Genomic DNA, 144179 nt, shown 5'->3' on the forward strand with positions numbered 1-144179 from the left:
CTATTGTAATTATTTTTTTTACTGTACTTTTAACTTATTTATTATTGAGGTATAGTTGACATCTCTGGCCATTTTAAAATTGGGTTGTCTTTTTACCTTAGATTGTGGGAGTTCTTTATACAGAGACGATCCCTGACTTATAACAGTTTGAGCTACAGTGTTTTGACTTTATGATGGTGCAAAAGCCACACGCATTCAGTAGAAACCATACTTCAAACTTTGAATTCTGATCTCTTTCTGAGCTAGTGATACGCACGACATTCCTCTCTTGTGACGAGGGCAGTGGAAGTGAGCCTCAGCTCCCAGCCAGCCACAGGGTCAGCAGGGTAAACAACTGATCCACTTACCCATTCTGTTTATTGCTTGCAGTACACTATTCAATAAATTACGCAAGGTAGTCAACACTTTATTATAAAATAGGCTTTGTGTTAGATGATTTTGCCCAACTATCGGCTAATCTAAGCGTTCTGAGCACAGGTAAGGTAGGTGAGGCTAAGCTATGGGGTTGGTGGCAAATCTAAGAACTCTGCCTAGTCCTCGATCCTGTATATTTCCTCTGATGTGTTATTTTCTTAAAAAGTATAGTTTTATGTTCTATATTAGAGCTATGATTCATTTTGAGTTAATTTTTATAAAAGATCTGAGTTTTTTTTTCATGATGGATCCAGCACTTTTTTTGAAAAAGCTGCCCTTCCTTTATTGAGTAACTACATTGAAATGAAGGTCTTCACTCACCCTACCACACCAGCCTAAAATACTTTGAATGCAATTTTTTCCTAGTCATAAAGTGATTGGGGAAAAAAAAAAAGAAAGAAAACACGTTCAGGATTTCATGAGATATTTTGAGATTCAGAAATTTCCTATTTGAGAATCATAATCTCATTTGTTCTTTTTCTCTAATAAGTAGCCTTCCATTGTGGCTGCAGAGAGCTAGAAACACGGCGGAATGGGAGTGCCTCGTGCTTCTGTCTCAAGCAAAGTTTAGATAAAGAAGTAGGAGGAAGAAAAAAGAAAGACAAGAGAGGGCCTGCCCTTTAGCTTGAAATCTATTACTTTTTACCTGGGTGACCTTGGACCGCCTTCCTGCCTGTCAATGGGAACCACAGACTTTCTTGGCAGACTCCTTGTTGCGAGCAACCTCTCCCACATAAAGCTTCCTGCAGAGGTCTGGCTGCAGCACACTTCTGGCCCCCAGGGGAGAGAAAGAAGAGCAAGGCTTTTGCTCCCCGGAATTCATTTCTCTTCCTGAGGCCGGAGGAGGTGGGACTTCCAGGCGTGCACAGGGAGCTGAGCAGCCGGCGAGTGGAGAGCTTGGATTAGCCATGTTGGATGGAGAGATGAGGATGCCATAAAGTGCTCTCCACCCCGCTCCCCACACAGCGCTCCCACCCTCCCTGAGGCTAGAAAAGATCAATGACGTGAATGGATTAGGAAAAGCCTGCCTGGCCTCTTCCTGCTGCCACCCCACCTGGGGCTGGAGATTAGTGGGTGGCAGCTTTGTTGGAGGGGGGGGGCACAGACATGTCAATGTCAGCTTTGGTTAAAGGAGCCCTTCCAAGAAGAGAGGACAGAGAGGACCAGCCTTCTTCATTCCTCAGCAAAGCAGCCCTGTGCTTTCTTGTGAGTCTGCACCTTTTCAAAACACAGGGCTCGCTGTTCCGTCTAGTGATTTTCACTCTTCATGCAGGTGTTGGGGATCATTACAGACAGGGCTGCTGCTGGCACCAAATCCAATGCTACATGTGGCAGAGGAAAAGACATGAATCACGCATTGGAGATTAAAAAATGTTGTTAACCTACTTTCCCAGACAGAGGGGAGTGCAGGCAAAGGATGCTGCCTGGGCACCGGTAGCTAGGTCTCTCTAACAGCACAGGCCCCGCTCAGAGGGAGATGCCGTTCTCGGGGTTCGTTTGTTCACTCATTTATTCCCTTAAGCCTTCATCTGGACCTTGAGAACTTGTTTGAAGGTTCTAGCAGGGGACTGCAGCTGCTCATATACCCTTGACCGAAGAACGGTCCTCCTCTATCGGGGAAGGTCGTCCTCTTCCACCCAGCCTGCAGCTTCGGGAGGGACGCACATGGAGCGGTGAGGGAGGAAGGGGACACCTGCCTAGCCAGCCAGATCAGCCGGATCAACCCTGGCGATCAGTGGGGTGACAGATGTCGCAGCCAGATCGCCCTCACATCCTTAAGCCTTCATTTGGGAATTTGCTCGTTCACTGAATCAGCCGGCCAGCCTAGCCAGCACCCCCGTTAGCATTTCTGTAGCTTCTCCTATGTGCCCGGCCCCAGGCACACAGGAGATGCCAGCGTGGTGCCGCGTGCTGCCGAGGGGCCTGGACTGGGCCCGGGCTGCAGCAGTGAGTGAGTGCGGCCCCGATGTGCTTGCAGACATCGCGGAGACTCTGCCACACACGTGTCTTTGCAGGCATGAGCCCGGCCTCTGTGACCCTGGCCAGTGCCCTTCAGGTCAGGGGCGAAGCTCTGTCGGAAGAGGAAATCTGGTCCCTCTTGTCCTTAGGGGCTGAGCGGCTCCTGGAGGACCTCCGTGAAGGTAAGAGACAGTGTTTGGCGCCGCTGAATCCCAGGGAGCTGAGTGCAAAGCTTCCCGACCACATTTCTGGCTGCTGCTTCTCGGACGTGTCATCAGCCCGAAGTATTAGATCAGGTGGGCAAATGACGCCTACCTTTGGCGCTTCACCAGAAGGGCAGGCTTGGCTCTTGGACCTGGCACTCAGCAGAGTTGAAAGGCCTTGTTTCTAGGGAGACGGTGGCTGCAGCTCTCTGGGCCTCTCCCCATACCTGGAGTCGGAGCATAAGGAGACAGGAGGCAGGGGGCAGCTACCTGGACAGCTGACACCTCCAGACTGTCCCCTGCCAGGTGGTGCGTCTCCTTGTGCCCCATCAGGGGATAGAACCCCCACACTAGGTGGTCTAAAGAGGGGGAGGAAGTTTAATACAAAGAATTATTAAATTCTGACTTAAGATCAATTGTAAGATACAAGAAAATTTTACATGGTCCCCAGGGCTGAGGGCAGTACCAGTGAGGCGCAAACTTTGAAAGGAAGCCTCTTTCCCGGCTTGGGTTCGGAGCTGCTGGAGTTGCTGTGCTTGGAGCCCCGATGACAGCGAACTCCGCTGCTCTGCCCGGCAAGAAGTGGCCAGCAGTCACTGGACAAACGAGGCACAGGAATCGCCAGCAGGAGCGAGGGTGACCCCTTGGGTGGAGGCAGGCAGCCGGGAGACACAGCTTCGTGAGCCAGTGCGGGGGCAGGAGGTCTGGAGCCCGTGGGATCTGTGTAGACGGAGGGATCACTTGGCCAGGCCGGGCCGGAAGGTTGCCGCCGGACCGCGGGTCCTGTGCGTGGTGTCTCGAGGCACAGCGACACGGGGCGTCCTCGCGCGCGCTCCGCAACCCTGGAACATCAGGAGGGGTCCCCGCCTCCTGCAGTGTCTCTCCAGCGCCCTCTACTGAGAAAGCTGCAGGTTGCACTCCCTGTAAAGGACAGATGCTCAAGGGAGCCGGTGTAGAGAGATGAATTTGGAGCTGCGAGACATTTCGTTGGTAACTGGACCAAACAGTGAGAACCCACACTCAGATTCAGCTCTGAAGTCACAAAGGCCTGGGAGATCACATGAGTAGCGGGTCCCAGTGTGTCGAGATAAAGGAAGCTGTGCACCTGTCCCTCCAGTTTCCTCTTCCCTGTGATTCTTCACTCCCTGTTCCCTGCCCTGGGGGAGACTGATGAGCAGCGAGCTTCAGTGCACCCGGCAGACCGCTGCCTTGGTCCCAGGCTTGGCTCCAAAGAACTCAGGGCTTATTTCCACGTGGACCTGACCTCTTCTTACCTCTTACCTTGAGACTCTTGCGGCGCTGAGGGATGCAGGTGCTAGTTTTCCTGGCCACCACTGCGGCCACCCTTGGGGACAGGTGCTCCTGAGCTCGCGTGTATCAGGGTTGAATTTACTCCACGTTATGTTTCCCGGGGTCTTGCCCTTAATCCACCCCAGGGGCACCTTCTGGTCACAGTCTCACAACTGGCCCTCCGGACAGTGGTCCCATCTCTATACTCCTCCCATCATGGCCTTGGTTTCAGATTCCTCGGACTATGTGGTCTGTCCCTGGTCGGCCCTGCTGTCTGTAGCCGGAAGTCTTTCTTTCCAGGACCATATTTCTCACATCGAGGCTGCTCCTTTCAAGGCCCCTGAACTGCTCCAGGGACAGAGGGATGACGAGCAGCCTGAAGCATCTCAGGTAAGGGGTGCGGCATCTCTGCAGGACCTCTGGGTCTGTCCTGGGAAAGGCCTCATCCTAGGACCTCGGACCTGTCCCCAAGGAACACTGAGGCAGAGTGGGTTTAAAGAATTCTATTCCCAGGCTTTTCTCATTCTGTCTCCCTCTCTCTCTCTCTCTTTTGCCAGCAATCTATTAGCTCTTAGATGAAGACAGGTCAACTCCTCTGGGCTCCAATTTCTACATCTGTAAAATGGAGTTCATTTGACCTAATCCATCAGCTTATTATAAATATTCAAAAAGAAACATTGGAAAAGTTGTGGCTAAACGGTCTGGGACATTGGTATCCTTGGCAGCGTGTAGCAAAACCCTAAAAAAATCCTCAACTAGGAATTTTTCCTGAGGCGTGAATAGGGATTAGGTTAGCTGCTTGCAATGTTGATTGTTGTATTGTTGATATTAGTGATAAATTGGAAACAAACTAAATGTCCAGTAAATAAGACAGCATTAAAGTGAGGCTGTGGGAGCTTATGGAACGGCTTGAAAAGAACTTAAATATATGCATGTACGATGCGACCTTATTTGAATAAATACACACACGCATGCACACGCGGACACAGAGACAGAGACAGAGATGGGAGAGTTCGTTCTGAAATACATATACCAAGGTGTCTGCAGTGATTCCCTCTGGATGGCAACCTCAGGGGTGATTTCAGCTTTTCCATGGACGTGTTTTGCTTCTGAATAGCGCAAAGTCTAGTAAACATTATTTGCAACTTTAAAAAGAAGAAATTTGAAGGAGAGAGCGGTGTAAGGCAGGCATGCAGCACAGCGGGCCCTTCATCAGTGAGTTCTGCTTCTCCTTCCCGTGCTTTCCTGAGAAGAGGACAACCTGGAAGTCCCGCCTGTCTCAGGAGGCATCCTGGAACTGGGGCTGCTTTTCCTCTGGGCTTGGAGAACAGGGCCTCGGTGGCCTCCGGGGTTGGTTTGTCCGGGCCCACATGTCTCCAAGTCAGATCCCAACAGTGAAAGCAGCAAATTTCCCATGGCAGTGGCCCTGACTCTGTCCCCACACAGCCGGTTACCCAGCAGTCCAGATCCTGACACCCTTTCCTACACTTACAGTATCCCAGGGATGAATCCCTGGACTCCCGTGTTAGACACAGACGTGGGTGCCTCTCGGTCTCTCTATTTGGGTCTCCTTCTCCGATGGTGCGTCCTCCACTCTGGACGCAGCTGCGATATCACAGCTGGAGCCGTGGGACCTGGCTTTCTGAGCAACCACGAGAAGGGCACGTGCTGATGCACCCCGAAAGTGCAGGGGACTTAGTGTCCTGGGGGGGTGAACCTCAGCCAATGGCAGACTGCTGCTTAGTAGGCCAGGAGACAGGGTCCCTGGCCACGGTCTCCCTTACCACATCCCTGCACTCAGTTCTATTAATTGCTCTTCTCTCCCAGCCTCCAGAGGCTTCTCTCTGCATCCAGCTTGGCTCAGGTGCTGTGGGAGGTGAGGTGAGCAATCAGGAAAGTGGTCTCAGCAGAGGCTGTGCTCACAATCGTCCCCCAGCTCTGGGATCCATCCTGAGCTTTGGAGGATATACCCTGACTCCTCTCCCCAGGCCAACATCTAGCTTTCCCCAGCACACAAACTCATGTACCCTACTGCTTGGAGGGTGAATTCCCGTGCAGGTGCAAGGTGTGGGCAGCACTTGAACTGCCATCGCAACCGCGCCATAGTGTGTCATGAACAGAGGGCTTTGGCTACGCGGACCAGAGAGCCTAAAATACAGAGGCTGGAACCCAAGGAAGTCTTGGGATTGGCCAGCAGCTCAGTAAATGTCATCAAGGATCCGGGCTGTGTCTTTCCATCCCACCCTTCTTAGCTGCTGGCTTTTTGCTCTAGTGTCTTGCCTCATGGTCTCAAGATGACAGCAGGGGTTCCACGTATCCCATCAGTGGGCAAGCAAAATGAGGAAAGAGGGGTGCCAGCTACCTGCATTCTTATTGTCAGTAAAGCAAAAGCTTTCTCAAACACCCCTTAATGGACTTCTCCTGCGTCTTTTGCCCAAGCGGGGTGTCATGGTCACTGAGGCTTTAAGCTGCCAGAGTAGGTGGGAGACGGGAAGGTTTATGGGAGTCACGGACGGCTGTCGGGCCAGCCAGCCAACAGGGTCTGCCATGGACGGAACTGGAATGGAGCTTTGTTTGCAGGACTTCGGAATCACCGAGGTGATGGCACTCTAACCTGGTGTTTTTTGTCTTGTGCAGACGCACGTGTATTCTTTGGGCATGACCCTCTACTGGTCAGCAGGCTTTCAAGTCCCACAAAATCAGGTCTGTAAACAAGAGACGCCAAGTCTCGCCAGGTCATGTCTTTGGATTTCATTAGCGGTCTTCTCCAGGACGGGGATCACATGTCTTGTGCCGTGTGCCACTGCTCTGTCCTCCTAGGTTCTAGGAAGGCACTGCCGACCCATCACAGAGATGGTCCTGCTGAGTTCAGAGAGCACTGAGAATGCTGCTCGGCGTGGCAATGCAGCCAGGCACGATCTAGGATTGGCAAGACTTACTGCTCAGAGGAAGTAGCAAACTAGAGGGTTTTATAGATAGCGAAGATACAGATGTAGAAAACAGCCCTTCCTTTTTTTTTCCTTTTGAAGATTTTATTTATTTGACAGAGAGAGACACAGCGAGAGAGGAAACACAGCAGGGGGAGTGGGAGAGGGAGAAGCAGGCTCCCCGCAGAGCAGGGACTCCGACACAGGGCTCAATCCCAGAACGCTGGGATCATGACCTGAGCCAAAGGCAGACGCCTAATGACTGAGCCACCCAGATGCCCCTAGAAAACAGCCCTTCCTGAGGTGAAATGCTGCCCTGAGAAACGGTTTTGTGCTCAGTGAATTTGGGAGAATGCTCACTACAATATCTTCCTCTCAAAGATTTGGCAGAGTAATTTATTAAAGACTCTGAGAAAGCCTAAAGCAAAGGGAATTTTAAACTTTATCACAGCATTGTATGAAAATTTTGACTACAAAAATTGTGTGTGTGTGTGCAAATTGTCATCTGACACTCTAAGAATTCCTTGGAAACCAGTGTAACAAAATCTGGAGAACCCTGTCCGTCCGTCCTCCCTCCCTCCCTCCCTCCCTCCCTCCCTCCCTCCCTCCCTCCCTCCCTCTCACCCTTGCCATCTCTAATTCAATATCCCAATGTTTCCTGGTGCTTTTTGTTCTCACCCCTCTTCATGTGAAATCTTTCTCAGCTTCCCACTACCCACGGGGTTAGGTTCCACTTCTCAGCAGGGCATACCTGGAGCCCCAAACTGGGTTTATACCTGGGCTCTGGTTCCTCTCTGGAGCTCCGCCATCATCTGGGCGGGCTTCCTGGGCGTGGGGCCTGCATAATTGTAGAGTGCCCTGCACTTACAGCGGCCCACGCTTGACTTAATGCTCTGATGTCACCCGCTTGAAATTCTTGAAAGTTTTGAACAAGGGGCCCTGCATTGTCGTGTTTCCCTGGGCTCTGCCCTGCCCATAGTCCCCCTTCTTCTCAGACACACCGCCCCAGCATATACTGTTCCCTCTATCATGGTTCACTCCCCCACTTTTCTCCTGGCTAACCCCAGTGTGCTTTCTGAGATTTAGTTCAAGTTCTTTCCTCCAGGTCCCCACTCCCTCCCCAGGCTGGGTTAGATCTTTTCTTCTGTGTTATTACCACGTCTCGGGCTTCCCAAGGCCACAGTCCTTGTCCCTTGAGTTGACCATCTTTCTCATCAGACTGTGAAGTCCTTGAAAGCAGGGAGCGTCTGCCCCCTTGTACCGCCGGTAGCTGCGGGGTCCCGGGCACATCAGAGGCGCTCGGATTGGCTGCATGAGCCCAGGACACGGTATCCCTCTCACACACGGAGATGGGGATTCACAACTGGTACTCCCTGGCCAGAAATGGTGGTGAAGCCCTTATCTCAAAAATGACTTGCAGTACGCGGGAGGGTGAGAAAAAGCCTGATGTTGGGTCTGAATTTCAGGACTTCCCCATATAAACGGTGGCCATTCAAATGCATGAGGGAATTTCTTAATAAAATGTGTTTTTCTTTTGCTTGATGGGTACGTGTGACATCAAGTTCAGCCAATGATTATTGGCCTTGTGCTGACCACGGGAGATTCCAAAGTAAAGAAAGGCACAGTCCTTCCTTTCCCAGAGCTCACATTCTAGGGGAAAGGCCCCGGTGAGACCCACCTAAATAATCCAAGAAGTAATTTGGCAGAAAGGAATTGAGGAAGTAATTTGAGAAGTAATTGATTACCTTGGAGAGGTAATCAAGAAATAATTTGACAGGTTGCCCAGGTGGGTGTGAGTTGAAGGCTGATCCCTGGTTTGAGCTGAGTGCTTGGCATAGGTGGAAACCCATTCTGTCAAGCACCTATTTTTCATAAGTATTCCAAGCACATGTCTGTGCTCTCTGTGCACCGAAGAACATTCAAGACTAGAAAGCAGCCAACTTCACACAATTGGCGCAGAGATCATTGCTCTGCATTTTGTGGCCCTGGTGTTAGATCTTGCGTCCGTCCCTACACTCTCCAGAAGGGGCGGGTCTCTGTCTAGGGGTGATGAGATCATCCGTGTCCGTGAGTCCCCGCCGCACACCCGACAAGGCACTAGGGTCAGCTGCAGCAGCCGTCCGGACTTCTCATGCAGCCCCTCTTCTCTCCAGCCTCTGCGGCTCCATGAGCCCTTGCACTCCATTCTGCTGACGATGTGTGAAGACCAGCCTCGCAGGCGGCTGCCCCTGCATTCGGTTCTGGAAGCATGTCGGGTTCATCGGGAAGAAGTGGCTGTCTACCCAGCCTCTGCCAATCTCCACGTCCGCCGGCTGGCCGGCTTGGTCCTGGGCACCATCTCCGAGGTCAGTGTAGATATGCGCTTCCCGGCCCAGGCGACACTAGCTTCAGGTAGCTGTTGACATTTAAATTAGCGAAATTATGGTTTATTGAAATGAAATGAAATAAAATATTCCATTCCTCCATCACACCTACCACATTTCAAGAGCTCGGGAGCCACCTGTAGCTGCTGCTGAGCCGGGAGGCCAGGGCAGATACAGAACAATCTCATCACTGCAGTTCCACTGGGCAGCGCTGCCGGAGGCCTTTGGGCGAGCTCCGATTTCCCATGTGGCTGAGACTCCTGGGATCTTCCAAAGAGCCTCTTTCTATAAAAAAGCAATTGTGTTTATAACCCATGAGTCCGTTCACCTATCAAAATTCAACTAGGTCTCATGCAAGGAGCCTTCCCTGACTGTGCCCGCAGTCCCCGGCTCCTCCCTCCCTCTGCTGTCCTGTGTCTGCAGAGAGTCCCCTTGTCGCACATGTCACACGGTGTTGCTTGCCGTCCTTGTGCTCCCCGTCACCTAGCAAGAGGCTGACACCTAGTAGGCATTTGGTTTAGGTTGGGTTCCCTTGAAGCAAAGCCAGAAATGGCGATGCTTATGCGTGTTATTTTTTAAAAGATTTATTTATTTAGGGGCGCCTGGGTGGCACAGAGGTTAAACGTCTGCCTTCGGCTCAGGGCGTGATACTGGCGTTATGGGATCGAGCCCCACATCAGGCTCCTCCGCTATGAGCCTGCTTCTTCCTCTCCCACTCCCCCTGCTTGTGTTCCCTCTCTCGCTGGCTGTCTCTCTCTCTGTCAAATAAATAAATAAAATCTTTAAAAAAAAAGATTTATTTATTTTAGAGAAAGAGAGAGAGAGAGCAGGGGTGGAAGGGGCAGAGGGAGAGGAAGAGAGAATCTCAAGCAGACTCCACACCAAGCACAGGGCCTGATGTGGGGCTTGATCTCACGACCCTGAGATCATGACCTGAGCAGAAACCAAGATCCTTAACGGATTGGACCACTCAGGCGCCCCTATGCATATTATTGATTGGGAAGTGCCCCTAGGAGAGGGGGGATGATGGAAGGAGTTTAAGCCCAGCCAGGAGGTGGTCTCAGGTGGAGACAGCCTCAGCCTGACCCCACGGAGGGTGGGATGGGGGTTCTGGGGCAGGAACTGTGTCAGCGTTGGCCCCTTCGAGGCTGGGGTAGTACCGGGACTGGGGAGAGGCCAGTGACGTGCCTGGGATACAAATGCAAGGAGGTCTGCATTTCAGAGGAACCAGAGGGCGGCAGGGCTGGAGAATGGTCAGATGGCTGTGCACTTGTCCAGGGGGCAGGCTGGAGAGCTGAGCCCAAGACTAATGCAGGAGCCATGTGGATGGAGAGGAGGGGACAGCTGGGGCGGATGCGGCCCCTAGTCATTTAGAAAATGCCTCTCCCATCTTGTCCTCCTTCTTGGACCCCTCTGTCTTGGCATCTGAGCATGCTGCTCCTATTCTTTGAGCCAAAGGAGCTACAGTGAAGCACAAGTCACACGGTGAGGTCGGGGAGATGGACACACAAGAAAACGTGATATAATGTTGTACCGTAGAGGGAGATGTGAGTAAGGTGCCTTGGGGACAGAAGTGGAGAGGTTTGGAAGTAGACAGAACACAACTCTGGGTCTTAGAGGCACAGAGGAGCTTAGCAGGGAGACCCTAGGCAGTAGGGGGAGCGTGTGAGCAAAGGCACAGTTGTGCAGGAGTCCACTGGTAGTGGGGGAGGGGAGCGAAATACCTCTAGGGCGCCTGTGGGTGGTGGGGTCTGGAGCCCGTTCTGGTCACCAGAGTGCATTGTTAGGCTCTCACTGTGTACGGCAGACACTTCCGAACTGACTTCATCGGACAGCCAGTCTGTATGTGTCTAAGCAAATGTCCCCTCTTGACTTTGGGATGCGGATGTGTGACGCACTTGACCTTCAGGTGGAGAGGAGAGTTGTGGAAGAGAGCTCCTCCGTGCAGCAGGACAGAAGCTGCCTCCTCAGGCACAGGCTGCCTCCGGCGAGCTGCCAGAGCCCAGCAGCACGGGCCCTGCAGCCCCTGCACCCCTGCAGAGGTGGGTATGGCAACCCGAGCGTGCCTGTTCTCTCCTTTCCTGCCCCAGTGGGCCAGATGTCCGCCCGTGCAAGCTCCCCTCTTCCAGGGAGCCCCCAAAGAGAGAGGGCTGTGTCCTTGGGAAAGTTTCATTTGGAAATATTATGTATACCAAACATAAACTCTTTTTTTAAAAATTAAGTTTGAACTGTCCGAGTTGATAAAACAAATTTCAATACACAACATAAGAGCAAAATTTTCTATGAATTAATGTCTAGGTGGAGCAAAAGGAAAAGCAATCTTTAAAAGACTGCTTTTGTTGTTGCTCTAGCTGTGTTAAAGATACGGTTTTTAGAATAATCTTCAAATCTTCTACTGTTCTCTACTCTTCAACTGAATCTGAGGGGTAACTGGGTGAGGGGCACCTGATGGAATGAGCACTGGCTATTATATGCAACTGATGAATTGCTAAATTCTATCTCTGAAACTAATAATATAGTATATGTTAACTAAATTGAATTTAAATGAAAAATTTTAAAAAATTGATGTTATTTTTGCTGTCTCTATAAAACAAGGCACTCTTTGCCACTAGATTTTGTCTCTCCCCCTCAAAAAAATAAGCTCCCCTGACTCTCTGTAACTGGCATTTCCATTTCTCACATGAGCAAATAGACTCAGAGAGGGTAAGTAATTTTGCCAAAGTCACACAGCCAGTAAGTCACGATGCTGATACCCACACTCCAGGCTGCTTGATTCAAGAGAGTCATGCTCTTTGCATCTTCTCGTGCCCTCCACCATGCTGTTTTCTTAGTTTCAGAGAGAAGCACAGAGACCCAGAGCTCCCTGGAGCCCAATCTGAGCACCTCAGCACACAGTCACCACAGCCTCTCGGTTAGCAGGTAAGCAGCAAGGTGTGCAGGTGTCAGCCGTTTGTGGGGACTGCTGTTTCTTCTTGACTGATTACTGATGCGAAACCTTTTGCTTCTCCAGAAAAAGCTGATCCTATTCCAATGGCAGGTGAAAAACAAAACAAAACAGACCCCTCATTTAAGCAGATGTGCAGCCGTGGTGATGAGGGGCCAGGTGGCAGCTGGGCTCTCAGGGTATCCCGTCTCCTCTGGGCATCGAGTTCAGGCCCAGTTCTGTTACAACAGCATGCCTCCGTGTTGTGATCACCTGTTGCCCCACGAGGCGGCATAACAAATGACCGCAAAACACAGTGTTTAAAAATAATGGTTTACGGTGGCTCAGTCAGTTAGGCATCTGCCTTTGGCTCAGGTCATGATCTTGGGGTCCTAGGATCGAGCCCCACGTTGGGCTCCCTGCTCAGCGGGAAGTCTGCTTCTGTCTCCCCCTCTTCCTCTCCCCCCCACCCCACTCGTGCTCTCAATCTCTCAAATAAATAAATACAGTCTTTTAAGAAAATAATGGTTTGTTCAGCTCTCGATTATGTGAGTTGGGACATTCAGGCTGTGCTCAGCTGGGAGGTTCTTCTGGACTCTGCTGGATGCCCTTGGGCTCTGTGATCAGCCACAGCCCAGCCAGGCAGCTTCACTTCTGGGGGTGGCCGGCTGTTGTCTGGGGCAGCCCCAGTTCTTCACCAGCAGGCTAGCCTGAGATTGTCCTTGTGACAATGGCAGAGTTGAGAGAGAGAGAGAGGGAGGGAGGGGGGAAGGGACAAAGGGAGAGAGATGCAAAGGGCATGGGTCGGGGAGAAGAAGGGGCTGGTTTTGGAATCAATCTAACATAATGCTTGAATCTGCTCAAAACCCACAGGGGACCATATCTTCCCACATCTGGAACATAAGGAATTTTGAAACTTGGGTGTTTATTTCTTTACATATTGATTTGTTGTCCTTCCACGGTTCAACCAAGGGCTGTGGCAATATTGACGTCACATACACAGGTGGGGCCTTGACTGGATGCTGTAGGGTTTACCTCACAGTGATTTTTTTTCCTGCTATTTAAAACCCTATTTTCTATTTTCCCAATGAAAACAGCTTTTTTTTTTGATTCCATAAACAATGCATTTTTTTTATTTTACCAAAACATTTTGAACGATATATAAAATTCTAAGCAGGAGAGTCAGAACCCCCTGTGAGCCCATCACTGGCTTCAAGCTGTTCAGGAGCTGGGTCATAGGACCTGCCTGTCCTGGGCACAGCGAGCTGAAGAAGGGCTGTGGGGTGGGGAAGAAGCGGACGGGGGCCTTGCACCTCCTATCCAGCCCCGCTCCTGTGACTGTAGCCTCAGCGGCCTCACCGGAAAAATGGGTATGGTAACTCCCCCCCGTAGACGTGGGGCGAAGGGAAAGCAGCGGACACACCCCGCACAGCTGAGCACCTGCGCGCCGTGGGCTTTCACTGCTGGGGGCTGTTTCCATCCTGCATCATCTCTCCCCTTCTTGACCCACCGGCCAGCGCTCTTCCAGCAGAAGCTCCCCAAGGGCTTCGCGACGGACAGCAGCTCTGCTCCAGTGCTGCTCTCTCTGTGGCAGCAGAAAGCTCACAGCCGGCAGCTCCTTCTCAGAGGGCTTTTCCGCAAAGAAAAGGGAAGGTGAGCAAAAGAGGACCGAAGGACATTCTCCAAAGAGGTTTGAGTGGCGAGTTGTGTGTGGCTGACACCGTCGTGGAAAATGGGCAGGGTCCTCTGTGGGCTGGGGTTGGGGCAGGCTCCCTGGGCTGAGATTTCCAGCATTAGACTGAAACTTGACATTTGACGATTATCATACGATTTCTCTCATCTATGGAACATAAGAACTAGGAAGATCGGTAGGGGAAGAAAGGGATAAAGAAAGGGGGGGTAATCAGAAGGGAATGAAGCATGAGAGACTATGGACTCTGAGAAACAAACTGAGGGCTTCAGAGGGGAGGGGATGGGGGAATGGGATAAACTGGTGATGGGTAGTAAGGAGGGCACGTATTGCATGGTGCACTGGGTGCTGTATGCAACTAATGAATCATCGAACTTTACATCGGAAACCAGGGATGTACTGTATGGTGACTAACATAATATAATAAAAAAAAACATTAAAAAAAAACCCTTGACATTTGCAAGCCGGGGCAATAGGTGTTTATTGGGCGGGCTTGCGGAGGTGGACACTGTGTAGGGTAGAAGGTGGATGGGGTCAGGTCCCACCGTTCAGGAAGCTGATTGCCATCAATGTGGGGTGGGAGCAAAACAAGGTTTGTGATAAAAGGGCCCAGTATACTTGGAAAGAGCCTTCTGAGCAGGCAAAGTGCAGGGGCAAAGGTCTGGGAGGGGCAGAGGAAGAGAGGTTCTCCAATCTGCTTGGTACAAAGGGTAATAGATTTGGGCAAGTTGGGGAGCAGAGGCTGCAGAGTGGCCAGGCCAGCCCGCCCTGGCCTTGACGTCCAGGCCGACAGGAGGGACAATGTCTGGCAGCCCCTGCAGTGTGCTCGTGCCTCCGGGGACCCTGTCTGCTTGCAGGCAGGCTGGGCTCTACTGAGGGTCCAGCTTGCTAAGCCTGTGCTGGAGGATGAGATCAGGGCTGGTCTCGGGGTGCAACCTCTGCCAGAAACAGCCCTGGCATCAGCCAGCACAGCCACTTCCGGTATTTGGAAGAAAAGCACCCCTTCCTTGAACAACACTGCCATTGGCTGAAAATTGTTTTAGTAACCACACAAGCCCTCAGTGGGCGCGAAGGGATAAGGGTCTGTTGGAGCAGGGACAGGCCCCCTGCTTGGCTCTTCGCTGAGGAGGCTGCCTTCACTGGGCATTCTCTCTGTCCATCTGCATCCCTTTGGGAACATCAGACCCAGATGCCCCCAGAAAGCCTTCGTCTGTCTGCCTATCTGTTGCAGAGAGATTTGCTCAGAGCTCCTTAACCAATTTGACATGAGTTGAGCCTAGCGTAGCCTCGGGACGTCCTCTCCCTTATGGCTCTGGACTCCCACACTCCCCGCCGGCCCCTGCTGCCCTCAGAGACCACTCTCACGTCCTCATGTAGACAGGGTCGGGGGGCCTTCTTCCCCTCCTTTGGTTTTTCTCCATGATCACTCACCAAGGACGCTTCTACTGGAGATTCTCACAGGACACACGTCATGCGCTGGTTGGCCCTTTGGGCTTTTGCAACAGGAGTCTGATTGGTTCCCTTGGGGGGCACATTAGTAGGCCCACCCAATCCTATCACTCTCAGGTGTTGGATTTGGGCAAGTTTCTTAACCTCTTGGAGCCTCAATTTCCTGCCCGATGGGTTGAGAATATGCACCCCACAGGATGGTGGCTGGGTCTGACTAAAGATAGGTATGAAAGTATTTCCCCGTCACGAGTGTGGTACAAACAATGTAAAATTAGAAATAGCTGTCCATGCATGTTATTGATTCAACATACAGAGAAAGATGTTTCATTCAATTGAAATCTAAAGGTATTTTTGCTTTAGAAAATCTCCAGCATATAATATATATTTGAATTATAAAACATGTTTTATAATTTTGATACATATAAAAGATTATGTAATGATGCATGAATTATGAAACGTACAATGAAGTGAACACCCAACTTAAGAGCGAGGACATTGCTAAGAGCACAGTACCCACTGCCAAGACATTGGCTTTGAGATGCCCAGCCTCGCTGGGGCCTCAGCCCAGTTGAGCCCCATTTCCCCAAAGCCTGTTTCCTGCTGGCTCTGGGGAAAGGAGTGCTGGTTAGGGGGTGAGGGGAGGTGAGTGCATGGGGGAAGCCCAGTCCCAGAGCTGGGGGGCCAGACCCCCTGGAATGTGACTTCTCTTCTGGACCATGAGTGACTTTGAATGTTTTTCCCAGTTCTCTAGACCAGAGTTCGTCTCGCTGGCTGGAGAGGCCCCGGTGACTTTGCATCTGCCCGGCTCAATTGTGGTAACTTAACTGCTGGGTTAACTGGGCAGGGGCAGGGGGTGCTGAGGGAACCACCCTACTGGGCAGGCCTGGAGGCTGATTGACCTCTGACTGGGGTCTCAGGCTGGGAGGGCCCTGGGGGGTGCTCACTCGCTCCTCCAGATTCCTGCCAGAGCCCTCCGCCGAGTCACACTCCTGCTTCCTGTCCTTCAACACTTCCTCTTCTCCTTGAACAGGAGCCCTCTGCTACTTCTGGTTCAGCTCCCTTGTCTTTCCAGACTCAGCTCAACTTGGTCCCCTTAACGAGTCAGGAAATATTGTTTAAGCATCTAGCAGGTGCCAGGCACTACTCCAGACCCCAGATCGTTCATGTGAACAAAATAGAGTCCTTTCCACGTGGAGCTTACATTCTAGCATATTTGCATTTGTCTAGTTTCTGAGGTGGAAAAGTCAGTCTTCCTTCCCCTAGCCCTGCTGTCCCAGTCCCAGGAAGACTGTGGATCCCAGAGAGGTTCAACATCTGTATGGAGAGACATTTGGTACCTGGACTGGAGATGGGTGAGAGGCTTGTCCCTGCTAAGACCCACTGAAAGAGCTTTGGTGATACCAGCCCAGAGTGGGGACAAGCCACCGCCATGCCCTGCTCCAAGATGTCTTGGGGGAGGTAGTGTGCGCTTCTCGGACCCTTCCTGAGCCAGCCCCCTGCAGAGGAAGGGAATGATAGGCTCCCCTGGGTGGAGAGTAGAAAGGGTGAGTGGGAGGGACAGGTTGAGGGGGCTGGAGCACCATGAGTGGGCATTAGCAGCCAGAACCCGTCCTGGCAGGTGGGGACACGGAAGCTCATGAGCAGCTCCATTGTCCCTTGAGACCTCACGTAGAAAACACATGTTCAAGGACACAGTTATTAAGAATTTCAAGAGGGCACTTGCAGAGCATTACACCCAAGCAGAGGGCCCTTCAGAGCACATGCGGTGCCCCCCCCCCACCTCTCTCCCAGCCCCTGTACCAGGGTGTCTCAGAGTATACTGTGTGATCAGCCCTGCCCAGAATCATAGGGGAAACCTCTCCCACAGGGTCCTCAGGTCTCTACTGGCCCCTGGAGTGTGGGGCTGCCCCTGGGTGCCATGAGAGATAAGGTGTGGCCATCAAGTCACACATGCCAGTGTCCATCCATGACTGTCCTCTAATGAGGACTTTCTGGGGGGAGATCTGGGGGACACAGGGGATACTCAGCCTATGTCCTTAGGGAGGCCAGGGCTCTGAGCACAAGGTAGGGAGTGGGCAGCTCTACCCTCCAGGACACAGGCAAGGGTTTTGAGTCAGACCTGAAAGACTGATAGGAACTTGCTGTATGGGAAAGGAAAGGAAGAGTATTCTGGGCAGAGGGCATTGTGTGCAAGGACACAGGCCGACAAGCCCACACGGTGGCAGAATGATGGGGCATTCTGGGTGGCTGAGCAGTGGCGACTGTGGTCAGGGTGGGGTGTGGTGGCAGATGAATCTGGAATTAATCTGAGCAGGGTGAAGCGAGAAAGCAGACTGCTGCTCATCTTCGGATGTGGCCCTGCTGACCCATGTCTGGATTCAGAGCACTCCCCGTAGCCTCTGCCTTTTCACTGGATCCATACCCACCACCCCTAGTCTCTCTGCTGGGCTGTCCCCAGAGGGACAGATTCAGGGTCCCCAGAGGGACAGATTTGACACCCCTGGGACATCTGATCCAGCGATGAGGGCCCTGAGCAGCCTAAGCCCTCCCAGGAAGTGGAGCCCATGGGACAGCTGGGATTTCAACAAAGGGGAGGCATCTAGACCCGCTCCCAGCCTTCACGGTCCCTGTGGAGCCTGGCAGGGAGCGTGCATTTGAGCCCCGCTCTGCCTCTTACCAACTCTGGCACAGTCCCTTGCTATCCTTACTGTCCCTTACTGCTAAACAAGTTCCTTACTATCTCTGAAACCCATCTCTCCTCTGCCGTATGGGAACCCTAACGTACTTATTTCTTAGGGTTGTTTGTCATTACGTGAGACGACGTGTATAAAATACTCAGCACGGTAGCCAGCCCACAGCAAAGACTCCATGTCTTGTGGTTATTGTTACAACTGATACTATCTGTTGTTTTCAGACCAAAAAAGGGAAATCCTACTTGGCTCTCAGGGACCTCTGTGTGGTGCTGTTGAGCGGGCAGCGTCTGGAGGTGAAATGTGACATGATGTCTACAGCGGGAGCCGTCTTCGGTGCTGTCGTGTCCTTTGTCAACCTTGCGGAGCTCGCCTACTTTGGCTTGGCTTACGTGAAAGGTAAGTGGCTCCTGGGCAGCCCATGTAACCCAGATCTCCGGGTACCTGGGCACCGTTCCTTCAAAAAAAAAAAAATGGCTTGAGGCTGGGAAGCGTCACCTTGCATGTCTAGACATCGGTTAGCACGGGGACTGCTTCCAGGGCTCATTGCAAAGCGTCAAGGAAGCTCAGAAGACTATAACGAAAGAGGGTGTGAAAGATAGTGTGGGTTCTGTAACGTGCTGGGTCGGGCTGACCAATCTTAAAGCACTGAGGTCAGATAAGTGACGGTTGAAAGCATTTCCGTGTGGGTGGGAATACGAAATGGTACAGCCACTGTGGAAAACAGAATGGTGGTTCCTCAAAAAGCGAGAAATAGATTTATCACGTGATCTGGCAATTCCACTTTTGTACACGTGCCCCAGATAATCGAAAGCAGGGTCCTCAAGAGAGATTTTTACACCCATGTTTGTAGGAACCTTGTTCCCAGTAGCTAAAATGGGGAGGCAACCCACATGTCCATTGACAGAGGAATGTGTAAGCAAAATGTGGTGTCTACATACAATGGAATGTTAGCCCACCTTAAAAAGGAAGGAAATTCTGACATATGCTACAACATGGAGGCACCTGGAGGATGTCATGCCAAGTGAAGTAAAACAGTTGCAAAAAGACAAATATTGTGTGACTCCACCTGTGTGAGTACCTAGAATAGTCCAAGTCGTAGAGACAAAAAGCAGAATGGTGGTTGCCAGGGGCTGAGCGGAGGCGGACTGGGCGATATGGTTTGATGGGCTTAGAGCTGCAGTTCCACGCCCCGAAGATGCTGGAGCTGGACGGTGGTGACGGCTGCACAACCGTGTGAATATACTTAATAGTACTGAGCGTACATTTAACTGTGGTTAAGATGGTAAATTTGTTATTATGTGTATTTGACCACAATAAAAAATTTAAAAAAAATTTCCATCTAGTCATACAGGACTGATGGGAAATGGGCACCCCACCCAGGAGCGTAAGTTAAGAATCCATTATGAAGACCCTGAAGGAAAGCCTTCTTCCCTTCCTCCCATCTCTGCCCTTCCATTAAGGGGCTCCTATTTCCATCTACGCAAATATACCTTTGCGGTTGGTGAAGCTCTTTAACCACTGCGTGGGAAAATGGGAAAGAGGCGGGCTTGGGATCATTTGCGCTGTCAGGTTCAAGTCCGGCTGTGCCATCCGTCTTGCTTAGGAGTCGACATCTCAGCGTTCTTCTATTCTCCCAGCCCCGATGGGAGGAGCTCGGGAGCTTGTGCGGCGTTATTCAGTGTGCCATGGGGGGGGGTGTCCTCTCCCCACAGCTCTCCGCAGACCTCAGGAAGAGCCCTCTCCTAAATAAAACTGAACAACTGCTATATGCTTTGATGTGATGTCCTGACCTTTGCTTGATCTTTTGTAAAGTGTGAATAGAAGAATCTTTAGGAAACATTGTATTTTTATTGATATGTAACATGCAACGGACAGGCACCCAGTGCGCTTGCTCTGAGTCCAGCCTTGCACTTATCCCGGATTGCTTCCTCCCAGTCAGGTGCCTCCCAGACCCCTCCCTGTGGACATTCTAGAGCTGCTTCCCTGGGGCGTCCTGGGTAAATCATTCAAAAGTCACCAGTCTGGGGTTTGGAAATAAACCCACTTGGGAGGGTTTTCTAGCCAAACTATAATGGAGACCTGCGTATGGCTTGGAGAGAAGTGGCCCTAAGGGAAGGGTGAGTTGGTGTGGGGAATCAGACTCAGCACCAAGGGCTGAGAGCAGAGGGGACGAAGGTCTGGGCGCAGCATGGTGAATGCTATTTGAACTTCTCTGGACACCTCCCTTCCTTTCCCCAGCATGCACAGCTTTTGAGAGAAAAGGTTGGTTATCCACTTAACAGATCTGCTTTCCAAAGCTTGGCACAACTTCTGTGCCCAGGCGACCTGCTATCGTGTGGCCTCTGGGCTGAGAGGGGGAAGCATGGAGGAGGGTGTGGGGCAGGGCGGGGCAGGGCTGGGGCAGACCCGCAGGGGTCCCAGAAGGAGTGGGGAGGGCTGTCAGGCTTCACCTTGAGGAGAACAGAGGGACAGAAGCAGTGCCTGAGGGGCTGGGGCTGATTCAGCCTCCCTCGCAGAGCTGCTGGAGGACAGACTCCGTAGGAGCAGAAGTCCTGAGCTTGGATGGGAGTTTCTAGGCCGGCCACATTCAGGTCAGAAGGCAAAGGTGACTTCGCTCATGCCCTGTCTCGGTTTACTGGGGCTGCTCAAGTAAAATACTGCAGACTAGGAGGGTTAAACCATAGATCTTTATATCTCACAGTTCTGGAGCCTGGGAAGTCCAAGATCAGGGTTGGAGCAATGGTCAGGTTTGGGGTTTGGCTCCTGGCTCCCAGATGGCTACCTTCTCATGGGGTCCTTACATGGCAGAGAGAGTGAGCCCTGGTCTCTTCCTCTTACTACACGAATCCCATCATGGGGGTCCCACGATAAACCTAGCTACCTTCCAGAGGCTCCACCTTACCACCGTTACATTAGGGGTAAGAACTTTCGGGAGATAAAAGCATTCAGTCCGTATCGTGCCAATGGCTGGGGAAGCTTGGGGTTAGTCCAGTTGAGACAGAGGGCCTGGCCCACGGCAGGACTGGAATGAATACTCATTCCTCTGTTTTTCACCCATCTGCATAGGGCAGTAGCTGAAAGGCTGCTATGAAGTGATACCTTCTCTGAAATAAATGATCACGTTTCTCCTCTTGGTGCCGAGTTCCTCTTCCTTGACTCTCTCCTCCTTGTCTCTGACTCCTGGCCTCTCGCAGACCCAGCAAAGGTCCTGTGGTGACAGGTGTCCGGAGGACTTGCTTCCTGCTCTCTCCCGCCCTTAGAGGTCTCCTGTCTGACCCTTCTGGGCAGAGCTCAGGGCTGTGGGTCTGAATGGGTGGTGCTCGCCTGACTGTTTTTCCCTCTCTACTTTCATTTCAGGGAAAGAGTTCTTTTTCTTGGACCACGAAACCAGGTTATGCAAGATAGCCCCTGAAGGCTGGAGTGAGCAGCCCCAGAAGAAGACCTCCTCGGACACCTTCACACTCTTCCTGAGGATAAAGTTCTTTGCCAGCTGCTGTGCACAACTGCAGTGAGTGCTCCAAAAATCTTCATTCGTTCCTGCAGGGACCTGTGGATGTGCTGGCTGACGTCAGAGTTAGAGATAATGGGTAGCAAGTGCTTGGCGAATTGTAAATTACGTGTAAAGAACAACAGTCCTTGTGGTTGATCACGTTGATTAGATTCCAATATTAAACAAAAAAGGGGGGAAGTCAGTGTTTGGGCCCCGGTCAAAACGAAGTTGCCCTTTTGTTTCAGACATGGTCCACCCAAAGTCAAACTTCTCCCTTGTCCCCAGCATGACCCTCCCTCAGCAGCCCAGCGTTCAGGGTTGGAGGAAAGATTAATGTATGACTGTGGAGTTGGGTCATTGCCTCTTTATTCCTTTGCTTACTAAAAACATCATCCGAATATCAGTTTTCTCACTTGAACCGCAGCAACAAGCATCTCTATGGGCGTTGTGTCAAGTGCCAGGCACAGAGTAGTCCTCAACTCGGGGCAGGAGGCACGATGTGGACAAAGGAGACCACACTGGTCTTACTGACTTTGCGTTCTGGGTTCTGTTGGCTTGTATCCTATCTTTTGTCTTTCCCTGCTTCCCAGACTGTGAAAACCCTCTGGTTTTAGTGTTCTCCTTCCCCCCCAGCATTCCAGTGGCCTTTATTCCTGCATCTCTCTCCCAGGCACAGCCAGACAAGGCATCAATTTTATCTGCAGCTTCGGAAAGACATCCTGGAGGAGAAGCTCTACTGCAATGATGAGACACTGCTGCAACTGGCGGTCCTTGCCTTGCAGGCTGAGTTTGGCAATTACCCCGAGGAGGTAGGGGTGGAAACCTGGGTCCCATGGTGGGGTCATTGGAGAAGCAGTTATGGGAAAGGGGGGAACTATTAGAAATATGGAGACTGAGACTTTGAGAAGTGTTTTCAGCGTCTATCACTAAGATTGAGGTAAATGGTATCCATTCATCTATCCATCCACCCATCCATCAATGTACCTACCTATATGTCCCTCCACCCACCCATGTATCCACCCATCCATCCACCCATTCATCCACCCATCCACCTGTATGTCCAACCACCCAGCCACCTATCCATCTAACCATCCATCCATCCATCCATCCATCCATCCATCTATCCATCCATCCATCCATCCATCTATCCATCCATCCATCCATCCATCCGTCCACCCGTCCACCCATCCACACATCCAAAAAGCTTTCATTGAGTGCTCTTCACTAGGCTCTGGGGGATACAAAGATGAGCAAGTCAAGTGTATACATTGTAATGTAGTTCTAATCTAAGGGTTCTCCTGAAAACAATAATTTAGTAATTTATTGAGTTCCCATCATTATCATCATCATTACCACCAGTAATAGACAACCTTTATTAAGAGATCACACTGTACTTACTGTTGACCTAGACATTTTCCATAGTTGTTAACTCACTCAGTCCTCACAGCAGCATTGCTATTACTCTCATGTTGGGGAAGAACAATCTGAGACTCATGTGGCTGGAGAATGGTAAAGTCTAAATTTGAGCCTAGGTGTGTCTGACTCCAAGGCCAGTGCCGATTCTGCTGGACACACTGCCTCTCAAAGTCTCTAATCTTTTTGACCAAGCCCTTGTCCCTGCAGCAGAACCACATGTAAGTTTCTTTGATTGAATTTGCCTGCGATAGTCCTGTGTTACTGTCCTCGGGGACTTTGTAGAGGTTACTGGTTATTTAATTTGCAGATACATCAAAGTTGGGAAGGATGATATTAATACATTCACTTACTTATTTAAGATTCAAAATGGGGACAGCAGGCAGGAAAGAGAGAGCAGCCAGGTGAGCTATGACAGAGAGCCGGGCAACTTTGCTCTGGGTTCCCAAATCCCCCACCCATGTTCCAGATGAGGGGAAAGGGGCTTTGCAACAGACCTCAACTGAAACTGAGTCATGTGACCCAGCGGTGTGACATGCCATCCCAATGCGGAGTCCGCATCAGTGAAGGTGGAGAGGGAAGAGCGAGGAAGGTGGGCTCCCCACCAGCCCACTGGGCTTGATCTTGGTGGGTATTGCCATTGTCATGTGAGAAAAGCTGGGTGCTTCTAGGAAGTGTTTAACTTGGAGAAGATACACTCAAGAGAGGACCTGAGGACTGTGTGAAGGAGGAATCCGTTGCTCAAAAGGAAGAAAAGTACGAGGTCCAATCCCTATACCCCTGGGCCTTTGCATGCTTTTCCAGCAGCCTCTGCACCGTCATCCCCACCTTACCCACCCTCCACAACTTCCTGGCCTCTCTATAAGTAGAAGAACCCCCCCTCCACCCTTGGGTGCTTTTTGACATCTCCTTCCCACCTCTTGGCCAGGATAAGTGATGATTCAGTGCTGTCCTGTTAGCAAGTGACAGAAAATCAAGCTCAGATTGGCTTGAATAAAACGTGTAATGTATTATCTTGCAAGACCAGGTCCTCCCTACCCTTTTGACAGGCTTCTCTAGTCCTTTTACGGCGTACCTGGTAGCTCCTTCTTCTCTCCTTTTAGCCTCCAGGGCTGGGGGCCTAACCATGCCTAGGGCTTGCTGGGCGTAGGGACTCAAAGGACATCAGCAGGCCTCGGGCTTCCTGCGTCTCTGGGCTGTGCTTTCCTCCACAGGTCTGTGTTCAGCGGCTTCTAGAGTCTACCCTCCAAGTTGCAACCTTGCACCAAAGGGAGGGGCTTCCTTTCTCTCCCTCTTTCTCTGTCTCCCCGTCTCTCAGTAATACCGTGGAAATCCTGCAGTTCTCTCTCATTGGTTCTGATAAGGTCATGTGTCCACTCAAGCCAGTCACTGTGGCAGGAGATGTCATGCTCTGATTTGTTAGACTTGAGTTACATGGCAACCCTGAGAACCAGGGTAGAGTTCACACTATGCAAAGGCATGGACTGAGAGGGAGGAGAGATGGCTTCCATTTCCGGAAAGAGAGGGAGTGGCTGCACGTGGCTAAAAATATGTCTACCACCAGTGAGCACTTAGTGGTCAGCCATGCTACCTCTTTGGTGACCAAAGGAGCTGTGTTTGGCTGAAGTTCTGAGTCTGCTGGGGTCATTTGGTCTGACCTCACGTTATGGGCTGAAGTATGTTCTGTTCCTTCAAAATTTGTATGTTGAAGCTCTAACCCCTAGTATTCAGAATATGACTGTATTTGGAGATGGGGTCTTTAAAGAGGTGGTTATGTCAAAATGACGCTTTCTGGTTGGGTCTTACTCCAATCTGACTGGAGTCCTTATAAGAAGAGATTAGGACACACAGAGAGACACCACGATGCAGGAGCACAGGGGAGAGACCATATGGAAACACAGGGAGAAGACGGCCATCTCTGAGCCAAGGTGAGAGGCTTCAGAAGAAACCAACCCTGCCGACACCTTGATCTTGGATTTCTAGCTTCCAGAACTGTGAGAGAATAAATTGCCATCATTTAAGGCACCCAGCCTGTGGTATTTGTTATGACAGCCCTGCCAACGAACACACCTGGAGTCTGAGAAGGAGAAGCTCCAGCCACCACCCAGTGTGGACGCCGCGCAGAGAACTGTGGTCTTTGTCCTCACACAGCACGGCGTGGGGAGCGCAAGGGTGTGTGACCTTCGTCCCAGCTTGCCTGCTTCGCCTCAGTAACTGGGTGTAAGAGCAAGGACAAACTCAAACGCTAAAATGGTTCTCGAGAACAGTGGCTTTCAAGTGTTCTGTGCCATGACCCCTGACAAAACAACAACAAATAGACATGATAACCCAACCCACACGCACATGTACGTGGAACAGAATCGAAGCGAAAGTTTAGGAAATAAGATGCACCCTTTCTTTATGTGCTGTGCCCTGGGATTGCCTCGTCTGTTCAAGTTCGTTTTTAAAATGCTGGGTATGAGCTATCAATCATTAGCTCACTAATGTGTTACAAGCTGCCGTTTGAAAAACCGTATTTAGACTATACCAGAACCATTTTGCTCTCCTCCCGGTACAGAAGCTACTGCCACGTCCAGAGTCTTCCAAGGTCCTCTTCACGCCCTCAGCCTGCTGCGTTTTTCTTCCCAGCGTTACCGCCGCCTGGCACGGTGCTCGTACTTACGATCAGCCACCCTCCACCTCCAGCTCCTTCCCCAGCCCCTGTGGAACCTCGACCTCTCTCACTGCGGCGCCCCAGAGCAGTCCCAAGACGCTCTCTGCTGTCCCCGTGTGCCCCCAAAGGCACACCTTTTCCTTTTCCCTTGCATGTGTAAAGGCGACAGATGACACACACCCACTCTTTTGGGCCCCCACTCCCTCAGTCCTCATGTATGGAGGGCCTGCTCCGTCCTCGGTATCCTCCAAGCCCTCCGTCAACCCTGCAAAGCCCGTGTCATTTCCACCCGTGACTGAGAAAGATGGCACTCTGTGAGGCTGGGGAAGCTAGTGAGAGCCCAGCCGGGACTCACTTCCAGGGCCTTGCTTCGCTGTGTGCCTGGCGTTGGGGTGGGCCCATCAGAGGGTGTCGGGGAGACTCAGACAGGAGGGCCTGTCCCTGTGTCTGTGTCACTGAGGGGGCCTGAGGGGAGGGCTCCTGCTCTGTCACTGCGGCTTTAGCTGAAACGGCCGGGAGGCTTGGGGGGGCTGGGGGACGAACGTCCTGTACCCTCCGAAGGGACTTCTGTTTTGTTTGATAAATGGTTCTGGTGCTGGGGACAAAATTAATTTGGAAACCACTGCAGTGAAAGACTGGGAGCCACTGAAGAATTCTAAGCAGGGAAGTGACATGATTACATTTGCATTTTAAAAAGGGAGACAAAGACATTTTGGTATAAAAATAAATCTCCTTAATCACTTCATTGCGGCAGAACAGCTTTCCTCGGGTGCGTTCCCTTGTAGCCTTTGATGACCTGCGGGGACTTCATACCGGTGCAGACCGTGCCACGTCCGAGTTGCATTGTGCTTTCCCCCTTGATGGCAGATGTCTTCCCGTGACCTTCTTAATGACCATTCAGGATGGTTATGTGGCACGCCACATCGGGGGGGACCTTTGCTCCCCTCCCCATCCCCTCACGGTTGGGCGGCACCTGGAAGGGCCATGGAAGGGGTAATACTGCTATTATTGTTCCCGTTGCTTCCCGTCTTCCTTTTGTATGAATGACATAGAAATCAATGTTCGGGGCTTTTTTATGTTAGGGCTTTTTTAGGTCCATATTGACTTCTTCTCTTGGTCATAGTCCTAGCTGGGTCAAAGGTCCTTAGTACTTTCAGGTTCACAGTGAAATTGAGCGGAAGATATGGAGATATCTCATGTACTCCTTTGCCCCCACACATGCATGGACTGGCCCATCATCAATGCCCCCCCATCAAAACCGTTCATGGATTCCAGCTGATGGACCTACATCGACACATCACTGTCCCCCAGAATTCATCATTTACATTCACGTTCCCTTTTGGTGTTGTACATTCTATGGGTCTGAACAAATTTCTAATGACATATATTCATTAGTAGAGTTTCATACAGTTGTTTCACTGCCCTAAAAATCTTCTATGCTCCATATATGTGTTCCTTCTTCTCCACCCCACTCCCCAACCATCCCCTGGCAATTACTGATCTTTTTACCTCTCCATAGTTTTGCCTTTTCTAGAATGCCATGTGGTTGGAATCATATAGTCCGTGGTCTTTTCAGATTGACTTCTTTCACTTGATAGGTGTTCAAGTTTCCCTCATGTCTTTTGTCTTTTCATGACTTGGTGGTTTGTTTCCTTTTAGTGCCGAATAATGTTCTGTTGTCTGGATGTCCCGCACTTGATTTATCCATTCACCTCCTGAAGGACATCTTTTGTTTCCAAGTTTTGGCAATTATGAATGAAGTTGCTATAAACACCCACGTGCAGGCTTCTGTGTGGACATAAGTTTTCAACTCCTTTGGGAAAATAGCAAGAAGCATGATTCCCGAATCATATGGTAGGACTATGTTTGGAAGATGCATTGTCTTCCAAAGCGGCCGGGCCGTTTTGCGTTCCCACTGGCTTCAGAGGAGAGTTCCTGTGCCTCCACCTCTCACCAGCACTTGCTGCTGTCAGTGCTCCGGATCTGGGCCATGTTAATAGCATCCCGAAGGCTTGCTTTAGGGAGCAGGTTGCTCGTCAGTTTCTTTCTGTTTGTGTCTCTGAGCTGAGCCCAGAACTGGTGTAGGCTAGCTCTCAGCTGAGGATTCCGAGTCCACAGCACAGGACGGAGATGGTGCATCTCTGAGACTTCAACACATAAATGCTAAATGAATAAAAGAAACAAAGTTTTAGGGCCAGGGTTTTGCTGTGCCTTTTGGGAAGTGGCTTGGCATCATGGAGAGTGTGAGGACTTTGGGTGACGGAATCTTGTTTCTGTCACTAAGTGGCGTGATCTTGGCCCTGTTGAATGCCTTCCTCCCTTGTTCGTTTTGTTCATCTTGCCAGTGGCACTAATAATATCACCCTTGTAGGATTACTGTGGGATCGAAGGAGCTGATGTGTTCTGAGGACCACCTGGTGTACAGAAGGGTCTTAAAGACAGGTGGCTCCTTTCTTCTCTCCCTTCTATTCATGTCATTTGAATTAGGCCAACTTCTAATTCAGCAGAAAATGCTACCCTAGGTGGCACTTCAAGGGAGGGTCCTTGGCCTGGGGCCCTACCTGGGGTTTGGATTGCAGACAGGCTTCTGTTGTGCTCAGAGTTCCATAGAAGGCATCTTGGTTATGCCCCTTTTCTTCTGCATCTTTCCAGCAGATAGAGAGTAAAGCCTATTTTCGGGTTGAAGACTACATCCCAGCAAGTCTGATTGAGAGGATGACTGCTGTCCGGGTCCAAGTTGAAGTCTCAGAGATGCACCGTCTCAGTCCTGTGCTCTGGGGAGAGGATGCCGAGCTGGAGTTCTTGAGGGTGAGGCCTCTGTACCTCTGGAGGGGGTTCTGGTGTTCAAGGGCATACAGCCAGCCCTTTCCTCTGGAGCTTTCTCTGGGGGGCCGGATGTGCTCAGACCCACATGGAGGTATGAACAAGGGACTTGAGACATTGGGAGGGAGGAAACTCTAACATTCTGCAGGGCAAGGAGAAGCTTCAGGAGGCAGGTGCTTTGGGAATGATTCCCCCCAAATGGGTAGGATTTAGTGGGCTGGGTGGATAGGGCAGGGCCTTTCTTTAACCATAAAGCTCACAGTCACTTTTCTATGAGTGAGGAGACCACATCTCTCACAGAGACACATGGGACAACTAAAGTGCAAAACTGGGGTATGGAACAAAAGCAAAGCCACTGGAAGACCTCAAGTTTCCAGCCTTCCAGGCAACCGTCCTCAGCACAGCACAGATGGTGTGGTGCATGCATATGGGTAGAGCTCTGGTGCACACTCTCTTCAGCCCTCAAGCAAAAGCAGTGGCATTTGAGTCCCCCATATCTGTGGGCACACACGGGACCTACGATGAAGAGCCTTTGTACACTCCACGACTTACTTGTTGTGGGTCAGGCGCTGCGTGGAATGGAGACAGAAAAGACGTGCTCCTTGCCCCCAGGGAATCCCAAGTCTCACAGGGAGGACAGACAGGTACCTAGAGACGGGCACAGGGTGCTGTGTGATGAGAACAATAACGAGGAGTCAGGGAGTGGCTGCTCTTGCCTGTGCAGATGGAGCTGGGGGGGGGCATGTGGGAGGAACCCCCTCACCCTACCCCAGCTCGGCTTCCCCAGGTCCTCAGGATACCTGGCTGGCCTTTAGAGCTGAAGAGGAGTTTCAAAAGAAGCTCCGGATTTGTACATTTCTCTGTACAAGTCTCCCCAGATGGATAGGAAGCGTGTCCATGTTGCTTGCCTTTAGTAAAGATAGGCATTTGAAAGCAGAGCTGCCCAGGCAAGATCTGGCCTTTTCTTTTTGGTCACTGAGCAGCCTGTCTGCAAGACCTTGCACATGTAGACCCATAAGCACTTCATGTGAGAATCCCCGGTGGGAAGGAGCTCACTGCTTTCTACCATCCAGGCTTTGGGCATGTTCCTTGTCAAGACAAAGCGGCCTTCCTTTGATGAGGGACAAGCGGGCACGTCAAAGCCATCAGCAGGCATCTGAGGGAGGGTGGCGGCTGAACCACAGAACCAGTAGGCAGGCCAAGGGCTCGGGTCTGCGGAGGCCTCTGTAGGACCAAGAATGCCCACCTGCTCGCCCCTCCCCAGGCTCCAGCTTTGTTCGTCCTGCTCTCTGTGTCCCTCCTTGAATGATGAAAATTGATTGTGAAGGAATCCTCTGTCTCCTAGGCAGAAATACAGGAAGGCTTTGTTTCAGTCATTGATGGAAAACAGCGAAGAGATTTGACCTCATTTGCATGCCATCTTATCAGTTTCAAGGAACGCTGGGGTTTAGGTCCGCGTGCTGGCTGGTTGGGCATGCGAGGGCTGTGTACCGCCCCTGCTGCGTGAGACCCCTGAGGGCTTTGTGACCCCATAGCACATCAGGACCCTCCTCGTTTGGGTGAGTGTTAGCTAAGCAAAATCTTCCCCCCGTAATTATAAAAGTAACAATTCGCTCATAATTCTGCCCCCTGGAGACAGCACAATTATATTTTGTTGTACTCATTCCTCTTTCTGTTCTGTGCATTCACATGTGTATACACATACACATTTAAAATTGGGTTTATATTATATATGCAGATTTGTGTATTTTTATAACCCCATCTCACCAACATTTTGAAACTTTATTTTAAATCAACACATGGTGCACCCTAAATTTTTTCTCAATACTCTGTTGTTTGGCACATACTTTGTTTTAAATATGGGACTATTTTAAACAATCCTGAGATTAACGCTTTTGCTACATTAAGCCTTTAGCTGCATTTGTGCTTAATTCCTTAGGGATAGAATCTCATGAGTGGAATTATAGGGTCTCAGGTTGTGAACATTTGAAACATTGTTGCTATATATTGCTAAGACATTCTTCATTGCAGTCCTTTCTATACATTTCTTGTCCTCCCTACTAGGTTGTAAATGTCAGGGCCCTGAATCCTCAGAGCTCAATCACTCCCTAAACAGACACTGGATTATTTAATTACAGCTCCTCGGGGCTCCTCTCTTCCATTATCAGATGGGGCCTCTTGGCCTCCGGTTCACCGATGACTGATTCTGCTAGTTCCTCATCTCACACTGGAAGAAGCTTTGGCAGAAATCCAGTGTGGGTAACGCTGATAACATACTCTGTCTGGAAGATTCACAACCAAATTAGCATATTAATCCCAGAACAACCTGTTCAAGGTTAACTCAATGTTTTCCAAACTTCTTCAACCAGGGAATCATTTTTTTCACGTAAACAAAGAGTTTCTATATACTATAAACACATTCCTTTTTTTTTTTTTTTTAGCTGTTGAAATCATACTGGTTATATCCTGTGTCTTACCCCATTTAGCACATAACATATGCATGCCCCAGATAGTTACAAATGCTTTGTAAATATCTTTTCTAAAGGCTACCTAATGATCCTTTTGAAGGCGGTACTTTAGGAAATATTTATCTCTGGGAGCTGGTTCCCCAACCCAAGCCTGCTACTCTGCACCGAATGTCACTATGAGAAGGGTTTGTCTGGATTATTTCAGTACACTTTCTTAGGACAGATTCCCAGGAATGGAATTATAGGGTCAAAGGGTATGAGTTGGTACGACTCTCTTGACAAAACAGTCCATTTGTTCCAACAGTTTTCAATACAGCAAGGATGCTGCAAAGGCTGGGAGCCAGGAGAGTCTGGGTCCAGTCTAAACCTGGCTGCCTCTGTAGGGAGGAGAAAATAGTGAGATGCCCGTAAGCACATGGAGATAAAGTGGCCCTCTAAGAGGACAATTAGCAACCGCAATACAGAATGACCAGGAGAGGTGCTCCAGAAGATTCCCTAGTAGAGCATGGAGAAAGAGATATTATTATTTATTTTTTTACAGATTGAAATGCCCCTGAGGATCTTATGTATATTCACCCATGTTCCCAACCATTATGGGAACTCTGCATTTTAGTTGCTGAGACTGAGGTCTCAGAAACAGACTTACACTTCTGTTTCTGGCTCCTAAGTGTACCTCTGCTTTCTCATTGAGCACTACATCACAAACTAATGATGGCTAACTGAACATAATAAAAAAAAAATAAAAAAAAAAGAATAAAGATAGCTACACCTCTCTGTTGTGATGGCTGTGAAGATTAAACAGCATAATGCATGAGAAATGTTTACAATGGTGCTTTGCCATTTTATTTTTTTATTTTTTATTTTTTTTAAGAGAGAGGCGGGGGAGGGGCAGAAACTCTTCAGCAGGCTCCGTGCCCAGAGCAGAGCCCTATGGGGCCTTGATCTCAGGACCCTGAGATCATGACCTGAGCAGAAATCAAGAGTCAGGCACTTAACCCACTGAGCCCCCCAGGCGTTCTGGCGCTTTGTCATTTATAAATTCTGTCACTCCAAATACTTAAGGATCATGTGCTCCTCTATATACTTAAAAAATAAAATAAAAACTAAAATTAAATACTAAACGATTAAAGCATGCAGGCAAGTCTAGTAAAAGGCAAAGTCTTTAGTCTAGTGAAGACTATTTGAAGGCTTTAAATTATTTTTTGGAAATATCACATCCAATTATTTAAAGGAATTTACCTTTTTGTTTTGGGACGGCCCTAATCAGTACCTTAAGCACACGCCTAGTCCGGCTGTTGAATATCTCAGCACCGAAAGCTCAATAAATAGTGTTTCGGAGGCTACCGCGGATGACAGGGATGGTGAGGAACCGTGTCTCCGGAGTTAGAACACGAGCAGGCTCCAGGCCCAGAGACTTAATCAGCATCACGGGAAGAGCTGTAGGCTCTGCCGGCAGCATAATCTGTCTGCAGACATCATTCACGGAAGGAAAAGAGCACAGCAAGGATCCTGCGGAAGGAGCTCTCAACAGTCATAATTTGTCCCTATTGTTATTACCCTGTGTGGGGGTGGGAGACATTGGCCGGGACAGAGTCCTCTCTGCTGATGGGTAGAGATGGGATACCAGATCTCACCGACGGAGCCCTGCCGAGGGCGTTTCCAGTTTCTGGAGCAAGAAGTCGCTGCTGCGAGCCCAGGTGCCTCAGCCTTCTGATGAGGCCTGGAACGTCGCAGGTGACGATGCAGACGGTAGACCCAGCATAGAGTCGTGATTACCATTCAGACGTAAAAGCATTTGCATCAGGCTGATACTCCAATCTCTTAAGAATTCGATGGGCCTGATGCAGTCGCCATCCCTGATCGACCCTCAGGGCTCTGACCAAATTCAGTCTCATGACCTGGTAAACTGAGGAACGACCTTGGGCTGTGACCCCACCTGGGACATGGTGAGAGATGCCACTGATAGGCCATTTGCTCTGCAAGATGTCCATGGCTTGTCTTGCTTTCACAGTGGCGCTCACCACCTGGAAGGTTGCTTTCTACGCCTGGGCCTTGGTTTTTCCATTTGTAAAATGAAGGGGTTGTAGCAGAGGATATTTCAATATTTCAACAACTTGATAGACACCACTGGGAAAAGGAATCCCTTACCCTGAGGTGACGCAGAAGAGTCTGAATGCTAAACACTTGTTCAGAATAGTCTTACTCTGTTGTATCATTTTCATAGTAACTGCTTTCCAGGTGTTGTTTAAGGAACTCCATGATAAAGGAGTCCTAGAGTTAATAAAATAGGAAATGCTATCATATTAGAGATGAGGAGAAATTCTATAGCAAGGAGATGCGGTTAGCTCAGTGTTTTCCTAAACTTATTCGGCAGTCCTACTCTTTCTGTTTTCGGCACATCTGTTAAAATGCTTCTCGTGAACTGGCTTGAAGCCCATTATTTGAGATTAGTGGGACCATCTCTTCTAAATTGGCCTTTTTCTTGCTCCAGGTCACTCAGCAGCTCCCGGAATACGGTGTGCTGGTTCATCGAGTTCTCCCAGAGAAGACCAGGGGCGAAGGGGAGATGGCCTTGGGGATCTGTGCCAAGGGTGTCATAGTACACGAAGTGAAAAACAACAGCAGGATTGCGACTTTGCGGTTTCAGTGGAGAGAAATCAGGAAGATTTCGACTTGTGTGAGTGTACCTCAGTGGATAACTGCTTCATTGTCCTTTGTCCTGTTGCCCCTTGAAAGGAGCAGTGGGGTCGCGTGATCTCCCCCTGACCAGGTAAACCCACAACCAGTTACTCCGATGCACTGTGGCATGTTTGGAAGAAGCCTACCTGGGGATCGGAGAGTCAGTCCCCAGGAGGCCGTCTCCTCCCCGTCTCTTGCCCGGTCTTCTCTGCACCCCCACGAATAGCCATCAGCCAAAAAGGCTACACCTTCCCTCTGGGTAGAGTTCTCTTAATTTGGGGAATCCACCGATGCTGAGAGCAAGGTTGGTGTTGGGAGATGGGAGAGGAGAGCTTACTGTAGGTGGAGTGAAATCTGCCAGGTTTTGAAACATTTCTCTTGTGCTTTAAATTTTCCCCGTGCACACAGTGTCCTGAGGCGTCCGGCCTGTCTCCCATGAACTAGAGGTGTGCTGTAGGACACTGGGGACTGCGGATCGTTGATGCCCATGGAACATTTAAAAGCCGTTTTTTATTTTTATTTTTTTTATTTTTTTTTTTTTAAAGATTTTATTTATTTATTCGACAGAGATAGAGACAACCAGCGAGAGAGGGAACACAGGCAGGGGGAGTGGGAGAGAAAGAAGCAGGCTCATAGCAGAGGAGCCTGATGTGGGGCTCGATCCCAGAACGCCGGGATCACGCCCTGAGCTGAAGGCAGACGCTCAACCGCTGTGCCACCCAGGCGCCCCATTAAAAGCCATTTTTTAGAAACAAAAAATCCCTATTAAACATATCACATTTGAAATATTTCAGTGTTATTTGCATGAGTATTTATATACTTCCTGAATTTAGTTACAATAAATTTGCCACCAAAATCATTATGGATGACCCCCAGATTGCTCTGGTGCCTAACCTGCCTGCTTGCCTGGTCGGTCACCCCAGCCAGCGCGCCATTTCCTTTGGTGGTGATTTCCTTATCAATTGTGAAGGTCTTTGCCTTTTGGCCCATGGAAAAAAAAATCAGCTCTTTCTTTCTATTTAATAATCTTTTAGGGTTTTAAGAATTTTTCTCCTGGCTAGATTGCTGTTTTTATGCTCATTATCTGATGTTAGAGTTTCCTCAGTAGAGCATAATTGGTTTAATTCATTTTCTTAATGTTTCCTTTGTGTTTTCCATCTTGGCCGTTGAGGTTGACATACTGTTGAAGCATGATTCTTGATAGTTTTTCTTTTTTTTTTTTTTAAGATTTTATTTATTTATTTGAGAGAGAGAGTGAGAGCACAAGCAGGGGGAGGGGCAAAGGGAGAGGGAGAAGCAGACTCCCCGCTGGACGCAGGGCCCCACGTGGGACTCCATGCCAGGACCCCGAGATCATGATCTGAGCCAAAGACAGATACTTAACCAACTGAGCCACCCAGGTGCCCTCTTGATAGTGTTTCATGATAAATTAGTTTGTCTTTGGGAAAAAAGCTTATATCTAAAAGTAAATAACTGAACAGAATTTAACTGAGTTCTTTAAAGTGGCTTATAATACACCATTGGGAAACTTTACCCCAAGTATTTTTGACTATATCTAAAAGTAAACAAAATTTATATTTGTAAGTTTTTTAAAATAATTTTAATGACTCAACTTACTTTAATTCAATTGAAAGATGATTTGAGGAGTTTTAATTATGGAATTAATTCAATACTATTGTGTTGCTTCCTATTTTCTTTACGTCATGGTTAACCGTTTAAATTTTTCGATGTGATCTGTTTAGGACATTTGTAAAAATGCAGATAACCTAAAATGTAATTTTGAAAAATAGAATTTTCGAAGTTATAAAGTTTAACAGGCCCCTTAAGTTAATGCTTTATATTTAAGTTGGTTTAATATTTATAAACATTTATTTTCCCATGACCAGGGACAATCTCTTGACTAAAGCCGGAAAGTCATCAGGTTCACAACACAAACTTAGTAGCTTAAAAAAAAATAAACAGCCTTGCTGCTAATTAGGATTTCCATGCCTTGATGACCCTCCTCTTCCTCGGCACAAATACCTTTTTTATGGAAAGGTCATCCTGTGAAATGACGTCACCAATTGATTGCGACAAATGAGGCATCTTGAGAAAAAGTGACTATCACTCTTCATGCTTCTGCGAGCACAATAAGCGAACTCTGTGAACAATACAAGAATGAGCTCAGGAAGTAGGTTTGAAATTTGCCTAATTAATAGCAGACGCCAAGACGCTTCAGGCAATTGCAGACCATTGCTCTTGCCCGCCTGCAGGGAAATAGTGAGAGAGTTAGAGGAAAATGCCATTTTGGACTGTGATCGTAGACATGGTGGCAGCCTGTCTGGGACAGAGACAACAACGTTAGTTCAGAAGATTATCCATTCGAGAAAGGGTTCGCTGTGGAATGATGACCCTACCGGTGTTGGTAACCATTCTGGGTTATTCGCGGTGGTTCGAAAGCCTGAAGAGGAACGCAGAGAGCAGGGGAGGCTACGGGCTTTGTAGGGCTCCCTTTAAGAAAAAGAATACAAAGTTCTGAATGCAAACTATGAAATGAAAGTGAATATTCCTTTAGAGTGAGAAAAGAAATCGCCACAACTTGTGAATTTAAAAATGGGAACAACTATGCCAAACCGTCAAGCCTAAAACGATTACTGGTATTAATTCACTCCCCGATCAACTGTAGGTCCTTTCTTCTTTCAAATGGTAGTGGCGTGCACTCTGATGGTGTTTCCATATCCTGACACTTTCGCAATAGCTTCTCTAGAGGCACCAGAAGTCTAATGTAGACTTTCCTCCAGCATCGCTGACTGAAAGTTATTTTTCTTTTTGAGAAGATGCAGAAAGCCTGACACTTTGCACAGAGACACACTCGCTGTTTGCAGTGCCGCCTCAGGCTTCTGGGCTACAAGGGCAGGCAATCGAATACGCTCTACTTCGTGTGATTCTCCCTCAAAAAAAGGAAAAACATCACGTGATCTGTTGAGAACGCAGTACCTACAGTTCTAAAGTATGTCCCCGAGAGGACAGAACTGCCGCTTGATCAGGGTGTTTTTGAGAATTAAGTCCCAGTTTTCATTCCTGACAACTGAAAGAGATTTCTGTCACACCGGCCTCTAGCTCTGAACATTTCCGAGCTTGCTTTCCACACTTCACGAGAACACGCGAGGACCTGGCCAGAGCCCTTGCCGGCCCCTCAGCTTCGTTAGCTCCGTGGCAGGTCTGCCTCCGTCTGGAAGAGCATCACCGTTCTGCAAAGAGATAGCAGACCAGACACACACACACTAGTGGGCGAACGAGCAGCAGTAACGATAAAACTACAGGGGATGAAATGTTCGAAATGGCAAAACACGGCTTTGAAACGAAGGTGATGTTATGGAAGCACCGAATGTGTTTGTACTGCAACAACAGAGGCGCCAATCAGTTTTTTTGTGTTTGTACTGAAAACTCGGAGCTTCAAGTTTGACATCCTCTTGTTCACAGAGCAGCTCGTCTCTGTGAAAGTTTGCTTGCACACACGCATTTTCATTAGATGATGTTATCAAAATGGAGAAGAAATCCAAACTATGACAGTTGAGACTGTTTTTCAGCTTTATGCCTAGAAATTCCACCTACTGTGGTACTTAAAGCTTTAGTGTCTAAAAGGAGAGTTTTGCCAAGAGTTTATGAGTTGAAAGAAAGATTGGGGTGTGTGTGTGTGTGTGTGTGTGTGTGTGTGAATGATTCTCTTTTCTCAGATTTGTTAAAGAACAGTTCTTAGATTTTTTTTAAAAAAACGACACGCTCGTCTAAAATTTTTTAATAGCTGAGTGCGCTTACTAGAAAATCGTCAAGACCATATGAGAGTGTATCAACGTGTACTGACAAAAAGGATGAATTCCAAGCAAATATTCAAGTGTGGAAAAGCAAATATTCAACCGCTGGAGTTCAGGTGTCATTATAATTTGAATACTAAGAAAAAATCATTAAGGCTAGCAGGGCAACGTCTATGAGTGCTTGAGAAAAGACATTATTTTAAAAAATACTGGGGAGAGGCTAGTTCAGTGGGGCTCCAATTCACTTGCATCAGTAGCCGGGGTTTCAACATTACATTTGTCAATAAAGTGAAAGAATATTTAGAAAATGCTCAAGTTTTTTAAAATTAGGTTATGGGTAAAAACAGTTTCTCAGAGGAAAAGTAATGAATAATTATCTGCCTTTTGTTAATATTTGACCCTGTGTTTGGAGCTTCCGGGAAATGGCGACTCTTATGAATTAAAAGGGATTAGCATTAATAAGGATCAGGGGTTCCAGGGAATCCTTTCAAGCATAAGCCCTGTATTTATAGAAATTATCTTTCTAAGAGCAAGCTCAAAGCTCTTATAGAAATATCTAGAATATCTAGACTAGAGATTTTATTTACAAGTTATATATAAATTCATATTTAATATCATCTCTATTACTTTGCATTTTATTGTTTTTATTAACATTATGTATTGAAAATAGTCACGGATTTTTTTCCCCAAAGCTCCATATAGACAATCCCATATAGATAATCCTCTCCAGTTCATCCCACCGAGCTGTACAATATTATCACTTTGTATGTGGGCCCTGAAGGTATAAACGTGGGGAAGCATTTCCTGGTGATGTGACCTGAATTCTGTTACATTCTGAGGACTCTTGGTGTGTTTCCTCATCTGTAGGATAAGGACAATTGTATGACCTCTGTCATTCCGTAGCTTTGAGGATGAAATGAATTAATATCCAGAAAGCACTTAGAACAGAGCCTTTCCCATAACAGCAAGAATATGAGAACGCATACAGCGATCTTTTCTATAAACCTGCTAGCTGAAATTTTGTCTGCAACTTCTGGGAGTTTGTGCAATGAGAACTATAGGTGTATTTTATGGACTTTCGAAATGCACACTGAGGGTTATGTTCACTCTTTGCTGAGGGCCAACTTGTACCTGAGTCATTTCATATGCTTTTCACCTAGTGCATTTCTTGGCAGTTAGCAATTGCCCGATGAACACTTTTTTTTTATAATAATTTTTTTTAAATATATTTATTTGACAGAGATAGAGACAGCCAGCGAGAGAGGGAACACAAGCAGGGGGAGTGGGAGAGGAAGAAGCAGGCTCATAGCGGAGGAGCCTGATGTGGGGCTCGATCCCATAACGCCGGGATCACGCCCTGAGCCAAAGGCAGACGCTTAACCGCTGTGCCACCCAGATGCCCTATAATAATTTTTTATTATGTTATGTTAGTCACCATGCAGTACATCCCTTGTTTTTGGTGTAATGTTCCATGATTCATTACTTGTGTATAACACCCAGTGCACCATGCAATATGTGCCCTCCTTAATACCCATCATCAGCCTATCCCATTCCCCCACCTCCCTCCCCTCTGACACCCTCAGTTTGTTTCCCAGAGTCCATAGTCTCTCATGGTTCATTCCCTCTTCTGTTTACCCCCCCTTTCTTCTTCCCTTTCTTCTCCTACTGATCTTCCTATTTCTTATGTTCCATAAATGAGTGAAACCATATAATTGTCTTTCTCTGCTTGACTTATTTTGCTTAGCATTATCTCCTCCAGTCCCGTCCATGTTGCAGCAAATGTTGAGAAATCGTTCTTTTTGATGGCTGAGTAATATTCCATTGTATATATGGACCACATCTTCTTAATCCAGTCATCTGTTGAAGGGCATCTCGGCTCCTTCCATGATTTAGCTATTGTGGACATTGCTGCTATGAACATTGGGGTGCATATGGCCCTTCTCTTCACTACGTCTGTATCTTTGGGGTAAATACCCAGTAGTGCAATTGCTGGGTAATAGGGTAGCTCAATTTTTAACTTTTTAAGGGACCTCCACACTGTTTTCCAAAGTGGCTGTACCAACTTCCATTCCCACCAACAGTGTAAGAGGGATCCCCTTTCTCCACATCCTCTCCAACATTTGTTGTTTCCTGCCTTGTCCATTTTTGCCATTCTAACTGGCGTAAGGTGGTATCTCCGATGAACACACTTTTGCTTTATGAATGAAGACAAAAAAATAAAAAGAGGAGTTTTCTGTAATCTAAGAAACAATACTGGGCCATGGTCAGACATCTGTCATACACTTCTGGATGCCTAGTACATTGATCGCGAACTGAGGGCTCCAGCATTTGATAACTCTGGATAGTTATGCTTCAATGGCTGGTAAACATAACCAACACATGAAAACCTGTGTTTGCTTCCTTCAGCGAAAGAAATTCACCATCACAAGCAGCATCACTGGGAAAAAGCACACGTTTGTCACTGATTCAGCCAAGACCTGTAAATATTTACTGGGACTCTGCTCTGCTCAGCATGGGTTTAATGCTCAGTCCAGCTCCCTGCCCGTTGCAGCTGGTGAGTAGACACTACATTCTCAACCTCCAGTTTGGAAAGTTTGTTATTTCATAGAAATATATGTATAAATATCTACAGTTGACCCAGAAACCTCCAGAAAGTTTTAGATCTCTCTAATGACTCAAGAGATACTATTAAGGTGAAATATGTTTTTTTTTCTTCCACTGGTAAATGCTAAAATAAATAACACGGGGGGGGGGTAGGCTGAATGGATACAATCCTTTCGAAGTGCAATTGGGAGTATATATCAAAAGCCTTTAGAAAGCTCATGTCTGTGAGCCCTGCAATTTCACTTGCAGACAGATATTTACCCAAAGGTGATAAATATAAAAGTACACAGACGTTTACGCTCATGGGTGTTCACCAGAACGTTCACTAGACGTTATTTATAACAGTGCCCATTTGGAAGCAACCCAAGTCTCCAAAAACTAGTGAAATAAATCAGAGCACAGCTCTATAATTTAGACATTAAAAGTCAGTTTTTGGAGAATGACGACACGTGAAAATGTGCACGATTTGGCGCTAAGTGAGGAAACGCGAAATACGAAGTCATATCTCGCGCCAATAGAACTTTCTGCAATGATGGAAATTTGCACACTGTTTGTTCTGGGGTCACTACCAGTGTGTACCTACTGACACTGGAAAGGTGGCCCACAGAACTGAGGAACTACATTTTTTTGGTTTGTTTTCTTTCATTTTAACTGACATGTTTAAACGTGAATGGCCACCTGTGCCTACTGCCCTGGAAAGCACCGGCCTAACCACCAGGATAGTAACTTGGTTGGTTTTAACACGTTCTGGAACAAGAAAGAAAGAGTATGGAAACGAACTGCACCGGAGTACTTCATGGGTTATTACTACCTTTGTGGGTCCGGCACACGGGCATGATTGTTTTCTTTTTTGTGTGTTTTTCAGGGTTTTCCAAACTTTCAACAATGTGCATGTAGAATGGTTTTAATTAGGAGAAAGCCTATTAGGTGAAATGAGGCCACACATCACAGAAGACTAGTTAATACTTACTGAGTATTTAGGAAGGGCTAAGGAACTATTTATTATTGTTATGAGTACTTTCCCAGGTGGTACGCTAAACCCTTCCATGAATTATCTCGTTTATGCTCATAATACACTGTTTCCTGAAACTGCAATTATCAGGCAGCCTTACGAGGTAGGCACCAGCATTAGTGATGGAAGTGGTCCGAAGCTCGGAGAAGTGAAGTCATGGGCCAGCCGGGTGGTGCCGGGGCTGAGGTTTGAACCTGTGGCTCCCTGAGGCCTGGTGCCTATGCTCTTCACTTGGTCAGTAACGCCTCTCGCATCCTGCCAGGACGGGGACTTTAGGACTAGAGAGGTTTGGCGTTGAGCTTCGGATGGAGCACATTTGCTGTTGATCTCTAAGCACTATTTCTTCTTTAGCTGGAAAAAAGAACCATTTAATATAGCAGTTTCAGCCTTCATATTCATACAGTGGTCTCTGTGTGCGCGAATCACCCAGGAGCTTGCCAGGAATGCGGAATCTCAGGCCCTATACAGACCTACTGAATATGTCTGCATTTGAAAAGGAGCCCAGGGGATTTGGATGCTCAGAAAAGTTTGAGAAGCCCTGACTTGGAATATGGCCCCTGGAGCCCAGTGGACTCAGGGCAGTGACACTTACTAGCTGTGTGCCTTGGGGCCACTCGCTTGCCTTCTCTGAGCTTCAGTGTCCTCGGGTGAGGCCCCCGGTGTCTGGGAGGCTTTAGAGGGACAGTATGTGTGACGTTTCTCGCTCCGGGTCCCGTGTTCATTGCTCTCACGAGTACTAACAGTAGCTTCTGCTTATGGGGGTTTGGTTCTGTGCTGGCTGGTTCCCAGGGGGACAGTGAATACTGGGTTCTGGGGGCCTGGGACACGGGATCAATCAGGAAACAACCTCGCTGAGCATTGGGATGCAGAACCAAACACAGACAATAAAGGGGACATGGGATTAGCAGCAAACCCAAATCAACCATAAATACTTCATTGAAGGTGCGGAGCGGCAGTTTTAGCGTGTTTGCAGGGAGCTGGAGAGAATGAATGTAAAGTAACTTTATTTTACCTGCTGTTGCTGAGATGCCATGTGAAACGTCATCAATATTGTTCTATTGCCTGATGCCAGTGAATGTAAAATATTTATAAAGGTCCACAGGCTCACTTGTGAAACTAGTCCTTCTACGCTTGCTTTACTCATAATGCACTGTTCTCTCAAACTCCAAATTCTACCATCGTAAGAGTTTTCAGTATTTAACATTTGCATTAAAAGAATTATTTCAGACGATTTTTTCTTTTTTTGGGCCAGGTCCATGTGATGCTATTTTCTTCTATTTTTTCTAGCTTTATTGAATTATTAGTGACATAAATATGTAAGTTTAAGATGTACAATGGGATGGTTTGATATGCCTATCTGTTGCAAAATGATTACCACAATAAGATGGCTATCACCTCCATTCCCTCCCATAATTACAATTTTTTTTTTTTGCGGTGATAACATTTAAGAGCTACTCCCTTAACAACTTCCAAGGATATAATACAATATCGTTAATTCTACTCTCCATGCCGTACATCAGATCTCCAGAACTTACTCATCGTACAGCTTGGAGTTTGTACTCCTTGACCAACGTCTCCCCATTTCACCCCCCGGCTTGTGGCAACTACCAGTCTCCTCTGCTTTTATGCGTTCAGCTTTTTAGATTCTGCATATAGTGAGAATGGACAATATTTGTTTGTCTGACTTATTTCACTTAGAAGAATACCCTCAGAGTCCTTCCGTGTTGTCTCCAATGGCAGGATTTCCTCTTTTATGGCGGAAAAATATCATATATATGCTGTATACATATACGCATTTCTTCTGCTGCTCATGTGTTGATGGACGCTTCGGTGGTTTCCATATCTTGGCTGTTATAAATAATGCTTCAGTTGAACATGGGGGTGCAGAGATCTCTTCGAGGTAGTGTTTTGATTTCTTTCAGGTATATACCCAGAAGTGGAATTGCTGGATCATATGGGAGTTCTATTTTTGATTTTTTGAGACACCTCCATACTGTTTTCCGTAGTGGTTGTGCCAGTTTACCTTCCCACTAACAGTGCACGAGGGGTCCCGTTTCTCCACATCCTCGTTAACAGTTGTTGTCTCTTATCTTCTTGACAGTAGCCATTTGGACAGGTGAGACATCTCACTGTAGTTTTGATTTGCATTCCTCTGATGATTGGTGATACTGAGCACCTTTTCATTGGCCTGTGGGCCATTTGTATGTCTTCTTTGGAAAAATTAGATAATTTTTCTTTGCCTTTAAAAAAGTGTCTTTGTAGTAGAAACTCTTTCTGCAGACGCCATGCTCAGTGATTGCATCCAGCTAAGAACTGGCCATGTCCATCTATGGCCCCGTGTGGTCCTCTAGACCCAGCAAGTCTGCAGTTGATCTCATCCTTCCATAAACTCTCACCACCACAATCTTTGTCTTGTTCAACTGAGACCACCCCCCCACTGTGCAAGAAACTGGGTGGGTGGGTGGGGGTCTGAACCTGCATCCTCTTGTCACATCCCACCTCTCACCGAGTGCTCTCGAAGGGACTTGCCACTGGCAGTCTTGTCCCTCTAATTGTCTTGCTCTCAGCCTTTTCAAAGCGCCGATATGATTATGTTCTTCCACACTGAAAATGTGCAGGGGATTTCTGCTGTCTGCAGGGACAATCCCATTGTCCTGTGAGAGGCAAGTCAGACTCTCCCCAACCTGGCCTGAACCCTGACATAGGTCTTGCCCTGAGTCCTCCACTTTGTTCTCCAGCTACACTGCGTGCTGTCTTGCAGGCCGCTGAACACACAAAGAGGTCTCAGATCCATAATTAAGCCTGAGATGACTGTCCCTCTGGGCCCTGGTGATCAGAAGGCTGGGCATGTCTCGGATGAATCCCCTCTGCTACTGTTTTTGTCTCCGTATCCTGGGCTCCTCCATTTCTAGTGTGGACTGTGGAGGTGGCCGACTCAAGTGTAGGTCCTGCTCTACCACTTACAAGCCCTGGGACCTTGAGCAAATTATTAGCTCTCTTAGCCTCCAGTTCCTCCTCTATAAAATGGGTATAACAATATCTACCCCAACAGGGTTAGTGTAAAGCTTGAAGGAGACCATAGAGATAACGTGCTTACGGCTGTGCCTAGCACATGTAAGCATTCGGCAGACATGAGTCGTTGGTGTTGACGTTACTGTAGTTGCTCTGTGTCTGAATGTGCCCGAGCTCTGGGGTAAGATACCATACGACTCGTGCAAAAGCGGCAGGTCCTATTCAAGTTGCTTACAGTCCTTTGTTCTCTCTTGCCCACTGTGTGAGTGAGAGTCCCAAATGCCCCACAGACACAGAAAGTTCTCAAGAAGTATTTTTGAAAGGCTACCTTTTTCAGTGGGCACAGCCCTGGCCAGGGACCAGACACCATTGTAGAGAAGGGGGGATTCTGCTTGAGAAAGTACATGCTCACAGACCCCCTGAACGTGGAAGTCCTTCACCGTGCTTTGCACATGCGTACACACACACACACACACACACACACACACACACACACACACAGACAAACCCAGAGCCACAGAGGCGCCATGTGCCTGAGCGTTTTTTCCTTCTGTTTCAGCAGGGAGCAGATGGCCAGAATTTAGTCATCATTTTCCTTTTTCACAATACAAACTGGGCTTTATAAAGCCTGGCTAATTTAAGGACTCCATCAATCAAATCTCGATTTCTTATGAATGACATGAATAGTTGTGAGAGTACATTACATGCGTGCTCTCAAGTTAAGGACTTCATTAGAGCCATTTGTTACCTCTTCCTGCATGAAGGAGGAAGGGAAGTTCAAGGCTGGGAGACTCAATACATCTGCTATGTATTCATATTTCAGAATACTGGATCTTAATATTACCAGGGAAGCTAAACTGTGTAGATGTTAATTTCTATTCCACAGGCCAGAGCCTAATCTGGGAGTCCAGGTAATTTGAAGACCCATTTGTTACAACGTTTGTGGGGACGGTTTTGTAAAGGCAGCAAGCAGAATGGGTGGCGGCAGTAAATTTTATACCAGGCTCTTTCTGCCAGTTTTATTGTGACATTGCCGTGAATGTTCACACCCATCAGAACCTTGGCTGGGGGCCCATCAGCGACAGGGGGAGGGAGAGCATCTCCTTTCCCTTCCTGTGTTTCTGAGGTTGCTTTCATTAGCAAATGCTAATTAGGAAGGCTTGGCATCCTCCTGACTAACCACAAGAACCCCGAGTCAGCCTGAGGACAGACTGCACAGAAAGAAAAGCAGCACTAGAACCCGGGATGCGTTGTTGCCCCAAGAGTGATACGTCCAGCGTCGTGCTTGTGTGTATTTGTGTTGCTCATGTTTTTCTTCCAAATTTCAGACCGTGATAAACGTGTGCAAATGCCCAATGTGAGTCTTGCACACCTGGTCCAGTCCAAGCCTCTCACTTGGGTTCAGAGATTGTCGAGCTCAGAAAACGCGCTGTTCCCACCCGCGCCCAGGCTGGAGGCTGCTGCAGGGGTCCTGCTGCCCACGTCGCTGGATAACTACCCTCTGGAAACCAGCAAGGAGACTGAGGCACAGGGAAACCGAGGCAGGTGGGTTTGACACATCTGTTCTCTGAGCCCAAACCGTCTTGTACTTGGCACTCCAGAGCATTCTGTACCTGAAGGAATTGTTAAGGGATGTTAGATGTCTAAGGGAAATATCCATTCATTCAACTACAAACTAATTCCGTAGACATTTCCTGAAGGCAGGCCCTGGGCAAAGTCTCTGCTGAAGTCTGCAGGGCAGACATCCCATCCCCCATGGGGTTGCTCTATGTTTTGGTAGAGAAAGTACTAGGTGGTGAGACAAAACCTAAGAGAACAAAATAAATGAGTCGTAAAAGCTTCTTTGGTCTTATCATGAGCCAGGGACTGTTCCAAGCCCTTGCACACGTCACCTGATTTTACCCTCACCACCCTGTGGAGTAGTTTCTATCATTATCCCGGTTGTTCCTGGGGAAGAAATGGAGAGTTTGGGATTCAAGCACATGCCGCCGGCCCTGGAGTGGAGACTCCTAACCTCTCCGCTGTGCTGCTTTCTCGGCTGATGGATGGCTTGTCATTTAATTCATAAGTGAAAATAATGAGCTTCTAAACACGACTTTACATTATAACACACGGATCCATAAACTTAAAAATAGCCTAGAAGTTGGATTATACTTACATTGCAAGTTCTAGAAATAGCAGAGATTCACAGGCAGCACGTGACCAATGAAGGTTGCTGGAGGAGCTGCTCTTTGGAATGAGTTGTACGTTTGCTTCAGCAAGAGATGGATGATTCGTCTGAACTCTGGTGTCTGTCTGTCTCTAGCTGTCCACCTGCAATTCTTTTATGTGTAAAAGTATTATATATCTCAAAGTAATTCTTAGGAGATTATTGCCTCCAATTCTGTTGATGCAAATATGCATCACCATGGGGCGTGAACGGAATCAATCATGATGGAGGCAGACCGTTGGTGTCCGGGCTGTTGTGTAACAAAGGACTCTAGAGCACCGTGGCTTAATTAGAACATCAACTCTTTTGTTATTCTCTTCCACAGTTTTGTGGGATAGAAGTTCAGGCAGGCCTTAGCTGGGTGACTCTTCCTCTTCAGGTGGCACGGCCTGGGGTCATTGCTGGCGCTTAGCAGGACTGGTCTGGAGGCTCCGAGATGGCTGTACTTACATGTGTGGCCCCTTGGTAGGGATGGCTGGGACACTGAGCTCGCCGGGCACCTGTCGCTCCCCATGCGGCCTCAGGACCTCCCCACATGGTGCCTCCAGCCAGGTACTCAGGCTCCTGCTGGCAGCTCACGGCTCCACAGGCCCAAGGCGACGCTGCCAGTCTTCTTAGAGGCTGGGCCTGGCGCTGACACAGTGGCACTTCTGCCAGCCTCTTTTGGTCAAAGTACTCCCAGGTCAGCACAGATTCAAGGGTTGCAGAAAGAGACCACCTCTTGATGTGGGAGCGTCCAAGAGTGCTTGGCCATTTTTCATCTGTCACTCGATTGATAGGACTCGGCAACACATTCTAGATGAGAAGCCTGAAGAAGCCGTGACGGACTCAAGGCCACTTTGAGAAGGTGTGGACTGCAAAGGCTCCTTCCCGAGGACGGCGGGCTTCCAGGGGTCTGCCAGTGGGCGCGCACAGTAGGGCCTTCACAGCACTGTGCGGCAGCCAGCCTTCTCCATAGAAAGCTGAGTCAGAGGCCTCAGTAAATCCTGCCACTGCTCTCGTTTCAGTTTACAAATGCCACATTTTCAGGACCCTTCATAACTCACTGCGGGGGTTACTGGTAAAATGGAAAGGGAAATTGGGTCCTCGGCCAGCTGGACGGTCCCCAGAAGCACAGCTTGAGACAATGACTGGGGGCAGCTGGTTTTGTGGAAGAGTGAGTGCAGAGAGTGAGACAGGGAGGGAAAATCCAAAAAAGGAGGGCAGGGACGCCTGGGTGGCTCAGTCGGTTAGGTGTCTGACTCTTGGTTTTGGCTCAGATTATGATCTCAGGGTCGTGGGATTGAGCCCCACGATGGGCTCTGTGCTCAGCCTGGAGTCTGCTTGTCCCTCTCCCTCTCCCTCTGACACTGAGGACAGTGTCATCAAAGCAGCTGGTGTGGGCAACCAGGCCTGCATTCCAATGAGAAGTATGCAGAATACCTCCCCGAACTGTCTGTCTGAGGGACAGGCTTACATACTGGCTCCTACCCCCTCTGCTGAAATGTGATCTGTGGGAGGCATTAACTCTCTCGCACATTTAGGCAAGGTGGGGATAGTGGGGGGGAGGGTGCCAGAACTCTTTTCATCTTGCACAACTGAAACTATATGCATTAAACAACAATCCTCATCCTCCCCTCTGAGTCCCTGGAACCACCATTCTACCTTCTGCCCCTGTGACTTTGACTCTTCTCACTGCCTCATGTGAGTGGAATCACAGTTTGTCCTTCTATGGCTGACTGGCAGTAAGTGCCAGTCCTGGGCCTTCTTAAGCAGTGAGGGCACCTGTGGCCAGATCAGGTAGGCCACAGAAACCTGGGGCATAACAGTCCTTCCCTTTCTCCAAAGGCCCTCCCGAATGCCACCTTGTCCTCATAGCCTCTCTCGGCTGCTCCAGGACTGTGTTGCCTTCCTCTAAAGCCTGTGCCTCCTGCTGGGCATGTTGGTCAGCTCTACCTGGCAGGGAATGCACCTGCCCCACATCATGCAGTGGGCTGGGACCCCCGGAAGGCAGAGCCCCTGTCAGATCCACCTTGCCACGCCAGGGCCTGACGCCTGGTAGGTGCTCCGTCAGCTAGGGTCGAACTTGCTGAAATGCATAGTATCAACAGGAGCCCAGGCTGAGGCCTCATTTCTAATCTCTGAAGAATGGCTCTGTGCTTGCCCCTCGCCCCTGCACCCGCCTTCTCTCCCCCTTCACTACTGTTCTTCCCTTTCGAGCCCTGGCCCCTCTGAACAGTGCCAGGCTGCATGCCAAGAGCACCTGGCACCACAGATCGGAGGGGACAGGGAGAGGCTCAGTGGGAAGCTGCCCGCGCTGCAGCCCTGCCCGCGTCCTGCGGCCTGAAGCAGTGGGGCTGGCGTGAGCTCCCAGAGCTCGGGGCCGGTCGGGGTGATGAAAGGCCAAATCTGTCAGGTGGTCGACTTTCCTGGCCTTCCCTTCTTCCGAGGAGGCCCAGCGCTGGCTTTTTCTAGGGCTCTGAGCCCCAGTGGCTGTGCCCTCTCTACTCTGCTCATCCCTCCGTGCAGCTTTTCTCGTGCACAGCTGACCCTGGGGGCGGGGCATGTCACCCCTGAATTCATTATTCTCCTAGGGCATAGTGTCCTCTTTGTTTACTAGAATACTGACTCATCCAAGGCCAGCTGCGTGCCTGCATGAAAGGGTCTTGTTCTAAGCTTGGTGTGATGAGGGGGAGGCCAACCCCAGTGCCTGCAGGGATCAAGCAGGTAAGTTACTGTGTGGAGGCCGCAGGGCCACTCATCGTGGGGGCGCTGGAGCGCGCCCAGCCCGACTCAAGACAGAAGCAAATGACCTTGGGACCCACTAAGCTCCATACTTACTACCTTGTTTTGGAGCCAATGGTGTATGATCATTTCACAAGCATGGGGAACAAGAATATTATTCCTATTTTCTGGTTAAGGAAAAGGAGGTTTTGAAGGGCACATACCCAACTCAAAGTTGGGACAGCAGGAGGCTTACAGGAGGCTGAGGGGACCCTAGGGTCCCCTCTGAGACAGAAAGGCCCCAAAGCTACTCTTCCCAGTACACTTCTGACAACCAGGTCAGCCTGTGATGGGGTCTGTCAATGGGTCACCTGGCTGCCTTCCTCAGGCCGCCACCCAGACGCAGAAATGCCAGGAAGGTGCCTCTTAGAGTTGCCGTTTCTCATCTTGTGGCCTTTCCCTGCAGCCCTTGCGCGGGTCGGGAGCAGCTGGAGACCATCTGTTTGATCCAGAAGCCAAGGACGTGTGACCCTGCCTCCGGGCCGTCTGTCGAGAATGTGCACAGGGGTATGCGCCGGGGTGTGGGCCAAGTTTGGGAGAAAGGAAACCTTGCACGTGACCTTGCTTGGAAGCTGTTGCTGGTACTTCCTTTTTCCTTCCCAGTAACAGTCACAATCTTTTTGTTTTTTAAATTAATTTCAAAACTACTTATGGTCAGGAAGAGCCCTTGCAGTCCCCCTTCGGCCTGGGCTGGGCAGGTGGATCTGAAATGTGTTAGTGCCAGTGAAGGTCCTCAGCACTCTGGTCCAGCCTGAGGGGCACCTGCTGTGGAGTCAGAAATGCGCTGTCCACTTCAGTTCCAATCTTCATGGACCCAGATTATCACCTCTCACTCTTCACCAGAAAACATAGACAGGGGAGACAGTGTTCTCCTCTGTCGTACATCCTCTGGGGAAGACCCCAGGGAAAGGAAAGAAAGATTCCAGAACTAGAGAAAATATTTAGACTTGACTAAACTTAAGCCTGGGGATTGACTCTGGAACACCACTGGGCAGCTCTTTACCATGAACTGTCGCCAGGCTCTGCTGTGGTCCCCGGGATTGGAGGTCGGGGGAGAGATGTGGAGAGCATGGGGTGGTGGGTCACACTGGGGGATTTGCCCATGTGCTCTGTGGTCAGCATTGGCGCGCTCCACCCCAGGACTCCGGCTTGTCCAGAATGACCTCAGGGCCCTGCTTTGGGTCCCCTCCAAGACCCAAGCTCAGGGGGAAACCGTGCAGGGTGCCCTTGCTGATCTGTGGGGCCATGTTGCCTCTGATTATTAGAGACCCAGGAAGCGAAGGCTTCGCTATCCCATCTCTGTGCTCTAACCTTAGTTTTACTTTTCACTGCCCACAATACATCGCTGCTCAAATTCTGTCTTGTCCCAAGACCAATGCAGGAAAAAATAGCTATAGTAAGTTGTATAGAAAACGAGCCCCATGTCCCCTGCCCCCACTCTTGCCTCTGCTCTTGATGAGACAACACTGACCCAGAGAGGGGATTGGAAGTGTGTATTCAGTGATCCATTCCCGGTATTGTGTGGGCCTGAGCACGCGTGTGTGTAAAATACTGTCGACCCCTTTTGTATGTGGTTTCCGATGGTTTGGGGAAAAAGCACTATGTGACTTTGTTTCCACCTCTAGGGCCACAAAATAACAGGAGAAAGGGCTTTATAGCTGAACCGGAACAAGAAATCGTGCACGTGACACTGACCCGGGATCCACGTCGTGGTTTTGGTAAGAGGGGCTTCTGGTAGGTGAGACCTAGTCTCTCCCTCTGGGCAGAAGGAAGGCGTGTGCCATTTCCCCTTTTGACTTTTCTACTCCCCTCTCTTGACTCACTCCCAGTGTGCCTTTTTCAGTGATCACTTCTTTTTCTTCACTTTAAGTGTCCCTAACAAATAATGGGACTTTGGGGGCAAAGTTTTCCTTTTAAGCCTGATAAGATTTGGGGGTTCGTATCTTGAGAATTTAAGTACAAGATAGAAAGAGACTTTTTAGGGGTGCCTGAGTGGCTCACTTAGTTAAGTGAGCTATTTTATTTTATTTATTTATTTTTATAATAATTTCTTATTATATTATGTTAGTCACCATACAGTACATCCCTAGTTTTTGATGTAAAGTTCGATGATTCATTAGTTGCGTGTAACACCCAGTGCACCATGCAATACGTGCCCTCCTTACTACCCATCACCGGTCTATCCCATTCCCCCCCCCCCCCCCTGCAGCCCTCAGTTTGTTTCTCAGAGTCCATAGTCTCTCATGGTTGACTCTTGATTTCAGCTCTGGTCATGTGCTCGGGGTGATGAGATTGAGTTCTGCGTTGGGCCCCGTGCTGGGCACAGAGCCTGCTTAGGTTTCTTTTTTTTCTCTCTCCCTCTGCCCCTCTGCTGCTCTTTCTTTTTCTCTCTAAAAAAAAAAGAAAGAGACTTTTTATCCTAATACCATGTGACAACCTTTCTGCAGTATACTTAGATCCTTAGTGATGGTAAGGAATAGTTAATCTTTTTCACATCTTTATTGTTTATTACATTTAAAGGCCCTGAGAAACCGCACAAGAAACAAAACACTGAGACAAGACACTCTATTAAGAATCGTCTCTTTCTGGATAAGATCATTCCATTTGAGACAATGTGGGTTGACCTAGAGGGTATTATGCTAAGTGAAGTAAGTCAGACAGAGAAACACAAATACCATATGATTTCACTTATATGTGGAATCTAAAAAAACAATGAATAAACAAAAAGGAGAATCCGACCCATAAAGAGAGAGAACAAACTGATGATTCTGAGGGGAGGGATGTGGGGGGTGGGCAAAATGGGTGAAGAGGAGTGGGAGATACAGTTTCCAGTTATGGTATAGGTAAGTCATGGGAATGAGAGGCACAGCGTAAGGAAGACAGTTAACGATATTGTAACAGGGGTGTACGGGGACAGACGGGAGCTACACTGGGGTGAGCACAGCACAATGTATGAACTTGTTGAATCACTGTACTGTCTACCCGAAACTAATGTAACATTGTGTTTCAATTATACTCAAATAAAAACACAATCTCTTTCCTATTTCTGATTATCTACCAGGGCAAAATCTGATGGGTTGTGTTCCTAGCTTTTGCTGTGCTTACTGATGGGGGGGGGCAATCAACTTTTCTCCACGTGTCTCACAGAGTGGAAAGAGCTGTTTGAGACTCAGAGGACTTAGCTAGAAATATCAGCAGTGCCACTTGGTAGCTGTGCGACCTCACGCAAATGACCGAACCTCTTTGGGCTGCAAAATCATTAAGTATCATCTTATTAAATATCATTGGATTACAGGCTTTGTCATGAACGAGGGTGAAGGCGTTGGCAAAGCTGACCCTGGCATTTTTATATCTTCTATTATACCTGGGGGACCAGCTGAGAAAGCTAAAAAGATCAAGCCAGGTACGTCTTTTTAAATTGCCAGAGACGTTGCCTTAAGGAACTGCTCTTTCTTTCCTTGATGGTATTAAGATGTGTTATTTTTCTAGGAGGGCAGATCCTAGCCTTGAATCACATCAGTCTGGAGGGCTTCACGTTCGACATGGCTGTTAGAATGATTCAGAATTCTCCCGACAGCATAGAATTAATCATTGCTCAGTCAAAAGGTACGTGTTCACCTGCATTCAGAAGTATGGTAACCAAGAACTGCTGAAAATAGAGGAGGTTCCCCCGCTTCTGAATGCAGATATTTACGTTGACGTAGGCTTGACGTTGCTTTTCTCGTGGTGGTGGCTTGCAGAGGAGCACTGTTGTGACACAAATCAATAAACTTGGCAGGCTTACAGGCAGACTGGGCTTTACTGTTGCTTGCTCTGCCCGATGGGAGTGCCCCGCTCCAATTCTTCATCAGATATGGCCCGTCCGGCCGTGCATGGTTTTCTGCCCACTTTTCTTGCATGATGGGGAGGACATTCGTTTTGTCACCCAAGACCTTATGGAAAGTGGCTGCTCCAGAGTTTCTACATAGCTGGGGCTTGGATGTGGCAATGGGCTGGGGAGGAGACTGGAGAGCTGTGTTTGAAGGTGAGTTCGCACAGCGGACATGCTGGTCTTACCTGGTTAAGACTTGGCCTGTTAGAGATCATCCAAAACAGTAAAGTTCTTTTAAAAGACACTTTTATTTATCCTTTACGTAAGTATGAGAGAGCAACTGTTGCCGCTATCAAAGAATAATATTATTATGTTTATTTGGAGTGGGTTTGGGAAGTGGGTAGAAGTAATGGGGGTGCGGGGCCCCTGGATGGTGCAGTCGGTTGAACATCTGACTCTTCGTTTCCACTCAGGGTGTGATCTCAGGGTCGTGAGATCGAGCCCTGAGTTGGGCTCTGCGCTCAGGGCAGAGTCTGCTTGGGATTTTCTCTCTCCATCTCCCTCTGTACCCCCCACCCCCACTGGCTCTCTCTCTCAAATAAATAAATCAATCTTAAAAAAAAAAAAAGAGGAAGTAATGGGGGATGTTAACATTCCCTTCCCTCCTGGTTACCTGGAATCACCACTGAGTTTTGGTTGAATGATCCTGTAATTTAACCACAGATTGCCTGTGCACCCAGGCTTCTGGATTTCTCTCTCACACTCCGGGGTGTCTGGACAATTTCTTTGCCTTGCCCTCTGAGAACCACGTGCATTCTCTCACACTTGCACACATTTACGCTGTGGCCTGATGGTTTTCCCAGGTCCACAGCTGCTCCAAGAACAGGGGATGGGAGGGGGCAAAGCCGGAGCCTCAGTGTGTGCCTTCCATGCTGTGGTGGGAGTGGACCCAGGGGCTTTGCCCAGCTCTTAAGAAACACCAGCCCCAGTTCACAGTCTCTGTTGGATTTCTCAAGTGTTCTTCCCGTAATATTTTATCTTTCTTTGCATTTCCCTCCACATTTTGCACAGGACTAGGACAGAGAGGAGGAATCGAGCCATCCTTTTTGGTCAGGAACCAATGCAGCTGAGTTGGGAATGATTCAGTGTTGTTCAAGGCTGGCCGTTGGGATGGGAGGTGTAAAAAATGGGCACCCAAAGTCTGTGATGCTCAAACCAGTTTCACCCTAGAACTTTGGACAGCAGTTTTCCCATAGTGCCTGTGAATTACATGTCTTTCCACCCTAGGGCCCCAGTTCCCTGTTGGTAACTCTGCCTACCATAATTGGGGTTCCTTACACAGCTGCGGAGGCTTGACTGCTGTGAATTTCTATCTGGTTAGCTTGCTGATGGGGCAGGCGCTCTAGACTGAAGGTCAGGGACAAGACAGATAACATTCCCATCAAGGGCAGCCATCACTCTCTACAACAGACTGAGTTTTCATTCCTTGCAGAAGGTCTCCTAGCTTGTATTTCCGTGAGGCAGGCTCACATGGTACAGCTTTACTTTTTAATTCAATCACAAGTTCCATCCTATCTCTCATGGAAGGGTGTGGAAGAAAATGAGCAGATGCTTCCAACATTGCCAGAAGGACAATGACAGTAGAATCTGCAAATGAGGTTGCTAGGAATAAGGCTTTATGGAACGGTGGCCCCACCATTCCCTCCTGAATACCTTTAGGTTTGAATAACTTCCAGTCTAATTCATTAAGTTACAGTTCATTGAGTGTGTGAGTTTGGGTACTTCCTTAAGTGCTAATGAGTCTGTATCTAAAGGAAACCTACTTGTATGTTTCTATATCCACATCTAAAGAAAAATTAGACTATTCTGCCTTCCTCCCACATATTGCTGAACAGCTAACATTAACATATTAATAGTAAATATCTTTATTGAGGCTCTACCATGTATAAACTAATTTCTCTTCATCTCTCTCTCTACATATGTAAAATCTCTCTCTCTATATAATTTCTAAGCCCTACCAACCCTAAAATGTAGTTGATATTATCTCTACTTTAATTAGAAGGAAATTGAAGTCCAGAAATGTTAAGTGCCTTGCCCACGGTTTTTACCTATTGATTCCCGACCTCACATTCTTTTCCCTGTTTCTGTGCCAGGTCAAGGGTCAGACAGGGGGTAAACAGGAATCAGTGGCCCAGCCTTCGCCCACATGGAGGCCACCATTTTGTTATGACCAAGTCCTCCCCCAAAGACCTAACATGTTGGTCTTTGGATCATGTGTTGATTATAGGCGTGCTCAGTGGGATTTCTGGAAGAGGTTGAGTTTAAGGGTACCGCCACATGCTGGCTGTGGGATCCTGGGCAAGCTACTTAATTCTTTTGACTCCACTTTCTCATATTTCAAGTGGGATAACTCCCTCCTGGTGGATGTGTTGAAAAGATGGAAAGATATATACATATAAAATATGTGTGTTTGTGTGTGAGTGTGTGTGTTTATGTTTGCGTATTGCCCATCACATGGCGAGAAATTAGGAAGACGGAGCTGGCATTATTAACTCTCCAGTTGCTACTATATTTTCATAGTTGAGTCACAACCCTCTAGTTAGGTTTTTAAATCACACCCAGAATCTTCCCTTTCTCTATTCTAAATGCATCATCCTTCCCGAGGTGCTAAACTCACATCGTTCCCAGCAGCTATAAAAGGTCTCTCTGTCATTGGAGGAAAATCCTGTTCCCCATGTAGCATGATTCCACTGAAATGCCAGCCTTTCCAAGCTGTTGACTTCTTGGCTTGTTTTTATAGGTATCTGTGGAAATACCCCAAGTGAGGAAAAGAATAGCATGGCCAATTCTGGGGTCTTCTCTACAGACAGCCCGAGCAACGGGCACCAGGGAAGTTTTTCATCACAGACGCAAGACCAGGAGAAAAATACTGAAGCACTCGAAGCAGCTCAGACTCAGAGCTTACAGCCCAGCGGGAGACCTCAGCTTTCCCCTCTGCCGTTAAAGGTAATCATCCCCTTGGTTCACTCTCGAGAATTTGGAGGAAAGAGAACAGGCTGGGGAGCCCAACAGTCCCGGCTCCAAAGTCCTTCTTTGCTCTCTTTTTGCCATGTCAGCTAGATAGAATTTACTTAATCCATCTGATCCTCAGCTTCCCCATCTGCAAAATGGAAATAAGTACCTGCCCTGCATGGTTGTTGAGAAGAACGTAAAGGTGAAAAGACAAAGCTCCCGGTGCAGCGCCTGGGCCACGGGGCTCAGTGTTTGCTCCTCCAGTGTCCTCAGTCCCTGATTAGACTTGGTACCGGTAATAACATTGGCTGCCACCGAGGGCAATGTACGGACAGACGTCCCATATATCCTTGGCCTCTAGTTGGTCCTCGAACTGCAACTCTGTGGCTTTGCTCTTGACAACGCCAGGGAAGAAGAAGACAAGGCCAGCTTTGGGATACAGAAGGCTATGTACTTCAGCCCCAGGGCCATCGCCTCAAGCTGTGTCTCCTTGGACACTGGCTGGAAAGGTCTCCTTTTGCCCTCTAGAACTTTCTCCCTTCTGCTCTGGGCCCCATGAAGCTGATGTTTACAGACCCTGTTAGACTTCTGTCTTCTGGTTGGCTCTGCCCAGGAGAGGCCCCGTGTCTAGGAAAATCTCTCCACTTTCTTTACTCTCACTCTAGGACCCCACCCACAACACTTCTGACACTGTTGTGGTTTTTCGTCCCAGAAGCAATTCTGACAGCAACTGAATAGTTTTGTGGGACTAGACTCAGTCCCACAAGACTGCCTCCATCTGAGATGCCAATCACATGTAGTAGGTCCCCAAGTTACCTACACTTGTCTGAAGTTGGCTACGAATTGGAGGCTCCCCTGTCCCCTCCTTGGATCTGATAATTTCCTAGAGCAGCTAATAGAGCCCAGGAAAACAGTTTTCTTATTGCTGCCGATTTATTACAAAGGAGTTTTAAGGGGTACAAGTGAGCAGCCAGTGCAGAGATGCCTAGGGCAAGGCCTGGAAGGGTCCCGAGTACAGGACCTTCTGTCCCTGTGGAGTCGACGTGCCATCCTCCCAGCACATATATGTGTTCACCAACCCAGAAGCTCTCTGGGCCCCAAGCTTTTGGTATCGTTATGGAGACTTATCACATAGGCATGAAGGATCATCAACTCAATCTCCAGTTCCTCTCTCCTCCCCAGCGGATGGGGAGTGGGGTGAGGTGGCAAGTTCCAAGCTTTGAATCATGGCTTGGTCTTTCTGGTTACTAGCCCCCACCCTAAATCTATCCAGAAACCCACCAAGAGCTGCCTCTTTTGAACAAAAGGCTATCACCCAAGAAATTCCAAGAGATTTGAGAGCTCTGTGCCAGGAACTAGAGCCAAAGACCAGTTATTAGAACAAGACATGCTCCTAGTTTCTTAAGAATTAGGAAATTACAAGGGTAGAGGGAAGCGAGGAGAGGCCAATATATATATTTGCTATTATTTCATACCATGGTGGCAGCCAGCATCTGGGGGTGAGCAAGGACAGTATTGTCACTCTCTGTCTGTGCTCAGGTGGGCTGTCCCTCTCCTGAAAGCACAGCTCCTATCACGTGCTCCTCGCCATAGAACTACTCTCTAGTTTCCTTCGACCATGCCCTCCTCTCACTCCTCAGGCTCAGAAAGGGAATAGCACCTACCATTTCTAGCCCCAGGGTGTCTGGCCCTCCTTATTGGTTTCTTTAAATGCCAGCATCTCTGAAAGCAGGCCTCGTATAAGCTCTCCTCCGTGGCCCAGGTTGAGCCTATACACCTTTGCTTTCTTGCTGGGACTCTGGTTGGAACAGGCAAGTTATCCCAGCTCTCTCCATCTCGTTTCTATCCTTGATGAGTAGAGGTAATGTCGGTCCGCAGAGCCGTGGAGACAGAAGGGCCTCGCAGTAGGGCTCCAGGAATGTTAGCTCCTTCCTACTTGGCCATGGTGCTCAGCTGGACGGTGCACCCCACGAAGCGCAGGATGAGGGGTCAACAAGAGAATACTCCTAAGAGTGGACCTTTATGGAGTGAGTAGGCATGTGTCAGGCAGCACCCCGAGCACCTACATGTGTTCTATCACATAAGCGTCATTGCAGGCCCGTGAGATACTTTTCATCACCAACCCTTTCTGTAGGTGGGGTACCTGAGGCACAGAGGGGAAAGGAATGTGCCCAAGGTCTCTCAGGGAGTCCGAGGCAGAGCTGGGATTTGAATCCAAGAAGTGGTGCTCCAGAGCAGAAGCCATCACCCTGGGGCTGTGCTTCAGAAGGCCGCCCCTTCACAGGAAGCAGGGTCAAGAGAGATTCAAGTTGGGGTCTCCGAGGCCGTAAACCTGTGGGCTGGTTTTGGTGAGCAGTTGAAGGGAGTGGTGGTGTTCCATGACCACAGCTGACCACAGGCAGTAGAAGCTGTACAAGCCAGGTTCTTCTGGGTCACGGGGCCAGCTTTGTGGGCAGGTAGCTTTCTGTGGCATAGCTGAGTTCACACTCGCGCTTTGGACTTCAACCTCAGGGGTTGCTTTACTCTTTGAATTTTAAAGTTTGGGCAAAACACCTTGCCAGACTACACAGTCTGGAGTGTCTCTGAAAGAACTGGAGTTTCGTCTGTTCTATACCAGTTGGTTTGGAACCTCTTCTGTTGGATTGATAATTTTCTAGCTTACTTCAGCCTGTTTATTTTCCTATTGCATTAACGGTATTTTCCAATATGGCGAACCAGGAAGCAGCTAAGCAGAGGAGGCAGATAGGACAAAAGGCTGGGAGTACCCGTGGCTCCATCTTCTGGGCACAGTTCGTTAAAAGCTTCCCCCCTACTAAACAGTAGTTCAATAGGGGCAGGTCTGTCTTACCAGCGCTGTCCCCTCAACTTGCACAATGCCTGACATGTAACAGGTACTCAATCAATGTTGTTGCATGATTGGGTGAATGAATAAGCAAACCACCCATGGTTATTGTCATAGTACTGAGCTAAATTCCTGCCACATGGTAGATAATTGTCTTCTGTCCTTCCCCCAGGCATTCAGCCACTGTTAAGTAGAGCCCCAATGCAGCTACTCTTGCTGGGGATGATTGAAGTTCCTCCCGGGGTTGTTTTCTTCTCAAGAAGCTGCTGTGTATGTGGAATCCAACATCACTTAGCTGGTGTCATGTGTGAAGCTACCAGGAAGTGCCTGGATGGCTTTAGTTCTCCAAATGATATTTGCATCCTGAGTGGAAACAGGAGGAAACCTACATTTATTGAGCCCTGCTATGTGCTGGGTATGATTCGCAGTTACATTGAGAAGGGAATCTCTCATTCCAGTTCCATGGATTGGGAAACCAAGGCTGGAGAGACCAAGGACTGGTCCAAGGTCACATAGGGAGGAGCTGATAAAGCTGGGAATGATCCCTGTTGAGCCCTGAAATTCATGTTCCTTTTCTAGTGCAATACTGGCAAGAGCTAAGAGGTGTTATCACTTCTGTAGGGCAAGTGTCTTCATGCCTTCTTTATTTTCATTTGTGTTTTGGGGACAGGGTGCCGGTTCTTCTTGTTCTCCACCACCTTCAGAAATCAATGCCAGTGAAATCTACTTTGTGGACCTGGTCAAAGAAGATGGGACACTTGGATTCAGTGTGACCGTAAGAATTATTAGGCAAGCTTGGGAAGTACACAGTTGAAAAGATGTTCATCTGGAGCCTTGGTGGGCATTTCCATTCATAGGGCAACCTTTGATAATGTGCTCCTTGTGGACAAGCAGCACATGGGAAGTGATGAGCCAAGAAAGTCAGTGGGGACTCTGTGGGGGGTGGGTGAGAGGACTCAAAGACAAGCCAGGAGATGCAGGGCAGACTTGGGATGATCGGGCACTCCAAGCAGTGTGGGTGGCACTGGGTGATGGGTCCTGACTCTGTGGTTATGCCACACATCAAAGAAAGGGAAGCAGAGTGGGACTGCAAGGACATAAACCAAAGAGGAGTGAGGTGACCCACGGTCATCCAGAGGACAGTCACAGTGGAGCCTCGTGTTCCCACTTCCAAGGTCAGAATAGAGTCACCTTGGCCAGACCAGAGTTCAGGATGGCCACTTTGCATTGGTTTCTGAGCTCTAGCTATAGACCCTGGAGGAGGGAGGGAAAAAACTGTACAAGAATGATACAGTCCCACTGATGTAAAAGCCCATACATGTGTGCAGATACAAGCACGAAGAAACCAGAAGAAAAGATAAAATTAGATCTTTATCTAGTAACCCGAGGGATGCTCACAATCTGGTATCACGTTAGGAAAAACAAAGTCGGTTACAGAGCATGGCGTAGTTAATTCTGGGTCTGTACCTACACACCAAGACTCAAGCAATGGGACATGCGCGGCCGGCCTCCGGGCCCGTGGCTGCGTCCCCCAGTGCTGCTTGCTGCTTATGATGGCGAATCTTTCATTGTGTTTTCCAGGGTGGCATTAACACAAGCGTGCTCGATGGCGGTATCTACGTGAAAGCCATTGTTCCTGGAGGGCCAGCTGCCAAGGAAGGGCAGATCCTGAGGGGTGAGGGACGGAGTCATGTTGGGAACTGCGTTCGGTGGTGTGAGGAGCCCTGGCCTGGGAGCTACAGCCTCCAGGCCTGGCCCCACTCCCACCCTAGACTTTGTGCAAACGATTGCCTCTCCAGGTCCTGGGTTCCTCCCGGGGAAAGGGGCTGAGTCAACCTGGCCCACCTCGATGATAAGTTAACAAGGGGAGGAAGTGTTTGTAGTGGTGCGTTGGGAAGCATAAGGTGATTTTAAAATAGGAGATTTTAAATAAGCTCATTGCTGTTTGGCCTTCATGGGAGAAAGTGGTGCTTCCTCTAGAGGAAAGAGTGCGCATTGGTGACCCCCACTTTAGTAACCAGCGAGGACAGTGGCAAGCCTCCTCTCTGCCCTTCCTCTGCTCATGTCCACTGCTCTGAAGCAAGAGAGGGGGGATTTTTTTGCTCTCCAAAATGGCAAGTTGAGCTAGAAAGGGCACCCAGGATCTTAGCTACCTCTATTTTCCGAGAATTCCCCTGTCCCTGGCATCAACCAGGTCTTTCTGACGTGTTTTGAAATAATAATAATAAAAAAAAATCCTGGAGATATAAATATTACCTCTAAGTGACTTGAAAGTACTTTCAAAAATGGTTTCACAGGAAAACAGGAGAAAGAATATGGTTATACAGAGTTGGCTCGACCCCTCTGTGAGCCAATAATAGAAAGCTGTCTGTATCATTGATCTATAAAGGTATCAGAGAGGTGGCTGGCAGCAGGCCCTTTTGGGGCTTCTTACAGCTCGGCTTCCTGACCCTCCTTGAGGCTGCGTGAAGGGTGCTGGGCAGGGGCCTCCAGCAACAGTCATTCTTGCAGCCTTGGGAGCTCAGAGACATGACCTCTGTCCCCCTCGCAGGTGACCGGCTCCTGCAGGTGGATGGAGTAAGTCTGTGTGGCCTCACCCACAAGCAGGCTGTGCAGTGCCTCAAAGGTTCTGGGCAGGTGAGTGCCCCATTAGCAGGGAGCTGTCCTTCCACCTGCTAGAGCTTTGGATAACATCAGAAGCTGTGGTTGCCTCTCGGTGGGAGGCGGACAGGCAGGAAACAAAACAAGACTTTCTTCTTTGTCTTATTTTCTCTTTCACATTTTCACTTTTGTATGGTGATGTGAAAGCCAGGAGGAAGCAGACAGATTTCCCAAGCAGAATACCTCACCCCCTGCAAAGACCTGTGAAAAGCTGGCCTCTCACTTGTCTTGATTCTGGAATCAGACAGCTAAACAGGGCTGATGTGGAGAGACTTCTCCCGCCTGGTTTTGGCTCTGGCTGCCCCCCTCACACTCTCTGCTCCATTCCAAACTGGCCAATGCTTCCATCTGCCTCAGGCCCTGTCACCAGCTGACCTTTGGACTTGCTGACACCCTCTCCCCAGTGCATGCTATTCCCATCACCCTGAGCAAATTCAGGCCACGTGTCCTGGGATTCTTATTACAGGGAAGTAGAAATTCCAGACACCCAGACCCGAAGGCATTGACCCATTATGGGCTCCTTATTCTATGCGGTGCCCAGGCAGCATCTGGATGTTACCATGCTGTGTTCAGTCCTCTGCCTGAGGAGGGGAGCCTTTTCGTGCCTCAGGGTCTTAAGCCTCTGAGCTGGCATTGCCTTCTAGGTAAGTGGGGAGTTGGCAGAGACAGAAAGGACTCCTATGGGCCCTTCTGGCAAACTGAGGGAACAGAAGGGCCCCTGTTTGCTTCCTTTACCGAAACAGTCTAATGGTTTGCAGTGAAATTTACTTATGCTGGCTACCTTGGTTGACCTATCTTGAGAACAGAGTCATAATTTATTAGTACTCTCGGTTCTTTAGACATTTGCTAATGCACGTGGTTAGAGAAGCTTACTTCTTGCTTGTTGCCAGCAGTTTGCTGGCAGTGATGACAGGTAGGAATTGTCACTCTGGGATCACGGGCTTGGTGCTGAATGACAATGGCAGCAGAAGGATGTTAGCAGGCCTGAGTCCCCTCAATGGAACGTTGACATCTCTAGAAAGCTTCCAGGTGATATCTAGCCACCGGTACCTGAACTATGCTTTGTGTAACAAGATATAGAGTGTGGGGAAGAAGAATGGAAAATAAAACCAAAAGAAAGGGGGAGGCCAGATTGGTATAGGTCTGGGATACCTGCTAGGGGTTTGGACTCAAGGTGATGGGAAACATTAGAGACTTTTGATCAAAATTGTTGCACGTGCAGTTTGTGTCTTAGATCAACCCACGGGTAGCCATGGGGGGCATGACCTGAGGAGGAGAAGATAGGGTCCAGGGAGCCAAGTTAGCTGGAGCTTGCCACAGTCCAGCTGGACACCGACAGCAGGAGATGGAGTGCAGGAGGGGGAGCCCTGGGGGAGATGTTTCTGATGGTGAACAGGTAAGTCTTAGAAACCAGATGGGCATTTGGAGGGCAGAAGGGGGTAAGCTGGATCCCTGCAGGTGTGGCCCCTAGGAGGTTAGTTGAGGGTTGATTCCATGTTCGGAGAGAGCAGATACAAGGGGAGGGATGTTTTCGGCAGAACGAGGAGGAGGCGGTGAAGGTAAGAGAGAGGAAGAAGATGAATTTGGCCTTGAATGCACTGAAATGAAGGTACATGTGTTACCTCCAGAAACATCTGTCTGACAGGCAGTTGAAAATATGGCTCTGGGTCCCAACAAGTGGGCTGGATTGGAGATTTTAATTTGAGATTCAGAGAAGCAGCTATTGGAAGTATCAGAAAATTAAGAAGCATTTGCAGGGTGAAGGAAGGGCTGCCTGGTTGCCATATGAAGTGCAAATGGAGTTTGTCCAATCATCTTCTAGGTTGCAAGACTGGTCTTAGAGAGAAGAGGCCCCAGGACCACGCGGCAGTGTCCTTCTGCTAAGGACAGGACAGGAGATGAATGCACGGCTGTTTCCTTGGCAACAGCCTTGCCCGGCAGGCCCTCAGGCTGTGTCTCAGCGACAGATGGTGAGAGGAGAGAGAATTGAGTGTTACTATTGTCATGTCATCCTGTGCTGCTTTTGAATTCTCAACTCAAAAGGGAAGGTAGGAAGGCTTCCTCTGGGTTCTCAAAAGATAGCGAGCATGATGCAGCTGGTGTTCGGATGCGATGGAAGCCGATTGAATAGAATATGTTTCCGGAAAAAAAAAATGCATTGTTTCAAAATGATTGCCAGGTGTAATTCTCCCCCGTGCCTTCTCAGGCTTCTCAATCAGGTGCCTGAATGCTTGTGTATAAATCTTTAGGAATGAGATCAGAATAAAAGGGTCAGACATTTTCTGACCGAATCTCCACCTTCCAGCCAAAATATTCATAATAAAAGATGTGGGGTGTGATGAGGCAGGCTGGGAGGGAAAGGTGCTCTGAAATCTAGCGTTGTTATCAGCATCACGTAAAACGGTAAACATCCGTCAGTTTGCGGGGCCCTCATGGCACAGCTTCCTCTGCTCCTCTGCTCACTCCAGTGAGGCCCTTCGACAGCCTCGCTATCCAATGAGGTGAGGGCTCTGATGGCAGTGATGGTGAAATTGGTCGTATGATACACTGGCAACCAAAACTTTGGATGCTTTCATTCTTGTCTCAAATTAAGGTTTACGAGTCAGTGCTCTCTCCTATTGATTCATTGCTAACTGAGTGGAGGGCAGACTAGGAGAGACCCAAAGGCCTCTTTGGCTGTGAGACTAGTGAGGTTCCGGGAGCTGTGTCCCTCTTTCCTGCCCAGAGGCAGCTGTTCTGTCTTATGGTCCATGCACGCGGCTAAACAAAACAGCAGCTAACACATTTCCATAGAATTTACCAGAATTTTCTCCAGAGTCTAATGATGTAAAATTTTGTTTCAAATATACTAAAAATGATTGAGGTTCTAAAGGAGTAGTAGGAATACTTATGCTATAAGTTTTATTAAATGATATAGGCACAGTGTGTATGTCTATAAACTATAGCTTTACATATAAACCATGCTGATTATCTATAATTGCTTTGTCTAATACGGTAGCTACTTGCTACATGCAGCTATTGAGTACTTGAAATATAGCCAATCTAAATTGATATAATACATATTTGATTTTTGAAGACTTAGTTAATAAGAAGGATACAAACTAGCTCATTAACACTTTTTTATATTGACTGCATGTTGAAATGGTCATATTGTAGATATATTGGGTTACATACACTATACAATTAAGTTTGTTTTACTCGTTTCCTCTTACTTTTGAAAATGTAGCTATTTGAGAACTGAAATTACACATGTTTTTTGTATTTGCAGTTCACCTTTTATTTCTGTTGGACAGCACTGATATGTAGATATAATGGACTCTGTCATAAAAATTAGCAAGAAGAAATCTTTTTGTGTAAAACAGAAATAATTCATCTACTTAACAGTTTACATTTTAAGGCCAGTCAATTTCATTCAGAATCTACTAAGGGATTTATCTTGTCCACATCCCACAATACAGGGCCTAAGTTTGAAGTCACTCTGAAGAAAAACGCCAGTGGTTTGGGATTCAGCTTCATACAGATGGAGAGAGAGAGCTGCAGCCATCTCAAGAATGATCTTGTGAGAATTAAGCGACTCTTCCCGGGGCAGCCAGCTGAGGAGAACGGGGCCATTGCAGCTGGTGACATTATCCTGGCCGTGAATGGAAGGCCCACAGAAGGCCTCGTCTTCCAGGTAGGAGACCATGCAGCCCTGTGTGCACACAGACATCAACCATGCTTCTTTCAGGCCTACCCACCGTAAGGAATACTCTGGGCTCTTGAGAGGCACACCTGGAACCTGGCTTATACAAAGAGAGCAATTGGCGGAATGTTCTCACATTTAATTTTCTGTCTCAGTTCTTGAATATCTGACCTTGAGTAAGCCTTGCTTCTAATTAGGTTTATAATGAAACTGAAGATAAAACTCTGTGCTGGCTAAAGCTCTCCTAACATTCTAGGAGGTGGGTGTGTGGGCTGAAGAGACTACAGTGGGTCCCTTTCTGCCCGTCTTCCCATTTCTCTATTAAATTTACAGATGTTGACATGCAGTGTTGCATTAGTTGTCCTGAATATATTAAAAATGTGATTTAAAGAAGAGAGTAAAAAGTGGACACTTCTCCCAGTGCCTGGGTGGCTCGGTCGTTTAAGCAACTGACTCTTGATCTCAGCTCAGGTCTTGATCTCAGGGTTGTGAGTTCAAGTCCTGCACTGGGCTCCACACCCATGTGGAGCCCACTTAAAAAAAAAATGTGGACACTTCTCAATGCTTATAGCATAATATCTCAATGGAATATTGTACATATCGGTCAGGGTCCTGGCTGGAAATAGAGTCATTTGAGGAGAGTTTAATAAAGGTGTGAGCTGGTTGGTGGGAAGCTCAAGGGAACGTGTAGAGCCCTGGGGCTGAGAACAGTGGGTGCAATTATCCACCCACCCCTCCCAAGTCCAAAGGCATATGGGAAGGAGAAATTATACAACCTGGGAAACTGAGAGCGCTGGTGAAGTGGACCTGATGACGTGAACCGTGACATTAGCTGGGGGACCCAACCACTCTGTGACAACCCCATGGGGAGGAAGGCGGGAAAACAAATACCCCCTCCCCCTCCCAGCTCTGATCCCTACCCATATTCCCATTGGCTGAGCCCAACAGGAAGCACCTCCCTCTCTCCTGTCTCTGATTCCACCCATGCTCCCATTGGCTGAGCCCAACAGGAAGCCTCTCTGCAGTCTGCGTAGGCTGACTTCCGGAACACAGAGCAAGGTGGAGAGTGGTTCTGGACTGAGTGGTGAGGGGTGGCGAATCCCCAGGGCAGCGTATGCTTGGGTGGCAATACCTTCATGTATCTAGTTTGTGAGCCAGGAACTGTTTTCTGAGAACCAGTGCTGGCTCAGCAGCTCTGTGAGGAGCTAACGACGCAGAGGCAGTTCATATGTTCTCAGAGCTCGTAGTGGGGTGGGACAAACAACAAAACAGAACCGACTGTGGAAAACAAGTGTCATGAGAGACAGAAGTGCTTGCCCCAGGAAACTGGGGAAGGAAGCACGTTCTGTGGAAGTCCGTTGCCGCTAAGGGCCGGTATTAAGTGGCGTCCAGATCAGCGGTTCTCGAGTTGGAATGATACTGCCTTTCAGGGGACATTTGGCAAAGTTCAGATACATTTGTGGTTGTCACAAGTGGCAGGTGCCACTGGGATCAAGTGGGCAAAGACCAGAGATGCTGCTCAACGTTCTACAATGAACAGGACAGTCCCCACACCAGGGAGTTACCCAGCCTGAAATGTCAGTACTAACGAGAGGCTGAGAAATCCCGGCCTAGAGAGGAAATAGGAACTATCAAGGCACCTTGAAGTCCTGGGCTCTGAGAGAGCGGGCTGGGGGAAGAGGCTGAGCATAACCAGAGCTTAGGATGGTGGGAGCAGCGGGAGCAGGTGGGAGAGAGGGGGTGGGCTGAGAGACAGCGGCAGGTATGAAGAGGTCCTGCGTGCAGCACTACAGAGCTTGCTGAGTGTGAGATGAGCCACAGAGGAAGTTCAGTGGGAGAAGGACCTGGTTATATCCGCATTGTGGAAAGGGCACTCTTGAACACTGTGGAGGAGGGGAGGTGGGTGACACCGGAAGAGGCAGGGAGCAGAGAGGAGGGCACTGCAATTTCACAGGTGAGAGGTTCCAAGTGCCCGAGCTGAGCAGTGGAGGAAAGCTCAGGGCCAAGGGTCAAGCTTTAGAGGTTGGGGTGGTAGAACGTACATGACCGATGTTCCCTGAGATGGGGGGCTGCTGGGAGGAGAGGAAGGTTGAGATGCTGAATAACTATTTGAGTGAAGAGCAGGCATCAGTATTGGCAGGTGCTGCCATGAAAAGGCCCTGGGCAGACCCTGGCCACTTCTAGCCCAGCATGGGTGCATTGCCTTCATGGGAACCTCAGGCTGGTGGTTTTGGCGTCTCTCACTTTAGGAAGTCAGGCCCATAGCAGTGTTCTCCAGAGTTCTCTGGGAGCTGAGAAACAGATCAAGGGGACAGTGCCAGAGAGATAGTGGGGAGCACATGGGAGGAAATCCCACAGCCATGCCACGTCCACATCGAACCACAGATTCTGGTTTCTCACAGGAGGTGCTCCATTTACTGCGAGGGGCCTCACAGGAAGTCACGCTCCTACTTTGCCGACCCCCTCCAGGCGCACTGCCTGAAGTAGACCAAGGATGGCAGGTAAGCTGCGGTGCCTTCTGGTGCCTTCAAGCACCCCCCCCCCTTTTCTTGTCTGGTGGGTCCTGAGAAACTCAGCTTTGTTTTAGGTAGGGTTCAATGCCATCTTCTTCCACTGGGGCAGGGAAATAGCTCGCCTCCAAACCTCCATTAGTCTGTGACAAGTTCATGAGATCCTAGGTCTGTCTTCTCCTTGCTCTCCCTGCTCTGCCGCTCCAATGTTTGCATCTTCCTGTAGGTAGTTATATGTTTAGGTCTTGTCTGTGAAACTTCCAGACTGAGGCCTTCTGGTGGCCCAAGCATCAGAGAGGGGAAACCAGGAGCAAGAATAATAAATACAAAACCAGACTGAGGAAAGATAAGAATTTCCATCCTGAGGAATGAAATGGAGAACAGGATGTGTGTCCACCTTCCTAAAGCATGAATTAGACATGTATGGTGTGGTGTAAAAAAGGGGCGATGAGATTGGGAAAATTCAGAATTCTTACTTGGATACTTATATTAGGGTGTCCAGGGAAATAGAGTCAATAGGGTGTGTATGTGTAGAGGTATGTGGGTGGGAGGGGAGGTTAGGGAATGGGCTCACATGATTGTGGGGGCTGGCCAGTCTAAATTCTGCAGAGTAGGCTGGCAGGCTGGAAACTTAGGGAGGGGTCCATGTTGCAGCGTGTGTCCCAAGGCAGACTGGAGGCAGAATTCCTTCTTCCTTGGGGATCTCAGTCTTTTCTCCTAAGGCCCTCAACTGATTGAATGTGGCCCACCCACATCATGGAGGGTCATCTGCTTTACTTAAAGTCTGCTGATTTCAATGCAAAAATGCCTAAAAAAAATACCTTCACAGAAACATCTAGACTAGTGTTTGACCACACATCTGGGTACCGTGGCCTCGCCAAGTTGACAGATAAAATTAATCATCATAATGCCACCTGTCAGGTCCCAGGACACAGATGCTGCTGCGGAGATTTGAGTGCAGGAGGTTTACAGGGCCTGCTCTTGGGAACAACCCCTGCGAGGGTGAGGGAGGCAGGGCTGGGTGGAAGGAGAAGTTAATGTGCGGCTGTAACGGGTCTCTGCTTATGCCACAGGGAGCTTTGGAGCTGGATGGCTCCTCAGAGCTGTGCCTTTGACTTTGTATCAATGAGCACTGCGGTGTGGGCTGTCCCAAGGGAGGGGACCTGACTTGCCTGAGACAGTTCCCTTGAGCTGAGCACGAGTCTTGGGAGGGGCTAGTGTAAGCTGTCAGTAACCAGCTCTTCCGGCAGCTGGGGGATGAGGGCCTTCATCCTGGGGGGGTGTATGTGTGGATACCCCGTAATCACCTGCGCCTGCTCTTCCATGCAGTGGCTGCTTGGAACTTGGGCAATGCCTGACTTCTCTAGGCCTCATAATTCCTGACTTATAAGACGTGGATAAAAATCGAGTGCTCATCACTGAGGGTGACAGTCACTAGAGACATCATGGGATTTTGTGACCCAGATCCTTCTGATTCTTGGACTCCAAGAAGTCATTTGATAGACTTTGGTGAGAAAATTGCCAGGGAAAGGAAATTAGAAAGCTGCCAGTTTGGAAAAGAAGGTAGATATGGCGGTCGTGTTGAACAACTGACGAGCGTGCGAGAAGGTCAAGCTTCACATGCACAGAGATCAGGCCATGGGGCTTGTGCCCTGTGCTTTTGTTGAGATCTCTAGGAAATGCCAGGAAAAAGTGGTTCTTCTGTTCTGGCGAATAGCTCCACTTCGGAGGGCCCAGAAAAGGCCGGTGGGAGAGCTTGGAGTGAGGCATGGTGGCCTGCTTTCTCTCTCCTTATACTTAAGGGACAAGTGGAAGAGGAATTTTCATTCATTCATGTGGCTTCAGAGGCCAGATAGAAGACCAAGGAAGTGAGGCTTTAATTCTGAACTAGAATAAAGTAGTCATGGAAAGGAGGCAGCCATACAAACATCTGGAGTAAGGTCATTCGAGGCAGAAGGCATAACAAGTATGAAGCCTTCGAGACAGGAATGAACCTGATGTTCGAGGGACAGAAACGTAACAGGTGTGGTAGGGCAGAAGCTGTAGAGGGAGGCAGGGGCCACATCCTGTAGGGCCTTGTAGGTCTTGGCAGTGTGCTGATTCCATCTTGGTGGCAATGGGAAGCCACTGGGCTGGAACTGGTGGGAGTGTGAAGGGTTAGGCAGGAGCATACCCTCATCTGGTCTATACTTTAGAAAGACACAGGGCTTCAGAGGGGCGGGGGGTGGGGGAATGGGATGGCTGGTGATGGGTAGTAAGGAGGGCACGTATTGCATGGTGCACTGGGTGTTATATGCAAGTAATGAATCATCGAACTTTACATCAAAAACAGGGATGTACTGTATGGTGACTAACGTAATATAATAAAAAAATATTATTATAAAAAAAAGCACCTTATTTATTTAAATTTAGACAATAAATCTTTACCTATTATATTAAAAAAAAAAGAAAAAAGAAAGACACTGAGCTGGAGATGGACCGGAGCAGATAAGCCAGCAGTCATTCAAATAAGCTACTGTGGCTTGGACTCAGGTTGTAGCTGAATAGTTGGTAAGAAGTAGTCAGATGTAGGAGGTAGAGCCCAGAGGATTACTTTTGGCTTAGATATGGTCACATGGAAAGAGAACAAAGTCTGGCTTGAACAACTGGTTGAATGGTGATACCACTTGCCAAGATAGGGAGTGCATGGAGAGTGCAATGTAAAGTATGTGGAAGAGAAGCAGTAGTCCTTGGTAGCACGCAACACTGAAATGTCTATGGAACAGTCAGTGGACATGTCAGTTAGGCAGGTGTTTGTGGAGAATTGACTGATATCAGGGCTGGAAAAGGTGGATGTGGGAATTGTCAGCAAATAACATTATTGCAAGCCATGGAATGGATGAGATCACCTTGGGAAAGAGTGCAGAGAAGTAAACCATGGGACCCCCCCAACATTGAAGGTCCATTTCCAAGAAATGACATGGCAGTAGGGGCCTGGGAGGTGGGGGGAAACCAGGGAAGGGCAGAGTTCAGAGTGAGCACATTCAAGTAGAGTGAATAAAGGACACTTGTAAAAAGGAGCAGGAAAATAATATGTTGCATTCTGCTGAGAGGTAGAATGAGGTGAGGACAGAAAATTGTCCTTTGGCTTTAGAAAGATGTAGGTCACTGGAGACCTTGATGGGTTGAATGATGGGGACAGAGCCTGGGAGGAAAGGATAGAGGGAGAAGCGGGGAGACGCAGACAGAAATAGTGAGGATGAGCACGCATCTGAGGAGCCGAGAATTGAGTGGCTGGTAGTTGGAGGAGGTTGGGAGAGGGATGCAGGCTGGCTGGTGGGCTTTGCCGTGGGGAGATGAAGCGTTCTCATCTGAATGTGGCCGTTTTCACTGTGAAGCAAGAGGCAAGTTCAGGGGGGTGGTTGAGGAGCGAGATGAGAAATAAGGTAGAAGGTAGAGAGAGTGGGAAACTGATTTCACTAAGGAAGTAAAGAAAGATTATCTGGAAGTCTTGAGTGCCCGTTTGACACCAGTGCTCGTACGCTTGACATTAGTCCGTGGCTCAGAAGCAGGTGCGGACCCACATAGGGTGTCACTAGGGATTGGAGTTCACATATGGCCCCTGCATGTCACACAGAATGGAGGCGTGTAACGCAGATGCGAGCTCAGAGTGTTCTTTATTTTTAAGGTGTGTTTATGGGGCAGTAGCATGGACTCTTAGCAGAGGAAGAGGGTGGGGGTGGGGGACTTGGTGGTGACAGGGCACCATTGACCGGAACCCTTGAAGAGGGTGAAGGATCGCTGTAGAGTGAGAACTGGGGCTGATGAGGTGGAGGGCGAGGAATGGTTGAAAATGAGATTTTGGAGGTCTCCCTAGGGGTACGAGAGAAAATATAACTGCTTTTACTATTTATTTTTAATTTCATCCACTTCAAATTTAAATTTTTGGTATGTCCTCTATAATTTACATTGTGTATCAGTAAAGTCATAAGAGTTTATGATCTTAATTAAATAAAAGTGCATATATGGAAGCATATCCCCCCTCATTTTGGGGAATGGGCAGTCAGCAAGGGGAGGTGCCCCCGGGGTGAGTGGCAGAGTAGCAATTTCTCTGCTGCGGTGAGGGCAGGGATGGGGGCCCAGCCCTGTCTGTCTCCAAAGTCTATGTGCTCTTACAACGTCAGACGTGTGAGTCATGGGACGGAAGTGCTAAAAGATAATTTTCAGGAAAAAGTAAACTCATGACTCGCACATAGATGTAAAAAGGAATATATGATTTTATCTAACTCATTCAGCGAGGGAACCAGGCAGATATTAAAATTTGTTCAAAAAACAACGTATTTGTTTATAGAGAGTTATGAAATAGCTCCAGGTGAAGAATACCTACAATCAGATAACCCAGAAAGTTGTTCTGTAAACAAACCATAGTTTCTACTGAAGTATAATTTTTTTTTTCCTACAGAAAGTTTCTCCCTACAGTGTTAGTGTGCCACAGCGTGTCATCAAAATCAGAACCTAAAAGGCCCAACAGGGACATAAGCAGTCGTTGGGAATCCAGTAATGTTTTGAGAAGCGAGGAGGAGACCCAGGGCAGGGAATCAGGATGGGAAGGGGGACGGGGCTGTGAGAATGAGCCATCATGGATGAGGGCAGATGAAGACAAGAGTTTGCGAAGCTCATTTCTTATTGGAAAGTGGAACAAAGAGTCATTGTTACTTTTGTTTCAGTATTTTTTAAGTTTTCTTTCTTTTCAAGTAATTTCTTTGTAAAATTTTATTTATTTATTTATCTTAGTATTTTTATGTTTTAAATTTAAACTTTAGGTAGTTAACATACAGGGCAATATTGGTTTCTGGAGTAGAATTCAGTGATTCGTCACTTGCATATAACACCCAATGCTCATCACAACAAGTGCCCTTTTTAATACCCATCACCTATCTAGCCCCTTCCCCACTCACCTCTCTCCATCAACCTTCAGTTTGTTTTCTATCGTTAAGAGTCTCTTATGGCTTGTTTCCTTCTTTCCATCCCCCCCCTTTCCATATGTTCGTCTGTTTTCTTCCTTAAATTCCACATATGAGTCAGATCATATGGTATTTGTCTTTCTTCAATAGACTTATTTCACTTAGCGTAATACAGTCTAGCTCCATCCATGTCGTTGCAAATGGCAGGATGCCATTCTTTTTGATGGCTGAGTAATATCCACTGTGTGTATATGTGTGTGTGTGTGTGTATATATGTATATATATATATTTATGTATATATATATGTATATGTATATATATATATATATACATATACATATATATATATATCCCATATCTTCTTTATCCATTCATTTGGGCTCTCTCCATAATTTCACTATTGTTGATAATGTTGCTATAAACATCGGGGTGCATGTATCCCTTCGAATCTGTATTTTTTTTATCCATTGGTTAAATACCTAGCAGTGCCATTGCTGGGTCGTAGGGTAGTTCTATTTTTAACATTTTGAGGAACCTCCATACTGTTCTCCAGAGTGGCTGCACCAGTTTGCCTTCCCACCAACAGTGCAAGAGGGTTCCCCTTTCTCCGCATCCTCTCCAACCAGTTGTTTCTTGTGTTGTTGGTTTTAGCCATCCTGACAGGTGCGAGATGGTATCTCCTTGTGGTTTTGATGTGTATTTCCCTGATGATGAGTGATGTTGAGCATCTTTTCATGTGTCTGTCAGCCATCTGGATGTCTTTTTTGGAAAAGTGTCTATTCATGTCTTCAGCCCATTTCTTTCTTTTTTTTTTTTTGTGATGAGAAATTTCAAGATTTACTCTTAGCAACTTTCAAATATGCAATACAGTATTACTATCTCCACTTCTTTATCCCCTATTCTTTTTTTTTCATTTCTTGACTGCATTATTTGTTCTTTGGGTATTGAGTTTGATTTTTCTAAGTTTTCAAAATATTTTAAAAAAATAATGCTTACGTTATTTTTCCAATGCTCCAAGCTAAGGGGTCCAGAGATGATTACTTGTGTCACCTAGGGCCCGGGGGGAGCTGGGGTCCTGACAAAGGAAGACTGACCCCAGAGCCCATCTCTTAACTGCTTTGCCCCACAATCACATGAAACAAAATAAAACAAAACACAATTATTCTTTTAAAGAAGCACTTTTAGATTTTGCTTCGTGTGCGTGATGAATCCAATAACCCTTAGCATTTCTTTTAATAGACGCCCGTGCTCTCATCAGACAAAGAATTCACCAGGGCAACTTGCACTGACTCAGAGCAGAGCCCCAGTCTGGATCAAGAGGACAGCCGGAGGGACAGTGCCTCCCCAGATGCAGGGGAAAGCCTGGGTCTTAGGCCAGAGTCTTTCCAAAAAGCCACCGGGGAGGCACAGTGGGACCAAGACCTAGAGAGACCCTGGGCCACTTCCCTGATGCATCGTCAGGACTCCCCCCCTCATTTGTGCAGACTTCAGCAGGAAATGGATCCATCAACATGGGCCACCTCTTTGGAGAAGGATATGAGGCAAAACTGCTATTCAGTTTGTGATATCAGGAGACTTGAAAGGTAAGGATCACTACGTTTGCAGATATTTTGTAAATGGTATGCATTTCATTGCTAGAAATTACAATCAAGCAGTTCATAACTGTGTTCAGATGCTTACTAGGCCCAGCACTGTTCTAGGCATTCGGCAGGGGTGATGGGGGGGTGTGGCAGAAAAAGGAGAAGCACAAGGTCTGGAGCTGCTGCAACCACAGTTTGTGAGCTTTTGGGAAAGCGAATCCCGCCCAGGGGTCCTCCAGTGCCCTTAGAGCGTACAGATGGCGGGCCTCAGGTGCTTCTCCCAGCATACGAACCTTTGTGCTACATCCTGCGTGGCTTTTTTTTTTTTTTTTTAAGATTTATTTATTTATTTGACAGAGAAAGAGAGAGAGAAGGGGAGGGAGGGGCAGAGAAAGAGAGAGCATTCTCAAACAGACTCCCCGCGGAGCACAGATTCCCCACATGGGGCTCAATCCCACGACCCTGAGACCATGACCTGAGCCAAAATCAAGAGTTGGAAGCTTAATAGACTGAGCCACCTGGGTGCCCCCACCCCCCTGCATGGCCTTTTAAAGTATTACGGTAAGAAAGAAGTTCCGTTGTATGCATCACCATTTTTATTGCAAAATAATACTTGACAGTCAACAGCAGCTTAAAAAAAAAATCTATGTCTTTGAACCTCAGACTGAAATGCTCATATTAATAGCCATGTTTAACTTAGCCTTCATTTTGTGCCCATCCCCCACAAGTATTTCCAGTCTCCCATCCTGTGCTGATAGAGAATATTCTCTTTGATTCAGTTTGACAGTACTTATCACAAAGACTGAAGGTGCATGGGAACCTGTTAGGAGCAGCGAGAAGGGTACAAATACTGAGAAAGGGTGTGATACTGCTGCAAGGCACCTGCTAGCTAGATGCGCCAGCATCTAGTGCGGAACATAGTGCGGAACGGCGGCTGTGCGTGATACTGGATAAACTCGCTGCTGTGAAATGGCTCTTCTTTGTTGCTCATCCTAGAGGGCTGCACAGGGCAGATCTAGAGGGACTGGTCGGTGACATGAAATATGAAGCAGCCGTGTGATGTAATTAGGCAAGGTGAGATCTGTGACTAACAAGAGCCGGGTGCGCATTCTCTAAAAGGGTTCAGGGGGCGCCTGGGGGGCTCCGTCGGCTAGGCATTTGACTCTTGATTAAAGCCCAGGTCATGATGTCAGGTCAGATCGAGCCCCACATCCAGCTCTGGGCTCAGCGGATTGAGATTCTCTCTCTCCCTCTACTTCTGCCCCTCCCCTGCGCGCGCTCTCTCTCTGTCTCTCTTTCAAAATAAATAAATAAATAAATAAATAAATAAATAAATAAATAAATAAATAAATAAAAGGATTCACGTACAATCTTTATAAGAATACCATACCAGCCAAACGAAAGCTAACTCGTGTGCAGAGTAGAGCAGAGTGGGCAAGCACATTCATCAGTGGTATTCATTTTCGTTGTCTGAAAATGCATAAATAAAAGTGTATTTATAGTTTCTTACAATTGTGTTCTAGGCAGTAATTGATATACTTGGTCACGTGATAAAGGAAAGTCCTTCCAGAGGTTTATCCAAGGACAACTATCAGTGTGATCTTATAGGAAATATAAAGGACCTGTACTTCCTTATAGATTTTCGAAGGTTTTTGGATTTTTAAAGGTTTTACTGCCAGATAGTTCAGGATGATGGACAGAAACCCTGAGCATTGGATTAATGGATTATAGAGTGACTCTGGGTTTAGGTGCAAGCCTGGAGTTTGATTTGCCATGTGCCTTTAATCTAATATAGTTACCAGTCATTAGCAATAGGGGTTTTGTTTTTGTTTTTTTGTTTTTTTACTAATTATACGTTTAGTTGCTGTTTCATTCATGGGGTCACAGAATGTCAAGGTTGTTCAGTATAGAAATGGTCGAATCCAACCTCATCCCCATGCCGAATCTGTTCTGCAGCATCCCCGAAGCAAGGGGCCTGCTTTCGACCGAATACCTCCAGGGGTGCAGAACTTGCTACCTCTCGAAGTGGCCCATTTTATCACCATGCGGTTGTTCATCAGAAAGTGCTTCCTTATATCAAGGTGAAATCTGCTTTAACGCCTACTTCCTCCCATCTTTTCGTCATTATTTTTGCAGGAAACATCACATTATTTTATTTGTCTGAATCAAATTAAATTTGGCTTCATGTTTCTTTGTGAAAGGGTATTCTTGATGTCCAAAAGATGCCATTTTTGGAGGGGGTTGCCTCTGCTAGAGTTACACAAGAATCCTGAGGGCTTTTCCGGAATATTCTGGTGGACCTTCTGGTATTCATTTGGTCATGGTTGCTGCCACATGCTTGTTACCCAGGCCATTGTGGTCCATGGAGCCACAGGCGGGCAGCCTTACTGTTTCTCTATCGTGGCTCCCTCCATGGCCAACACCTCCCCCTTATACTTGGCCTCCCTGTGGTGGTGGTCCTGGTCATGACAGTGCTCTGCCTCCTCACATTTCCTGGCTTCATTTTTGCTGTGTTTTCTTCCCGCAACCCAGGAACCTTTCTTTCTCTCTGAAGGAAGGACTCAAACCCTATTACCTTCTCCTCTAACTCTAACAAGACATTAGCTTGCTCTAGCTGCATACATAGTGACTGCCCCCTAGAGGAAGAAAAGCATGGCACATGCCCAGCAGTCCCTGAACACATCCCCCCAGCTCCCGGTGGGATTGTGGCTCTTTGCAGACTCTTCTTAGAAGTTCCTCAGTTCCGAGGTGGCTGTCCCCGGCAACTGCCTCTTTGTTTCTGGCATCTGTGAGTCAAGCTCTCTTGCTGCAGTTTGGAACCAAAAGAGCCCGGACTTCTTGAACATATAGCCTTGGTTTCAGCTTTACCATGTACTCAGTGTGCCTGGACTGTTGACGCCTCTGAGCTCGAGGCTTCTCAAATGTCAACAAAGAGCCGGACACTGTGCAGGTCAAAAGAAAGCACACCTGCTGAGTGCTGCCTGGCGCCCCGCGGGACCTTAACACAAGCCACTTTCTTTGCCTTTCTTGCCAGCTGAAGAACAGGTCCCGTGAACTACAGTGCCCAGCGGATGGCCAGAATTTACCAGCTGCCAGGGGCTAAAAAAGCCAGGTGGCTGCCAGCACCCCAGCCAACCAGAGTGTTCATGGAGGAGATGAGATTTTACTTTCCTTCCTTGTTCTTCTCTTTTACGAATGTCCAGCTAGAGGCTTGGCCTTGTCACAGGAGACGCTTGTAAAGCAGGCTCATAAGGCAGTACCGTACATTTTCATGGAGGAGGGTTAGAACTGCGTGCCTGCCAGAGGGAGGGCTTGGCCCTTGGCTGCAGTCGCATCTTACGCGAGGTTGGTTTCTAAAGTTGGGGCCTGAAGCGAAAATCCTATCAAGTCACGTTGCACTTGAACACCACTTTGAAAGGCATGGTGTTCTTTGCTCCCCTGGTGTGGGAACAGATCACTTGTTCTTTGGTGGAGCTTTGGGGGAAGGGCCTCGCTGGATGCCAATGCTTATCTTTACGTGCTGGGCTCATCGGAATGAATGGGGGTGGCAGAGTCCAGGCTTCCACACGTGTTCATTCCCAGGCTTCCGCTCATGCAGTGGAAGGCTGGTCGTAGCAGGATTGGTATATGCTTATTTCTCTCTCTCTCTCTCTCTTGCCTAGAACATATAGTTAAATTCAGGTAAATCAAATGCATGTAGTTTGAACAAGTGTCACGTAATGAAAGTGATGTTGTAAGTCTTCATGGTCATTAAGAATGCAAAACGAAGCCAGAATGCAAAATGAGATGAACCTAAAATTACTGTCTACCTTCTGGGGTGGGAGCTGTTCCTAGATTAGCAAAGGATGAGTAGGAGACTACAGGTCTAACTCAGCAGCAGCTGTCGTGCCCTCTGTGACATCAGTGTAGCTAGCCGAGGCTGGAGGCTGCTGGGCGAGGGGGCTGTCGGTTGGATAGGAGGGCACAGGGGACCCCTGTGAGGTCGGAGCGTGCCTGAGGGAAGCGAATGAGGCAGGTGCCTGGCCGGGAATGGCTATCGTCTAAGAGCAGAGCTGGGGCCGACAGTGAGACTGGGGCCTGGTGCTGCGTCAGCAAGCTTCTACCCTGCACACTCAGGGGCTCCGAGCGGAGGGGCGCTCCCCAGCCCCCTCCCCAACCACACATGGCCAGCCACACCACTCGAGGAACTTCTAAACACTGATCTTCATCTCAGGATTGTCACGTGAGCTTCAAATTCCGCAGTCCACTGGCCTTCCCTCTTTGCTGTCTTAGACACTGCAGGTTCACCCTTGGGGTCACCAAGCCCCCTCCAGACACTCTGACACCTCGCCTCCTGCAGGAAGCTTATTAGAGAGGTTGGAGGAGGACGGTGTCAGGAGGTCAGGTATGAGCAGTCGGGTACTGAGGTAGCCTGGCTGTGCTTCTTCTCCACCCTGAGAGAGGGAGGGAGGGAGGGAGCGAGCAGGCCCCTGCTGAGGACAGGGGTGGGGTGCGGCAGGGTGTGGGGTGGGCCTGGGCAAGAGGCTGGATTTCCCGTGCTTTGACAAAACTTCCACAGTGATTCCTTCCACGTTTATAAGAAAATGCATTTTCTATGCAATTTGGTCAAGTGCTTTAAGGTTTTAAACCGATTTTCCCTCAAAGTGCTTGGCGATTTTAAAATATTACTTTCTTAACGTTAGTGTTCTCTTCAGTCCTGGTAGCACACAGTCTCCTTCCTCTGCACAGGAGTGCGCTCTGCTCACATGAAACACGTATTTACATATACGCTGCAGGCCTCACGAGCAGAAATACTGTCTTTTTGACAGTGAGACTCAGGTGGGGACAGACACTCCAGTTCTGCTGGGGAGGGGGACCAACCCTCTGGGTGCTTGGGGGCTTGGAGCTCTTGGGAGGCACCAGAGCTGAGCTTAGAAGGGGCATTTGGGGAAAGGGCAGGGTGGGGAGGGCAGGGGCACGTAATAAAGCCAAGTCATTGCATCGGGTGTGGGGAAGGAGGCTGACAAATGGGGATTTGCGTGTTTGATGAAAAGCTAAATCTGCGTGCATTTCTTTTAGATTTTCCTCCTCATCCTCTCTAGCTGGGCTTTCGACAGATATTTTCTGAGCAGTTCTCTGCATGCTTGAAGCGCTGTTCAAAGCGCTCTGCCGTCTGTCAGGACTGCTTTTTTAATCAGAGAGCCTGTGGGGCGACCCTTGGGCGGCCCCTGGAAAGCCTGTCCTTCGGCTGTTGTGTCTCTGCGTCTTCACCGCCAGACAGCGCGCCTCACTCACCGCTCATCTGCCTCCTGCGTCACACGGGGACTGAATGTCACTCCAGCTGGCTGCCTCTCCAAATAGGCCCTCTCTCAGCACTCCGAAAAGGCCTCCATACGTGCACGAAGTGCTTCGAAGCTCACCTGCTTGAGTTGCTCCCAGCCTCCTGCTTTGGCCCTTTCCCTCTAACGCCTCTGTTGAAATCCTAGTCCTAATCCTCTCGATGACAGCCCCTCCCATTTACTGAGGACTCACCCTGTACCCGGAGCCACAGGCGGACGCTTCAGAATTATGTAGTCTAAGCATCCCAGCAATCTTATAAATTTTTCGACCTTCCCATTTTCAGATGAACAAACTGAGGTCCCAGAGAAGTTAGTAAACTTGCCTGAGGTCTCCCTGACACTCCCCATATGAAGAGTCAGTCCTAGAGCAGAGTTGTGGCTCTGTTTTCAATGCCATGTCCTCCGGCAAGTCCTCTGTGGCCTCCTGGGCTCAGTCAGGAGCTCTCCCTGCTCCCATAATGCTCTGTGCTGCCTCTACCGTAGCACTCTCTCTCTCTGGATTGTAACAGTTGTTCACCGCTTGCTCGTCTCATTAAATCAGGGGACCCTCAAGGACAGGGGCCACACCTTACTCATTGTTCAGAGCAGTCTCTGGCAGGAGCTGTTTGGACCCTGGCTGGCTCTCCTGTGCTGTGTCAGCATCCTGAGGGAAAGAAAGGTGGGGAGAGGAATTTCTTATCAATGCTGGAAGACACATGGGTTTTTGTTTTCTAGTCCTGAGCTGGATACAGATGATGAGGAAGGAGACACAGGTCATCTACTCGAAGCCCCTTCCCCCACTGTGGAAAATGAAGCCTATCTTACCATCAGCTCTACATCGGAAGGCCAGCTACTCTGTGAAGAATGTTTGGAGGCAGATTCGGGGACCATTCCCTTGCCGCAGTTCTGTTCTTGGCGTGCTCTCTCGGAGTCTTTGCCTGCGGAAGAGGCGTGTGACAGTGAGAGTGAGTGGGAAGACCTAGAGGAGGCTGTGGACCCGGATGAGGGCACCCTCAGGTTGGTATCACTCTGGGTAGACTGAGGCTGGTCTGAGTTCTTTTAGTGGGGCTCAGTGTTTCAGTCCACTTTGGCTGGGTGACCGCCCATGGGCATCTCCTCGTTCCCCTTACGTCTCCTCAGGGGGTCACACCTCATCATGGCACTTACCATGGACTGTGTTCCATGACAACCACCCTATAAAATAAGGTTATTGTCATTCCCATTTTACAGATGACGCATTTGGGACTTTCCCAAGGTCACACAGTGGGTAAGTGACAGAGTCAGAATTCATCCCTGGCTCTCCCACTCCTCAGACCATGTGTTCAGTGCTCTCCCTGCTGCCGCCAGCGTGTGGCAGGGTGCACCGTCTCTCTTGGTGGGCTGCTTGTGAGGTGCTGACTCCTATTTTGTGTGCTCCTGCCTGGCCTCGGGCTCAATATATTTCAGAGAAGAGCCGTGGTCTCATGTAATGTGGCCCTTCTCAACACCACTGTGTCTCAACACAGTGAGCTTTTTCTTGATCAAGAAAGTCAATCTGTTAACAGAAGATGTCACCAGAAGTCGGGACTGGGTCAGAGAGCTGGGGTCAGATGGCACCGATGAAGACAAGGGAAGAGTAAGTGTAACAAAAACTGTCAGATGGGGAGCAGAGTGGATTAAACTCTTGACAGGTTGGTCAACCACCCAATATTCTGTTAAAGTGCTTACAGCATATGTTGTTCCAGTGTTTTTGAAATGCTAAATGTTCAAGGAACTTTCACATAAACACATTTTTAAGGCACACTGAAACTTACTGAGGCCTTGGCTCATGAAGATTTGGGTGTGACTGAAACAGTCTTGTTCACCTTCATCCCACTGTGTCCTAGCTACGTTTTCACTGCAAATGATTGACCTGGTTTCTTAGAGGACAGTGGCAGGCAAGCTGAGAAGGTGGGTGGATAATTGAAACTCAAATATGACAAAAGGACTGGTTCTGATCTGAAATAGGAAGCAACAGGTTAATAGAGGGGAGGACATGGAGGCTTTGAAGACCATGCCCACCATTCATGGGGAAGTTGGACACTGACAGCTTTGGGGATGATGCATGATGGATTCATAGAAGTGTGGTTCAGGCAGAGAGTGGCTTCTATGTGGAGGGCAATCTTTCTGGAGTGGGCTCCTCAGGGCTGGGGAGCTAAAAGAAGATGGGGTAAGCAATGCTTTGGGGACACACCGGGAAGCAACTTAGGACCCCCAAGTTTCATGAGATGTCCCAGGAGATCTGCAGTTCCCCCAGGGATGGGAGCAGAGAGCAGTGTAGTGACAAGAGGGCTTTTTGGTTGGAGAGGCCCAGCCTCCAAGCCTGCCTCTGCCACTTACTGGGTGACCTGTAGCAGATGACTTTTAAACCACCGAAGACTCAGCTGACTACCAAATGGGGATAGCAGAAGCCACCTCGTACTGTTACTGTGAGAGATGACAGTGCATATCAGGGGTATAGCACACTGCCTGGTGCATAGTAAGGACTTAAAAAGGGTTAGTTCATTTTAGTCATAAATCATAAAGGAGGACAGTACTTCAGTGAGATGAAGCAACCCTATGAATGTATTCAACCCTGTTGAGTTTTTTTCCACGTAGGCAAAGGAACTAGGTAACTTTGTCAGACTTGTGCTCTAATGTGAGGGGTGGGTTGGGGAGAAGTACTGGGTCATGGCAAGAGTGTCTGAATGCGGGTGGACTGACCAGCCCTCAGCTATGGACAATGGCTTGGGATGTAATTAGGTCTAGGCCTGCCGCAGTCACTTCTACTGTGCTGATCGAAGGCAGGCCTGCAGGTTACCACTCAGCGTGTGAGTTCACAGCCTGGGCTCCGTGGAGCAGCCCACAGATGGGCTTCTCTACAGTTAGAATATTGACTTCCATGCTTCTTTTGGAAAAAGCACCCCCCCTTTTTAAAAGCAACTCTCAACATACTTTAAATTCTCTAAGTGGTCCATAATCCCCAAAAGATTAAGGCTATCTGTTGTATATATTCTCTCTTTTATCCTGGAAGTGGGGAGAAATTTTAAAAGTTATAAAGAGGACTTTACTTATGGATGGAGTTGTGCCTCTTTTTAAACTGTATAACAAATTATTTTCTTTGGTCCTTTTAGACAATGAAATAATAATGGTACATAGGTAGTTTCCATAAATAATTTCATTTAGTCCTCATATCAACTTTGAATGGCATTCTTATTCCTCTCTTATAAATGGGACTGGGAAGGTTTATTTAATTTGTCCAAGATCGTAAAGGTAGCAGGGGCAGATTCACAGTGCATCTGTCTGATTCAACTTTTGGTGCATTTTTGCATTTCCCCTAGAATGTGTTTTCCACGTGGACTTGTGTGACACATATGTCTTTCCATCACGTGTCATGAGTCTTACTATTTCTCTCACAAAATATTTCTCTCTTAGGAGGCTAGAACAATCCCTGTTGTCTGGTGGGATTGAGAAGGCAACTGAACTGTTCTCTTTAGTGAAGGCTGCTGGCCAAATGGCAAGGCAAGCCAGTGAAAGCTGCCTATTGTTTTAGGTGAGCAGAGAAAGACTGAGAGTCGCCTGAGGCAGAACCCTGAGGATTCTGCTTGGACACCCTTTTGACGGTGATCACATGGAAAAGCCCTCAGATGTCCTTGGTCCAGAGAATGTACATACGAGCTCAACAACGGGGGAAGAAGCCTGTGGGTCCCTGAGGAAGCCGCAGGGAATGGAGGGTCTGGCCTAGTTAAGAACTAACTTTAAAGCGATCATGTCTGTCACTTCTGAGACTCATTTTGAATAGCGATCATGACCTCTCTCCCATTCTGGGGTTTATGTTGAATAAAGCTGTGTGTGTGTGTGTGTGTGTGTGTGTGTGTGTGTGTGTGCGCGCGCGCGTGGGCACGCGTGCACGCACATGTACTCACGGGGGGCTTCCCTCTTGTGAAAGGATTTGAGAACCAACCGCTGACATCAAGATAAGCCAGCGCAGGATGAGGTCTCACTGCTGCGCTCGGACACAGTTTCTGGGACAGATGCGATGTTCCAGTTTGTACTTTTTAGTTCTCCATTGATTGAGGGCGTTTCCACAGATTTCAAGGTGCTGTCAGTTCCCTCAAGGGAATCTACTGAGAGACTTGGCTCAAGGCCATGGGAATAATGTGTTTTCACATCTTTCTGTGTTCTTCCTATGCAACTCCATATGGTTATAAATTCTTTTAAAAGCATTTTCCTTTTGAACTCAGCAACCTGATCCTGAAGACGATATGAAGGAAAAATAAGATGGGGACATCTAATGAAAAAAGAAAGAGAGAAGTGGTAGATCCAGCATTGCCAGAATTTATGACACACAGCCTCCGCCATAACAAGAAACTAAAACCATGTGGGATTAGCAGATGCACAAAAGAAATAGAGCTGGTGGACCACAGTGGGAGCCAAGGAACACACTTGGCATGACATGATGATGGATACGTGGCAGTCGGCATTTCAACTTGGGGGAAGGAAGCCACCTTCACAGAGAGAACTGGGGTAGCTGGAAAAGAGGGTTTAGATTCAAAGCTCATTTCATCTATTAAAATTACAGATGGGTTGATTTAGGAAAAAAAAACAGAATAGCTGTAGAAAGCGGACTCTAGTTTTATCAGCTCTACAGAGGAATAAAACACTTCCGGCTTACAGCACTAACAAGGCATAACAAAGAGGAACTACTAAGTTGACAATATTGAAAGAGTTAAAACTTCTGTACAGCAAAAATGCCAAAATTGATGTAAAAATAGGAGCAATGGATTGGGAAGCATTTACATATTGTGAATAAAGATGAATATCTATAATATTTAGAAAGCCCATGATGGTTTATAATACATTAATAAAGGATTTCAGTAGACAATGGACACAATAAAAATGCAATGGTGGAAAGATACATATTCTAATCAAAATAATGTCAATGGATTAATTTGTGTTCACTACATTTGCAAAATTAAAAAAAATACTATCCAATATTGGCAAAATTTGAATGAAATTGGTATGCTCAGAAATATTAAAGGCCATAAAAATGCATATGCCTAGTACCTAACAATGCTAGTCCTGAGAATTTATCCCAAAGGAATAATTCAGAATAAGAAAAAAATCTGTTTAAGATGTTCATTGCAGTGTTCTCGATAAAATCAACTTGAAAAAGATGAAAACGCGTTAGAATGTAGTAATATTGAAGACAGTTATGTCAGTGTGGTAAAAAAATGAATAGCATAGAAATGGCAACAATAAAATGTAATATTAAAGACAGAATGGTAAAAGAAAAAGGACAATTATGGTATAGTAACATCATGGGATATTATGTAGCCAAGAAGACAATAAAACAAGTACAAAAGGTCACAATTTAGAAAAGTGTTTGATACATGGGGCGCCTGGGTGGCTCAGTCTGTTCCGTGTTTGATTCTTGATTTTGGCTCAGGTCACGATCTCACGGATGGTGAGGTCGAGCCCCGCGTCGGGCTCTGTGCTCAGAGGGGAGTTCGCCTGAGATTCCCTCTCTCTCCCTTTGCCCCTCCCCCCACTGACACACTCTCTCAAATAAATAAATACATCTTTTTTAAAAAAGTGTTTGATATAATAATTCTAAATTGCATTTGGAATGGCACACTGGTGACATCCACAGAAGGGCGTCTATGAGTACACACAGACAAGTATAGTGATGGAAGAGAAATCACCCAGCGTTTGGGTGATAGATTAAGAGAATATATTTTGTTAAAAATCCCTTTACTCTTCTATACTTATTAATTGTATCATGAATTTTAAGTTGAAAAGAAAGAGACCAAAACAGAAAAAAAAAAAAAAAGACAACAGAAGAAATAAAGACAGAGGTTTAAAAAGCCCGCGCTCTAAAATTTAATTTATGAACACTTCTCTATGTGATTTTATTTCTAATTTCTTGTTCTCTTTATGAGAGAAGTCTTACAGGTCATTTGGCGTGTTTTGCTATTAATGAAAAAGAAATGTCCAGGCATCTGAACAGTCTTGTTTAAATGCGCTCAGGACCGGAGCCAGCTCCCTTCGTGCACTGTTACACAGTTTCATTGGCCTCAAGTTTAGGGGATTCATCAAGGATGCAACGAAGTGAATAAATAACAGTATTTACAATTTTGGAACTGCTCACACTCTGCTGAACCCTGGTTGCTTGTATCCTCTTTGGAAAAGAAATGGATGCCTGTAGGTTCCAAATGAATCTAGTCCTCCTGCTTATAGGAGAGGAACTCCTCCTCCCCCCACGCCCCAGGTCTGTTTACTCCTTTGGAGCCCTAGCTCTTGAAGAAAATGTTAATTTGCCTTAGGCGGGCTTGATTGTAGCTGCTACTTGCTTTGTTTCAGGGCAAAAGTCAGAAAGGACAGTGCAGTCCTAAGGGACTCCGCCCATTGCCTGCAAACTGCTTCCAAGTCTGGCTTCTGCATTATACATCCTCAAACCCGGCTGAACCTAGGACTCTACTATAGAGGGTGTTAAAAATACAGCTTCAAAATCATTAGCCACCAGGGAAATTCAAATCAAAACCACACTGAGATACCACCTTACGCCAGTTAGAATGGCAAACATTGACAAGGCAAGAAACAACAATTGCTGGAGAGGATGTGGAGAAAGGGGATCCCTCCTACATTGTTGGTGGGAATGCAAGTTGGTACAGCCACTCTGGAAAACAGTGTGGAGGTCCCTTAAAAAGTTAAAAATTGAGCTACCCTATGATCCAGCCATTGCACTACTGAGTATTTACCCCAAAGATACAGACGTAGTGAAGAGAAGGGCCATATGCACCCCAATGTTCATAGCAGCATTGTCCACAATAGCTAAATCGTGGAAGGAACCGAGATGCCCTTCAACAGATGACTGGATTAAGAAGTTGTGGTCCATCTATACAATGGAATATTACTCAGCTATCAGAAAGAACGAATTCTCAACATTTGTTGCAACATGGACGGCACTGGAGGAGATAATGCTAAGTGAAATAAGTCAAGCAGAGAAAGACAATTATATGATTTCTCTCATCTATGAAACATAAGAACTAGGAAGGTCGGTAGGGGACGAAAGGGCTAAAGAAAGTGGGGTAATCAGAAGGGGGAATGAAGCAGGAGAGACTATGGACTCTGAGAAACAAACTGAGGGCCTCAGAGGGGAGGGGGTGGGGGAACGGGATAGGCTGGTGATGGGTAGTAAGGAGGGCACGTATTGCATGGTGCACTGGGTGTTATACGCAACTAATGAATCATCGAACTTTACATCAGAAACCAGGGATGTACTATATGGTGACTAACGTAATATAATAAAAAAAACATTAAAATAAAAAAAAAAATACAGCTTCATTGGCTTCAGCCCTGGAGACTCTGAATCAGCAAGGCTGGGGTAAAGCCCAGAAATCTGTCCTTCTTTCAAGCTCAGCAGAGGATTGTATGTATGGCCAGATTTGGGAACCACTGATGCAAACTCGTCAGTAAATATCTATTAAGCTTCTGTTATGTGCCAGCACACCATTTGTATAAGGTTGCTCAAACACAGACACGTTCACCACTCCATTGTAGAGCTAAGGTGGGCTTCCCAACTCGGTGTAGTGAAAATGTGAATGCTCCTCCACAAAGTTTAATTTAGAGGTGTAATGGGATGCCTATCAAATGCCCACCAAGGTATTTTGTAGATACACACATGCTTATTCTAAACTTTATAAATTTTATTTTATATTTTAAATATAATTTATATAAATAAAAAATATGTTCTGAAAAGGCACAGGCCCTAGAATAACTTGAAATAATCTTGAAAAAGTAGAGTCAAGTGGAAGTGTCCAACATTAAGGCTTACTACATAGCTGCCGTAAGTGAGACAGTGTGGTAGGGCAGAGCGGTAGACATACAGAGCAATGGAATAGAATAAAGAACCCAGAAATAAACCCACACAAATATTTCCAACTGATTTTTGACAAGGGTGCAGAAGAAATTTAATGGGGGAAATAATGGCCTTTCAGTAAATGGTGCTGAAACAATTGGCCAGCCATAGATGAAAGAGAGAGAGAGAGAGAGAACTGACCCAAACTTCACACCTCATACAAAAATGAACTCAAAATGGATCACAGACTTAACTGTAAATATAAAACTATGGGCCTTTTAGGGGAAAAAAAAAAAAGACAAAACGAAACACCTAACCCAGGAAAGCATTGGGATCCGGGGCCAGGCAAAGCATTCTTAGACTTTACATCAAAAGCATGACACCTCAAAGGAAAAATGGATAAATTGGTCTTTTGCTCTGTGAAAAATTCTAATACGAGGATAAAAAGACAACTGCAAAGTGGGAGGAAATATTTGCAAACCACATATCCAACAAAGACTAGTTTGCATATATATAAAGAACTCTCAAAACTCAACAGTAAAAAGCCAAAAATTCAATTAGGAAATAGGCAAAAGACATGAAGAGGTATTTCCCCGAGGATTATACCCAGATGACAAGTAAGCACATGAAAAGGTGTTCAACCTCATTAGCTATTAGGGAAATGCAAAAATCAAACCACAATAAAGATACCTCTATACACATATCAGAATGGTAAATAAGAAAGAGTGACAATACCAGATGCTGGTGAAGATGTGGATAAACTGGGTCACTTACACATTGCCAGCAGGACTGTAAAATGCTGTAGTCACTGTGGAAAACAGTGTGGCAGTTTCTTATTAAAAAAAGTAAATATGCAGTTACCATAAGACTCGGCAGCTGCATATTAAGCATTTATCTCAGAGAAATGGAAACATATTCACACAAAAATCTGTACATGAATGTTCATAGCAGCAGTTTCGAAACAATCCGGATGCCCTTCAACCACGTGAATGGCTGTACAAACCATGATCCACGAATATCCAAAATGTGAATTATGCGTGTTTGGGTGGAACTCTGGAAAATTACACCAAGAAGAAGCCAGTCACAAAAGGGTGTGCAGTGTGATTCCATTTATATAACATTCTTGAAGTGACAAAGTTCTAGAAATGGAGAACAGATTCGTGGTTACCTTAGGTTAAGGAGGGAGGAGGGGAAGAGGGGGCAGGTATGTGAGTGTGAGCCTAAAAGGGCAGCAGGAGCGACCCTGATGGTCATGGAACTGTTCTATATCTTGACTGTGGTGTTGGATATATGAACCTACCGATACGACAAAATCGTATAAAACTTAACACACACATACACACCCAACACAAGTAAAATGAAAGGAATCCAAATAAGAGAGATGGATGAACGTCAATATCCTGGCTGTGATAGTTTTGTAACATGTTACCCTTAGGGCAACCTGAGTAAAGGGTACAGGGGATCATCTGTATTGTATCTTACAACTTCATGTGAATCTATAATTATCTCAAAATGAAAAAAGTTTAATAAAAAATATGGTCTTCCCCACTCTGCTTTAACCATGGCATGGCTGCTCCGTGTACTGGCAGGGCACAGAAAGTTACAGATCCGTTGACCAAGAGTGAGGGCTCTCGGCCTCTGCTGCCCGGCTGTGTCCCCAGCGCACACGACTCTCCCACAGCACATCTACGTTTTGCTATCTTCGTGGCACTTGCACTATTTTTTTTTTCATAAATTACGGTTCCATCCTTCAGCTACACAAATCTCTGCTGCAGAATAAGGGGCTCAGCTTCGGTGTCAAGCAATCCTAGAGAAAAAGAAACAGGAAGACTTTTGGAACAGCTTTACATGTTTCTGCCCCATCTTCGGCTTGACAGACATTCACTGAGTGCTTACTATATAGCAGGCTCTGGGTGTGGCTGGGGGGATAGAGGTGACCGTGGATGCTGATTACTCCCTGGGAGCTTGTGTCTTGTGAAGGAGATAAAATACAAACACATTACCATAATCAATGGGAATAATGCTAGAATGAGGGTCTAGAAAAACATGTTGTATAGAGAAAAGGGATTTTTCCCAGAAGGGAGTATCAGTCCTGCCTGAGGGAAGGGCCAGGGATGGGGTAGCAAGATGTTCCTCTAAGAGGAGAGGTCTAAGCCTTGAAGGGCATGGGGATGCAGCATACAAACAGTGACCAGGGGGGCTGAGAGGTAGGAGAGGAGCCAGGACATGGGGTGTGGACAGATTATGAACTACGGTTGGCTTTTCAGCAGCGTTTGTTATAATCAGAACTCTAATCAGAAAAATTAGTCTGGTTTGTAGGATGAAGGAAGAATTGGTGTGGGAGAGACAAGCAGTAATCAGATCACTTTGGAAACCACTGCTGATTCCAGAGCAGAAGGAATGGGGGGCCCATCAACTGAGATGGAGGATGATCAAGAAATATCATATTTAACAATCAGTTTGTTTTTGTGCATTCTGAATTTGAGCTATCTCTGGATATGAGGTACCCCAGAGGGATAGATTCACTAACATGAATTTCACGGCAAGAGGTACCATTACTGAGGGCTCAAGGCAATGCTACGGCATGGTTTTATCTGCAAGAGATTCTCTAGAACAGACGCCAAAGGTAACCGCGCTACAAAGCTCTAACGTATGAAGGAGCAGCAGCAGAAGGGACACCCTCATGTAGTACACGCCCCCTTCTTCATTCAGTTAATGACTCAAGAGTCGCTTCGTCTGGCAAGCCAGCAGCACTGGTGATCACCCACCCATAGCCTGTAAGGGTTTAAAGGATAAGGAGGCCAGGAATGGACAATCCCTCTGGAAACAGATGTTGGAATGCTATGACATTTCTGCTTCTATACCTGTGAGGGAGAGCAGTGCTTCCCCTGGCATAAGAGAATAATTTATAAGACTTGATATGGGTTTCCTGCAATTGGTGGTGGTGGTGGGGGGGACACAAGGGCATGTAGCTGTACCCCAGCAGACTCTGAGCCAGGGGTGGGTGATGGTCTGGTGAGGCCAAAGAAAAGAGTCAGGCACAGAGGTCAAGACTTGGGGTGACTGGTGCAACTTATGTACGGGGAGTCCAGAAGTGATTGGCTGGACAAAGGAACTGCTGCTGGGACCTACACAAAACAAGTTGCTGGCCCAGCAACTATCTGTAGCCTCTCCCTCCTTGCGTGGCCAGGATTTCAGGGAGATGAAGACCTGCTCTCTGGACATTCTTCTTTACAAGGGAGACACTCCAGGTTGGTTATCCCCAGAGCCCCAGACCTCGAGTGCTGAACAACACGTTCTTCCGTGTATTCTGCCTGATGGGACTACAGAAGAGGATGGGATCTCTACATTCTCAAGGTAGTGATTACCAGGGACGTTCAGGGTGTGCTTGCCCAAGCTAGCTATCCAGAACATACCATACAAAGGGCTTGGTGTCTCATCCAAGCCTGAGGACTCTAAAGGTGACAGGTGATGGCAGAAATAACTAGCCTGGTGGGAGAGTAAAGAGAAAAAGGACTGCCCGGGAATAAATTGTCATACCGTTGGTAGGGTATGGATGCAGTAGCCTTTCTTACAGCCACGCAGCCCTACAGGTGGGGAACAGCCTGGAGCCCTTGTAAAATAAATCATGACCTGGGCCCAGCCAAAGAGTCAGAGCCTCAGCTCACGGAGGGTATATTAGTGAGAATCATAAAAAGACACCCCTCTGTGGCTGATAAATGATACAAAAGTGGCCTTTTCTCCCTTTGAGAAGTCCCTCATTGGGGCACTAAACCAAGTCTGCATTTTGGCCTCCACTTACCCATTTGTCTGACGCCTTTGCTCACAGCACAGACTACATAAACTCCTTGGTAGTCTGGAGCGGGCAGAGCAGAGGGAGGGCATTGTTCACAGCCGGCCAGAGACAACATCACCCAGGCAGTGGAGATGCCCTCGGAGACACCCTGCAGGGGGAATTCGTAGGGAAAAACCACAAGGTTCTCTCTCAGGACAGACAGCCGGCTAAAATCCCTGCAGAGCCTGGAGGGCCTGGTGCTGGATTCCCGTTGCAGAGGTATCAGACGCTGAGTCTGGAAAGGGGGAGGTGGGTGTGCAGCCTGGTGAGGAAGGAGAAACGGATGTGCCCATTTTCCCATGCCTGTTTGCAGTCCAAAACAGTCCTGGCCTCAAGGGTCGAGAGAGCCTAACGGGTAGGAAGGTAGAGGGAATCTTACACTGAAATGGGACTGCTCTGGGTGCTCAAAGTTATGGACCTGCCCAAGATTTTATATGTAAGGACCCAGGAAAAAATGCATCTGGACCTTGAGCTTGAATTCCTTTTGAAGAGAAACCAAGACGTTGCCTTCTGTGTGCACCCTATTCTGTCTAGTTAATAAGATGCAATAAGATGATGACATCTGTATTCTTGCTGGAAAGCCCAGGGCTTGGCACAGACCAAGGGGTCATACATGAGGTTTGACAGGTGCGCATCCAGCTCCTCTGTTAGAATTTGGCAGTGTTTGCAGTTCCCTTTCTGCCACATCATTATTTTACTGCGAAAAGTAGAGTTGGAAGCGGAATGCAGGGCATTCATGTACAAGAGTCTGCGGCAGGCTCGCCTGCTAACTTAGCAGCTCTCCTGTCAGAGCCTAAGGATTCTCTCTCCTTGCGGGGTGTATAGGCAGAGCGATGGGCTGGTTGAAGCTCTGCAAACAGATGAGCAGCCGACTAATAGATCAATCAATTAATATTTATTGGGCATCTGCCATGTGCTGGGCTCGGGGACTAGGCAGCTGGGAATTCACAATGAGGTAAGTGCATGTCCTTCTGCTCTTTAAATAAAATAGTTTTCGGCTTCCATTGGGATTTTTATTGGCATTGTACTTTCCACAATTTATTTTTATAGAGCCTTTTATGCGCAGTGTCTCAAAGCTAAGTAGAGAGAAAGAAACACACAGGAAGGCCCTACGGCTTCTTCCAAGCTCACGATCCCCATCGACTCACACTTGGTGGTGCTGGGTGTGAAGAACATCATCTAAAAATAAATCAGGCTGCCAAGCAGAGGCCTGTACCATCATGGATCCTAGGGAAGGTAGTGTTGCTGAAATGATTCTCTTTTTATGTCAGTGTTTCTTATTCTTCATTATGTGTTCTTCCCTGGTTCCAGCCAGGTTTAGAAAACTCTGAACTTGAGCATGGACCTTGTGGACTGTGAAAACATGACTTTGGGTGGCAAGGTCCTGGGTGCGAGCTGTTCAGTGGGGTCTGGAAGCCCCTCATGGGTTCTCTCTGATTGTGTCTGGAGACCCATGCCTTGGGATGAGGGGCCATTTTGACAGTAAATTCTTGCACTTGAAAGAAGCAGACGGACCCCACCTCAGCAGAGAACAGGTATTTGCCTGGCCCTCTGGTCCATCCAAGAGGGAACCTTGATGCCCAGACCCAGACCAGGGGCGGGGAGGCAGACTGAGATTGCAGAATCAGCATTACATCTCTGGGCTGGTCACTGGTCCCCACAGGAGGCCATTGGAAGGTGGTGTCTGTGGGGCAACAGGGAGGGGATAACCAAGAGACTCCTCAGCTACGCTAGAAAGGGGACCTGGAGGGATGGACTCGAAGAGGCAGAACTGAGGCCTGCGCTGGAGGACCAGGCCTGCAATAAGGAGCATGGGTCTGGGGTTGTTTGGTGGAGAGTCCTGGGAGGTTAAGTCCTGGCGCCCAGAGGAAAGGGAGTATTAGCAATCTAGTCTTCTAGACCTGCGTTTTGAATGACTGGTGTGTGCATATGTCTGGTCTAATCTGTGAAGGGTATCCAGCCTTACCTACAACAGGACAGAAGCCACAGCTGCTGTGAGTCCCTTGTTTAGAGAGAAGCAGACAGTAAGAGAGGGAAACAGTGAGCACAGCAATTCTTGAAGAGCCACAGCCCGAGCAAAATGTGTCAAAGCATCCTCCTGGGAAAGGGAAGCAGCATTTAGTGCCAGACACAGTGCTGGATGCCTCTGTACTTTGTCTCATTAAGTGGACTTACAACCCTATGGCCCCTTTTTTATAATAAAAAAAAAGAAGAAGAAAGAAAGAAACCAATGCAGAAGTTGGGAAGTAACTTGCTGGAGGTCATCAGCTATTCGGTAGCAGAGCAGAGACCGAAGTCCAGGCCTACGAGACTCCTTGCACTACTGATAACGGGTCAGACACAAGGGTTTGAAAAGACCTCCAAAGACTGGTAGAAAGTTTGATAACACATGCTATAGTTCTTTAAAATTTTCACAGAAGCCAAGAAAACCCTTCTGGGTCTGTGGCCTCTGAGATTATTGTGTGGTTTAGAAGAAAGTTGGGGGTCACTGTGACCAAGTGTTCCCTTAGTCTCCATTCAGGGATTTCCTGACGTTGTAGGTGGGAACTCTTCCTTCTGTGTGTCCCCAGGACAGCCATCTATGCAGGGACCTTACAATATCCATAACATTTAAATTCTTTCATGCTGCTCCTATTTGTGAAATGGCGACCATGTGCAGAGTTCTGGTATTAGAGACTATGAAGAACAAAAGACACATCAGACACGGGGTCCATCTTTAAGAGCAATCCTACCCTGGCACTGGTATAGCTCGCCTAGAGGGCGCCTTGGCTGCTGAGGAAGAACCAGGCATCTGATGGAGAGAAGGCATCTACCTATTGCAGTGACTCACAGAGCAGGAAGCTGGCCCTTCTACGCCTGGTTCCTCTGTTTTTGTGGCCGTTTTTGCTCAGCACCCCGTTCAGCTCAAGGATATGGCTGTCTCCTTAGACCAACATTGAAGGCCGTGGGCTAAGTGAGGCAGGCGTTGTCATGACTTCAAGGGAAATGGATCTACCACAGTGGCTCTGGTCAGGACCAAATGGAGAGAGATGTACTCACCGAGATAAAAAGATTCTGGCTTCATGTATTGAGGCAATGTTTACACCCTGAATTCCCTCTACACTGACAACACTAACTGAAACTCTCAATTGACCTGTAGCCAACTGGCCTCACAGTCTAGTATAGGTTAGGGACTTCTGCAGTAGTCTGTCCTGTCCAAAGTGCCCAAATACTACATCTGTCCTGCTCTGACACTGCAAACCCACCCGCACCCTGGCCCCTCTGCCATTCAGTGCTGGTGTGGGGCGGTCAGAAGTAGGTATGAATGAAGTCGTCCGTGGTTCAAGACTGGGCATGGCTCAGATTGCTGCTTGTTATACGCAAGTAATGAATCATGGAACATTACATCCAAAACTAGGGATGTACTGTATGGTGACTTACATAACATAATAAAAAATTATTATTAAAAAAAAAAAAGAATGCTGCTTAGGAAAGGGGTTATGTACAACAGGGTGGTGGACCAGCTACCCCAGGGAAGCTCCCGCTGAGTCCGCAGTTAGCGCTGCAGTGCCTCGGACGGCCAGCAGAGGAGGCACTGCCTGCTCCCCAGCCCAGCAGCGGCAACGCTCCAGTGCGCAGGCTCGCGGGCGCCGCTCGGATTGGACGGCACCCACCCAGCAGGGCCGGTGGGCTCCCGCGAGAACCCAACTGGCAAGGCGGGCTGGGGGTGGGCTGGGGCCGTTGGGGCCAGGTTGGGTGAGGCCCGTGGGGCGGGGCGGGGCAGGGCCAGGTGAGGAAAGGTGGTGGGGGCTCAGGTGGGACGGGGGAGGATGGGGGAGGCCGCTGCACAGCAGCGTGAGAGGGCGGACTTGGGCCCACCCAGTGATCCCAGAGGGAGATGCCATTGATGCCCAGGGGCCTAAGGAGTGGGCTGTGGCCCCAGAACCAGGACGCCTGCCTGCGCTGGTTTCGGTCAGACCCTGGGTAGAGTGAGGCCCGAGTCCACTGCAGCCTGGGGGTGGGAGTGGGGCCTTCAGCCTGGGCAGTGCGATGCCCAGCTGTACTGTGACATGTGTCGTGGTTCCTGTGTGTGACAGGTTTGGGGCAGGAAACGCGATCGCTCTGTGGTAAAGAAAGGCCTTGAACTCTCGTTGAGGAGCATGGAGCTGATATGATTGGTAAGAAACCATAATCACGTACGAAGACATGGTCTTCGCTGGCCCGGGCTGGGGAGGTTTAGAGGCCAGGAACTCCATTCCCACTCAAGGACCAGTGAGGGTTGAGGGGCCTAGCAAGAAACAGAGCTTTAACTCATCAGTTAATTCAGCAGCTAGTTTCGAACACCTCATCTGTGCCAAGTGCTGTTCTGGAAGTTGAGAATATACCTAATGGGAGTTATATTCCAGGTGGGAGATAGCCAGTCAAGGCTGAGTCCTGGGAGTTTGCCTAGCCTACTTTTGCCTCTCTGTTTAATGAGATGGGGAAAACTGTAGGTGGGGGTAGGTTTCATTTTTGGAAGGTGTGGAACCAAGAATTAGGTTTTGAATATGTTAGGTTTGAGATGCCTACTAGGTTTTTCCCCAACGTGCAATATACAAACAACGTAGTTGGAAAGAATTTTCCAGTGAACTCTGTATACCCACCACCTGGGTCCTGCCATTAACATCTAGCCACCTTTTTTTTTTTTTTCCACATATTGATTTATCTCTCTGTCCCTCTCCCATCTGTTACCTTGTAGATTTATTTATTTTTATTAGGGTAAAATATACATAACGTAAATCTAGATTTTTAAGTTGTCAGATTGGCCACTGGAAATTTGAGTCTGAAGTCCTGGGTGATGTCAGGGCTTTGGAATCACTACCATATAGATGGTATTTAAACGAAGGGATTGGTTGAACACCTAGGTTGAGAGTGTACACAAAGAGGAGGAGGGGAAGCCAAAAAAGGGAGGAAGTGGTAGTTAACTGTGGGGAATGCTATTGTGTAAGATGAATGTGGAGTTAGGATTTTAATCATTTTAACAAGAAAGACTTCAGTGGAGTAGAGGGGCCTTAAGGTCAAGTGGATTTTTTTTTGCAAGATAGAAGAAACTAGAATATGTTTATATGCCAGTGAGACTGAACTCATAGGGAGAAATGCGAGAAATGAGAGAGAGGAACATTGCAGGGGGAAGTCCTTGAATATCTGAGCGGGGAAAAGACCCCAGAGTACATGGGTAGTTGGCTTTGAATTGACAGGAACACATATTCCATTAAAACTGGAGGGGAAGCCAAGACAACGGGTGTGGATACAGTTGGGGTGGTGGCACCATGTGTCTGTGATTCAGTCATTGGCTGAAAGGGCACAGGGAAGAGAAGAGGTGTTAGAACTTGGAGGAGACACATGTGCCATCATCCTTCTGGAGAGTGGAAAAGTGAACTAACTAGGGAAATGGGTTGGACTGTCAGGCAGTGTTGAATACCTGTTTGAGTGAGATGTGTAGTCATGAATTTAACGTGAGATCAGCCAGTGGGGCTGTGTGGTTTTCTCTGGGAATGTTAGACCCTGGAAGTGTGTTTTGAGGATTGAATGAGGTCATATATGGAAACCATTTAATAAGTGGCAAGCACATGATGAATGTTACCTATTTTTGTTTGAATTCTCATTTCATTTTTCTTTTGTTTATGCAAATGTAACTGAGGGGGGCTGACCTTTATCACCTGACAGGGTCTTCTCTAATCAACCCTGAGTCCACTGTTTGCGGCTCTTTGGAAGTCTGGCTCTTGGTGTGGTTATATATTTACACAGCTTGATAATTGGGGATGTTGGCTAAAAAGGCCAAACTGTGGCAAATGGGGCTCTTATTGTGAGACTAATTCATTCTTGGACTGGATGGGCTGGGGCTTTGTCACAGTGGCAGTTGTAAAGTTCTTGTGAAAATCTTCTATTTTGCGTTTCATATTGGATCTAAGGTACTGGGGATTTACAGAATCTACAGTTCTAAGATCACCAGAAGAGATTTTCAGTTTAATAGGTTGTCATTTCTCCCTGACCACTTGTGCTGAATTGTGGTACAAATAATAATATGGGCCGACACCCACAGCTCTTAAAAATGCCAAGTACTGTTCTAAGTACGTCACATGCATTGTTTTGTTTAATCCTCACCCCAACTCAAGTGAGGCAGGTACTGTCATTATCTCTATTTTTCAGGTGCAAAAATGGTGCAGAGAGGTTAAGTAACTTACCCATAGTACACACAGTCTGATCTCCAGTTTCTGCTGCGGACTAACTTTAAAAAAAATTTTTTTGAGACTGCTTGGCCATCATTCATCTACACTGTAGTGTACTAGACAGGGTAACAGACTGAAGCAAATTGCCTGGGTTCAAAAACTGCCAGTTACCAACTCTGTGTCTTTGTTCCAATCATTTAACTTCTGTGTACATTTGTGTGTTTTTTTTTTTAATCTATGAAATGGGAGTCCTAATAGTAATTGCTTGGTAGAGTTATTGTGAGGATCACATGAGTTAATGTATTTAATAAGCTTAAAATAATGCCTGGTTATTTAAATGCTATTATCAACTGCCTGGTAGTGCAGCCAGGGTGACATGTGTACTGATTGATTGACTCCCCTAAAATCATTCTCTAAGGGCCTGGCTATGCTACTGTGTTTAGCGGAGTTTGAAAATTGCAGGGCACTCTATTAATGCTCCTAATTCAGGGATTGCCTTTCCTTGGATTTTATTATCTCTCCGTGGGAAGCAAATATAACAATTTGCCTCTAGGTGCAGAAAACGACTTAGATTTCACTCAGACTCATCTGACCAGTGAGGTTAATTTCCTTCGTCCCGGTATTGTATACCACTTAAAGGGAGATAAAGCCTGGGTATTCCATTTTGTCTTTCCCAAATCGGCAGCTTCATGGGATTTGGTGAGAAAGACCAGCGGCCTGCATAGCTGTTGCTGGGCACAGAGTGTGGTAAATGATGTGGGTCAGTAGTCCACACAGTAAAATGTTCTGAAAAGATCTGTACAATTCTGACTTTCTGTGATGTGTTGTATCAGTTACTGATTAAAAGCAACTAGGCAGGCTTGGCATGGAAGGCCAGTGAAAGTTCTAAATGATCTTTGCTGGTACATAATAGGGAGAGTAAATGCATGATATTAAGTAATGGTTCCCTGTGGGTTTCTGTCAGAATCACCAGGGGGAGGTTTTATGACGCTTTGCAAAATAACGGGCTCCATGTGCACAGATTCTGAATCGCTGAGTTATGGCCATCATAACTTAGTGATGTGGCATCTGGAATCAATATTTTTTGAGAGCTCCACGAATGACTTAGATGTGCAGTTAGCATTGGATGTCATTAGTGCAAATCAGGTGTTTTTCAGCACTGACTGTGTTTTAGGATCACAGATCAATTAGCTTTTTAAAGAATACTGGTAACTCTGGACCTACGCCAGAGATTCTGATTTAATTGGCTTGCACAAGGTCTGGACATCAGTATTGGTTATTTTAAAAAAAGCTTTGGTCGATTCTAACCTACATCTGGGTATAAATAATCAGCTAGATTTCCCTTCAAAGTGTAGTTACTCATAGATTTAAAATAGACATAGCTTCAGGCAGCATCTTATCATCAGGACAGTGAAAACAGTTAGCATTTCTGAACTTCTCCAATGCAAATGTTCAATTCAGTAATCAGGTAGCAATAGAAGGTATGAATTGATGATTGAATGAGCATTTATCATACTATGCAATGAAAATTTCATCAAGTTTGCCGTGGAGAGGCAAATTAACATTTACTAAGAGCTTTGTGTATAATCTCAATCTTTGGGAGGTGTGTGTTATTTCCATTTTGTAGATGAGATTTTTGGGGCTGAGGGAGGTTAAGCAGTTTGCCAAGATTTTCACCCAAGTGTGTACAGCTCCACAGCCGAAGTTCCATTTCCTCAGTAGTTTTCAGTCTTGCCTGCACACTGGGATCACCTGGAGAACTTAATGATCAAAACTTGAGTCTCATTCTTAGATTCTGATTTCATTCGTTTGGTGTGGTCTGAAACCGGTATTTTGCAGAGCTCTCCAGATAATTCTAATGTGCACAATCCCGGTGGTCTAAATTTATTTTCTTTTACACCAGCAGTTTGCCCATCTGTGGACTGCTATGACTAGATTCCTTGCCTTCACAAATTTATTTACCTTCGTATCATTTCTTTCTGCTCCTTTGAATACGTATGTATTGAATGCCTACTTTGTGCCATTCGTCTTGGTGCTGAGGTGACACAGTGGTGACAAGACAGACCAAGCCACTATGGTACTTATATTGAGGAAGATAGATAGTACACGTGTGAGCAGATGCATATAGACTTACATACATAAGTAAACTTTAAGGTAATGAAGAGTGCTTTTAAGAAAATAAAGCAAGGGAATGAAAATGTGATCCTGACAGCCATGCATGAGAGTTCCAGTTGCTCCACATTTTTGCCAGAACTATTTAGCATTGTTTGTGTGCATGTGTGTTTCATTTCAGCCATTCTAACGGGTATGTAGTGGGATCTCGTTATTGTTTTCTTTTGTATTTTCTATTGACGAATGGTGTTGAGCATTTTTTCGTAAGTTTATTTACTATCCATAGTTTTTCTTTGGTGAAATGTCTGTTCAGATATTTTGCTCATTTAAAAAAAACTTGGGTTGTTTGTCTTCTTGTTGAGTTATAAGGGTTTTTATATGTTTGGAATAGAAGTCCTTTTTCAGATAGGTATTTCTTCCAGCCTGTGGCTTATCTTTATATTTTCTTAATGTTATCTTTTGAAGAGCAGGATTTTTAAATTTTTATGAGTCTAATTATCAATTTTTTCTTTTGTGTTTTGTGCTTAGTGTCTTAACATATATATTTTCTCACAGTTCTGGAAGCTAGAAGTCTGAAGTCAAGGTGTGAGCAGGGCCATGCTCTCGCTGAAGTTTGTCCAACCATACCCTTATTCTTATTTCCAGAGCATGATATATTGGATAGGTTGAGAATATTCCAAGTCATCAAGTGCTGGTTCCTTTTTGCTTAACAACTCCTTCTTCAGTTTGTTTCTTTCCTCTTAAATTTTGCTGCAGGCATCAAGGAGAAACCATGGTCACATCTTCCACACTTTGCTTAGAAGTCTCTTTAGCTAAATAGCTGAGTTCATTACAGTTGACCCTCGAACAGCATAGGTTTGAACTACATGGATCCACATATCGGTATCAAAAAAATTTTTTTTTGGATAAATAACAGTATAGTACTGTAAATGTATTTTCTCTTCTTTGTGGTTTTTAAATAATATTTTCTTTTCTGTAGCGTACTTTATTGTAAGAATACAGTATATGATACATATACATATGATGTATTAATTGACTCTGTGTTTTTGGTAAGGCTTCCAGTCCACAGTAGGCTTTTAGTAGTTAAGTTTTTGGGAAGTCAAAATTACAGGTGGATTTTTACTACATGAGGGGTCTGTGCCCCTCACCTCCACTTTGTTCAAGGGTCAACTGTAGTTTTAAGTTTTACTTTCCAGCCAACAGTAGAACATAATTCAGCCAGTTTCTGCCATTTTGTGACAATGATTACTTTTCTTCCAGTATTCAGTAATATATTCATTATTTCCTTTTGAGGCCTTGCCAGAAGAATCTTTAAAGTTTTATTGCTAGCAACATTCTGTTCTTGACAGTATATGTGTTCTCTAAGATTATAGATGCTTTTTTCACCTTTCCCTTCTTTCTCTCTGGCCCCTCACAGAATTGCCTTTAATGTCCATATTCCTACCAACAGTCTTTTCAAGGTAATCTAGGCTTTTTCTAACATGTGCCTCAGAACTCTTACATCCTCTACCCATTAGCTAATTCTGAAGCCACTTCTGAATTTTTTTTTTTTTTGTATCTGTTACAGCAACACTGTACTTTCTGATATCAGCATATGTACTAGTTTCTCAGGGATGCTGTAACATAGTGCTGCAGAGTGGATGGCTTTAAAACAAAACAAAACAAATGTATTCTTACGCAGTTCTGGAGGAAAATTTTGAAATTTTGTCACAAGGCCATGTTCTCTCTGAAGTCTCTACGGAAGAATATTTTTCCTTGCTTCTTCCTAACTTAGGTTGCCAGCAATCCTTGCTGTTCTTGGCTTCTAGACACATCACTCCAGTTTTTGCCTTTGTTATCACATGGATTTCTTCTTCTGCGTCTGTGTCCAAATTTCTCTTATCTCAAAAGGACATCAGTCATTGCATTAGGACCTCATCTTAACTTGATTATGTCTGCAAATAGCCTATTTCCAAATTAAGTTTACATTCACAGGTACTAGGGGTTAGGACTTCAAAATATCTTTTTAGGGGATACAGTTTGCTCACAACTATCACATAGGAGAAAATATAGGTGACCTTGGTTTTGGCAATCAGTATTCAAATACAACACCAAAAGGAGTCATCTGTGGATCACCATGAAAGAAAAGCTTGATAATTTAGGTTTTTATTAAAGTTAAAAACTTCTGTGAAAGATACTGTTAAGAAAATAAAAACAAGCCTCACACTTGGAGATGTTATTTGCAAAGTATGTATCTGATAGAGGACTTGTAACATAGTTGAAATCATCCAGAGTGTGGCCTTTCAGACTGGCTTCTTTTTCTTAGCAACATTCACTTAAGGTTCCTCCATATCTATTTATAGCTTGATAGCTCATTTCTTTTTATCACCAAATAATATTACATTGTGTGGATGTCCCACAGTTTGTTTATCCACTCAACCACTGAAGTACATTTTGGTTGTCTCCAGCCCCCCCCCCCTCCGTTTCTGATGATTGTGAATAAAGCAGCTATCAACATTTGTACACAGGGTTTTCTGTGGATATAAATTTAAAATCAGTTGTGTGAATACCTAGGAGTACAATTGCTAGATCATATGGCAATACTATGTTTAGCTTTATAAAATGTGTTAAATTGTCTTCCAGAGTGGCTATACCATTTTGCATTCCCAGCAATGAATCTCCATTCTTAACAGCATTTGGTTTGGTCAGTTTTTTTGATTTTAGCCTTTCTAATAGGTATGTAGTAACATCTTGTAACTTGGAGCTCTCTAATGACAGATGATGTTGAGCATCTTTTCATATGCTTATTTGCCATCTCCATATATTCTTTGGTGAGGTGTAAGTTTATATCTTCTGCCCATTTAAAAATTTTTTTAAATTGTTGAGCTTTTTAAGAGTTCTTTTTTTTTTCAAGCCACCCAGTTTGTGATACTTGGTCATGGTAGCCCTTGGGCACCAATACAGTTACCTTTTAGAAGTTTTATAGTTTTGTGTTTTACATTTAGACCTATAATCCGTTTTGAGTTAATTTTTGTAAGTGTAAGGTCTAGATTTTTTTTTTTAAATTATGGATGTCCAGTTGTTTCAGTGCCATTTGTCAAAAAGAATATTCTTTCTCCACTGAATTGCATTTGCTCTTTTCTCAAGGATTGGTTGGCTGACTTTGTGTGGGTCTATGTCTGGGCTCTCAATGGATCTATTTGTTTTTTCACCAGTGCCATGCTGTATTGATTACTGTAGCTTTATAATAGTAAGTCTTGAAATCCTGTAGTGTCAGTGCTCTAACTTGTTCTTTAGTATTGTGTTGCCTATTTCAAATCTTTTACCTTTTCACATATGCTTTAGAAAGAGTTTATTGGTAACTACAAAATAACTTGCTGGGATTTGGATTGAGATTGCATTGACTCCATAAAACACATTTGGAAGAATTGAGATCTCAACAGTTTCGAGTCTTTCTATCCATGTAATATTGGATATGGAATATTTCTTCATTTATTTAGATCTTTCCTTTCATCAGTTTTGTAGTGTTCCTCCTATATATTCAGTACATATTTTGTTAGATTTATACCTATGTACATCATTTTGGGTAAAGCTAATGTCTGATGTATTTTTTATTTCCACTTCCATTTGTACATTGCCGGTATATAGGAAAGGAATTGACATTTGTGTATTAACTTTGTACCCTTCAGCCTTGCTATAATTGCTTATTAGTTCCAGGAGTTCTTTTATTGTTGTTGATTCTTTGGGAATTTCTTTTTAGACAATCATGTCGTTGGAGATGAAAGACAGTTTTATTTTTTTCTTTCCAATCTGTGTATCTTTCATTTCCCTTTCTTGTCTTATGCATTAGGTAGGACTTCTATAATTTGATCTTGAGTAGGAGTGGTGAGGGAGGACATCCTTGCCTTGTTCCCCATCTTAAAAGAAAGCATCCAGTTTATCATCATTAAGTTACCTGTAGATTTTTTGTAGGTGTTCTTTATCAAGTTGAGGAAGTTCCCCTCCTCTAATCCTAGTTTCCTGAGAGTTTTTATCGTGAATGTATTTGGATTTTTGTTAAATGTTTTTTCTGTGTATCTTGATATATTAATATAATTTTTCTTCCTTAGCCTGTTTTGTTGCATTACATCAGTTGGTTTTCAAGTGTTGAACCAACCTTGCATACCTGGAATAAATTTTGCTGGTCATTGTGTATAATTATATGTATATATTATTGGATTAAATTGCTATTATTTTTGTTGAGGATTTTTGTATCTGTGCTCATGAGTGATTTTAACCTATAGTTTTTTTTTCTTTTCTTTTAAATGTCTTTATCTGGTTTTGATGTTAGGGCAACATTGGCTTCATAGAATGAGTTAGGAAGTGTTCTGTATGATTCTGTTTTGTGGAAGAGATTGGAGAGAATTGGTATATTTTTTAATGAGTTAATTTCTTTAATAAACATAGGCCAATTCACATGATCTATTTTTTCTTTTGTGAATATTGGTTGTTTATGTTTTATAAATAATTGGTCTCTTTAAGTTATCAAATTTGAGGGGCATGATAATATTCCTCTGTTATCCTTTGAATGTCCATAGAATCAGTAGTGATGGTCCCTTTTTATTTCTGATATTAGTAATTGTTATCATCTCACTTTTTTTCTTGGTTATCCAGGTTTTAGTTTAAGTTTATTAATTTTATTTATCTTTGCAAAGAATCAGTTTTTGGTTTTGTTGATTTTCTCTGTTGATTTGCTGTTATCAATTTCATTTATTTCTGCTCTAATCTTTATTATTTCTTTTCTTTGCTTATTTTAGGTTTACATTGCTCCTCTTTAATTTCCTGAGGTAGAAGCTTAGTTGTTGATTTTATCTTTCTTTTTCTAATATATGTACTTAGTACTTTAAATTTCTTTCTAAGTACTGCTTTTGCTATATCTATAAATTCTGAGAAGTTGTATTTCCATTTTCATTTATTTCAAAATATTTTTAAATTTCTCTTGAGACTTTGACCTCTGTGTTATCTAATCATATGTTGTTTAATCCCCAGCTATCCTCCTATTATTCTAATTTATTTTCACCATGGTCTGAAAACATATTTGTACTCTTTCAAATTTATTTTAGTGTGTCTTATGGCTTGAGATGTGACCTATCTTTGTGAATGTTCCATGTAAGCTTGAGAAGAGTGTTTATTCTGCTGTTGTTGAAGGAAGTATTTAATAAATAAATAAATGTCAATTAGATATAGTTGATTTCTGGTGTTGATCAGTTCAACTGTGTCCTTACTGATTTTCTGCTTACTGAATCTGTCAACTACTGATAGAAGGGTGATGAGGTCTATAACTAAAATAGTGGATTTGTTCATTTTTCTTTGTAGTTTTATTACTTTTTGCTTCATATATTTTGCCACTTTTGTTAGATGCATACATGTTAAGGATTATTGTGTCATCTTGGAAAATGGACAACTTATCATTATGTAGTGCCACTCCTTGTCCCTGATAATTTTCCTTGTTCTGGAGTCTACTTTGCCTGAGATTAATATAGATACTCTAGCTTTCTTTCAATTAGTGTTAGCATGCTATATCTATTTCTTTCCCTTTCTAAAAAATTTATCTTTGTCTTCATATTTAAAGTGGGATTCTTTTTTCTGGGCGGAGAGGGACAGAAGGAGAGGGAGAGAGAGAATCTTCAGGAGGTTCCACACCCAGCGCAGAGCCTGAGCGGGGCTTGATCTCATGACCCTAAGATCATGACCTGAGCCGAAATCAAGAGTCAGACGCTTAACTGACTGAGCCACCCGGGTGCCCATAAAGTGGGATTCTTGTAGATAACTTGTATTTGGGTCTTTTAAAAAATCTACTGACATGTAAGTATATTTATTAGACTATTCACATTTAAAGTGATAATAATGTAGTGGAGTTAATGTCTACCATGTTTGTAACTGTTTTCTATTTGTTGTGCTTGTTCTTTGTTTCTTGATCTTCCCCCATTTTTCGCCTTTTCTGATTTTAATTGATCATTTTGTGATCATTTATGGTAAATCATTTTCTCTCCTATTATTTAGAAAATTATTATTTTTTTAGTGGTCACCCTAGTGTTTGCAGTATACATTTATAATAAATATGAGTTCACATTCAAACAACATGCTGTTTCATGGGTACTCCATTATCTTATTATACAGCAGTCCCATTTTTTTCCCTCTTATCCCTTACATTGTTGTCATTCATTCCATTTATCCATATGCTGTAATCATCCAGTACATTGTTGCTATTATTACTTTGAAAAGTTACTAGGTCAATTAAGAATAAGAAAAATAAACAATTCTATTTCACCTTCATTTATTCTTTCTGTGATGCCCTTTGTTAATGTATGTCTTAGTTTCTGACTTTTTCCTTTTCTTTGAAGAACTTCTTTAAAATTTCCTGCAAAGAAGATCTGCTAGTGGCAAAGTCTCCCAGTTTTTGTTTGTTTGAGAAAGTCTGTTTCTCCTTCACATTGGAAAGATAATTTCACTGGATACAGAATTCTAAATTTGGGTTTTTTTTTCTTTCAACATTTAAATACTCCACTCTATAGTCTTGTTTGTATGGTTTCTGATGAGAAATCTGATGTAATTCTTATCCTTGTTCCTCTATAGGTAAGATATTTTTACCTCCTTCTCACTTCTTTCAAGGTTTTTTCTTTGTCTTTGGTTTTCTGCAGTTTGGATATGATATGCTTTGGGTATTTATCCTCTTTGGTGTTTTCTGAGCCTCTTGGATCTGTGGTCTGGTGTCTGTTATTAATTTTGGGACATTCTTGATTAATTTTACTTCAGGTATGTCTGCTCCTTCCTTCCTTTTCTTTTTCTCACCCTCCCTCCCTTCTTTCCTTTATTCTCCTTGTGGCATTCCCATCATACATATGTTACACTTTTTTGGATTGTCCAATAGTTATTATACATTTTGTTCTGTTCCCCCACCCCGCCCCCCCTTTTCTTTTTTCTCTTTTTTAGTTTGAGAAGTTTCCGTCGACATATCTTCAACCTCCACTGATTCTTTCTGCAGCCACGTCCAGTCTACTGATGAGTTTATCAAAAGCATTGTTCATTTATGTTATAATGTTTTCAGCTTTGAGCATTTCCTTTTTATTCTTTTTAGAGTTTCTCTTTGTGTACATTACCCGTCTGTTTTTGCACATTATTTACTTTTTTTTTTTTTTTTTGGCCAGAGCTCTTAGTTATTTTAAATCCTTGCTTGATAATTTCAATATGTGTGTCATATCTGAATGTAGTTCTGATATTTGCTTTGTCTCCTCAGATGGTGGGGTTTTTCTTTTACTTGTTTAGAATGTTTTGTAATTTTTTTGAAAGCCATAGTATTTGAGTAATAGGAACTGAGGTAGGTAGTTAGGCTTTTTGTCATTCTGGCTAGGAGCTGGGCTCTGTCTAATGATTACTCTAGCTGTAGGTGCCAGGGATTGCAGTTTCTTCTAATTCCCCCCCCCTTTTTTTTTTTAAATCTTTCCCTACCTTTAATGTCTTTGGGTCTTCCTATGAATTACTCCTTAAGTAGAGTTTGTGACTTGCAACTTGCGACTTTTTCAGTTATAATCAACTGCTAACATATTGAAGCCTCATTGATATGGTAGGGTTTGAGGAAGAAAAGCATTGTAAAATCTTATGATTAAATCTCATTTTTTGGTGGGCCTTAGTCGTTGGAATATGACTTTCCAAGTGTTTTTTAGTCTCTTTTTTATTCCTCTTTATATAAGACAGATGGCTAGAGGAAGCTAGAGTTGCCAGTTGCTCTTCCTCCAGGTCACATAAGGCTCAAGTACTTTTCCTTGGAGTGCAGGCCTTTATCCTGGGGAATGCTTTAGGGACAATGCCAGATGGTTACTCTGTTCGCCCCTCCCTCATCTAAAACACAGGGGTATTTTTTAAAATACTTTTCCTCATGAGAACCTGGTAGAGTTTCTGGAGCTAAAATCCACATAAATATTGGGGCCCCTTAAGTATGGACCCTCAGTTTTTGGGTTTTTCTTCCCCACTTCACTCCTTTTTATTTTGGAACATATATCATTTTATTATATGATTATACATTCATCCAATGAGGGGCATCTGGACTGTTTTAAGGTTGAAATTATCATGAAAAGCTCTGCTGTGAACATTGATGAACAAGTCTTTGTGTGCATCTAAATTTTCATTTCACTTAATGAATTTCTCTTAGTAAATATCTAAGAGGGAATGTACTGCTTCTGTGGTAAGTACATGTTTAATGTAAAAAGAAACTGTCACACTTGATTTAAAAGCATTTGTGTCATTTTACATTCTCCAGCTATACATGAGAATACATAATTTGTCCAAATCATTGCCAACACTTATAATTTTTCCAAATCATTGTCAACACTTCCAATTTTTAGCCTTTTTAATTTTGGGCTTTCTAGTGGTGGGGGAGTATCTTATTGCAGTTTTATTTTGCATTTTTCTGTTACTTAATCATGTTGTGATCTTTTCACGTGCTTACTGGCAATTTCTTTACGTCTTTTGGGTGAGTTTCTGTCTTTTGCCCATTTTTTAAGAATTGATGTAATTGGCTTATAACATATTAATTTCGGGTGAACAGCATAATGATTCAATATTTGTATATATTGAGAAATCATCACAGTAAGACTAAATGACATCCATCACCACACAATTGTAATTTTTTTCTTGTGGTAAGAACTTACCAGACCTACTCTCTGAGCAATTTTCAAATATATGGTATATTAACTCTGGTCGCCTGCTGTACATTACATCTCTAGGGCTTATTTATTTTATAATTGCAAGTCTGTATCTTCTAGCTACCTTCACTTCAGGGCCTTTTCACTTTCAAAGTAGTCCATACTCAGCCTCTAGCACTTTGTAAAACTTACTGTTTAATTCTTCCTACTCCTTACTGGCTCTGATACCTTCTGTTGTAGGTAGCTGATCTCAGCTGTGCTTCTCTGTATTTGCCTATCTCTCGAGGTTTGGGGTGGTGATTTGCTCTGATACCTCAGTTCTTTGGTAGATCTAAGAAAAGTCATTGGTTTTTACTTTCTTTAGCCTTTTACTTGTGAGGATGGGAGTGATGACTTCCTAGCTCTTTGCATGTTGAACCTAAACCAGAAGTCATGATTATCTGTTGACGAGATTAAAAAATCCTTTATTTTTTTTACCATTTCTGGTATTTTTCACATTTTTTTGGGTGTAGCTTCAAATTTCCATGTGTATCATGGAAATTTGTGTCATATTCTTCTAGAAGAACTTCATTTAACATTTCTTTTAGTGCTAGTATGCTGACACTGAATTTTGTCAGGTTCTTTTTTTTCTTTTTTCTTTATTTTTCTGTACTTTTCTATAGTTTTTCTTTGTATTTCTATATTTTCTTTCTTTTTTCTTTCTTTTTGACCTCATAATTGAAAGATATTTGTGGTGGAAATGAAATTCTGGAATGACAGAATTTTAGCACTTTAAAGATGTCATTCTATTGTCTTCTGGCTTGAATCATTTCTGCTAAGGAATTGCCTATAAGTTTTCTTTTTTTCTAGATACCTCCAAGATTTTCTTAATTTCTTTGTTTTCTAGCACTTGCATTATGATGTGTGCAATTCATATACCCTCCCTCCCTCCACTTGGGGTTCTGAGTGTTTCTTTGATTTGTGATTTCTTATCACATATTAAGTATGGAAATTTCTCAGTTATTCTCTCTTTTGGTGACTCCCATTATACAGAAATTAGGCCATTTGCTAATGTCCCATAACTTTGAATGATCTTCTGATTTTCACTCATCTGCTTGTTTCATTTTGGATAATTCCTATTTACCTATTTTCAAGCTTACAATTGTTTTCTTCAGCAGTGTTCAGTTTTCTAATAGCTCCATCTAGGAAATCCTTTATCTCTGATAGTTTTTTATTTCTAGTATTTCCATTTGATTTTTTAAAGTAGTTTCTGTCACTCTACTGAAATTTTACACCTGCCTATACATGTTATCTTCCTTTTCCACTTGATCCTTTAACATTGTGTGGTGACCTCTTCCTCATTTTAGTTTGAGACCTTATCAAAATCACCTTTACCATCCATATTTCTACCAAAATTCTGTTCATGGCCACTTAGGTGTTCTCTAAGAAAATGGAAGCTTTGTCTGTAGCTGTCCTCTTTTCTTCTTGAGCTCTTAGCCAGAATTGCCTGTAAGTGTCCTTTCATGGCAGTCTAGGCCTTTTCTAGCATGACCTCAAACTCTTGCAATCTCTACCGATTACCCAGTCCCAAGGCTGCTTCTGCACGAAGTATTTGTTAGAGCAGCACCCCCACTTCTCAGTACCAGTTTTCCTTTTAGTGACTTCATGCCACTACAACAAAATACCATAAACGAAGCAGCTAAACAGCAGACATTTATTTCTCACAGTTTTGGATGCTCAGAGTCCAAGATTGGGGTTCCAGCCTGGTCATGTTTTGGTGAGAACTCTCTTCCAGGTTGCAGACTGCCATCTTATTGTTGTATCCTCACATGGTGGAAAGAGAGCTACCTGGCTCTCTGGTCTTCTTATAAGGGCACAATCCCATTCATGGGAGCTCCACTCACATGATCTTAATTACCTCCCAAAGGCCCCACCTCCATATAACGTCACATTGGGATTAGGGTTTCAACATGTGAATTTTGGAGGGGCACAAACATTCAGTCCTTTGCAGGTGGAAACCAGTTGCAAGCTTTTCAGAGTTCTCTCTTAGGTCACACAGAATGTACTTAATTCCCCCAGCAACAAGTTATGACAACTTGCATGAAATGTTGTCTACCAAGGAAGCTCACCTGAGGCTAGGAGCTGAGGGTCTTTCTTAGGGGTCAGTCATGGAGGCACACAGTATTTGTGTGTCTGATGGTGGTCACTAAAATTCCAGATGCCCATAAAGAAATCAGGTGTTCAGCATACACCACATCATTTATACAGTGTAGGCACAATTCATATGTTTATTTGGTAGAATACAGCATGTAGCGTATTTAAAACCTGGAATTTAAGTAGAAGTATCTCCAGTTATCAAGGAGTATCTTGAAATTATCTAACAAAATTTCTAAAGAAAATTCATTTTATTTGTTTTTAATTAAGGTTGTATCATTTTAAATATTTTTAGTTCATGTATTTGGGAGACAGAACGTTGGGCATTATTCTTAGTGGTTCTTAGTTACCAGTGAGGTCGTTAACTTCTCAGGTCTGCTTCCAGGGAAGGCTCACCACTGAAGCCCAAGACTACAGTACCAGTCACGAGGCCACCGCTGTCTTTTTAAAAAGAAAAGATATTTTTTCCCCATCGACAAAGTAGCATTTAAAAAAATTGAAAGTGTGATGCATTAAAATTTGAGATGAAGCCATGTTAGAGACTTTATTTAATTTATTGACTAGTAAAGGAACCAGGAAGATGGCAAAGGTGGTTCAGAGAGCATTTGTAGATCCAGATTTTTATAGGCATTTGGAATGAATATTAGAATAAGAACTCTAGGTTAGATTTAGAAAGTCTGGTTTAATTTCTGACAGGGCAATACTTGATAATCTTTGATGTTATATTTCCTATCAGAAATTATTTGTATCCCTACTGGTCAAAGATCTGTAGGTACAATTCTTTACATAACTGAATAATCCTTGGGAGGGCCTGTTAAATATCGTCCTCATATAACGTTAAGAAGACATGTAACCTACATTTTTGCCTTACATCCATGTTTTAAATAATCTTTCTTAACATCCTATTTCTCAAAGTTTTAAGATATGTATGTTTCAAAATATTAACTTTTATTTTTTTATTATGTTCAGTTAGCCACTGTATAGTACATCATTAGTTTTTGATTTAGCGTTCAGTGATTCATTAGTTACGTATAAGACCCAGCGCACATCACAACATGTTCCCTCCTTAATACCCATCACCCTGTTACCCCCTCCCCTCTAAAACCCTCACTTTGTTTCCCGGGGTCCATAGTCTCTCATGGTTCGTCTCCCTCTCTGATTTCTCCCCCTTCAGATTTCCCTCCCTTCCCCTATGGTCCTCCGCGCTATTGCTTATATTCCACATATGAGTGAAATTGTCTTTCTCTGCTCGACTTTCTTCACTTAGCATAATCCCCTCCAGTTCCATCCATGTCGATACAAATGGTGGGTATTCATCTTTTCTGATGGCTGATTAATATTCCATTGTATATGTGTACCACATCTTCTTTATCCATTCATCTGTTGAAGGGCATCTCAGCTCCTTCCACAGTTAGGCTATTGTGGACATTGCTGCTATGAACATTGGGGTGCAGGTGCCCCTTCTTTTTACTACATCTGTATCTTTGGGGTAAATACATAGTAGTGCAATTGCTTGGTCGTAGGGTAGCTCTATTTTTAACATCTTGAGCAACCTCCATACTGTTTTCCAGAGTGGCTGTACCAGCTTGCATTCCCACCAAAAGTATAAGAGGGTTCCCCTTTCTCCACATCCTCTTCAACAATTGTTGTTTCCTGTTAATTTTTCCATTCTGATTGGTGTAAGGTGGTATCTCATTGTGGTTTTAATTTGTATTTCCCTGATGGCTAGTGATGTTGAGCATTTTTTCATGTGTCTTTTAGGGATTTGTATGTCTTTTTTGGAGAAGTGTCTGTTCGTCTTCTGCCCATTTTTTGACTGGGTTATTAGTTTTTTGAGTGTTGAGTTTGAGAAGTTCTTTCTAGATCTTGGATATCAGCCCTTTTTCTGTAACGTCATTTGCAAATATCTTCTCCCATTCCATGGGTTGCCTCTTAGTTTTGTCGACTATTTCCTTTGCTGTGCAGAAGCCTTTTATCTTGATGAAGTCCCAAAAGTTCATTTTCGCTTTTGTTTCCCTTGCCTTTGGAGACATGTCTTGAAAGAAGTCACTGTGGCTGATGTCGAATAGGTTACTGCCCATGTTCTTCTCTAGGATTTTGATATATTTCTGTCTCACATCAACGTCTTTCGTCCATTTTGAGTTTATCTTTTTGTATGGTGTAAGGGAATGGTCCAGTTTCATTCTTCTATATGTAGCTGTCCCATTTTCTCAGCACCACTTATTGAAGAGGCTGTCTTTTTTCCATTGGATATTTTTTCATGATTGTCAAAGATGAGTTGATCATAGAGTTGAGGTTCCATTTCTGGAGTCTCTATTCTGTTCCATTGGTCTATGTGTCTGTTTTTGTGCCAATACCATGCTGTCTTGGTGATCACAGCTTTGTAATATAGCTTGAAGTCAGGCAACGTGATGCCCCCAGCTTTTTTTTTTTTTTTTCCATCATTCCCTTGGCGATTTGGGGTCTTTTCTGGTTCCATACAAATTTTAGGATTGTTTGTTCCAGCTCTTTGAAAAATGCCGATGGTATTTTAATAGGGATGGCACTGAAAGTGTAAATTGCTCTGGGCAGGGTAGACATTTTAACAATGTTTATTCTTCCAATCCATGAACATGAAACATTAACTTTTAAATTCAGATTATAGTAATCCAATATCATTTGCAGGTAGCTAATGGAGAGGTTGCCAGACAAAAAATATTCTAGGTTTTAACCAGTGGGAACAACATAACATGATTTTATAGGCCTGTTTGGCAAAGGTTAGAAAAGAAAAAAGAATGCTTATTCTATCTGATGATTTTTGATAGATTGAACATGAACTGCTTGAAGACAGGCTCTGTAGTTAGCTCTTTTCCATTCAGTGTTGAATCCCCTAGTTTAGCATAAGTGTGGCATTAAGAGAGTTAGATCACTGAGATACAGTTACTGACTAAATGTCAGTAATAATCTATTAAAGCTGTGAAAACTCAAGTTGTCTAATAGAAATTCCTTTGCATTGTGTGTTCGACCAGGTGAACAGCAATTGTGTGCTGGCCCCAAGATATCAATCAGACCTTTTGCCTGACTCTCGGCGCACAAGGCTCAGTACCTACAGAAGCGTTTTACCCACCTCATCCGGGCATGGGGACAACATGTCTTCATACAGGAAGGCCGAAGCAGAGTCTGGTAAATTCTCGTGCCTCGCATACTTTGGGGGGGTGTGAGGAGAAGAAGGAACCAGAACAGTGCTGCTCAGACTATAAATATATGTGGGAACCACCTGTGGGTTTGTTAACCTGCAGATTCTGATTTACTGGGTCTGTGCGGGAACACAAGATTTTGTGCATCTGACAAGCTGTCACAGAGTAGCAAGGATTAGATTCTTGTGTTTTATTTTACTCTTTCCAAATAACATTTTTTCTAATTATGTAAATAATAATATGTTACATATATAACATGTAATATATAATTATATATAATGATAAATATATTATTTATTGCAGAGAATCTGGAAAATACAAACAAGTACAAACACACAAAGAAGGTGGCTTTCTGTACATAATGCCAACAGTGTTCTAATGAGATGTCACTGTCTCCAGTCGACCCATACTGTCATTGTCTTGTCTCCAACATTAGTAGCTTGCCATCACTTTTCAGCGTGTCTTTTACACCTTTCCTCCTTCTTTCCAAGTGCAGCTCAGCTGCAACCTCTTCTCTCCTCCCTCTGTGCCCTCAGTGTTGCTCCCTCCCTCAGAGGGCTAAGCCAGAGCTCTACAGTGGGTCGTCCTTGCTGGGCTGCTTCTCTGGTCTTGCAGCTCTGACTCCAGAAGTCCTTCTGGTCCTGTGTACATCCTGAAAGACCCGGAAGCAGCTTGCTTTCTCATTGTGATACTACTTATCTGAGCACATATGTGGTTTCCAGTTTTTTTTCCCCTTCCATTATGGACATTACTACCAACAACATGTTAATGCTTACCGATTTTATTCTTGGGTTAAATTCTTTCTGCCGGATAAATTTTCAGGGTTGGAATCCTTGAGCTAATGGGTCTGAATTTTGTATTGCTTTTACTCTCTATTGCCACATTACTTTCCAGAAAAGGTTAATCCTATTACCGGCAGTGTACCAGTTGTACTATAACCTTCCTTTGGTGTTATCACAGCAAGAAGGTAATTTAGTTGTTATGAAATGCTATCTTGAGCCTCCTTTTTTCTTCCATTTCTATGATTACTGTTCAGGACTATTTATTTCATTTTGTGTAACTTGATTTTTTTAAAAATCTGCTTGCTGCTTTTTCCTTTTTGAGATAACTATGCACTAACAGTTCCATTAGTTATCTTCTGAGCTTCTGCTTAAGAATCTTTTTTTTTCCACATTTATTACATTGTTTAATCACAAATGCTCTACAAAAAGGCATTCTAATTATCACCCCAGTTTACAGATGTAGAAGCTGAGGCACGTAGGATGTGTAACTTGCCTGTAGTTGAAGCTAGAAAGTGGCCAAACCAGCAGCAAACCAAGGTCTTCTGACACCAAAATCCCTGGTCTTCAGAAGAGGCCATGTCTTAGTCTGCTTAAGAATCTGATCAAATTATACGTTTTTACTGGAGTCTTTTTAAATATAATTTTAAATCAGTTTCTTTCCTATTTTATGTCCCAAACACTTCATTCCTTTATTTTAGGTTTTGTGAAAAGGACAAAAACAGTACACAAAAAGGTGGTTGAGGCACCCATTTACTTAAGATCTTTGCAATTACTATGCAAGTGACCAAACTGGGTTGGTTTCCTTAAAAGAAATTATAATGAAAGTAGCAATTGTCGCATTTTATTGGCAGAACTTTTTAGAATCTAAATAAATATGGTCATTTATAGCTTTGTTCTTTATTGCCACCTAGTGAATGGTCTCTTTTCTCAAGGAAAGAGTATGCTTTGCAAAACATACAGATGGATTTAAAGTCCACGGTAAGAGAGACAGGCCGGCAGAGCAAGAACCAAGTTACTTTAAATGAATTAAAATCTTGAGCCAGTCCCCAAATCACTTACTAGAAGCATTATAGTTTTCATGGGATTCCAGCTGGAATTTGTATTTTCTTTTCTGGGCTTCCTTAAGCCTTTATTTATATCCTTTCTAGAGTACTTGTTTTATTGTCTCACGTTATAGTTATTTTTATACTTCCCTATTGAAGGACAAACTTCTGGATGATAAAGTTTGTGTCTTTTTCCTCTTTGCGTAAGCACACTCAGTGCTTTGTATATTGTAGATGTTTAATAATGTTTGTTAAGTTAAACATTATTTCAGAGCTGCTTTTCCTGGTGGAAGAAAGCAGAGAATAGATGAGGTACTACTGATCTGTAGTTTCTACAATATGTTGTCCTTTAAGAAATGACAGATTAGCAGTTTTTATTTATGGCAGATTTCTATTACCAAACAGATCATTTGTGAGCCCTTAGGAGAGGATGAAATGATCTTTAAGAGCTGAGTTTCACTAAGAACACGACAGGTTAAACCAGCTTCTAGCTGGAGTAGTCTAGAGCAGCCCTGGGTCAAGAAGCTATCCTCATCCTGATAGGGTGAATGCTCTTCCTCTTGGCCACCCTAACATTAGTATGACCCAAACCACCAAACCCCAGGAAGTTCTTCGCTTGGAGCACTTGATGGCCCTAAAGTCTCCCCTGGAATCCCATTGCAAAGTGAGATAGGTGCTTGAACTTAGCTGTGCTTGCTGGTGTCAGAAGTCATCCTTTTATGATTCTGAAAGTGATAGAATACTCAGGAGATTCATTTACTGGTTTAACTAGTGAACTAGTCACTTAGATGTCCTGTTGGCAAAGTCTATGTGAAGATCCTCAGCCTTCTTCATGTTTTAGGCTCCTTAAAACTTAGCTACAGTAACCTGAAATTTCTAGTCATCTTATTGCATCAGGTCCAATAGAATTTGAATTATACAGAACCATGTAGGACCTGAGCTAGCTAGCCCAGGGTTTATGCTACTCTCTGTTAGTTCCTTAGTATCCTGGAAGAGAACACAATTCTCATTATAGTAAAGTTTGTCTATGCCAAAACACAACACTGGGTTCTTTATGTAGTTCACCTTTAGTTCTTGTAGTCAACCCCACTTTTTCTTAAGAGATATTTCTTTCTCACCTTCCCACCCATGTGTCTGAGAAAGGGCAACATTTGTATCTTGTTTTTAAGGACTCTGAGTTCATGCCCACCTATCAGGAAGCCAGATGGGGTATTTAGAGGAGTCACTGGAAAGTACTTTTGGTTCTATGCCTTGTGTGGGTACAGTGACAGGCTTCATAGCTCCCAGATGCTGAATTAATATACAGCAGGCTATGAAATCAGTCCACACATCTTTTATAGTAATTGTGTCCTTCCCTCCTGGTTCTCCTCTATCTAGAACCATCCTGACTCTGGCCACTGGTCGAGGAGTCTCCATCCACAAGAAAGATTTATAGGATATAAATACACCAGGGGATGCTATTAGGCCTCAGCTGATAGAGCATTGCTCACCATTGAGAAAATACCACAGGCAAACTAGACTTGCTCAACTCTCATGAAATCTCTATTATGTGAAACTTCAAGAAACCACATTCTGGATTCTTCCTGAATCACTGAAGTAATAAAGGTCACCGCCCCTCTACTACCATAACTTCATTCATTCACATTCTCCCTGTCTCTTATTGTTCCTGACCATTCCCGTGTGCTCATGGATATTGCCATGCACCAGGACTTTCAGGACATGCTCTACAAACAGCCTTCTCTAAGGCGTGCTCCAGGGCCTGAGCCGAGGAGAATGGCTGGACATCAAAGGAGTTCATGGAAACTTGAGGCTTAGACTTTCTTAGGGACAGGATCTCAGACTGGGCAAAAAAGGGACGCCTTACCTTATCCCAAAGCTAGGGAATCTAGGAATGAGTAGGGTGGGACAAGGGGTGTTCTGTCCATCTTGGTGCTTTTAAACATTCATGGCTGCCCCTAAGCCACACATGAGCACTCATAAAAATGAATCTCTGATGTCTTTATTTTTCATGGGCCTCATTAATTTATGGCCTTATATGCCTTGTATGACTTATTCCTGCTCTTCTAGCTTTCCACTTCATATTTCAGTCCTTCAACTGATGCCTAGTACTCCTTCTCCAGTTTTGACCTGTTACTTTCCTTCTTTGATTCTGATTTGGACTCATCTTCTGGCCAAGGGATTTTCATGGTTTTAAGACAATACCATTTGAGTCGACTAATCTAGAATCCATGATGGAAGGACACTCTCCCAACACCCTAAGAGAAAAGCTTTCCATGTTGCCCAACACCTTGCATTTGTCCAATGCATTTGTCCAATAAGAAGTACTCTTATTGCTAGAGAAACATGTAATAAGATGGACCTCAAAATGACAATTAATAGCAAAATTCATTGTTCTATAGACATTATTCTAGTGCATGTTTTGGCTTGGGCACTGTATTCTGGGTTGGAAGTGGAAGTAGAGAAAGCATGGTCTCTCCAAGGAGATTACAATATACTGTAGAAATTTGTATGCAGGCAAATTGTAATACAAATGGTAATCCTATAATAGTCATATCAGAAAGGTGCTATAGTAATCTCAGCAGATTTGGAAAAGGAACTAAAGGTAAAATATAGTAAGAATAAAATTAATGTTTTTTGTTTATTATGTTAAAAAGTTCATCTCTGAGTATGACCAAGGTAAGCTGTGCTTAAAATATATTTAGGAGACAAGAACCTGAGTGATCCTTGCACTGAAACATGGTAGATCGAGCACATGCTTTCGTGTATGCTCCCTCTGGAAATTCTAATGAAGAGAAAGTGAAGGAAGGAATCCACAAAGACATCTTGACAGGAGAGGAGACATTAGTAGATGAAAAAGGCTAACCATTTTGGAAAATGGAAAAGAGATGGGCAGTGCCTTTAGCAGAGCAGAGAAGAAACCCAACTGCCAGAAATGGATGGGGTAGGAGAAGCTGCCAATTAGAAACTATCAGATCTCTGCATTGGAACGATGAAATGTTCAAGAATTGAAAGTGCTGAGTGAAACAGGATAATTGTTTTTAAAGTCTGTCTTGGAACTTTTTAGACACCTAGGTTTCTTCTGTTAGCTTGAGCAGCAAGATAACTGTTCTCTCACCTTGGCAGATGACAGGAGGTTTACTCTGTAGAGATGAAGCTGGAGGAGTTGTTTTGGATCGGAGGTTGACTGAGCTGGGAGTGGGAGTGGTCTGCTAGCCTGAAAATGGGGAAGTAGTTAAAGTCTGCAATTAATACAAGGTTAAGACTCTTCCTCCCTCCTTCCCCTCAACTGTCCTTTTTTCTTCCATTCAGCTCTCAACAAGGCTGGCAGCTAGGTTTATAAACTCCCCAGGCAGGGAATCAGAGGATTTTTCCCTGGAGAAATTGGTTGGCCTGAGAAAAGATTGACATACTTTGGAAAGTTCTCAATTAAAGGACAATGTGTGTGTCTCCCTCTGTCTTTGAATTTTCATATTAACAAGGACTACTTACTACTAGTCAAAGAGCCATATGGCCACACACACAGTTCCTAATTGCCTTCTTAATATCTCAGTGTTACGCATGAATGAATAGCCAAAGGTGACCAGATATCTAAGGAAAGCCTTTGAGTAAAACAGACAAATGGGGGAAAAAATGAATTCAGAGACAATGCAGGTAGAAAACAAATAAGTAAATACCGTAATTAATATGCATAGAGAACTAAGAAACAATACTGCCCCAAGAAACAGGAACAGGATGATCAAAACCAGGGCTGTTCAATAAGCAAAAAGAGCTCTGAGAAATAAAGCAACAGTTAGCAGAAATAAATACCAGAATTGAATATAAAGTTAGATCTGTTTTTCAGAAAATGGGATAAAGAGATAGAAAATAGAAAAAAGCATGAGAGACTATGGACTCTGAGAAACAAACTGAGGGCTTCAGAGGGGAGGGGGGTGGGGGAATGGGATAGACTGGTGATGGGTAGTAAGGAGGGCACGTATTGCATGGTGCACTGGGTGTTATACTCAACTAATGAATCATTGAACTTTACATCAGAAACCAGGGATGTACTGTATGGTGACTAACATAATATAATAAAAAAACATTAAAAAAATGCAGGTAATCAGAAGAGGGAATGAAGCATGAGAGACTATGGACTCTGGGAAACAAACTGAGGGCTTCAGAGGGGAGGGGGGTGGGGAATGGGATAGACTGGTGATAGGTAGTAAGGAGGGCACGTATTGCATGGTGCACTGAGTGTTATACGCAGGTAATGAATCATGGAACTTTACATCAAAAACTAGGGATGTACTGTATGGTGACTAACATAATATAATAAAAAATTATTATTAAAAAATAAAAAATAAATAAAAAAAGAAAATAGAAAAAAGATAAGATTAGAAGATGAATCCACGATAGCCTGTATGTAACTGATAGGAATTAAGGAAAAAAACAGTGACTGAGGGGCTACTTACTGAAGCAAAATTTCTAGATGGAAGGACATGTGTTTCTAGATTTGAGAGTGAGTTCAAGTACCAGCAAAATGAAAGGCAAAAGAGGCAGCACATCTAGGAACATTATTGTGAAATTTCCAAACACAGGGAGAAAATCCTGAATGTTTCCAGTGAGGGAGAATAAAACAAGTCACAGGTTAAAAAAAAAAAAGTGCTCTCGAATATTATTAGCTTATCAAATTATCTCAGTTGGAAATCAGAAGAAAGGGTTTCTCAGACATGAAGTGTCATCACATTTATTTTCAATGTAGAATAAGAAAGGAATTGAAGGGAGTGGAATAAAGAATTAGAGATGTCAACCCTGGAGAAGAGAACCTAACAGTAGATGTTACACCTGTGAGCCAGTGTGCCAAGAGCTGTGGTGAAGGGACTCATTCTGTGGTGCTCTAGAGCGCAGAAGTGGGGTCGAAGGTTACACAGGGAGACTGGCCGAACTTGTTAATGGCTTGTGCTAGTCCGTGCTTAAATGGTGATTGTCTGAGACAAGCCTATACAAGTTTGAGTAGAATCATATAAGGAAATCTCGTTCAAAGATTGCTAACTATTAAGTCTGACTAGACCATGGGATGTGATTTTGACAATAAATGTCATTATATATATAAATTAGTAGAGAGGAAGCTGTCTGTATAGGCACAAATTGTGGGTCAGTAAATCCAGCAGATTTTTGTTTGTGTTTTAAAAAAGTTCTTAACAGAACCCTGCATTTCTTTAAAGAAGGGTATTTAAAAAGTACAAGGTCTAGTAAACTTGAAGGTTCTTCATTTATTCAAATCAAATTTTGAAAGCTTCTGATTTGATAAAATTCTCAAAAGCATTGTAGACAAGTAGACACAATCCCTTTTTATTCTAAAGGTCAAAATCATATATTCTTGAAAAATCACTCTGCATTCAAGTGTCACGTCATTTAGCTACATTGTATTAGAGGAAAACCCTTAGAAATATAGAAAAACCCTGTCTCAAATAATTTATTCAATTCATTAAATAATCAGGGAGTAGTGCTGGTTGAAAGAGCATTTTGAGGAACAAGGTATGTACTGCCTGTTAGGAAAGGCATTTTGAAATAAGTTTGCTGAATTAGAAATAAAACTGATTAATGTTTTACAGGGCATCGAAACCATAACCTTTTCAGTCAGCCAGCCATCTTAACAAAATGATATTACTAAAGTAATAACTTTACTTCTGATATAAATATATGACTTGCAATTTTGGTTATTTGATTCTTATTTATAACTAATTGTGTTATACCTCACAAACTGTTTTGACTTGGTAGAGTTTTATCAAGTTTGAAAGCTTTTGAAAGGGCAGTGGGATAGAAATCAGGGGAATTCAGGACAGTCTCTTAGATTTACATTTTATGAATATCTTAATTTATTAATTGTCCCAAAACTGAAGGACATTTTGTTTTTTTCACCAGTTTTTACTGTCCCAAATGGTACTACTATAAACATCCTGTTCTTTGATCAGTTTTTACGTGTGTAAGTATTTCTGTATGAAAGATACATAGAGGAGGAATTTCTGGTTAAATTTTATGCACATTTTATACTATTTCAATTTACTTTCCTTTTAGCCTATTTCACTAAACCCTCATCAATAGTGAATTTTATCCATTTTAATAATTTTTCCCACCTGATGAGTTAAAGTGGTATCACACTATTTTAATGTATGCTTTCCTGAATGCTGGCAAGGTTATCTGTTTTATATATTAGGCTATTTCCATGTCATCTGAATTTTCTGTTCTTGTCTTCTTTTTGTTTTTGCTTTTTTAAAAAAAATTGTGTATTCTGTAATGTTATCTTGAATATATAAGTCAAAGATCTCCCAGGTTCTAGCTTATCTTTTATTTTCTTGTGTTTTTATTGAAATACAATAAAATACCATCCCCTTATATTATACACATGTAGTAAAGTACTCATGAGTGTAATAGCGCCAATGAATTTTCACAAAGGGATTGCACCTTGTGTAATCAGCGCTCAGATCAAGAAGCAGGACATTATCAGAATCCTACTGTATCTTTTTTTTTGATTATATTATGTTAGTCACCATACACTACATCCCTAGTTTTCGATGTAAAGTTCCATGATTCATTAGTTGCGTACAGCACCCAGTGCACCATGCAACACGTGCCCTCCTTAATACCCATCACCAGCCTATCCCATTCCCCTACCCCCCCTCCCCTCTGAAGCCCTCAGAATCCTACTGTACCTTTTGAGTCCCCTTTCAATCACTTCCCTTTCTCAAAGGAGGACTACTACCCTTACTTCTAATACCATAGTTTAATTTTGCATGTTTTTGAACTTTATGTAAATGGGATCACATTTTATGTACTCTTTTGAGTCTGACTTCTTTAATGTTATATTTGTGAGATTCAAACATGTTGCTGTATGTAGTTGTGGTTTGTTCATTCTTCCTGCTGAGTAATGTTCTATTCAATGAATATTCTACAGTTTATTTATCCACTCTATTTTAGGTAAACACAGTGTTACTAGTATTTATTGCAAATGGTACTACTACAGACACCCCTGTAAATGTCTTTTGATGAATATATATACTTGATTATGTTGGGGATATACATAGGAGTGAAATTACTGGTTCATAAAGTATGCATCTGTTAAGGTCGAGTAGTTGTTACCTACCAGTTTTCCAAAGTACTTAATCCACCAGCAGTGTTTGAAAGTTTCAGTTGCTCCACATCCTTGTCAGAACTTATTTGTATTTTTCATTTTGTCAAACTAGTAACATTACATTACTGCAGCTGTATAGTAACATTACATTTTGCTTTTAATTTTTATTTCCCTGTTGACTAGTGAAATTGGGCACTTTTTCATGAGTACTGGCCACTTGGATATCCTCCCTTATCTATTCTTTTATCTGTTATATCTTTTCAAATACTTTTCTCATTTTTCTATTGAGTAGTCTGATTTTATTCCTATTCATTTGTAGAAGTTCTTTATATATCATTTAAATGAGCTTATTATAGGATATATGTATTGCAAATATCTTTTCCCACTTTACAGTTTGCCTTTTGCCTTTCCTTTTTTTTTTTTTAAGTTACGTACGTATGTACGTATGTATGTATGTAATCTCTACACCCCACGTGGGGCTCAAACTCATGACCCTGAAGTCAAGACTCACATGCTCTTCCAACTGAGCCAGCCAGGCACCACTGCCTTTTTATTATATAATGGTATCTTTTGATGAAGAGAAATCTTAATTTTAAGGAAGTCCAGTTTTTCAGTGTTTTCCTTTATGGCTAGTGTTTATTTAAGAAATAATCACTTTCTCAAGGTCATGAAGATATTTTCCTCTAAAAGCTTGTTGTTTTACTTAGCAAATTTAGATCTATGATCCTTCTGGAATGAGTTTTGAGTATGGATATTTAATTGAACCAGGGCCAGGTATTGAAAGACTTTTCTTTAAAAATATGTTCATGAGGGGTATTGGTGTTTTAATACTTATGTCTATTTTTGATAGCAGGGTAATTCTGGTGTCATAAAATGTTTTTGAAAAGTATTCTGTCTTCCTTTGTTTTCTGGAATACTTTGTGTGGAATTGGTGTTATTTATTCTTGAAATACTTGGTATAAGTGAAGTCAAAGAGCCCTAGAGTTTGTATGTCTTTTGCAAGATTTTGACCCAAATTTTCAACTTCTTTATTTGGATTTTCTATTTCTTGTTGTGTCTGTGTTTAAAATTTGTGTCTTTACACTGATGAAAGAAATCAAAGGAGACACAAATGAGTGGAAAGTTATCCCATGTTCATGGACTGGAAGAATTAAAATTGTTAAAAATGTGTGTACTAGCCAAAGTTGTCTACAAATTCAGTGTAATCCCTATTGACATTCTAATGGTATTTTTTACAGAAGTAGAAAAAAAATCCTAAAATTTATATGGCACCACAAAAGACCACCACGCTTTGTATTTCAAGCTATATTATAAAGCTGTAGTAATCAAAACAGTTTGGTACTGGCATAAAAAACAGATATATAGTCCAATGGAACAGAACTGAGAGCCCAGAAATAAACTCATGCATATGGTCAACAATATTTGACATGGGAGCTAAGAATACTCAATGGAGATAAGACAGTCTCTTATCTCTTAAATGGTAGTAGGAAAATTAAATATTCATATGTAAAAAAATGAAGCTACACACACACACATACACACACACAGGAGTGTTATTCAGTCATAACAAAGAAGGAAATCCTGTTATTTGCAACAACATGGATGGACCCTGAGGGCATTGTGCCAAGTGAAATAAATCAGAGAGAGAAAGACAGTACTTTATGGTCTCACTTATATGTGGAATCTGAAAAAAACGAAAAACAAAACAAAATCATAGAGAAAGAGATCAGATTTGTGGTTACCAGAAGAGGGGGGATATGTTGGGGGGGGATTGGATGAAGATAGCCAAAAGGTATGAACTTCCAGTTATAAGATAAGCATGTGCTGTGGATGTCATGTACAACATGATGTCTATCGGTTAGCACTAGTGTATGGTATATATGAAATTTGTTAAGAGAATATATATGAGGTAATGAATAGTAACTAAACTGATTTGATAATCATTTCATGATTTACATAAGTCAAATCATTATGTGGTACATCTTAAACATATACAATGCTGCATGTTGATTATATCTGAATAAAACTGGGAATTGATCAGTGGATGAGTGGCTAAACAATATGTGGTATATTCATGCAATGGAATATTATTCAACCTTGAAAAGGAAGGAAATCCTGTCACATTGCTACAACATGGATGAACCTTGAGGATATTACGCTAAGTAAAATAAGCCAGTCACAAAAAAAATATTGTATGATTCCATGTATGTGAGGTATTTAAAGTGATCAAATTCTTAGAAACAGAAAGTAGAACAGTGGTTACCAGGTGCTGGGGGGAGTGGGAAAAATGGAGTTGTTTAATGGGTATTAAGTTTCAGATTTGCAAGATGAAAAAGTTCTGGAGATCTGTTTCACAACAATATGCATATAGTTAACACTACTGAACTGTATACTTAAAAATGGTTAGATGGTTATTTTATGTTATATGTTTCCTACCACAATAAAAAAAAAGTGGAGGGAGTGCTAGCATTGGAAAATTACCCTTTTGTACCCATTACAAAAGACTGAATCACGCAAAAAGCAACAATGAATGCTAAGTCTAGATGAAAATTTCAGTGAAGAGCAGGATGTGTGTGGTCACAGAGTGTCTCTCTATAGATTGTGCATTAATTGCAAGATAGGATAAAATAAAAATATTTTATAGGAGAAAAATTGGACTTAAATCAGTGGACAAAATTAATGTAACTAATGAGGGAGAGATGGACAATGTAAGCTTTCAGGTATGAAACGCTGAGAAAGAAGCCTCACCTATGTGAATGAATAATCTGAATTTAACCATGAGGAGACCTCAGATGAAACTGAAATAAGGAGCATTCTGTTAAAACCAATGGATCAGAAGGACTATATTCTATCAAAATGCGCATATCAAAAAATTTAAAAAAGAATAAGAAATAGCAGGAAGATCGGTAGGAGAAGGAAGGGGAGAATGGAGGGGGGGTAAACAGAAGGGGGAATGAACCATGAGAGACTCTGGGAAACAAACTGAGGGCTTCAGAGGGGAGGGGGGTGGGGGACTGGGATAGGCCGGTGATGGGTATTAAGGAGGGCATATATTGCATGGAGCACTGGGTGTTATACGCAAATAATGAATCATGGAACACTACATCAAAAACTAAGGATGTACTGTATGGTAACATAATAAAAAATTATTATAAAAATAATTTGAGAAACTACTTACAATAAAATTCATCTTTTGGAAGAGAAAAAAAAGAATTCGCGTCTTTGAAGAAATTTATTTCACTAAATTGTCAATTTTGTTAGCATAAAAACTTCTATTTTAGAATAATCTTTGATTTATAGACAGATTGTGAAGATAGTACAGAACATCTGCAATACCCCTCGTCCAGTTTCCCCTGTTAGCGTCATATATTACCAGGTACATTTGTCAAAACTGACCTTAAAGAAACTGGCCTTGGTATATGAGTATTAACTAAATCCCAGACTTTATTTGAATGTCACCATTTTTTCCCCCCATTCATGTTCTCTTCTATTCCAGGATCCAATGCAGGATATCACATTGCATTTAGTTGGTATGTCTCCCCAGTTTCTTCTGGTCTGTGACAGTTTCTCCGTCTTCCTTTGTTTTTTGTAACCTTGACAGGCTGACTAGTGGCCAGGTATCCTGTAGAATGGCTCCCAATTTACAGTTGTCTGATTTTTTTTTTTAATGATTAAACTAGAATTACAGGTTTGGGGGAGGAATACCACAGAAGTGAAGTGCTCTTCTTGTCACATCATATCAGGAGGCACATGACACCCACGTGACACCACTGACACTGTTAATGGTTATCATTTGGTTAAGGTAGTATTTGCCAGAGGTGTTTTCTCTGCTGTAAAGTTACTGTATTTCCCTTTTCTCACTCTTTAGAACTAGTCACTAAGTCTAGCCTGCCCTCCTGGGTGGGGAAGTGAGGAAGAATTAAGCTCTACCTGTTGGGGGAGGGAGTATATATACATTTGGGGGGATTTTTCTGTAAAGAAGTTTTGTCTCTCCTACCCTACTTATTTATTTGATTACTTGGTTATATGAGTACGGACTCATTTATATTTATTTTATACTTCATTATAATCTAATTGTTACTTACTTTAGTGTTCAAATTGTTCTAGCCCTGGCCCTTGGAAGGTCTTTCAGGTTGACTCCTATGTCCTGTCCTTTCACACATCCCATCCTTTAGGGTTTTTTTTTAAATATTTTTTTATTATATTATGCTAGTCCCCATACATTACATCCCTAGTTTTTGATGTAAATTTCCATGATTCATTACTTGCGTATAACACCCAGTGCATCCCCTTTCTTCTTCCCTTTCTTCTCCTACCAATCTTCCTACTTCTTATGTTCCATAAATGAGTGAAACCATATGATAATTGTCTTTCTCTGCTTGACTTATTTCGCTTGGCATTATCTCCTCCAGTCCCGTCCATGTTGCAGCAAATGTTGAGAAATCATTCTTTTTGATGGCTGAGTAATATTCCATTGTATATATGGACCACATCTTCTTAATGCAGTCATCTGTTGAAGGGCATCTTGGCTCCTTCCATGATTTAGCTATTGTGGACAATGCTGCTATGAACATTGGTGTGCATATGGCCCTTCTCTTCACTATGTCTGTATCTTTGGGGTAAATACCCAGTAGTGCAATTGCTGGATCATAGGGTAGCTCAGTTTTTAACTTTTTAAGGGACCTCCACACTGTTTTCCAGAGTGGCTGTACCAACTTGCATTCCCACCAACAACGTAAGAGGGATCCCCTTTCTCCACATCCTCTCCAACATTTGTTGTTTCCTGCCTTGTCAATTTTTGCCATTCTAACTGGTGTAAGGTGGTGTCTCAATGTGGTTTTGATTTGAATTTCCCTGATGGCTAATGATTTTGAACATTTTTTCATGTGTCTGTTAGCCATTTGTATGTCTTCATTGGAAAAGTGTCTGTTCATATCTTCTGCCCATTGTTTTTCTTTATATGTTCAGGTGATAATATGATCTGTCCTTTAGTTGACATTTATTGTATAACAGTTACACTGATAGATTTTTATGATACTGAGCATAATTTAAAATCTTTTGATAAATCTAACTTAGTCTACATGTTTCTTCCATTGCACCATTTAGTAATATTGTACTTAGGATTTTTGCATCAATGTCCATTTTTAAGTTTGGCTTATAATTTTTCTTGTATTTTACATGTTTTGTTTTCATGTAAGTAAGGACTTTATTAAACTTTTAGTATAAATCAGATAATTTTACATTTTAAAAAATTCTCTGAAATAGTTGTAAAAAAGGTTTTATTCATTAAAAGTTTGATAAAATCTCATCTGGAAGCCTCTTTGGGCCCAGATGTCTGTTACCTCCTGGGGATGAGATTTTTAATTATTGGTTTAACTTTTTAAATGCTTATTATACTACTCATGCTTTCTATATATTCTTGGGTAGATTTTGATGATTTATAGTTCTCTGTAAAAGTTTCCCTTTCATCAAATTTGTCTAAAGTCACTTACTTCTAAAAATGATAGTTGGGTCCGTGGCTGTGCTCTTTTTCCTTCTTAATGTTAATTAAATTGAGTAGTGAAAGAGGTTTGCGTATTTTTAAGTCCTTTTTCAAAGAACTAGTCTTTGATTTTGTTGATCTATTGTTTTAAATTACTTTCTATTTGCTGTATTTCTTTATGATGTCTTACTTTCTACTTTTTTGGGGGTTTCCTCAGTTTTATTTGGCCTTTATGATTGAATATAAAACTCATTTTTGTCTGTTTTTTTCTGCTTTTGTTATAAATGTATTTGAAAGTATGCATTTCCGCTTTAAACACTGCTTTAGCTACCTTTCACGTTAGTTTTGATATGTTGTTTTTTCGTTGATATTTCATAATATATACATACAAAATTAACTCGTGTTCTAATAGTTCATAATTTCTATTTGTCCTTTCTAACACATTAGCGAATGACCCTTTTCGTTTCCAAAGTACATGCTTACTGTATTTCTTACTATATTTGTACTGTTGATTTTATATTATGATATGTCACAAAACTTCTAAATCATAATATTTAGGGCTGCCATGATATGGGAAACAGTACTCTGAATGCTCAGTTCTAAGATCGGAGAAAAATATCTCCTTTGGCTTCTATCTGAAATATTCTGTGCAGTGAAAGTAACACGGGTAATTAGCAATGATCCTGTAATAAAGCCAGCAGCGACTTTCCTAGGGAGGATTCATATTATATTCTCAATAAAGCCTGAAGTGACTTTCTGCATACATTAACATATTGCTAATTTATTTATTATTAATAATTCAAGAATTTAAAGTGAGACTTATGTAACACATTGTTCTTTATTTAAGAAGTTAACATATTGCTAATTTATTTATTGTTAATAATTCAAGAATTTAAAGTGAGACTTATGTAACACATTGTTCTTTATCTAAGAAGTAGACCCTAAAAGACAGAAGAATTATCTTCTGTGATACCCAATGCATAGATTCTGGAAGTTGTATATATTTAGGATTTACCTGAGAGTAATACAGAAGTAGGAACAAAGGGACTGCTCAAAAATTAACTTTCTGAGGATGATCCTAGAAGAAGTCTCATGTTTCCTATGTTATTTTTTTAAAGCAGGGAGAAAAGTGATTAATATAGGAGATAAAGGTGAAATGACCGTACAATAGGAAAAGTAGGTGAACATTCCCCTTGTGTAGCTTGGGTTTTCTCATTAAGGCACAGCCTTTCTCTGTGTAACCCTTTGCATTTGATCAATTCTTCCCTTCCCTTTTTCAGGAAAAGATGAGGAGGAACGTGAATGTGGTTCGAATGACGTGACTTCCAGGGAGACTTTGCCTTCATCAAGTGAGGAAAAGACACCTAGATCAGTGACCCATGAGGTACAACTAGAAGAGGGATCTTTGTTAAATGATTGTGGCTCCTGTCTAATCACGGAGTAAGCTCTCTAAGGCATAGGGGTCTATTTTGTTCTCCTTAGTACAATGATTCTCAGTTCTCTGCCCCTCTGATGTTGAAGACGACCAAAATAGCAATTTGAAAGAGTGGAACTCTTTGCAACTCTAAAGAAAACCTCTTGATACTATTCTGGAAATTTTACTTATTTTGGCATCGATTTCATTTTGTGCTACTAATAGAGATACAAAATGAATTTCATATAAAATTTCAAACACCTTTAGATATATTGATTGATGGAATTTTTTTTTAAAGATTTTGTTTATTTATTTGACAGATATAGAGACAGCCAGCGAGAGAGGGAACACAGCAGGGGGAGTGGGAGAGGAAGAAACAGGCTCATAGTGGAGGAGCCTGATGTGGGGCTCGATCCCATAATGTCAGGATCACGCCCTGAGCCGAAGGCAGACGCTTTAACCGCTGTGCCACCCAGGCGCCCCGATTGATGGAATTTTTAATTGATAGAGACAGTATGCTGCAGTGTCTCCAAACCATGGAAAGGTAGAGGGTTGGGAAAAATCTGGGGCAAACACTTTCACCGTGACATGTGTCTCCTTCCTTGTGGAGATAGCTGCCAGGATTAGAGCACAAAAAGAGAAATGCATTTTCATCATGTGGGTGGTTTGCATTTTTCCTCTTACCTACTGGATTTTGGGATTGCCATCATGTTGCTGTCCTCAGACTCACACTCTGTAAGTTCCAGCGTTACCAGAGATCAAAGTAAGCACCAAGAACAGACTCCGCTTCTCCCGCTTTCTAGTTTGGCTGCCCTCTCCACCCAGGACTGACAGTAATGCTGCTACTTTGAAAAACAATGCTGTGGTTTGGTCGTTCTCTCATATAGGAATCTGTGCATTCTTGTGTGATGTGTAAGGTGGCTGCATCGAGGCCACCTACCATCACATCTCTGGCTGGCAGTCTTTAATTCTTAATGTACTGCTGGGCTCTCAGCCCCACTGTTGATACTTTTCTCTGATCAGAATGATTTTATAGTTGAGGGAGAGATAATTTCAAAGTGAGCACTTTCATAAAATGTCCTGAGTAGATCCTTTTTATAACCATATTTGAGTCCCTTCTAGAACGAAGTACGTTTTATTTTGTTTGTTTTCCCCTATATTTTATGGCTTGACCCTTCTAGGATGAATTTTGATATGCTTTAAAGTTTCATTTAAGAAAAGAGTATCTTAGAGAACATTTCTGGATGGTTTTTAGAGTAACATGTTGGGAAAACCAGCTGATTTTACCAGAATTTGCTTTTCTTAACATTTCATGAATTAATTTGATGTTATAACCATTTGATGCCCTTTCAGTTATGATGCTATCCCTAGAAATTATCTAGACTCAGACTTGTAGATGATTAGATTTGGAAGCTAGGTCAAGACATTTTTATTCCAACATTCATTTTAGAGATGAAGAAACTAAGTCCCAGAGAGCTGATATGATTTGGCTGTGATCATACAGCTCTTCAATCACAGCAAAGACTAGAAACGAGGCTCCTATCTCCTAGTATTACTGCTTTCACTTTGTCCTCATATATCCTTGGCATATGCAGTACAAAAAAACCTAACTTAGGTTCCTTGGAAAAAGTTATCTGGCCCTTTCTTTAATTTGACATTAATTTGATTCAGTGAGCAATCTCCAAGAAGACCTGACATCTTGGTAATTTGGTATATTTCTCCTTGTGCCTTCTTAGCGTTGTTAGCCAAATCACATTTCACTCAAAGACGTATTAGTCCTAAGTGAGCCTTTAATTTGAATTGCAGCCATCTAAAACAGTTTGCTTCTTGGATAAATGTAATCAAGTTGATTTTGAAGTGTGACTTGAAATGTCTCAGGTTTGAATTATGGTAAGAATTCTCACCCAGGTGATGTCACTTTTTCTTAGTAAGTGAGTTGTAAGAAAATGGGTTTTTAAACATGTCTTGTTGGAGATGAGTGGGATTATGTTGGTGCAATAGTACTGTTCTCTTTCTTTTCCTCCATCCCATTTCATTCACAATTTTCACATTCCTTTTTAATTCTCCTGAAATTAATGTTTAAGAATTCGTTTTACCAATTAGGGTTGATAAACTAGTTTTCAGGACAAGGCCAGCTCTGTAGAACTCATTCAATTTGGTGGTCATCTGTGTAGTTTAAAGAGAAGAAATCTTTGAGGGACATTTTCCCTTGATTTTTTTTTTTTTTTAAGATTTAAATTCTTGGGCACCTGTGTGGCTCAGTCAGTTAAGCGACTGCCTTCAGCTTAGGTCATGATTCTGGAGTCCTGGGATCAAGTCCCCCATCCGGGCTCCCTGCTCAACAGGGAGTGTCTTCTCTCTCTGACCCTCCCCTTTCTCATGCTCTCTCTCTCACTCTGTCTCTCTCAAATTAATAAATAAAATCTTTTAAAAAAATAAAGATTTAATTTTTTAAAAAAGATTTTGCTTATTTATTTGTGTGTGAGAGAGAGAGCACAAGCAGGGGGAGTGGCAGGCAGAGGGAGAGGCAGGCTCCTGGCTAAGCAAGCAGCCCAGTGCAGGACTCGATCCCAGGCCCCTGGGATCATGACCTGAGCTGAAGGCAGGTGCTTAACCAACTGAGCCACCCAGGTGTCCCTTCCCTTGATGTTTTAAAGTAAAAGAATTAAAATACACAGAGCAACACTAACAAAAGAGAACTAATGTAGCTATAGTAATATCAGACCAAAAGACTTAAAAGCATAAAGTATTAGGCTTTACAGGTCACTATATAATACTAAAAGGTTTAGTTCACAAGGAAGATATAAAATTCTAAATTTATAAGCACCAGAATATATAAATCAGTATTGGACAGAATTAAAAGAAAGAATTGATTAAATTCACTGTGATAGTGGACAATTTAAAAAGATCTCTTTTATTAAAAGAATAGACAATAGTTAAAAGAGTATAGAAATTATAAAAAAAATTAGCCAGATAGATAGAACAAACATATCTATAGAACATCCAAAAGTTAGAGAACATACATTCTTTTCAAGCATACATGGACCACTTATAAAAATTTACCATGTACCAAATCAAAATACATCTCAGCCAATTTTAAATAATCTTTATAGTACTGACTGTGGCCTCTGACATAAGGAATTCTATTGGAAGTCAACCACAAGTAGATAAAACACACATTTGGAAATTAAAGACATACTCAAAACTCATGGGTCAAAGAAGAAGTCATAGTGGAAATTTAAAATATTTACAATAGAATAAATATAAAATTACTGTATATAAAAATGTGTGGTTTTCTCATTGTGCAGTAGTTAGCGCATGTATACCAAATATCAAATTATCTACCATAATAGATTATACCACTATATGTACAATGGTATCAGCTATAAAGTATGTAGGAGTCAATCTAAGAAAAGATATGAAGTACTGTTCTTGAGAATATTTAAAAATATTTTGTTATATAGCTATATCATATTAATGGATAATAAGTCTCAATAAATGAACAATTATCCCTAATTTATTTATTTATCTTTTTAGAGATTTATTTATTTATTTTAAAGAAAAGAGAGAGTGGGAGGAGGGGCAGAGGGAAAGGAAGAGGGAGGGAGAGACTCTCCTACAGACTCCCCACTGAGCATGGAGCTGGATGTGGGGCTCAATCCCAGGACCCTGAGATTATGACCTGAGTCAATATCAAGAGTCGGATGCCCAACCACCTGAGCCACCCAGGTGTCCTAGATATCCCTAATTTAAACTACAAAATGAGTTTAACTTAATTTCAGTAAAATTTTCAAAGTTGTGTGTGTGTGTGTGTGTGTGTGTGTGTGTGTGTGATTTGATCAGCTGATTAAAAAACTTTTGGGAAAACAGGAGGTCAAGAATAGGCAAGACAGTATTAGGAAAGGAAGCAAGAGTATATATGTGGTGGAGAGGCCACTGGCACTGCAGGTCATCAAGGCTTATTATAAAGCTATATAGGAATTAAAGAAATGAGGTAATACAAGAGGAAGTGGCAAATAAGACCAATGAAACTGCATAGAAATTCCAGAAAAAGACCCATACACCTATGGGAACTTTTTTTTTTTTAATTTTATTTATTCATTTAAGAGAGAGAGCACAAGCAGGGGGAGAGGCAGAGGGAGAGGGAGAAGCAGACTCTCTGCTGAGTAGGGAGCCCGACGCGGGGCTCGATCCCAGGACCCTGAGATCATGACTTGAGCCAAAGGCAGACACTTAACCATCTGAGCCATCCAGGTGCCCCTGGAACTTTTTATGTGACAGGTGACGTTGTAGATTTCTACAGTGGTCTGCTCAATTAATGGTGTGGTACAATTGGTTATTTCAATAGGGCAAATAAAATGCATTACTACCTGTGAGTAAATTCAGTTGGAATTGACCTATTAAAAGAATTGACAGAACCTTTTCTTCTTCCCATTGAGGAAATGATCTTGTGTTAGCCTTCCAGCACCCTGTTTCTCTGAAAACCTGATAAAGGTGGACTATCAGCTGTGTTACCAGGTGGCATTGGTTATGGTAAAAATGACCCCTAGGCTGGGAGGATTATGACCAGGACAATAATGTCTTGTTAAGAGTACAAATGGAGTGCGGGGCGCCTGGGTGGCTCAGTCGTTAAGCGTCTGCCTTCGGCTCAGGGCGTGATCCCGACGTTCTGGGATCGAGCCCCACGTCAGGCTCTTCCGCTGGGAGCCTGCTTCTTCCTCTCCCACTCCCCCTGCTTGTGTTCCCTCTCTCGCTGGCTGCCTCTATCTCTGTCAAATAAATAAATAAAATCTTAAAAAAAAAAAAAAGAGTACAAATGGAGTGAATGTGGGAATCCCCTTGGTGTAAGCCCGAAGTTAGGTTCATGAATTATCAGAAGAAATACTGGTTCCTGTGTAGCTTGAGGTTTCTAAGCCAGAGGGACTTAGGTACACACCCATGTGGTCTCATTGCATGACACCTAAGCTTACACTAGAATGCTGTTAGGGTTCCTCATGAGGGCAAGCTGTCCTGCTGACATGTTGTGGCTCTTCACCTGTATCCTTTGCAAAGCTCATCTGGTACCGGGTGTGGCCTCCTGGATCTTGTGAATGTCCAGTTGAATACAAGATCACTGTTGGTGGTTGAGCAGAGTGGGCAGGGTACACTTTACACTGAAACTGATTTTAGGTGAATTAAATCCCAAAATATTGAAAGCAAATGTTGAAAAAGTTTTAAAAATATTTGAGAGTTGGTATTTTTCTTACTTGCGTAGGGAAGGACTTTTAATTATTTTTTTATTTGGATTTTTATTTTTCTACTTATTTTCATTTGAGTATAGTTGAGACATAATGTTACATTAGTTTTTGGTGTCCAACATGGTGATGTAGCAACTCTGTATATTAGGGTATGTTCACCACAAGAAAGGACGTTTTATGTTTTATATATTATTCAAAATGGCAATTAGCTAATCCACCAGAATTTAATATATTTAGCAAACTACTGCTAAAATATAAGTTAACTTTATATTTCAAGCAATCCTTATTCATATTAGACTAAAAACAGTTAAGATATGTTTTGACTTATTAACCAAATGAATAGGCTTGGTAAGAGTGCTGGGTAGTTGTTTACATCTTTCCATTAACATGCTTGTTTCCAAAATTGATTGTGTTTGGGTCCATGTTCTGAAATGATGGCTGTAGGTATTCCCACAAAAGGTATTCCAGGTCTAAGAAGTTTCATAGAATAAGCAAAACACATGCATGCACACATGTAAACATATTAGCAAGAGGGGAAAGATTAAGAAGTTCTACACAATCAGTGTCAAAGACACTTCAGAAGAGATGGAAAGACATGGAATAGGCTATGGCTTGAGATGTGGCATGAGAAGTAGGTATGAGATGAGAGTGGTCAGTTAGGCAGAGGCAGACCATGGAAGGCTGCCTGGACTTTGGATCTGCTGTTTCTTTTGCTCGGGATGCTTCCCTTTCTCTTTGCTTAGCTCTTCCTTTTATCTTTTAGCTACATGGCAGTTATATATCACCATACTTGGTTATTGCATTAACACACCAGCTGTAACTTGTATGTTTGCCTGTGTATTTTCTTTCTCCCGAGCATACACATGCTCCGCAAGGGCAGAGCACACCCCTGTCTCGTTCACTGTTTCATCCATAGCACTTGGAGCAGTTATCTGTGCATTCTAGGTCCTCAGAAAAGAATTGTCAAATGAATTGATTAATTGAAGCAGAATTACTGAATCTTTGTTTTAATGTGATTTCTCCCTCTAATTACACTCAATTTTTAAAAACTATACAGGGCTCTGAATGCAACAGAATGGACTGAAGTCTATGGGACTGAAGTCTATGGGGACACCAAAATCTCATGGCAGAGACAGAATTACTGGATTAGATTATATAAGCACTAAAATAAAGATAAATATAGTGCTAAGAATTTTGTATTCCCAGTAAACCAAATGTGGTAAGCATTCACGATGAGAGTCTTCTCTGAGCTACAGGGATAATTTTTTTTTTAAATCAAAAATGAAGCTTATTTTTGCCAACTTTTGGAAAATAACTTGGGTGATTCAATAAAAATTCATTTGTGTGTGCATAGTACTTTATACTCTGTTTTGACAGATTGTAAAATATTTAATAGGGAGCAATACATTTCAATAGAAATCACTGACTGTGATTGTGGTTTTAATTCTAATTTAATTTAATTTAATTCTAATTTAATTTTAATTCTATTATTGAAGACTTTATTGCTCTTCTTAAGCTATAGAAATCATATTTCTTTTAAACTATACATTCCTAAAATCATAGCCATAATTTTCTTTTCTTTCTTATTTCTGTAGGTTTTGAAAAATGCAGATAGCTCAGAGAAGGTAAACCTCTCTGTTCAGAATTTCCAACACAGTAATTACGATGATTTTTTTAAAGATGCTTCGGAAAGGTATAACCAATACGCTTATTTAGTGAGCTTTCTGTTCATTCATGCTTGTAGCCCTCTCAGTGGAGACAGTGAATAACGGCCCTCAAATGTTTGATTAGTTTCTCAAGATATAACTCTTTGTAGTAAGTACAACTTGATTTGGCTAGAAATGGGTTGTGTTTATGATGTCATAAATATGGTATTAACACAAGAAGAAGATACCCCTAAAGAATTTCTCTGTCATCTCAACAATTATACAGTTCCAGAGTCTTTGTAAATGTGTTGGGAGCTTTGGAGAGGGCAGTATACTTGAGGTAAGGTAAAGCACAGGACACAATTAATTCTACTAGAAATTATATAGATTTCCAAGAAAGGAAATACTGTGCTAGAAACAGTAGAACTGTTAGCATGGTGAATTCTCGGTACTATATATGAAAACATTTAAAGAACCACGAGAAAAGTAAATTTCCATTAGAAAAACAAAAGAAACAATAGCATTCATGCTTATAAAATGTTCAAATTTAGGTGTTGCATGCAAAATCATATCAAAGAAGAGAACATTTTAATGAGCCACATTTCCATTGAGATTTATAAGTAACATTAACTGTAGTCACTGGAATAGCATCGCATAATAATGTGTATAATATAAAGCTTGAATATACAACTTTCAAAAGTGCATTAAGTGAACAAATAAATAATTCAAAAGGCATTTTGAGATCCTATTATATGCTAATAGTATATACCAATTATTAGATGCTAATTATATACTAAGCACTATATACAAATGCAAAATATTACATAGTTCTTGCCCTTTATAGTTTAATTAGGGAAACAGGTATGTAAAAGACAAATTTAAATACAATGCAGTAAGTATTATTATAGAGCCAAAGTCCAAGGATTGTGAATGCAGAAGACAGAAATATGCATGGGGGGAGTTTTTTCACCAGCTTCTTTGAATAAATATTTAGGTTGGATTTAGGATCTTAAGTGGAAATCTAGAAGAGCGGGGGAAAAGGAAGGGAAGAAAATTTCAAACTTGGGGAAGAAGTTTGTACAAAGATAAGAAGTTGTGAAAATACCTTATTAATGGTGAGAAATGTTATGTGTTAAGAGCTGTAGGGTACCTGTGAATTGGAATGCCCAGAAACTCGAGAGGATGAGGTAGAGCCAAAAATATAATGTGGGCCAGACTGTGAAGGAACTTGATATGCATGAGACCAAAGAGTACATATTTTAGTCAGTTTGTTAGAATTAAAAGGAAGTACAGGTGGAATTTTTCTTGTTGTATTCATGCATATGTCTGTCTACCCATCTAGGAAGAGGATTGTGGGTAGCAAGGTGGATGATATCTGGCAAGAAATGGGGAACAATTAGATATTTATAGTAATCCAAAAAAGGATGAGAAGGAGAAAGAATAAGAAACTTGAAATGACTCACAGAAGCAAAAGAAAAAGGCATTTGTTTTGTTAAGGTTAAAGCATAAGATGCACAAAAGAGATTAGTACGGATGACGATGGAAAAGTAGGAAGGGGCCAGATTGCCAGTAACTTAAACTGTGAGGGACCTGGGTTTTTCCTGAAGTTGGTGGGTGGGAGAATGGAATTTGAATTTAGGGAGAGTTTTCTCTAGACGTTGGAGATTAGAACCAGAAATCACATTAGGAGGCTTTTGTTAAGTGGGGTTGCAGAAGAAAGTGCAACAAGTCAGTGGGGTAGTGAGAAGCTGGACAGGAACAGAAAGAGAGTGTGGCTAGTATTGGAAAGAAAAATTTGTTAAGAGAAAGTTGAAAAGGGTTTCTGTTTTTAAGATCAGGGAGAATCAAGTATTCTTATGTTATGGAAGAATTTATACATGGGGGAGATTATATATATAAGAAAAAATAATTTTAGAGAAAATGTCTAGGAGACAGAAGGCACAGAGTTGAATGTGGAAGGATTAATTCTGATCAGGGAGAAAGTAAGGAATAATTGAAAATGTTGATGTATCTAAGTACACATTTTAGAAAAGTAAGTTGAACATGTTCTTGCTTTCTGGCTTATATTTTCTAGAAGGGCTACATTTTTACAAAGGCAGAGAATTAAGATAGGGTCTACATGAGGATGGTGGTTCAGAATTAGCTGCCATGGAAGAAAGGTAGAAGAAACTCGACAGGGGCATACCCGTGTTTTCTGGATGGCTTTCTGTTGATATCAGAAACCCCAGTGACCTCAGTACTTTTTTCCCACAGCTGAGGTAAAGGAGCCTAGTTGATCCAAGATGGCTAGTTTGCAAGCCAGGCAAATGTGAGAAGAGATAGAGTATTGTGATCAGACGTTGGGACTTGGGAATGATCTCTGTGGAGGTGGGCCAGCTCCAGGGGCTGACAACAGAAGCACATAGCTGAACTAGAATGGAGATGAATGTCAACTGAATAATTAATCTAGATTATCAAAGATTCATTCGTAAATGTATATATTCTTTGAAACAATGAACAAATACATAAATTTCTTTCTAGTGAGAGTGAGAGCGTATTTGCCCCCGGTAGCTCCTTTCTAAGAGATAAGTGGAGCAGTGAGGATGAAGAGCTTGCAGGCCCGTCCCAGACCATCCATTCTCCGCTTTCCGGTAGGACTGCATCCTATTTCTATTAGCACATTCTTGAAGAGGCTATATTTCAGAGGTATGAACAAAGAAATTTCTAATATGAATGCAGGAAAGAGCTAGGAAAACTTTTTTAGATGGGGAAAGCATGGTTTCCTAGGATTTTTTTTTTTAAGAATGAAGAAAATGGGGGTGCCTGGGTGGCTCAGTCGTTAAGCGTCTGCCTTCGGCTCAGGGCGTGATCCCGGCGTTCTGGGATTGAGCCCCGCATCAGGCTCCTCCACTGGGAGCCTGCTTCTTCCTCTCCCACTCCCCCTGCTTGTGTTCCCTCCCTCGCTGGCTGTCTCTCTCTCTGTCAAATAAATAAATAAAATCTTAAAAAAAAAAAAAGAATGAAGAAAATGCTCCATACCCCACCTTTGTCAGGGCAAATTTCTCCTGTTTTAAAAATATTTTAATATATCAAACATGTCAGTTTAATAAAATGAGCTATTTATATTTTCCTATACTAGGAATTACAGATTTGTATAGACTTGCATATGACCTGCTTCCTCATTTTCTTCATTTTAATTTGTTGCACAGTATATACTTTATAAGGAAAATAAAAACTTTTTTTGATTACACATAATCATATATTGTAAGGAAAAAAAGAAAATATAGATATGAATAAAAAATAATACTGAAGAATATTCAAAAATTTGTGTATTTATCTATTTACATTTGTGTATAATATAAATATAAATATAATCATGAACATATATAGATTTATACATATATAAAGTATAAAAATTATAAATATAAAAACATAAATTTCTATATATGTAAAATTTGTGTGTGTGAGGTTGGGGAATCCCATACCTCAAAAACCTTGTAGCTAGAGAGGATTATAGAGATCATGCATTTCAACCTTAGATCAAGTGCCAGAATCCTCTTCTTTAATGATGCTTTTAAATTTGGGAAAAAAAAATAAATAAATAAATAAATAAATAAATTTGGAAAATGTCAAATCTAATTAAGGCAGTGTCACACTGTGTAATTATTAAAATACAGGTCTGACACAAAAATAGTTTACAAGAAAATACTTTTTAAATATTGATTTATAATTACATATGGTAAAATTCATCCTTTTATCATACAGTTCTGGGAGATAGACAAAGGTCTGACACCACCATCGAGATACGGTGCATTTCCTTCACCCTTCATATTTCTCGTATGCTCCTTTGTAGTCAGTCATCCCCTCACCCCAGCACCAGCACCTGGCAACCAGTAATCTGTTTTTGTTCTTGTTAGTTTTGTCTTTTCCAAAGTGTCGTATAAATAGAATCATAAATATGTTGCTTTTTGAGTGCCGTTGATATTTGTTTCCACCATTGCTTTTAATGATATTTATTTATTTTTTTCTGATTAGTGTTCTATTGTATGGCTATACCAGTTTGTTTATCCATACAGCAGTTGAGGGACATTTGGGTGTTTCCACAGTTTGACAATTAAGGATAAAAGCACTGCAAACATTCACATACTGGTTTTGTGTAAATCTACATTTCCATTTTTTTTAAGGTAAATCTATCTAGGAGTGGGATTTTTGAGTCATAAGCATGTAACTGATAGACTGTTTTCCAAAGGGGCTGTAACTGTATGCATTTTATCTTTTTTCCTCCTACTCTTTTCTCTTTGTGTTTTGGTTTAAGATAATTTTTATCAATTCATCTGCAAATTTATTGACTCTTTCCTCAGCTTTGTTTGTTCACTAACAAATGAGCCCATTTGAAAACATTCTTTAGCTCTCTTACAAAGTATTTATTTATTTATTTATTTATTTATTTATTTATTTGAGAGAGAGTGTGCTCCCAAGCCAGCACGAGTATGGGGGAGGAGCAGACGGAGAGGGAGAAGTGGGCTCCTGGCTGAGCGGGAGCCCTGTATGGGGCTCAATCCCAGGACCTCCTGAGATCATGACCTGAGCTTAAGGCAGACTGAGCCACCCAGGTGCCCATCTTACAAAGTTTTTTATTGAGAAAACTTCCATTTGACTTTATCTTACAGTTTCCATCTCTTTTCAAATTCCCTGTCTGTTCATGCATTTTGTCCACCTTTTCCATAAGAGCTTAAACATATTAATCATAGTTATTTAGAATTCCCTTTCTCATGATTTTAACACATGGGTCATTTCTAAGTTTTTTTCTTTAGAATTGCCTTGTTTCTTTGACAGTGATTTTGTTACTGCTGCTGCTGCTTCTTGTATGCCTTGTAAATTTTGATAGGCTGTTGATGTTGGGTATAGAAAAGTAGAGATTGAGGTAAGTAGAATTTATGCCTGGAAATAGTCATGCCTGTTCCTCTGCTAGGCCATTAGTGTAGATTCTTGATTTAGCGTGTTTGGGACATGAGCTGGATTTTGCTTTTGTGTTGCTGTCATTACCTACAGTGAACTATTGACTTTAAAATTTCTCAAGATTTAAATTGTACTTAGGGTGGCAACTGCAATGCTAGAGAGTTTCTCTTCACATTCCTGTTCCATCCTTAGCTTTAATCCTTCTCTGTGTACCTGTGGTTCAGAAGGGCTCTTCCCCACACTCATGCCCCTGCTCTAGTGGTAGCCTGGTGCTGGCTGGCCTGGGCAGGAGGGCAGAGTTCTTTGTGGTCATAGTCCAGTCTCGCCCTTTGGCAGATTTTCTGTTCCTGGTTGTGGGGAGAGCAGCTTTGTCAGTGATGCTGTCTCTCCCCATTATGACATTCAGATTCTGCTTTGTATTTTTGGCAGGTTTCCTGTGGGAGGTTTCCTGTTCCTTGCTTAGTGGTAGGAGACTGGGGATAGTATCGCTATAGGATCCTGAGCTCAGGACAGTTTCCTGCCTTTCCTCCAGGAGTAGAATGTTTTTCTTTAGCCTTTTCCAGCTGCATTGGTTCTTCACCTGTGCACAGCAGGGTTTGCTGCTAGTCCTCCTTCAATGGAAGACTTTTGTTGTCTGGGGAGGGGATAGGTCCAAATAGGGCTTTATGCATTTTCCACAGTGGCTGTGACTCTTCTCTAAGCCTGTGCCACTGAGGGAGGGATTCCTTCCATTTCTATCTCCGTGTTCAGGTTTTTTTATGAGTACTTATTAGAGACCTGTTGAGTCTGCAAGGGTGTTGCAAACTCTCTAGTATGTGTAGCTTCCTGAAATTCTGTGCTGTCACACTAGGCCACTTTCAGCCTTCAGCAAAGTATTAAGCTGTTTTATCTGAATTCTTCTCTTCCATCTTATGGAAATAACTATATATTAACCCATTCTCCTGTTGACTTTTTTCCCATTACTAATCTGCAACATGTATTCTTATACATATTTCCTATGTACTAGTGCTTTTTTTTTTTTTAGATTCCCTTGGTAAGTCAAGGTATATATTCATTTTGTATTTTAATAGGTAATATCAGACTCCTTTCCAGAGGTTAGAGTGATTTATTCTTGCTCTAGCTGTTTTGAAGGGTCCAGCTTCCCATATTTTTATCATCACTAGATAACCCTTTTCCCAACTTTTGCCAATCTGATGAATGAAAAATAGCAGTTCTTTGTTACTGTAACTCACATTATCCTGATGGCTTATGAGAACGAATATTTTATTGTTTATTAGCCTCTTTCATTTGCATATTTGTATCCTTTGCCATTTTTTTTTCTTACTATTTTGTAGCAGCTCTTTACGTTTTGGAAGTCCTAACATCTTGTCTGTCTGACAAATATAAATTCTTCTCCTGCATCATACCTAAGAAGGGAGACCTTCATAACCATTGTGGGTTTCTAGAATGTTTAGAAAGTTCTTTACTGGAGGAATGTACAAATACTCTCTTAAATTTCTCCCAGAATTTCCATTCATTCATTCATTCATTCATTCATTTTTACTTAGATCACTAATCTCTGCTGTTAATTGCTTAGTATGGTAGACCTGTAGGAAATGGACTAGACAGTTACACCAGCACCATTCACTAAGCCATTTTCCCAGTTAAATTTAAATATACATTTATCACATATTAAATTCCCAAAACTGTTTGGATCCTTTTCTGTTCTCCAAACTTTTCCACTGATTGTCTTGTTTGTTCTTGTGGACATATTATTCTGTTTTGTTTATAGTAGTTGTAAGTAATATCTAGAAAGGCAAATCTTCCCCTTAATTTTTAAGAAATAAATGTAAAGGGGATTAAGAGGTACAGACTTCCAGTAATAAACAAATCATGGGGATATAATATAAAGCTATAGGGAATGTAGGCAATAATATTGTAATAACTTTGGTGACAGATGGTAAATAGACTTATTACGGGGATTATCTCATAATATATAAAGATATCAAATTACTATACTCCTGAAACTAATAGGATATTGTATGTCAATTATAATTCAATCAAAAAATTTTACAGGCTATTTGGGCTATTGCTACCTATGGTGTTTTAAGTTATCTTGTTCATTCCCATGTAAATCCTTTTGTTTTTTTCTTTCCCCAAATTTTTGTTTAAATTCTACTTAGTTAACATACAGTGTAATATTAATTTCAGTTGTAGAATTTAGTGATTCATCAATTACATACAACACCCAGCACTCATCACAAGAAATGCTCTCCTTAATACCCATCACCTGTTTAACCCATCCCTGCACCCACCTCCCCTCCAGGAGCCCTCAGTTTGTTTTACATAGTTAGGAGTCTGTTTCTCCCTCCATGTTCTTTTGTTTTGTTTCTTAAATTCCACATGTGAGTGAAATCATATGGCATTTGCCTTTCTCTCACTGACTTCTCTTAGCATCATACTCTCTAGTTCCATCCACTTCATTGCAAATGGCAAGATTTCATTCTTTTTAATATGGCTGAGTAATATTCCAGTGTGTATATATATATGTATATATATATATATATATACATATATATATATATACACACTCACACACACACACACACACACACATCTTCTTTATCAATCTTCTTTATCCATTCATCAGTCGATATACATTGGGCTCTTTACATAATTTGGCTGTTGTTGATAATGCTTCTATAAACATCGGGGTACATGTATACCCATGTAAACCCTTTTGAAATTCAGATTAGAGTGGCATGACACTTATATTCATTTGGGAAATATTGGCATTTTGTGATACTAAGTTTTTCCCTCTGTGTAAAGAATGAAGTGTGTCAGGAGGTCAGCTATCGTATGTGTGAACTACAAAATGGCTATTTGGAAGGTTCACCTTCTAAAGTCTCACATAAGAACCTCTTTTGTCAGCCATCTTAACTGCAAACATTTGGGAAATAGAGTTCTTGGAGAAGTAGTTCAGCCTAGTCATGTTGACATATTGCAGAGTGGCCACAGTCCATCTTTTGTCAACTTGGCACCCATACACATCTCTTTAAACCATACCTGATCTCCATGCAATACGTGCCCTCCTTAATACCCTTCACCGGAGGTATTGCATGGAGCACTGGGTGTTATACGCAAACAATGAATCATGGAACACTATACCAAAAACTAATGATGTACTGTATGGTGACTAACATGTCATAATTATAAAAATAAATTTAAAAAATGATTTTAACAAAGATAAAAAAAATACCTAATCTCCAAATAAAAACATTATTCTTCCATCTATGATCATACAGTTAACCTGTGGGCAACTGAAAACACGCTCTCACCCTGTCCTCAAAAGAGGATATAAAAATCCCCTTTTTGGTCTTTGATTGATGTCTTTCTTCTTCAGCTGATTAATACTC

At 44.1% G+C, this 144179-nt stretch overlaps 1 protein-coding gene across 1 annotated transcript; it reads left to right on the forward strand.

The window, feature by feature from the left end:
- Positions 1-2048: 2048 nt before the first annotated feature.
- On the forward strand, positions 2049-84174 carry FRMPD2 (FERM and PDZ domain containing 2). The gene is made up of 29 exons (XM_087862953.1): positions 2049-2555; positions 4099-4256; positions 8947-9138; positions 11066-11198; positions 11988-12075; positions 13597-13732; positions 15962-16033; positions 18133-18307; positions 21269-21419; positions 22072-22210; positions 28123-28275; positions 33250-33435; positions 39638-39785; positions 45188-45404; positions 49238-49338; positions 50457-50549; positions 52127-52234; positions 52321-52437; positions 55443-55648; positions 59167-59271; positions 60078-60171; positions 61048-61133; positions 62980-63127; positions 64616-64830; positions 67242-67340; positions 73532-73875; positions 75829-75953; positions 79905-80186; positions 82720-84174. The coding sequence occupies exons 1-28, from the start codon at positions 2381-2383 to the stop codon at positions 80150-80152; spliced, it is 4212 nt and encodes a 1403-aa protein (XP_087719079.1). The 5' UTR covers positions 2049-2380; the 3' UTR covers positions 80153-80186; positions 82720-84174.
- Positions 84175-144179: the final 60005 nt, after the last annotated feature.

Source organism: Ursus americanus, chromosome 6 (genome assembly GCF_024610735.1).
Source record: "Ursus americanus isolate L20-20 chromosome 6, mUrsAme1.1.p, whole genome shotgun sequence".
Lineage (NCBI taxonomy): Eukaryota > Metazoa > Chordata > Mammalia > Carnivora > Ursidae > Ursus > Ursus americanus.

Excerpts from the sequence above, each read along its gene's own strand:
- FRMPD2 (XM_087862953.1), top strand. The coding sequence starts at position 2,381 with ATGTGCTTGCAGACATCGCGGAGACTCTGCCACACACGTGTCTTTGCA. Across the intron at positions 28,276-33,249 it reads CCGAGCTGGAGTTCTTGAGG|GTCACTCAGCAGCTCCCGGA; the intron begins GTGAGGCCTCTG and ends TTCTTGCTCCAG. Across the intron at positions 52,235-52,320 it reads AGCTAAAAAGATCAAGCCAG|GAGGGCAGATCCTAGCCTTG; the intron begins GTACGTCTTTTT and ends TTATTTTTCTAG.